At 36.4% G+C, this 110,255-nt stretch overlaps 5 protein-coding genes, 1 long non-coding RNA gene and 3 pseudogenes across 10 annotated transcripts; 3 read left to right on the top strand and 6 right to left on the bottom strand.

Annotated features, from left to right (window-relative positions):
• Positions 1-2,474: 2,474 nt before the first annotated feature.
• On the bottom strand, positions 2,475-4,819 carry LOC137959711 (thermospermine synthase ACAULIS5-like). Its single transcript, XM_068807045.1, has 10 exons — positions 4,638-4,819; positions 4,341-4,407; positions 4,131-4,225; positions 3,923-4,025; positions 3,738-3,826; positions 3,327-3,483; positions 3,139-3,214; positions 3,006-3,064; positions 2,779-2,915; positions 2,475-2,685 (listed from the first exon to the last, which is right to left on the bottom strand). Exons 1-10 carry the CDS (start codon positions 4,778-4,780, stop codon positions 2,595-2,597), a joined length of 1,017 nt encoding a protein of 338 aa, XP_068663146.1. The 5' UTR covers positions 4,781-4,819; the 3' UTR covers positions 2,475-2,594.
• Positions 4,820-15,046: 10,227 nt separating this feature from the next.
• Positions 15,047-17,383, bottom strand: LOC137959765 (thermospermine synthase ACAULIS5-like; annotated as a pseudogene).
• Positions 17,384-28,877: 11,494 nt separating this feature from the next.
• LOC137959817 (thermospermine synthase ACAULIS5-like) lies at positions 28,878-31,126 on the bottom strand (annotated as a pseudogene).
• A 3,760-nt stretch (positions 31,127-34,886) lies between these two features.
• On the bottom strand, positions 34,887-39,125 carry LOC137959107 (small ribosomal subunit protein uS3z-like; annotated as a pseudogene).
• Positions 39,126-42,173: 3,048 nt separating this feature from the next.
• LOC137960476 (uncharacterized) lies at positions 42,174-42,711 on the bottom strand. Its single transcript, XM_068808110.1, has one exon. It carries the CDS (start codon positions 42,594-42,596, stop codon positions 42,231-42,233), a length of 366 nt encoding a protein of 121 aa, XP_068664211.1. The 5' UTR covers positions 42,597-42,711; the 3' UTR covers positions 42,174-42,230.
• Positions 42,712-50,645: 7,934 nt separating this feature from the next.
• LOC137958595 (E3 ubiquitin ligase PARAQUAT TOLERANCE 3-like) lies at positions 50,646-65,864 on the bottom strand. Its single transcript, XM_068805657.1, has 15 exons — positions 65,609-65,864; positions 65,424-65,514; positions 64,853-64,916; positions 63,897-64,033; positions 63,740-63,810; positions 63,575-63,656; positions 63,328-63,458; positions 56,715-56,885; positions 56,318-56,611; positions 55,505-55,543; positions 55,346-55,386; positions 54,511-54,607; positions 53,292-53,481; positions 52,441-52,551; positions 50,646-51,612 (listed from the first exon to the last, which is right to left on the bottom strand). The coding sequence occupies exons 1-15, from the start codon at positions 65,775-65,777 to the stop codon at positions 50,799-50,801; spliced, it is 2,502 nt and encodes an 833-aa protein (XP_068661758.1). The 5' UTR covers positions 65,778-65,864; the 3' UTR covers positions 50,646-50,798.
• Positions 65,865-71,492: 5,628 nt separating this feature from the next.
• On the top strand, positions 71,493-73,987 carry LOC137958361 (uncharacterized). Its single transcript, XR_011113974.1, has 3 exons — positions 71,493-71,753; positions 72,794-73,073; positions 73,922-73,987. It is a non-coding gene; the product is annotated as an uncharacterized lncRNA (long non-coding RNA).
• Positions 73,988-75,353: 1,366 nt separating this feature from the next.
• On the top strand, positions 75,354-99,396 carry LOC137960322 (E3 ubiquitin protein ligase DRIP2-like). 3 transcript variants are annotated; one of them, XM_068807913.1, is made up of 6 exons: positions 75,354-75,381; positions 75,565-75,877; positions 76,015-76,397; positions 76,495-76,542; positions 98,438-98,507; positions 98,978-99,396. In XM_068807913.1, exons 1-6 carry the CDS (start codon positions 75,371-75,373, stop codon positions 99,170-99,172), a joined length of 1,020 nt encoding a protein of 339 aa, XP_068664014.1. In that variant the 5' UTR covers positions 75,354-75,370; the 3' UTR covers positions 99,173-99,396. The 3 variants fall into 3 exon arrangements, with proteins under 3 accessions (XP_068664014.1, XP_068664013.1, XP_068664012.1); XM_068807912.1 differs by having other exon boundaries at positions 76,012-76,397; XM_068807911.1 differs by having other exon boundaries at positions 75,967-76,397.
• Positions 99,397-103,308: 3,912 nt separating this feature from the next.
• Positions 103,309-105,562, top strand: LOC137959200 (protein ELF4-LIKE 4-like). Of its 3 annotated transcripts, none has more exons than XM_068806565.1 (2): positions 103,309-103,392; positions 105,002-105,562. In XM_068806565.1, the coding sequence occupies exon 2, from the start codon at positions 105,036-105,038 to the stop codon at positions 105,378-105,380; it is 345 nt and encodes a 114-aa protein (XP_068662666.1). In that variant the 5' UTR covers positions 103,309-103,392; positions 105,002-105,035; the 3' UTR covers positions 105,381-105,562. The 3 variants fall into 3 exon arrangements, with proteins under 3 accessions (XP_068662666.1, XP_068662667.1, XP_068662668.1); XM_068806566.1 differs by lacking the exon at positions 103,309-103,392 and adding an exon at positions 103,533-104,164; XM_068806567.1 differs by lacking the exon at positions 103,309-103,392 and adding an exon at positions 104,195-104,292.
• The last annotated feature ends 4,693 nt before the right edge of the window (positions 105,563-110,255 follow it).

Genomic DNA, 110,255 nt, shown 5'->3' with positions numbered 1-110,255 from the left:
TCCTTTACCACCTTTGTTTTATGGTGGAGTTTTCTTACGATGCTAGTGTCACCATGTATAAGTCACATGTTGTGCCACCTTGCTGCTTATGTAACATTTAGGTGGTGTTTAGGTAGCGTCTCCTTTTGATTGGATCTTGGTCATGGCCCAACAACTTGTGTCATTAATTGATGACTCTAAAATAAGACGAGGTCTCACAGAATAGTATTAGTCAAAGTTGTATTAGTTATGTTAGTTTTCAATTTACGAATTCTACTTGTTTCCATTATTATAAATAGAAGCTCATGGTACTCAAATTATAACAAGTTAGTGAAATATTACACTTTTCAATAAATTCAACATGAGGCCTCTTTAGGCATAAAATTTTCATAATCAAAACTAGAACCTCAATTAGATCGCCGACATTGATCAATAACCAAAATTGAATGAACTTTTTTGTCAATTGATTACTGATCAAAGTTAAAGATCTCAATAATCAAGGCATAGACGTTTTGTCAAGCAACCAATCAATTGTAAAAATCAGAGTCAAAATCTTGATCTATTTCTATGATCATAGCTTAATTTACAATGAAGATGAAGTGGATTAGAACAAAATCAGTTTAGAGAAGAATGCCACTTAAGTGCCACATAAGCAAACAAGGTGGCACATGGGTGACACATTGCATTGCAAGAGAGCTCCACCAAGGAAAAGAGGTGGCACATATGTGACATATGGCGTCAAAAGAAAGTTGCACCTAACCACTCAAACTTCAAGTTACTTGGGCCCTCTTAGACTGAATTTCCTCTTCAAGCATCAAGTGATGACTAGTCGTAAAACTGAAGTTAGTCAACTAAGGGGGGGTTAGTCCACAATGAAGTGGAAATGAATTGGAAAATTGAATTGAAGTGAGATGAATTGCTTCCACTTCAACTCATGTTTGGGTGTTAGTATAGACGAGTTCAAGTGGCTGGAAAACAGATTTCAGTGTTAGTGCCCCCAAATGAAAAATATAATATAAAAAAGAGAATAAGTAACATTTTATAATATACTTAAATAGAACATATACCTAAACATATAATTAACAAAAATAAGCGTGATTACTACACTTATAAGTGATTTAACGTGTAGTATTAGAATATATTAATATCCTAATTAATAAAAAATTATATTATATTACTTAATGATTATAATTTATTATAAATTAAAACAATAATTATGGTTTAATTAATTATAACAATTGAATAATTAAACCAATTAATGATTATAGTTTATTATAAATTAATATACTAATTACGTGTGACAAGAATAAATTATTTAAAATAAATAAAAAAGTTAAAAATAACATAAGTGAATATAATAAATAAATAAATTATTCTGTAATAACATAAGATATAGTTTAACATTAAAACTCACTATTTTATTAAAAAATAAATAAATACATAATAAATAAATAAATATATTAATTTATCAATAACATAATATACATTTTAAATATTATTAATTAATAATATATTAACAAAAAATGAAAAACTAATTGTTTAATTAATTGGATAATTAAACCAATTATGACGATGTTTAATTTTTTCTAACTTAGGAAAAATTAAACATCGTCTTCGTCTTCCTCTGCGGGGGCTTGGCAACGGCAACGGCGATGGCGGCGGGCAACGGCGACGGAGGCGACGCTCCGACGGTGCGCCTAGAGGGAGAAAATAGGGAGGCCGAGAGAGAAGAGAAGCCAGGAGGCCGAGGGGCTTTGGCCTCCCGTGCTCTGCGACGGAGGTCGAGAGAGGGAGGGAGGAAGGCCGGGGGGGCGAAAGAGAGGGAGGCCGAGGGGCTCTGCAACAGAGCCTCCCGTGCTCTGCGACGGAGGTGGGGGCAGAGGGAGGAAAAAATACTTTGTTTAACGATCGCGGAGGGGGGGAAGAGAGGGAGGCCGACAGAGGTGGGGGCAGAGGGAGGACGGCCACGGGGGTGGGGGCAGAGGGAGGAAAAAATAACGGTCGGGGAGGGAGCAGAGGTCGTCTGGAGAGGCTGACGGCAGGGAGGGGGAGGGAAGAAGCAACGCGCGTCGCGCGTGGAAAGCTGATGATTCGCAAAATAGGTAGGAAACAGCTTTCCCCCATTTTTGCCTGAGCGAATGAAATGGTGTTATCTCACTGGACTAACGCCATAAGTGGGATGAACTAAGTAATGCGGGGGGAATTCATTCCACTTCATTGTGGACTAAACCCCCCTAAAGGAAATTCACCCGTCTGGTAATTGAAGGCTCAAATAAAATTCATGTGTGGAGATCGAATCATATGACTATTTGATTTTCTAGCCTCTTGCAAAAACAATGAGGTTAGACTTGGGATTTGATTTTTTAGCCTCTCTGCTCGACAGCCAATCCGCCTCAGGATAAACTTATTCTAAACGAATACCTCCATTTCTGAGATCTGAACTCAAAGATAATTTATTAAAATTGTTTCAGATTTTGTCTGCAATAACAGATATATTCTGGAAGAAGAACAGAATCCCACATCCTCTTTAGACAACACTCATAAACCTTTGGAACTGCTTCTGTAGACTCTAGGACGTTGATTCCCCACTCTCGCCGGCGATTCTCAAGTACCCTTCAAAGACCGGAACTGCTCGAGTGTGCCTTCCCATGCCCGTGCAGAAATCTCGCGTTCTCCTCCGTGTATACATGAGTTTCATTCAACAGTCTGTCAACATAAAATTCCAAGAATCATTTGCATGCTACGTTCACTCCGCCTCCGGACTGATGATGGACTATGAATCGTCTATGAAACACTTACGAGTTGTGAACTGTCTTGTTCATGACAGTGGAGGCGACGAAGGAATCGCCATTCAAATACTGCAACTCACCCTTGATTCGATCCTTGATATTTTCGTCCATTTGCTTGGCATCGAAGCTAAATGGCTTATCAGAGGCCTTCAAATGCAATATTAAGCAAGAAATCGCAAACTGAAGTTAAGTCCATAGTAGTGACAAATGACAAACCGAAATGAAAAAACAACCTACCAGGACCCATCCCCAGGTATCGGCAAAAGAAGGGATATGAGCAGTGTACGCCACCACATCTGCAGAATTATCCCCTCCAGTCAACCATTTGAAATCCATTTGAAGTTTGAAGAAAAAAAGAAGGAACACTCACATTTGAAAACCTGCTTGAGGGTGTTGTAGATGGAGGAGAAGACCTCCTTGTGCGTAAGAACACCCGCAGGTCCGGCCTGGGGAGACAAAACAAAGTTAGAAGAAATTTATTCCCTCGTCACAGGCAGCACTGAGAGATCATTTTGAAGAATTCAAAACCAGAGGAAAAGAGAGTTGAAAGAGACACACTTGAGTTACAAAGATCCCATTGTCGTTCAGCTTGGGCTTCAGCACCTGTTCATAGAAGCTTTGGGTGTAGAGCTGATAGCAGGGCCCTCCTTCCACTGGATCTGCTAGGTCTCCCACGATGACATCGAAGTTTTCGTTGCTTGCCTGCATCTCCGCCCTTCATCAACACGCACATTAATTATTGCTCTAATTTACTTATTCACTCATAATTTTCCCAAAGAAATAAATTCAATTACTTCCTTATGTTGGGGTGGGGCATTAATCATGCACCTGTCTTACAGGAACCATTTTACAAGAAACAGCAAAGACGTTCAATGCATCTACAGCAAATGATTATGTTCCATTGAAAGCAAATTAATGAAACGAGATATTTAAATGCTAATCTTGGGAAATTTCAGTTTATGGACTCACTTAGCGTCGTTGATTACGAGGTGAAGCTTCTCGTCGGCGAACGCGTCGCTGTTGGCCGTCAGATACCTCCGGCAGAAATCGACGACCTCCTGCATGAATGCCATGAAACGTGGAAATTTGAAATCACAAGTGGGAAGAGATAACAAGTTGGGGTGGAAGAAAAGGATTTCTTTTCCTTTTATCACCTGATCAATATCACACATCACGACTTTCTCTATATTTTTATGCTTCAAAATTTCTCTTGCAGTAGACCCTTCGCCACCTCCCATTATAAAAACTTTTTTGGGACTGCAAACGAAACAAATACAAGAAAAAATCGATGAAGATGATATTTAAGCGTGATGGATGGTTTCCAAGGGGAAACGGGAACAAGTGTAAGCATATGCAACTTGCTTGGGATGAAACGAAAGAGCAGGATGAACTAAGCATTCATGGTAAATAAATTCATCCATTTCCGCGCTCTGCATCTTGCCATCAATCACCAAAGCCTGAGTCGCAGAAAAATGAAAAGAACAATTAGATCAAGAAAAGAACATAGGACATAGAAATAATAAGTGTCAAGGAGACAACGCTAGACAAGGAAAGAAAGAGCATGATAGCCACCTTGCCGAAATGTTTTGTGTCCAAAAGAGCAATCTCCTGATACTGGCTAGCGCCTCTATGCAAAACGCTGATCAAAGAAAAGAAATCGATTAAATAAAAGATCAGATAATTACATCTTTGGTATCAAGCAATGTATTTCTTAGACAATGCATTGCTTGTTTTACCAAAAAAAAAAAAGAAGAAGAAGAAGATGAAAGAATTTCTGCTTCGGATAATCCTCAACTACATCGAAGCCTGAAAGAAATTCCATAAGAAACTTTTGTCTTTGCAGATACATGCAAGCCGGAAGAAAATCACCTTTTAAGAGCAAAAGACCATTTGAGATCCTCATCGATCTCTTCCTCATACCAGTAGCAATTGCTTTTGCTATCTCCGGTTAATCCATCGCCTTGCGAGACTGTGAATCCGTTTTCGAGGCTCATCTCCACAGTTTCGCCCATTTCTACCACACTAAAAACCAATAAAAAACGCCAAGAAAGAAAATGGTTCCGAATGGAGGTGAAGAGGCTTCTGGGGGAGAGCTCCAGCGAAGCGAATTTATACAAAATGAGAGAGCAGTTACATCAAATTAAAGGGATAAAACCGGATACGAGGGAAGAAGCACGCGCTGAGGAGAAGAGTGTTCTGCTTCAGCGGGTTAGGCTAAAGAAGGTAATTTGATGGGATGCGTGATCTCCATGGGACCCACCACCGACATGGGTGCGTTTGTATACGTGGCAAATAGGTGGGTGAAGAGGCTGAGAAAGAGGGAGCTCTAGTGGGGCCGGACCCAGCTATTTTTAATGACAGAGACGGTCGCGAGAAGCAGGTGGGACCCACACGTGAGGAGAGGCTGTCGAGCGTGGAGGCTCTAATGACCCGATGACCACCTCCGCTTAGTAGTCCGATCTCTGCTGACAAACCGGACCCACTCGTCACTGTGGGCCCACCGCGTGTCTCATACGGTCTTGACATAAAAGATGACGTGAGCGGAAGACTTTAGGACGATGGTCAATTGGTATGGGATAAAATCTTGGAGCATCCAGAAAATAACTGAGACATCATTAGTATTTATAATTTTTTAATAGAAATAGTTTTAAAAATAAGTATAGTAAAAAGTTACTTTCACTTTGTAACTTTAAAACTTTTTAAAGAAAAAAATTTATAAGTATAATAAAGGTTTGTTGGAATTGATTCTATTAGTCTTAGGATTTTTGATTAAGTTAATTTTGATGGTAACAATTATTTAAAATACTAATGATGTGTAATAAGTACATATTTATACTTAAAAAAGCTTCAAAAAAATAAAAATCTTGTAGCATAACTATTTGACTAGCTAAGGATCTTGTAGCATCCAAAGTCATAAGGTCATTAGGAGCAAGGAAGTGATATTCAATGAAGGTGTCCAGTATAAAGACAGGTTGAGAATAGAGTCTGCGAGCACAAGTGATTAAACCAATAAGTCTTAATTGATTCAGATGAGAGCTCTTCCAACTCTTGAGATGAAGAATATTTCTCAGGAAGACTAGGAAAACTAATCCCCAGAATTAAATCAAAACATTTAGGTGACTGAACTCAAGAGATCTGTCAGAACTAACAGACCACCACAGAGGTATTCCCTTGCACTGAATTATATTTTGTTCATAGATAAAGGTGAACTAGAGAGATGAGGAAGCCGTGCAAGTTGATAAATCAACCAAGTGGGAGTTAGCCATGAAGGATGAGATGGATTCTTTGTTATCTAATCAGACATGGCAGTTGACCAAGTTACCAAAAGGGAAGAAGGCCTTGCAGAATAAATGGGTGTATCGAATAAAAGACGAACACGATAGCAGAAAATGGTACAAGCCAATACAGGTGGTAAAGGGCTTTAAACAAAAAGAAGACATTGATTACACTGAGATTTTCTCTCTAGTAGTGAAATTGACTACTATTTGAACACTGCTTGGACTAGTGGCAAATGAAGATTTGCACTTAGCGCAGTTGAATGTAAAGACGGTCTTTCTTCATGGTGATTTGGAGAAAGAAATTTACATGATGCAACCACAGGGTTTCAAAGCACAAGGAGAAAATGGTGTGCAAACTTCAAAAGAGCTTTTATGGTCTTAAAAAAGCTCCAAGACAATGGTATAAGAAGTTTGACACCTTTATGAGTAGTAATGGTTTCTTTAGGTGTCAGGCAAATCATTGATGTCATGTGAAGAAACTTGATGACTCCTATATCTTTCTACAGCTTAATGTGGATTACATGTTGATAGCAGGTGGTTGCAAACAGGAAATAGAAAAGTTGAAAATGGAGTTGTCTAAGAAGTTTGAAATGAAGGATTTGGGTGACGCAAAACAAATCATTGGGATGAGGATTACTAGGGACATTGATGTTTTGAAACTGTCACAAGAAGAATATGTGAAGAAAGTGCCGAGCAGATTCAACATGAATGATGCAAAACTAGAGAGTACTCCGTTTTCTAGTCACTTTAGGCTATCTAAGGAGCAAATCACCTTCTACAGAGTAGAAGAGAGAGCACGTGGCCAATGTGCCTTATGCTCCTGCTATTGGAAATCTCATGTATGTCATGGTGTGCACTAGACCAGGCATAACTCATGCAGTGGGAGTTGTGAGCAGATATATGAGTAATCCAGGTAAGCAACATTGGGAAGCAGTGAAGTAGATTCTCAGGTATTTGAAAGGTGCAATAGGTAACCAACATTGGAAAGCAGTGAAGTGGATTCTAAGGTATTTGAGAGGCACATAACTCAGCCTAATGTTTCAGAAGGTCAGACTTGGGATTATAGGGTTGTGTTGATGCTGACATGGTTAGAGACATTGATGGTAGGAAGAGTACCACTGGATACGTATACACATTGGGTGGTATAACAGTTAGTTGGGTCTCTAAGTTGCAAACGATAGTTGTTCTTTCCACTATTGAGGCCAAATATGTTGTTGTGACCAAAACCAATAAAAAACATGGTATGATTGCAGTCTTTTCTAGGAAAAATTAGGTCTAAAGCACTGGAAGAATGTGTGGTATTGTGATAGTCAGAGTGATATTTATTTAATAAAGAATTACATTTATCATACCAGAAAAAAGCACATACAGGTGCGTTATGACTTCATAAAATCCGCTCTGGAGGATTGAGTCTTAGCACTTGAGAAGATTCAAGGAAGTTATAATCCGGCTGATATGTTGACAAAGACTGTTATGATGACTTCTCTTTGAGGATTGAGAAGTTGTTGATGAGATATTGATGCTGGACCGGTCTCCAAGTGAGAGAATGTTAAGTTGTGGAGTCTAATTAACACCCTACGCTGAGTCGGTACACGGATCGTGGTTGTCCTAATTTTATCTTTATAATTGAGGGGTGCCACTATTAGGGTTTTATCATCACCAAGAAGGAGTTGGAGTTGCAGCTCGAGAGATGTTAGAGAAAACACTTGTAAGTGTGTACGATTTCTCTTGTAAACTATTTCATCTTTATATTCGATTACTGCAGCGGCGAAAGACAGGACGTAGTCTTACCTTGAAGCGAACCTATATAAATCTTTCTATTTATTTTCATGTTTGTTTTCCTTTCTTCCACGATTATTATTATAACTTTCGTTAGTTTGGAATTAGGCGTCTAATTCCTAACATTTCCACCTGATCAATCTTTTTCATCACGATTAGGGAGGACAATCAAACAACTGCTCTAATGCGACGGATGGTGTGGCCATGTGGGGGGCGAAAAACGCCTCTTGCTACTTTGGACATGAGCGCATAACATGCAAGCACTGTAGCTGTATAGAGCTCAAAAAAAAAAAAAAAAATATATATATATATATATATATATATATATATATATATATATATATATAATCATTCCCTCTCGTACATGTGTTTCATAGATTTTTTGTTACTTTTAAACTTTGGGCCCACTTTCTTCTAAATAAGCCAATCATATAGTAATACTTCTAATTTCTTCTTAAATTTTTCTTTATCCCTTCTCCTACCATTTTTCTTCATATTATCTAATATCTTGCTTTACTTTTACCAATTCTTTCTCACCCATTTTTTTTTCAAAATTTCTTAGATTTTTATTACTTTGAAAAAGTTTGGGGTTTTCATGTAAATAAGCCAATCAGGTAACATTATTCTTAGAATTTTTAAAACAATGATATTTCCATTGAAAGTCCATCTTTCCTACAATTTTTAAAATTCAAATTCATCTTCACTCAACCATTCTTATGAACTCCAACCTCTATAATCAAATAATAAGTATTAAGTCCTACTCGAGGATGCTTACTTCTTTCAATCTTTGGTTTGGTAGTATCTTCCTTTATACCACCTTCTATTCTCTCTCCATCCATCGCTTTTCATTTTCTTTCTTTCTTATTATTTGCTCTTCGATTAGTTTTGTGATGGAGCAGTTGGGTTCAAGTAATATAATGTATGTTTTTGTGTTTGGTTTTTTATTTCCCTCTCTTCTACCCTTATAGGTTTTGCATCTTTGTATTTTTCTCATTCTCTCGGTTAATAGGGTTTAATAGGGTTAATGTCGTATCTTCTTTCTATTCTTTACTATTTGTTCTTTTATTAGTTTCCTATTTGGAAGGAGCAATTAAGTTTTAAACTCTAAGCTAAGTATTTAATCATTTTTTTTACTTCATTCCTCTCATGGATGATTTGTATTTTAAAATTTTTCTCAATCTCTCTCAATTAATAGCAATGTTATTAAAACTGAACTAGCCATCAAACATGAAAGACAACCAATTTTTATCTAACTAGGTTACATTGGATTCAACTGTTAGTCAGACCAAAGTGGGAGGTTACCATTAAATTTATTATATATGTTTTATTTCATTAGTTTTAGCACACTCTAGTAGATTGGTAAGTTGGTGTTGTCTACAATGAGCCAATCCATGAAACGGTGTGACTGTGAGTACAACAATTTAAGAACATTACAAAATTTTAGGTGATGAATGGTCCAACTTTAGATTTAATCCTCTAATTCGATCTCCATGCACGAATTTTACTTGACCTCGTTTTACGTGTGGTAGCTTCAAGGATGACAACAAAGTGGCACCAAAAGAAATTGTTTGTTACTACAAATCTAATAAGCCGTCAATTTGATTGATTTGAAGTGTCGAGAAAACTATTTGAACTTTTCTTTTCCAACGAAGAAAGCTCTGTCGTGCTTGAAACTTGGGAAAAATTCTCCAAAGTCTCACCAAGTGTTCTCTCCAACTCTTATCTAGGTTCTCCTCTAAGGAGTACCTTTAACCACCTCTCCTTTTTCTCTACTAATCTTACCCTCTCCCCTTGACTAGGTACACATACAATGGAAGAAGACCACAAGACTTATTTTTCTTTTGATGAGAATCTAACACCTCTTCTTATCCCTTACCACCTTTGCTTTAAGGTGGGGTTGTCTTACGATACTAGTGTCACCATGTGTCACTCTTCTTGCTTGGGTGGAGCTTTCTTGCCACTTATATGTCACCTGTTGTGCCACCAAGTTGCTTAAGTAACAACCAGGTGGTGTTTTGGTAGCGTCTCCTTTTCATTTGATCTTGCTCGATGATGCTTCCTTTCTTTCAATCTTTGGTTTGGTAGTTTCTCCCATTCTACCACCTTCTATTCACTCTCCATCCATCGCTTTTCATCTTCTCCCTTCCTTATTATTTGCCCTTCAATTAATTTTGAGATGAAGGAGCTGTTATGTTCAAGTAATCTAATGTATGTGTTTGTGTTTTTATTTTTTCCTCTCTTCCTCCCTTAAAGGTTTTGCATCTTTGCATTTTTCTCATTCTCTCGATTAATAGGGTTTAATAGGGTTAATATGGTATCTTCTTTCTATTCTTTCCTATTTGTTCTTTTATTAATTTCCTATTTGGAAGGAGCAATTACGTTTGAAACTCTAAGCTAAGTATTTAATCATTTTTTTTACTTCATTCCTCTCATGGATGATTTGAATTTTAAAACTTTTCTCAATCTCTCTCAATTAATAGCAATGTTATTAAAACCAAACAAGCCATCAAACATGTAAGACAACCAATTTTGATCTAACTAGGTTACATTGGATACGACTGTCAGTTGGAACAAAGTAGGATGTTACCATTAGATTTATTATATATGTTTTATTTCATTATTTTTAGTACACTCTAGTAGATTGGTACGTTGGTGTTGACGTAGAATGAACCAGTCCATGAAACGGTGTGATCATGAGTACATCAACATAAGAAAATTACAAAATTTTAGGTGATGTATGGTCCAACTTCAGATTTAATCCTCTAATTTGATCTCCATGCACGAATTTTACTTGACCTCGTATTACGTGTGGTAGCTACAAGGATGACAACAAAGTGGCACAAAAAGAAATTGCTTGTTACTACAAATCTGATAAATCGTCAAATTGATTGATTTGAAGTGTCGAGAAAACTATTTGAACTTTTATATTCCAACGAAGAAAGCTATGTCGTGCTTGAAACTTAGGAAAAATTCTCCAAAGTCTCTCCAAGAGTTCTCTCCAACTCTTCTCTAGGTTCTCTCCTAAGGGGTACCTTTATTTATAGGATAGTGGGCTTGGTTCCACCACCCCTCCTTTTTCTCTCACTAATCTTATCCCTCTCCATTGACTAGGTACACATATAATAGAAAAGAAACACAAGAATTATTCTCATTTGAAGAGAATCTAACACCTCGACTTATCCTTTACCACCTTTGGTTTAAGGTGGAGTCATCTTACGATGCTAGTGTCACTCTTCTTGCTTGGGTGGAGCTTTCGTGCCACTATGTTACATGTTGTGCCACCTTGTTTCTTATGTAACATCTAGGTGGTGTTTAGGTAGCGACACCTTTTCATTTGACATTGGTTGTGGCCCAACACAATCCATTTTGTCTTGGTCGTCAATTGGACCATGATCTTGGTAATCAACTCGAATTTTAATAGAAACTTGATTTGACCTTTGATTAGCCCTTCACTTAATATTTATACTTTTCCCATTGAGAATTTTGACTTTGATTATCCATCAATTAGTGATCAAGTTCTTTCATTCCGAACCATCGAGATATGTGGATGATCTGGATCATTACTCAGGGTCCTACTTTTGACAATTAAATTTTTTATGTCTAGAGTTGAAGTGCAAATATGGAAGAGTCTTGCATGACTCTCACACTAAGAAGTCTTACATAGCCACAATTATTATAGAAGGACGCCTCATAGAAGAGTTTCAGTTTAAAGGTATTTTAGTTATGTTAGTCTTCTATTTATGTTGAGTTATTTAATTATGCTAGGACTATTATTTAAGTATTAGACTTCGGGTACAATTTGGACAACGTACTTTAATTTTAATTGGATTCTACTACTTTCCTCTATTATAAATAGGGGTTCATGTTCTTTTATTACAACTAGTTAATAAAGTTTTTCTCTTTTTCATAAATTTAATAGGGTATCAGAGTAGGTTCTGTGAGTTGACTCGGTCAACCCACAGAGATAATATGATCCTTTTCTAATCTATTATCTCTAGCAGTATAGGTTCGTATCTTTTTTTTTTCTTTTTCAGTCCTTATACCCGTTGTTTACTTTGTGTTTTCACCTCTATACTGAGCTTTTCATATTTCATATTATATATTGACGAAAATATATTCGAGTCTACTTTCAAACACAAAATGAATTTTTTGAAGTCGAAGTTTTTTACAAAAAAAATCGATATTTTAAGCAGCAGAGGCAGACTACAAGAAAGGTTCAAGCAGTAGCAGAAAACTTCAACTTCTGAGGTATTTTATGCTATCAAGAACGAGACTTTATATGGAAAATTATATATGAAAATAAATATATGTAAGTCTATTTTTGATGTATTCAACCAGTTCTCGATATGAGATTTTTAAATGAAGATATTGATCTTGGAAGAGTCAATGGTCATGCTGGCAAAAGAAGAAAGAGTACTTAGTATGGACAAATTATAGAGATTGAAATTTATCAGATTGTTTATCTCAAAAGAAGTATATTTTATTAAGTGAAGTTATGCTTAAATGAAAGGTATTTAAGTCTAGTTTATAAAGGATAAAATTTTATGTTAATCTGATCTATATTTAAAGATATATTCTCATTGGAAGAACCAAAGGTTATGTCGGTATCCTGTTGCATTAAAAAATCCGAATTTAAGCCGAATTTTTTGAGTCAATTTTTGAGTGGCTGTTATTTATCAACAATATCAGGAAAATATCTCACTTACCCCTTTTTGTCGGCATTGTTTCGTTTGATTCATAATTTGATTATCTTATAATCCTTTATTTGACTCTCACTTACTCCTTGGCCAAACCCTTTTGAAGCATTGTTTTAGTTGGTCCCTTTTATTGATATGGATGTTTTAAATCGATTAAGACTTTTTATTGGTACCCGTGGGTCTTTTATCGTCGTCTTGTGAATGACAGGCATTACCCACTTTATCCTTTTGAGTTTGGCTTTAACTTTTGTTTTATCACCCATTTCTACCTTTTGAGATTTTGTATCTGATTTCGTACTTATCTTTGGCAAACCATGATGGAGGAGCTTATTACTATATCTATGTTATTTGGTTCAAGTTGAGACCATTGCCATTACCTCCCAGCTTGAGGGGGAGAAATAGAAGAAGAAGTACAAGAAAGATGTATTTTATTCCATATGTTGTGGTAAGTTTTAAGTAACAAAAATATTCAAAAAAGGGGGAGCACAAAAGACAAAGTTTTTGCATCTATGAAGAATTGTATTTGTCAAGAATTTTTTTTCAGCAAAAGAAAATTGAAAACCAAGAATCATTTTCATTGCAAGCTAAAGTTGTAAACTTCACTTTTAGGGGGAGTGTTGAAGAGCAAATATGGAAGAGTCTTACACGACTCTCAATTAGAAGTCTTACAGAGCCACAATTATTATGGAAGGAGGTCTCACAAAAGAGTTTCAGTTTAAAGGTGTTTTAGTTATGTCAGTCTTCTATTTATGTTGAGTTATTTAATTATGTTAGGACTTATCTTTAAGTGTTAGAGTTTGGGTGTAATTGGGACAAAAGTAGTTTAATTGTAATTGGACTCTACTACTTTTCTCTATTATAAATAGGGGTTCATATACTCTGATAACAACTAGTCAATAAAATTTTTCTCTTTTCCAAAAATTCAACATCTAGAGATGGCCCCCTTTAAGATTTTGGTCGTCGAATAGATGGACAAGGCTATCAATAGTTTTTTAGGACCAACTTGCATGTTGCAACAAGGTTGAGCGATTCGACATTTGATGACAACACCCTTTGATACTCTATGGCTTGAAAACTACGAACCTTTAGACTAATGATCTAGTGTCTAGTAAAATATTTTCATGGGCCCAACAACTTGTGTCATTAATTGATGACTCTAAAATAAGACATTGTCTCATAGACTAGTCTTCGTTAAAGGTGTATTAGTTATGTTAGTCTTCTATTTATGTTTATTTGTTCAATTGTTCTAGGACTTATCCTTCAATGATTAACTTTGGGTGTAACTAGGATAATGGTAGTTTAATCGTAATTGGATTCTACTTGTTTCTTTTATTATAAATAAAAGCTCATTGTACTCAAATTATAACAAGTCAATGAAGTAGTTTTCTTTTCTACAAATTCAACATGAGGCATCTGTAGGCATAAAAATTTCATAATCAAAATTAGAACCTCTATCAATGATCTAGATAGTCGACATTGATCAATAACCAAGATTGAATGAACTTTATTGTCAACTGACTGATGGTCAAAGTCAAAGATCTTGATAAACAAAGCACAGACGTTTTGTCCAGCAACCAATCAATTGTTAAAATCAAAGTTTCAATCAAAATCTTGAACTATTTCTATCATCATAGATTAATTTACAATTAAGATGAAGTGGATTAGAACGGGTCTATCATCAAAATCAGTTTAGAGAAGAATGCCACTTAAGTACCACATAAGTGCCACATAACCAAATGAGGTGGCACATGGGTGACACATCGCATTGCAAGAGAGTTCCACCCAAGAAAAGAGATGGTGACATATGGTGTCATTAGAAAGTTTCACCTAAAGAAAGTATGTGGCACCATTCCCAAATGGTAGATAAATTGTCATACTCTCATGAGAAGAAGAAGAAGAAGTCTTGCTACAAACCTCTCTCTCCTTGAATCTCAACTCTCCCAACGCCTCAAACTTCAAGTTACTCTAGCCCTCTTAGTAAAGGTAGTAACATACATTATTCTTGCCACTTCGTTGTCACATCTTTGGAGCCGTTGTCACAATATGAGACCGAATTTCCTCTTCAAGCATCAAGTGATGACTAGTCGTAAAACTGAAGTTAGTCAAATAAGGGAAGCTTGTAGTTCGCCCATCAGGTAATTGAAGGCTCAAATCAAATTCATGTGTGGAGATCGAATCATATGACTAAATTAGAGGTAGGACCACTTATGACTTGAACTCTTTGTAACTTTTTTGTAGTTAAACTTACAGTCGTGACACTTCATAGATCGACAGACCTATTGGGCTTTCTATTTGCTTTTTTAGTCACTTGCAAAAACAATGAGGTGAGACTTGGGATTTGATTTTTTAGCCTCTTGCAAAAACAATGAGGTTAGACTTGGGATTTGATTTTTTAGCCTCTCTGCAAGACAGCCAATCCGCCTCAGGATAAACTTATTCTAAACGAATACCTCCATTTCTGAGATCTGAACTCAAAGATAATTTATTAAAATTGTTTCAGATTTTGTCTGCAATAACAGATATATTCTGGAAGAAGAACAGAATCCCACATCCTCTTTAGACAACACTCATAAACCTTTGGAACTGCTTCTGTAGACTCTAGGACGTTGATTCCCCACTCTCGCCGGCGATTCTCAAGTACCCTTCAAAGACCGGAATTGCTCGAGTGTGCCTTCCCATGCCCGTGCAGAAATCTCGCGTTCTCCTCCGTGTATACATGAGTTTCATTCAACAGTCTGTCAACATAAAATTCCAAGAATCATTTGCATGCTACGTTCACTCCGCCTCCGGACTGATGATGGACTATGAATCGTCTATGAAACACTTACGAGTTGTCAACTGTCTTGTTCATGACAGTGGAGGCGACGAAGGAATCGCCATTCAAATACTGCAACTCACCCTTGATTCGATCCTTGATATTTTCGTCCATTTGCTTGGCATCGAAGCTAAATGGCTTATCAGAGGCCTTCAAATGCAATATTAAGCAAGAAATCGCAAACTGAAGTTAAGTCCATAGTAGTGACAAATGACAAACCGAAATGAAAAAACAACCTACCAGGACCCATCCCCAGGTATCGGCAAAAGAAGGGATATGAGCAGTGTACGCCACCACATCTGCAGAATTATCCCCTCCAGTCAACCATTTGAAATCCATTTGAAGTTTGAAGAAAAAAAGAAGGAACACTCACATTTGAAAACCTGCTTGAGGGTGTTGTAGATGGAGGAGAAGACCTCCTTGTGCGTAAGAACACCCGCAGGTCCGGCCTGGGGAGACAAAACAAAGTTAGAAGAAATTTATTCCCTCGTCACAGGCAGCACTGAGAGATCATTTTGAAGAATTCAAAACCAGAGGAAAAGAGAGTTGAAAGAGACACACTTGAGTTACAAAGATCCCATTGTCGTTCAGCTTGGGCTTCAGCACCTGTTCATAGAAGCTTTGGGTGTAGAGCTGATAGCAGGGCCCTCCTTCCACTGGATCTGCTAGGTCTCCCACGACGACATCGAAGTTTTCGTTGCTTGCCTGCATCTCCGCCCTTCATCAACACGCACATTAATTATTGCTCTAATATACTTATTCACTCATAATTTTCCCAAAGAAATAAATTCAATTACTTCCTTATGTAGGGGTGGGGAATTAATCATGCACCTGTGTTACAGGAACCATTTTACAAGAAACAGCAAAGACGTTCAATGCATCTACAGCAAATGATTATGTTCTATTGAAAGGAAATTAATGAAACGAGATATTTAAATGCTAATCTTGGGAAATTTCAGTTTATGGACTCACTTAGCGTCGTTGATGACGAGGTGAAGCTTCTCGTCGGCGAAAGCGTCGCTGTTGGCCGTCAGATACCTCCGGCAGAAATCGACGACCTCCTGCATGAATGCCATGAAACGTGGAAATTTGAAATGACAAGTCGGAAGAGAACAAGTTGGGGTGGAAGAAGAGGATTTCTTTTCCTTTTATCACCTGATCAATATCACACATCACGACTTTCTCTATATTTTAATGCTTCAAAATTTCTCTTGCAGTAGACCCTTCGCCACCTCCCATTATAAAAACTTTTTTGGGACTGCAAACGAAACAAATACAAGAAAAAATCGATGAAGATGATATTTAAGCGTGATGGATGGTTTCCAAGGGGAAACGGGAAAAAGTGTAAGCATATGCAACTTGCTTGGGATGAAAGGAAAGAGCAGGATGAACTAAGCATTCATGGTAAATAAATTCATCCATTTCCGCGCTCTGCATCTTGCCATCAATCACCAAAGCCTGAGTCGCAGAAAAATGAAAAGAACAATTAGATCAAGAAAAGAACATAGGACATAGAAATAATAAGTGTCAAGGTGACAACGCTAGACAAGGAAAGAAAGAGCATGATAGCCACCTTGCCGAAATGTTTTGTGTCCAGAAGAGCAATCTCCTGATACTGGCTTGCGCCTCTATGCAAAACGCTGACCAAAGATAAGAGATCGATTAAATAAAAGATCAGATAATTACATTTTTGGTTTCCAGCAATGTATTTCTTAGACAATGCATTGCTTGTTTTACCAAAACAACAAAAAATAAAGAAGAAGAAGAAAGAATTTCTGCTTCAGATAAGCCTAAACTACATCAAAGCTTGAAAGAAATGCCATAAAAAACTTTTGTCTTTGCAGATACATGCAAGCCGGAAGAAAATCACCTTTTAAGAGCAAAAGACCATTTGAGATCCTCATCGATCTCTTCCTCATACCAGTAGCAATTGCTTTTGCTATCTCCTGTTAATCCAGCGCCTTGCGAGACTGTGAATCCGTTTTCGAGGCTCATCTCCACAGCTTCGCCCATTTCTACCACACTAAAAACCAATAAAAAACGCCAAGAAAGAAAATAGTTCCGAATGGAGGTGAAGAGGCTTCCGGGGGAGAGCTCCAGCGAAGCGAATTTATACAAAATGAGAGAGCGGTTACATCAAATTAAAGGGATAAAACCGGATACGAGGGAAGAAGCACGCGCGGAGGAGAAGAGTGTTCTGCATCAGCGGGTTTGGCTAAAGAAGGCAATTAGATGGGATGCGTGATCTCCATGGGACCCACCACAGACATGGAGGGATTGTATACGTGGCAAATAGGTGGGTGAAGAGGCAGCGAAAGAGAAAGCTCTAGTGGGACCCATCTTTTATTAATGACAGAGACGGTCGTGAGATGCAGGTGGGACCCACACACGAGGAGAAGTTGTCGAGCACGGAGGCTATATATTCATTCAGCCCTGCCGAGCGCCGAGCCAACCTGAATCGAACCGAGTTTGATTTAAATATTTTGTACTCAAGCTCGAGCCTAATAATTTTAACTGAGTTTGAGCCTAGGCATACATATAAAAACTTTTTCAAAAAATACAAGTTTAGAGTTCGTGCTCTAACATACATTTAAAAAAATACATGTCAAATAAATTGTATATAAAATTATGCATACATTTTACATAAAATTAGGAATAACCTCTAATTAAAATTGGGCATAAGGGTGGCACCGAATCCAGCTGAATCCTAACCTTGTTCAAGCCGAGCTTGATTTAAATATTTTGAACTCGAGCTCGACCGACCCTAGCCTCGAACATAAAATTGTAATCAAACTCGAGCCTAATAATTTTAACTGAGTTGGAGTTCGAGCTCTAGCTGAGTTCGATCTTAACCTACATTTAATACTCTATATAAAATATATGTCAAATAAATTATATATAAAATTATGCATACATTTTAAAAATATAATGATAGGAGAGATTCAGGATTAAATTTCAATAATAGATTAGAACGCACCAATATTAATCTTTTTAACTCCAAATGTAGTTTAACTTATTTTGTAATTTTTGAATTTGGCCATAAATTTACTAACCTCCTTAGTGCCCCTAGTTGAAAATTTATATCCTATGATACTTATTTCCAAAAAAACCTTTAAATAAAATCCTATTACTATTAGTGACTTATTAGAAAATTACAAGTAATATTTTAAAATTTTCTTAGGAAAGTTAGGCCCTCTTATTGCCTCTTTAAGGAAAATAAATAAAATTTAATAATCAATCTAATATATTACTATACTTATCGATAAATTTTTAATCAAATAAAATGTCCAACACAAAATTGTTATGAAAATTGTCTCATGCTAAAAGTATTATAGCATCAACTGTCAAATACTTATTCAAAAATTTTCTATACTATGTTCTTGCCCATCTTAGTTGGAAAATTTGACTTAGAAAATTATATGATTTTTAATAAGAATTTTCAATTAGAAAAATGTTTACAAAAAACATGAGACACTAATAATCCCTAGAAACTTATTTCTACTAAAATGTATTTTCAATTTCTTCAAGAGCCATGAAGGAGTTTAAGAATTTTTTTTTTTCACTTTATGATCTCGCACGTGTGAAATCACTCGAGCGAAAGTTGCACATGTGAAATCATTAGCGGCCTCGATGATCGTCGGGGATAACGGTTCCGACAGAGGCGGCAACGACAGAAGTGTCGGCTACAGAAACAAAGACGAAGGCAGGCGAAGGGGAAGAAATCGAGCGGCGGCCATAGAATCGGCGGTGATAACCTTCCCCCCTCCTCGCTCCGCTCGACTCTCTGGTCTGAATCCCACACCGCTTGTTAAATTAATGAGCCGACGCGCGAGGTTTCGAGCCGAACCTCTAATCGGTCGAGCTTGGCTCGTTAATTTAAACGAGCCGATCCCAGATCTCGATCTTGGCTCGAGATTCAGGTATACCAAATCAAACCGAGCCGGAATCGAGCTCGAGCTAAGCGGACCGCGTGTCCCTATGCGGTCTGACATAAACTATGACGTGAGTGGAAGACTTTAGGACAATAGTCAATTGGTACGGGATAAAATTTTGGAGCATCCAAAAATTAACTGAGACATAGCGGTGAAGGTGTTGTAGTTAATAAAATAATTAAAATTTTAATAGAAATAGATTTAAAAATAAGTATAGTAAAAACTTACTTTCACTTTGTAACTTTAAAACTTTTTTAAAAATTTGTTGGAATTGATTCTATTAGTCTTAAGATTTTCAATTAAGTTAATTTTGATGGTAACAATTATTTAAAATACTAATTATATGTAATAAGTATATATTTATACTTAAAAAGCTTTAAAAAAAATTCTTGTAGCATAACTATTTTACTAGCTAAGGATCGTCGGAGCGGCCCACTAATTTTGACCAAATAGCTTATCGGTGTTTATTCAATTAAACAAGAAAGAGAAACCACTCAAAAAAGAAAGTATTCACTCTAGCATTGGATAACTTGAACCTAACTACTCTTTATAGGTTTTGCATCTTTGTATTTTTCTCATTTTCTCGATTAATAGGGTTTAATAGGGTTAATGTCGTATCTTCTTTCTATTCTTTCCTATTTGTTCTTTTATTAGTTTCCCATTTGGAAGGAGCAAATAAGTTTGAAACTCTAAGCTAAGTATTTAATCATTTTTTTGTCTTCATTCCTCTCATGGATGATTTGAATTTTAAAACTTTTCTCAATCTCTCTTAGTTAATAGCAATGTTATTGAAACCGAACTTGTCATCAAACATGTAAGACAACCAATTTTGATCTAACTAGGTTACATTGGATTCGACTGTCAGTTGGACCAAAGTGGGATGTTAAGTTTAGATTTATTATATATATTTTATTTCATTATTTTTAGCACACTCTAGTAGATTGGAAAGTTGGTGTTGACGTACAATGAGTCAATCCATGAAACGGTGAGATCGTGAGTACAACAACATAAGAGCATTACAAAACTTTAGGAGATGTAAGGTCCAACTTTAGATTTAATCCTCTAATTTGATCTCCATGCACGAATTTTACTTGACCTCGTATTATGTATGGAAGCTTCAAGGATGACAACAAAGTAACATCAAAAGAAATTGCTTGTTACTACAAATCTGATAAATTGTTAAATTGATTGATTTGAACTGTCAAGAAAACTACCTAAACTTTTCTTTTCCAATGACAAAAGCTTTGTCATGCTTGAGACTTAGGAGAAATTCTCAAAAAGTCTCACCAAGAGTTCTCTCCAACTCTTCTCTAGGTTCTCCCCTAAGGGGGTACCTTTATTTATAGGATGGTGGGCTTGGTTCAACCACCCCTCCTTTTTCTCTCACTGATCTTGTCCCTCTCCCCTTAACTAGATACACATACAACGGAAGAGGACCACAAGACTTATTCTTCATTTGACGAGAATCTAACACCTCACCTTATCCTTTACCACATTTGCTTTAAGGTGGAGTTGTCTTACGATGCTAGTGTCACCAGGTGTCACTCTTCTTGCTTGGGTGGAGCTTTCTTCCCACGGATATCACTTGTTGTGCCACCTTGTTGCTTATGTAACATCCAGGTGGTGCTTAGGTAGTGTCTCCTTTTCATTTGATCTTGGTCGAGGATACTTCCTTTCTTTCAATCTTTGATTTGGTAGTTTCTCCCTTTCTACCACCTTCTATTCACTCTCCATCCATCATTTTTTATCTTCTTCCTTGCTTATTTTGAGACGGAGCAGTTGGTTCAAGTAATCTAATCTATGTGTTTGTGTTTGGTTTTTTATTTCCCTCTCTTCCTCCCTTATAGGTTTTGCATCTTTGTATTTTCTCATTCTCTTGGTTAATTGGGTTTAATAGGGGTTAATGTGGTATCTTCTTTCTATTCTTTCCGTTTTGTTCTTTTATTATATTCCTATTTGAAGGAGCAATTAAGTTTGAAACTCTAAGCTAAGTATCTAATCATTTTTTTCTCTTCATTCCTCTCATGGATGATTTGCATTTAATAGCAATGTTATTAAAATCGAACTAGCCATACCAATTTTGATCTAACTAGGTCACATTGGATTCGACTGTTAGTTGGACCAAAGTGGGATGTTACCAATAGATTTATTATATATATTTTTTATTTAATTATTTTTAGCACACTCTAGAAGATTGGTAAGTTGGTGTTGACGTACAATGAGCCAGTCCATGAAACAGTGTGATCATGAGTACAACAACATAAGAGAATTACAAAATTTTAGGTGATGTAAAGTCCAACTTTACATTTAATCCTCTAATTCGATCTCCATGCACAAATTTTACTTGACCTCATATTGCTTGTGGTAGCTTCAAGGATGACAGCAAAGTAGCATAAAAAGAAATTGTTTGTTACTACAAATATGATAAATCGTCAAATTGATTGATTCGAAGTGTCGGGAAAACTATTTGAACTTTTCTTTTCCAACGAAGAAAGCTATGTCGTGCTTGAAACTTAGTAAAAATTATCCAAAGTCTCACCAAGACTTCTCTCCAACTCTTCTCTAGGTTCTCCCCTAAGGGGTACCTTTATTTATAGGATAGTGGGCTAGGTTCAACCGCCCCTCCTTTTTCTCTCACTAATTTTATCCCTTTCCCTTGACTAGGTACACATAAAAAGGAAGAGGACCACAAGACTCTATCTTCATTTGATGAGAATCTAACTCCTCACCTTATCCTTTACCACCTTTGTTTTAAGTTGGAATCGTCTTACGATGCTAGTGTCACCATGTGTCACTCTTCTTGTTTGGGTGGAGCTTTCTTGCCACGTATATGTCACACATTGTGCCACCTTGTTGCTTATGTAACATCTAGGTGGTGTTTAGGTAGCTTCTCCTTTTCATTTTATCTTGGTCGAGGATGCTTCCTTTCTTTCAATCTTTGGTTTGGTAGTTTCTCCTTTTCTACCACCTTCGATTCACTCTCCATCCATCACTTTTCATCTTCTTCCTTATTATTTGCTCTTCGATTAATTTTGAGATGAAGGAGCAGCTAGGTTCAAGCAATCTAATGTATGTGTTTGTGTTTGGTTTTTTACTTCCCTCTCTTCCTCCCTTATAGGTTTTGCATCTTTGTATTTTTCTCATTCTCTCCGTTAATGGGTTTAATAGGGTTAATGTGGTATCTTCTTTCTATTCTTTCCTATTCGTCCTTTTATTAGTTTCCTATTTGGAAGGAGCAATTAAGTTTGAAACTCTAAGCCAAGTATTTAATCATTTTTTTCTCTTCATTCCTCTCATGGATGATTTGCATTTTAAACTTTTCTCAATCTCTCTTAGTTAATAGCAATGTTATTAAAATCGAACTAGCCATCAAACATGTAAGACAACCAATTTTGATCTAACTAGGTTACATTGGATTCGACTGTCGGTTGGACCAAAGTGGTATGTTACCATTATATTTATTATATATGTTTTATTTCATTATTTTTAGCACACTCTAGCAGATTGGTAAGTTGGTGTTGACGTACAATGAGCCAATCTATGAAACGGTGTGATCGTGAATACGACAGCATAAGAGAATTACAAAATTTTAGGTGATGTAAGGTCCAACTTCAGATTTAATCCTCTAATTCGATCTCCATGAATGCATTTTACTTGACCTCGTATTGTGTGTGGTAGCTTCAAGGATGACAACAAAGTAGCATCAAAAGAAATTGTTTGTTACTACAAATCTGATAAATCTTCAAATTGATTGATCTGAACTTTTATTTTCCAACGAAGAAAGCTTTGTCGTGCTTGAAACTTAGGAAAAATCCTCCAAAGTCTCACCAAGAGTTCTCTCCAACTCTTCTCTAGCTTCTCCCCTAAGGAGTACCTTTATTTATAGGATGATGCGCTTGGTTCAACCACCCCTCCTTTTTCTCTTATCCCTCTCCCCTTGACTAAGTACATATACAACGGAAGAAGACTACAACACTTATTCTTCATTTGATGAGAATCTAACACCTCACCTTATCCTTTACCACCTTTATTTTAAGGTGGAATCATCTTACGATGCTAGTGTCACTCTTCTTGCTTGGGTGGAGTTTTCTTGCCAAGTATATGTCACATGTTGTGCCACCTTGTTGCTTATGTAACATCTATATGGTGTATAGGTAGCATCTCCTTTTCATTTGATCTTGGTCATGGCCCAACACAATCCACTTCTTCTTGGTGGTCAATTGGAACTTGATCTTGGTCATCGACACTAATTTTAATAGAAACCTTGATTTGACCTTTGATTAGTCCTTCACTAAATCCTTATACTTTGCCCATTGAGAAGTTTGACTCTGATTATTCATCAAGTTCTTTCATTTCGAACCATTGATTGATGTCGATGATCTAGATGATTACTCAGGATCCTACTTTTGACAATTAATTTTTTTTATGTCTAGTGTTGAAGAGCAAATATGGAAGAGTTTTACATGACTCTCACAATTAGAAGTCTTACACAGCCATAATTATTATGGAAGGAGGTTTCACATAAGAGTTTCAGTTTAAAGGTGTTTTAGTTATGTTAGTTTTTTATTTATGTTGAGTTATTAAATTATACTAGGAGTTATCTTTAAATGTTAGAGTTCAGTGTAATTGGGATAAGGGTAGTTTAGTTGTAATTGGATTCTACTACTTTCCTCAATTATAAATAGAGATTCATGTAGTCTGATTACAACTAGTCAATAAAGTTTTTCTCTTTTCCATAAATTTAACATGGTATCAGAGTAGGTTTTGTGAGTTGACTCGGTCAACCCACAGAGATAATGTGGTCCTTTTTTATCTATTATCTCTACCAATTTAGGTTCGTATCTATTTTTTTCTCTTTTTTAGTCGTTATACCCGTTGTTTACTTTGTGTTTTCACCTCTATACTTTTTCATATTGCATATTATATATTGAAGGAAATATATTCGAGTATACTTTCAAACGCAAAATGAATTTTGGAAATTGGAGTTTTCTACAAAACGAAATCGATATTTAAAGCAGGAGAGGTTAGACTGCAAGAGAGGTTTGAGCAGCAGCAGAAAGCTTCAACTTCTGAGCTATTTTATGCTATCAAAAATGAGACTTTAAATGGAAAATTATATACTAAAAGAAATATACGTATGTCTATTTTTTACATATTCAACCAATTCTCGATATGATATTTTTATATAGAGATATTGATCTTGGAAGAGTCAATGGTCATGCTGGCAAAAGAAGAAAGAGTACTTAGTACAGACAAATTATAGATATCAAAATTTGTCAGATTATTTATCTCAAAAGAAGTTATACTTGTTCAATTTATGGAAAAGAGATATACTTCATTGACTTATTATAATCAGAGTACAGGGACCTCTATTTATAATAGAGGAATGTAGTAGAGTCCAAATACAATAAAATTACCTTTGTCCCAATTACAACCAAACTCTGACACATATAATAAACTTTGTAAAAGAACCCATGAAATAATCAGATATAAAAATGTCTCCTTGGATGCACAAGCTTCATTTGTGTTCCTCCTTTCTTGAATATTTTGGTCACATAAACTTTTTCCACAACATATGGAATAAAATATATCTTTCTTATACTTATTCTACTTCTCCTCCTAAAGTTGGGAGGTAATGACAGTGATCCCAGGTTGAACCAAATATCATACATACAGCAATAAGCCAAAATAACAGAGATACCATTATGACTTTTGATTCTTCCGATGTGAATATATCATTAAATATAGATTAGATTGACATGAAATTTTCTCCTCCTGAAACTATAATTAAGTACCTTTCATCTAAGTATAACATCTCTTCATAAAATATAACTATCAGAAGATAAATAATCTAATATATTTCGGTCTCTGTCATTTGGCCGAACTAAGTACTATTTCTTCTTTTTTTTCTACATGACCATTGACTCTTCCAAGATCAATATCTTCTTATAAAAAATTTTGATCGAGAATTGGTTGAATAGGTAAGAAAATAGACTTATAGATATTTATTTTGATATATAATTCTCCATACAAAGTATTTTTCTTGATATCATAAAATACCTCAGAAATTGAAGTTTTTTGTTGCTGTTCGAATCTCTTTTGCAATCTTACCTTTGCTGATTCAAATATTGATTTATCCTTGTAGATAACTCCGATTGGAAAAAAAAAAATTTTTCATGGAAAGTAAACTCGAATATATTTTCGTCAATATATGATTTTCTATATTAAAAGTTTAATATAGAGGTGAAAACTCAAAGAAAACTAATGGTATAAGGACTGAAAAGAAAAAAAATAAGAACCTAGACTTAGAGTTTAGGGTTTAGAGAAAATGATCTCATTATCTTTGTGGGTTGACCAAGTCAACTCACATACCTGCTCTGATACCATACTAAATTTATGGAAAAAAAATACTTCATTGACTAATTATAATTAGAGTACATGAACATTTATTTATAATAGAAGAAGATAGTAGAGTCCAATTACAATAAAACTACTTTTGTCCCAATTACACCCAAACTGTAACACTTAAAGATAAGTCGTAGCATAATTAAATAACTCAATATAGATAAAAGACAAATTTAACTCAAACTAGAACTCTTTTAGGACGTGACCATAAGATAAAGATGCATTTGTGAGTCCTTCTTGATCTTCCAACCAGCTTGTGGTTATCTTTGTGAGTCCTTCTTAATCTTCCAACCAGCTTGTGGTTATCTTTGAAAGTGTTTCTTGATCTTCCAACTTATGTGATAAGGATGTCAGCTTGTGGTAATCATGGTGGGTCCTACTTCTTATGGGTTTAGGCCCATCTTCCAACACTCTTCGATATATGGGTCTTCCTTGGTCGTGTGGGCTGGAGCCTATATTCCAACAATACTTGGATGAAAGGTATTTAAGTCTAGTTTCAAATGGAAAAAATTTCAAGTCAATTTGATTTATATTTAAATATATATTCTCATTGAAAGAACCAAAGGTTATGTTAGTATCCTGTTGCATTGAAAAATCAAAATTTAAGCCGAATTTTTTGAGTCTCTTTTTGAGTGGCTGTTATTGATCAACAATATTAGAAAAATATCTCACTTACCCCTTTTTGTCGACATTGGTTCGTCTGATGCAGAATTTGATTCTCTTATCATCCTTTATTTGACTCCCACTTACCCCTTTGCCAAATCCTTTTGAACCATTGTTTTAGTTGGTCCCTTTTATTTATATGGGTGTTTTAAGTCAATTGAGACTTTTTAGTGGTACCCGTGGGTATTTTATCGTCGTCTTGTGAATGACAGGCATTACCCACTTTAATGATTATTATCATTATATTTGAATTTGGTTTTGACTTATGTTTTATCACCCATTTCAACCTTTTGAGAGTTTGTACCTGGTGTCATACTTATCCTTGGGACACCGTGATGGAGGAGCTTATTACTACATCTATGTTATTTGGTTCAAGTTGAGATTGCTACAATTACCTCCCAGTTTGAGGGGGAGAAGTACAAGAAAGATGTATTTTATTCCATATGTTGTTGAAAGTTTTATGTGACAAAAATATTCAAGAAAGGGGGAGCACAAAAGATGAATGTTTTTGCATCTATGAAGAATTGTATTTGTCAAGAATTTTTTTCAGCAAAAGAAAATTGAAAACCAAGAATCTTTTTCACTGCAAACTGAAGTTATAAAGTCCACCTTGAGGGGGAGTATTGAAGATAAAATATGGAAGAGTCTTACAGAGCTACAATTATTATGGAAGGAGGTCTCACAGAAGAGTTTCAGTTTAAAGGTGTCTTTGTTATGTTAGTCTTCTATTTATGTTGAGTTATTTAATTATGCTTGGACTTTTCTTTAAGGGTTAGAGTTTGGGTGTAATTGGGACAAGGGTAGTTTAATTGTAATTGGACTCTGCTACTTTTCTATATTATAAATAGGGTTCATATACTCTGATTACAACTAGTCAATAACGTTTTTTCTCTTTTCCATAAATTCAACATCTAGAGATGGCTCCCTTTAAGATTCGTTCATCAAATAGATGGACAAGGCTTAAAATAGTTTTTTTAGGACCAAGAGGTTGAGCGATTCGACATTTGATGACAACAACCTTTGATACTCTATGGTTTGAAAAGTATGAACCATCAGACTAATGATCTAGTGTCTAGTAAAATATTTTCATGGGCCCAACAGCTTGTGTCATTAATTGATGACTCTAAAATAAGACAATGTCTCACAGAATATTCTTAGTTAAAGGTGTATTAATTATGTTAGTCTTCTATTTATGTTTATTTTTTCAATAGTTTTAGGATTTATCTTTCAGTGTTTAACTTTGGGTGTAACTAGGATAATGGTAGTTTAATTTTAATTAGATTATACTTGTTTCTTTTATTATAAAGAGAAGCTCATTGTACTCAAATTATAATAAGTTAGTAAAGTATTTCACTTTTCTATAAACTATACAGGAGGCATTTGTGTGCATAAAAATTTCATAATCAAAATTAGAACCTCAATCAATGATCTAGATCGTCGACATTGATCAATAACCAAGATTGAATGAACTTTATTGTCAACTGACTGATGGTCAAAGTCAAAGATCTTGATAATCAAGGCGTAGACGTTATGTCAAGCAACCAATCAATTTTAAAAGTTGGAGTTTCAATCAAAATCTTGATCTATTTCTATGATCATAGCTTAATTTACAATGAAGATGAAGTGGATTAGAACGGGTCTATCATCAAAACCAGTTTAGAGAAGAATGACATTTATGTGTCACACAAGCAAAGGAGGTAGCACGTGGGTGACACATCGCATTGCAAGAGAGCTCCACCCAAGAGGTGGCACATAGGTGACATATGGCGTCATAAGAAAGTTTCACCTAAAGAAAGTATGTGACACTATTTTCAAACGGTAGATAAAGTGTTATACTCTCATGAGAAGAAGTAGAAGAAAAGTCTTGCTACATGCCCCTAATAGAGGAGAGAAGGAGATAAAAAGGTGGGATAGTTAAACCGCGTTCATGTCTCCCAACACCTCAAACTTCAAGTTACTCTAGCCCTCTTAGATTTCTGCAGTAAAGGTAGCAACATACATTATTATTGCCGCTACTTTGTCACATCTTTGGAGTCATTGTCACAATACGAGACTGAATTTCCTCTTCAAGCATCAAGTGATGACTAGTCGTAAAACTGAAGTTAGTCAACTAAGGGAAGCTTGCAGTTCACCCATCAGGTAATCGAAGGCTCAAATCAAATTCATGTGTGGAGATCGAATCATATGACTAAATTAGAAGTAGGACCACTTATGACTTGAACTCTTGTAACGTTTTTTGTTATTAAAATTACTGCCGTGCCACTTCATAGATCGACAGACCTATTGGGGTTTCAATTTGATTTTTTTGCCTCTTGAAAAAACAATGAGGTTAGAGTTGAGATTTCATTTTTTAGCCTCTCAGCTCGACAGCCGATCCGCCTCAGGATAAGCATATTCTAAACGAATACCTGCATTTCTGAGATCTGAACTCAAAGAGAATTTATTATATTTGTTTCAGATTTTGTCTGCAATAACAGATATATTCTGGAAGAAGAAAAGAATCCCACATGCTCTTTAGACAACACTTACAAACCTTTGGAACTGCTTCTGTAGACTCTAGGACGTTGATTCCTCACTCACCCCGGCGATTCTCCAGTACCCTTCAAAGACCGGAATTGCTCGAGTGTGCCTTCCCATGCCCGTGCAGAAATCTCACGTTCTCCTCCGTGTATACATGAGTTTCATTCAACAGTCTGTCAACATAAAATTCCAAGAATCATTTGCATGCTGCGTTCACTCCGCCTCCGGAGTGATGATGGACTATGAATCGTCAATGAAACACTTACGAGTTGTGAATTGTCTTGTTCATGACAGTGGAGGCGACGAAGGAATCGCCATTCAAATACTGCAACTCACCCTTGATTCGATCCTTGATATTTTCGTCCATTTGTTTGGCATCGAAGCTAAATGGCTTATCAGAGGCCTTCAAATGCAATATTAAGCAAGAAATCGCAAACTGAAGTTAAGTCCATAGTAGTGACAAATGGCAAACCCAAATGAAAAAACAACCTACCAGGACCCATCCCCAGGTATCGGCAAAAGAAGGGATATGAGCAGTGTACGCCACCACATCTGCAGAATTATCCCCTCCAGTCAACCATTTGAAATCCATTTGAAGTTTGAAGAAAAAAAGAAGGAACACTCACATTTGAAGACCTGCTTGAGGGTGTTGTAGATGGAGGAGAAGACCTCCTTGTGGGTAAGAACACCAGCTGGTCCGGCCTGTGGAGACAAAACAAAGTTAGAAGAAATTTATTCCCTCGTCACAGGCAGCACTGAGAGATCATTTTGAAGAATTCAAAGCCAGAGGAAAAGAGAGTTGAAAGAGACCCACTTGAGTTACAAAGATCCCCTTGTCGTTCAGCTTGGGCTTCAGCACCTGTTCATAGAAGCTTTGGGTGTAGAGCTGATAGCAGGGCCCTCCTTCCACTGGATCTGCTAGGTCTCCCACGACGACATCGAAGTTTTCGTTCCTTGCCTGCATCTCCGCCCTTCATCAACACACACCTTAATTATTGCTGTAATATATTTATGCACTCATAATTTTCCCAAAGAAATAAATTCAATTACTTCCTTATGTTGGGGTGGGGCATTAATCATGCACCTGTGTTACAGGAACCTTTTTACAAGAAACAGCAAAGCCATTCAACGCAACTACAGCAAATGATTATGTTCCATTGAAAGCAAATTAATGAAACGAGATATTTAAATGCTAATCTTGGGAAATTTCAGTTTATGGACTCACTGAGCGTTGTTGATGACGAGGTGAAGCTTCTCGTTGGCGAACGCGTCGCTCAGATACCTCCGGCAGAAATCGACGACCTCCTGCATGAATGCCATGAAACGTGGAAATTTGAAATCACAAGTGGGAAGAGATAACAAGTTGGGGTGGAAGAAAAGGATTTCATTTCCTTTTATCACCTGATCAATATCACACATCACGACTTTCTCTATATTTTAATGCTCAAAATTTCTCTTGCAGTAGACCCTTCGCCACCTCCCATTATAAAAACTTTTTTGGGACTGCAAACGAAACAAATACAAGAAAAAATCGATGAAGATGATATTTAAGCGTGACGGATAGATTCCAAGGGGAAACGGGAACAAGTGTAAGGATATGCAACTTGCTTGGGATGAAACGAAAGAGCAGGGTGAACTAAGCATTCATGGTAAATAAATTCATCCATTTCCACGCTCTGCATCTTGCCATCAATCACCAAAGCCTGAGTCGCAGAAAAATGAAAAGAACAATTAGATCAAGAAAAGAACATAGGACATAGAAATAATAAGTGTCAAGGAGACAACGCTAGACAAGGAAAGAAAGAGCATGATAGCCACCTTGGCGAAATGTTTTGTGTCCAAAAGAGCAATCTCCTGATACTGGCTTGCGCCTCTATGCAAAACGCTGATCAAAGATAAGAGATCGATTAAATAAAAGATCAGATAATTACATCTTTGGTATCAAACAATGTATTTCTTAGACAATGCATTGCTTGTTTTACTAACCCAAAAAAAAGATAGAAAGATAGAAAGAAAGAAAGAAAGAAAATTCTGCTTCAGATAAGCCTAAACTACATCAAAGCCTGAAAGAAATGCCATAAGAAACTTTTGTCTTTGCAGATACATGCAAGCTTGAAGAAAATCACCTTTTAAGAGCAAAAGACCATTTGAGATCCTCATCGATCTCTTCCTCATACCAGTAGCAATTGCTTTTGCTATCTCCGGTTAATCCATCGCCTTGCGAGACTGTGAATCCGTTTCCGAGGCTCATCTCCACAGCTTCACCCATTTCTACCACACTAAAAACCAATAAAAAACGCCAAGAAAGAAAATGGTTTCGAATGGCGGTGAAGAATCTTCAGGGGGAGAGCTCGAGCGAAGCGAATTTATACAAAATGAGGGAGCAGATACATCAAATTAAAGGGAAGAAGCACGCGCGGAGGAGAGAGTGTTCTGCATGAGCGGGTTAGGCTAAAGAAGGTAATTTGGTGGGATGCGAGATCTCCATGGGACCCACCACTGCCGACAGGGTGGATTGTATACGTGGCAATTAGGTGGGAGAGGGAGCTCTAGTATTGGAACGCCTAGGAGGATAGCAAACATTGCAAAGCCATCAAACTGAATTGGTTGTATGAAGCCAATCCTCTGAAGAGAAAGTTGTGCTCGAGCCTATTTGTCTAGACGTCCGAACGGTCATCACCACAAAGGCAACAAGAGAAAATGGAGGAAATTAGGCCCTCTAAGAAGAATGTTAAAGACTCCATCCAAATGGATTAGAGAGAAAATTTTCTTTAAGGATTAATAAACCATCTATCCACACAAACCCAAGAAAAATTTCATCGACACTCTCGATTGTTAAGGCTTCGATGATCACTCTTGAGCATATTTGCACTTTGAATTGACTTTGTAGTATGAATTTGAAGATTTGAGAAGCAACCTTCAGAGAGCGCTAATTATTTTCAAGATATTACTTTGAAATCTTTATTTTCTTAGCATAATCCTTGCAAGAATATTTGCCTTATTAATTTTAAATTATATTATTTATTCAAGCAATAGAATTTTAAGTGACATTTGCATAATATTAACCATAAATGGGGATCAATTTTCAAAGATCCAAGTACCAATATGTTGATAATTTAAAAAAATCACATATACATGATCGAGTAAATTTGAACTAATTTCGACTTTGATATCCTCATCTTGATTGTTGAGAAAAGCTTGTGTAGCTATGGATTTGTTAATGCATCTTGAGGGTATAGGTTGAAAACCATAATTGTAATAATGGGTTTAGGTTAGAGAGTCTAGTTTGCTATTGTAAATCTATGCAAGGTTATGTAGCATAATATTATCAATTAAGTAACATTTGTCCATATGTTAGCATCATTGTACTCTGAACTTAACAAGTAGTGTTAGATAAAATATACAATGAAAGGTTGATCTCATGTGAGTACTTGGTGACTGCTATTTTATATTATGGATATAGAAAATTGGTTGTGCATATCTATTTATGATTATATTCTATAAATCTGTCTAATTAGGAGGCATTTTATAAAACCCCATCAAAAAATAATACACGGAAGCTTAGATGATAATTAATCAACATCGAGCAAGAGAGGCATTTCTGTTTTGTTTTAGATGTGTGAATGTATTACTGAAGAAAAAAGATTATAACTCTTATAGCTCAAGAGATATTTCCTCCACAACAAGGTGTTGGAGGGAAACGCCTTTTTTAGCTTGAGCATCGGCTAAATGATTAGCTGATCTTGGAACATGTTTCCAAATACAATATAAGACAGAAATTAACTTACAGATTTCCTCAAATAACTCCCAATGACGCCAAGGAGGTTTGGATGGCTTTGTGCACCAATTGTTAATGACTTGAGAATCTCCTTCAACCAAGAGAGCACCATCTTTTTTTTGCTTGCAAAGTTTCAGACCGTTGTACAGCCCATATAATTTTGCGCTAGTAGAGTCAGATACACCAATTAGGCCCGCATATGTGACGATAAGATTGGCTTGTTCATCGTGAATAACTCCGCCAAAACCAACTGGTCCCGGACATCCAAGAGCGCTTCCATCAAAATTTAGTTTAAAGTGCCTTGGAGGGGGGTTAGACCATTCAACCATTTCAGGGGCTCTTGCTGGATTAGACATACATGCTACATTTCGCCAATTTCCTCGCATGTTTGTCCCTTTCAAGTTGTAGAATTTTTTGCGTTGGAGAATCCAAGAGGTTACTCAGCCGGTCCCGAACACCCAAGAGGCATTTCTGTTGCTCCCTACAATGCCAAAACACAGCCAAATCACATTCTGAACTAGGAGCTCTTCCTAAAACAAAATACAATCCATGTTTTAAAGCAAATAAAATTTACCAAATCTACAGGAGAGTGACGTCTGAAGCATCTGGCTGATAGGTTCTCAAGAGTGAAAGATACAGGACGTATATATATCATCTCTGTGGTTGGCAATTTTGCTGGCCAATATGCTTTTTCATTTAGGAATCCATCCTCTCAAGCTGATTTGGCACGCTGTGCCCTCAGCTTCCCAAAAAATGTTCAGAAAAGGCAATCAACGTAGAACATCATATATGAACACAAAAGTAATTTTTTAGCAGAATTCACAGCCTTAGCACCAGTTTCCATGATGAACCTCAGGACACCATAGCAGCCCTATATTACCAATAAACGACTATACCAAATTAGTGTTATTAACCTACCCAACATACTACATAAAGCTCACATCTATGAAAAACACCCTGAGATGAATCCCCAAAAGTGCTTACACAAAAGGCTCCCAATAGTTGAAGCTTATAAAGTGTTGCTCAATGATAAATAAACATATAACCTAGTACTCAATCGCAAGTCAAAAAATTCAAAAAATAAAATAAAATTTGAAAAGATAAATCAGCAAAGTTATTTAGGAAAAGCTTCTGCTAAAAAATGGTTTCAAATTGAAATTAGAAATAACTGTAGGAGGATATTCCAAACTCCAAGCACATAATTTAGCATGCAAGAAGCTTGACAAGCTGACAGAGAACTTCTATTTCAGCACTGATGCAAAAACCTTGATACCTCATTAACTACAGCATCTAAGAGTAGAATAAATTAACACTGGAAACATGGAACATGCCAAAAAATCACCCAATGCCAAAAAAAGGCCCAGACATAATGCCTGCCAAGAATGGTGTACTAGAATGAAACTTAAATGAAGTTGAAAAAGGGCTCAGGCATGTACATTTATCTGGAAGAATTTTTTTTTCAGTTCAAGGATGTTTCAATAACCAGAACATTAAAAGTCTGCTTGCCAATATGCAATTAGCATCAAACTTGAAACGAAGACAGCCAAGGGAAACATTATAAATCTACCCCTTCCTTTCAAATTAAGGCTCGTCTAAATGTGTTTTGAACCTCTGCAAAATTCTGACTGTATCTAGGAGTACCTAGTTCAAGTATGACAGTTTAGGTAGTATGCTGATTAGATAAAAAGAATTTCAAATACAACAACAGGGTATAGCTCCAGTAACTTTCAATGACGCAAAGATTTCTGCACTAGCAAAACCACAGCTGGTAAGAGAATAAAGGGACCACAAAAAAACACACAAGTTAGATGTGACTCCAGCCTATCCACGTGAAGGGAATGCCATGACTATGGTTAGTGGGTTTCATTAATTTGGTCATCTTCCAACATAAAGTTGGTAAGAGAAAAACCTATTTACTTTATAAATGACAGGAGAACATGACTGAAAGCTCAGAAAAAACAAAACTAGTACATGAACTCAAACCTGAGTAAATGGAGGATATAGGATCAATAAATTGAGATACAGGCAATACGAAGATCAACCATATGAATAAATCAATCGATTGACATAATATTCTAAATAAAAAAAGCATAACAAATCAAAGACACTCAAAACAAGGTCTAGTCTCACTATAAACAGTAATAAAGATTAATTGAAAATCCAAATACTTAAAAGAAAGTAACAATTAGGTATGATAAATGTAGCAACTTCACACATACCAAAATGTTATCATGGTAAACAGTATGAATAAGCCAGATGAATGTAGTCATCTTCCGACACAAAATTGGTACTAGGAAAACCTTTTTGCTTTATAGATGACTTCCATGCCCTCAAAATAGCTCCATGAACCGTTGGTCTCAGCAAAAGACATCTTCAATGCTCTACCAACATTCCATGGCAACAAGTCAAGTATTGGATAGAAGCAAAAATAGGAACCTTGATGACCCATATGCATCATCTCACAGACCAACAAAAAGCACCCAAAATTTTTCCTTCTAAAAGCCACCATACGAATAAATCAATCAATTGACATAATATTCTAAATAACAAAAGCATAACAAATCAAAGACACTCGAAACAAGAAGGTCCAGTCTCACTAAAAACAGCAATAAAAATTAATTGAAAATCCAAATACTTAAAAGAAAGTAACAATTAGGTACTATAAATGTAGCAACTTCACACATACACCAAAATGTTATCATGGTAAACAGTATGAATAAGCCAGATGAATGTAGTCATCTTCCGACACAAAATTGGTACTAGGAAAACCTTTTTGCTTTATAGATGACTACCATGCCGTCAAAATAGTTCCATGAACTATTTGGCCCAGTAAAAGACATCTTCAATATTCTACCAACATTCCTTGGCAATAAGTCAAGCATTGGATAGAAGGAAAAATATGAACCTTGTTGACCCATATGCATCATCTCGTAGACCAACAAAAATCACCCAAAATTTTTCCTTCTAAAAGCACCATACAAATAAATCAATCGATTGACATAATATTCTAAATAACAAAAGCATAACAAATCAAAGACACTCGAAACAAGAAGGTCCAGTCTCACTAAAAACAGCAATAAAAATTAATTGAAAATCCAAATACTTAAAAGAAAGTAACAATTAGGTACTATAAATGTAGCAACTTCACACATACACCAAAATGTTATCATGGTAAACAGTATGAATAAGCCAGATGAATGTAGTCATCTTCCAACACAAAATTGGTACTAGGAAAACCTTTTTGCTTTATAGATGACTACCATGCCGTCAAAATAGTTCCATGAACTATTTGGCCCAGTAAAAGACATCTTCAATATTCTACCAACATTCCTTGGCAATAAGTCAAGCATTGGATAGAAGGAAAAATATGAACCTTGTTGACCCATATGCATCATCTCAAATTGGTACTAGGAAAACCTTTTTGCTTTATAGATGACTACCATGCCGTCAAAATAGTTCCATGAACTATTTGGCCCAGTAAAAGACATCTTCAATATTCTACCAACATTCCTTGGCAATAAGTCAAGCATTGGATAGAAGGAAAAATATGAACCTTGTTGACCCATATGCATCATCTCGTAGACCAACAAAAATCACCCAAAATTTTTCCTTCTAAAAGCACCATACAAATAAATCAATCGATTGACATAATATTCTAAATAACAAAAGCATAACAAATCAAAGACACTCGAAACAAGAAGGTCCAGTCTCACTAAAAACAGCAATAAAAATTAATTGAAAATCCAAATACTTAAAAGAAAGTAACAATTAGGTACTATAAATGTAGCAACTTCACACATACACCAAAATGTTATCATGGTAAACAGTATGAATAAGCCAGATGAATGTAGTCATCTTCCGACACAAAATTGGTACTAGGAAAACCTTTTTGCTTTATAGATGACTACCATGCCGTCAAAATAGTTCCATGAACTATTTGGCCCAGTAAAAGACATCTTCAATATTCTACCAACATTCCTTGGCAATAAGTCAAGCATTGGATAGAAGGAAAAATATGAACCTTGTTGACCCATATGCATCATCTCGTAGACCAACAAAAATCACCCAAAATTTTTCCTTCTAAAAGCACCATACAAATAAATCAATCGATTGACATAATATTCTAAATAACAAAAGCATAACAAATCAAAGACACTCAAAACAAGAAGTCCGGTCTCACTACAGACAGTAATAAAGATTAATTGAAAATCCAAATACTTACAAGAAAGTAACAATTAGGTACAATAAATGTAGCCACTTCACACATATACCAAAATGTTATCATGGTAAACAGTATGAATAAGCCAGATGAATGTAGTCATCTTCCGACACAAAATTGGTACTAGGAAAACCTTTTTGCTTTATAGATGACTACCATGCCTTCAAAATAGTTCCATGAACTATTTGGCCCAGTAAAAGACATCTTCAATATTCTACCAACATTCCTTGGCAATAAGTCAAGCATTGGATAGAAGGAAAAATATGAACCTTGATGACCCATATGCATCATCTCGTAGACCAACAAAAATCACCCAAATTTTTTCCTTCAAAAAACACCCAAAATCTTTCCTTCTCAAAGCACCATACAAATAAATCTATTGATTGACATCATATTCTAAATAGCAAAAGCATAACAAATCAAAGACACTCAAAACAAGAAGGTCCGGTCTCACTACAAACAGCAATAAAGATTAATTGAAAATCCAAATACTTATAAGAAAGTAACAATTAGGTACAATAAATGTAGCCACTTCACACATATACCAAAATGTTATCATGGTAAACAGTATGAATAAGCCAGATGAATGTAGTCATCTTCCGACACAAAATTGGTACTAGGAAAACCTTTTTGCTTTATAGATGACTACCATGCCTTCAAAATAGCTCCATGAACCGTTTGGCTCAGCAAAAGACATCTTCAATTAGGAACATTGATGACCCATATGCATCATCTCACAGACCAACAAAAAGCACCCAAAAATTTTCCCTGCCATTTTCACATCAAGAACCTGAATGGAAGGTTCCTCAAATTTTGTATTTCAGGAGGGAAGGGCAAGCCTACATATGGACATCCTCAGACACAAAGTTGGTATTGAGTTCCAACAATGCTGTAAAGATGACAGCAAAGAATAATCAAGTTGAAGATAGATGAACTGACCTAACTTGATTTCCTTTTTGAAAGTTTAGTAGAACAAGTTGTTTGGCCAAATGAAAAACATTATTAGCACAACCATTTACTGTAGATTAGGTCTTTTGGCTCAACGACCACATGAGAAGATTTCTAATGAGAAGTCTTGGGTCTGGGAGTGGTGGTGTGTGGGTGGGTGGGCACATGCGTAATCAACATTCAAAAAAAATACCTAGTTATCTAATAATTTAACTAATTTACAAATTATGGTTCAGAAAATCAGCACTTTTGTAACAAATAAAGGGTTTCCACTCTCATTTTGAATAGGTACAATGCTCTTAAACTGAAACAAGAAAACATTGAATCCCTCTCATAAAAGGCACAGTAATAGTAAGAAATCCAATGGCAGAAACGGACAAACATAACAAGTACTGAATATTGCAGAAACAAGAGCAACCTATCCAGAGTGAAAAGACAGTAACATGACAGCTTGTCCGATTGAATCGGGATGGCATGGACCAGATGAAGTCAAATAACATAAATTAGTAAACAATTGACACATACCGCCAGACAGCAAGTGCTTCAAGTAGCTTGTAGCGAAGGGACTCTGCCTGGGCAATGGCACAAAGACCTCTATTGTTAACTTTCTCGGCATACAGCTCCACGCTCTTTTCAGGGAAATTGAATCGTTTCTGAACAACTGACGTCAATTCCCGAATTCTTCTGCCCTTCTCACCTGAAGGAAATTAACAAGTTTCTTTACAAAACCTTTATAAGTAAATCGAAAATAGAAACCACAAATAATGGACTGATAAAATCAGAAAAGTTGATTCTGAATTTGATCATAAGCAAAACAGTTTACAAACACAAACTACGGAAAGAAATCCAATCAAACAGCAGTCATTCACTTCCTACGTCTTAGAAGTGAACACGATGAGATACCAAAAAACAAAAAAGCGCCGAAGGCTCACAAAAAGAAAAAGATCAAAGATACAATCAAAAATTAAACATGGCGATACAGAAAAACTCTACTCAAGGGAGTACCAAGTAGGTTCTGGGTTCGAGTAGCTCTGATGATGATTTCCGTTCGCATACGTGTAACTCGCACTTCAACAACAGAATAGACATCTTCTGCAAGTTCCCCGTCAGATCCTGATTCAACTCCGCAAAAAACACTCCATCAGCGACGAACTGCAGAAGATGAACCAATTTGTTTAAATTAAAAATAAGGTAAAAAAGTTATTGAACAGACTTGAATAAACCAAAATGAAGAACCTTCGTTTTCCTGCTCATTAGGGTTGCCATTTTCAATGATCGAAGACAACAGAGCGAAAGTGGAAGCAGCAAACGCAAGCGAGTGTCCTTCCCTCTAAACAGTCCTCGCTGTTGTAAATGAAGGCGACGCCGGTTCGGAATGTTTGAAGCATGAAGGTTTGATCAGACGGCTAGTAACTCCGAAGTTATATTGGAGGGACCAGATTTAACACTCCTTTTTGGTCTCCGGAAACCCTAATTTTTAAGGTCAAATTTAAGTTTATGCTTTCACTATGTACACTCTGTAGGTGGATTCATCGGTCTCATGGAGTTAATCCACTTTCACTCGTTATTTCACTCGACGGAGACTAAACTAATTTAGTTTTTAATGGATATACTCTTATTATTTAATTCATAAAATACCTTATTTATTTATTTATTATTTTTATGATTTTTAATATTAATAAATTACTAATTTAAGATTAAGATATTGTAAAAGTAAGAATTTGATCATGTATTTAGAGTAAATAATTTTTGTTTTAAGTATTCTATTTTTTATAATTAATTAAATTAATTTTTCATTTTACTTTGTAATTATTTTATTATTTATACTAAATAAAAATTTATCTTATTTTATTAATAAAATATCCTATTTATTTATTTGTTATATTCATGACTTTTAATAGTATATTAAATTACTAATTTAAGAGTTATAATTTAGATATTATAAAAGTAATAATTTGATTAAATATCTAGACGCTATAAAAGTCACCATGTTTATTTAGGAATATTAGTTTTTAAATTTAATTATTTAAGTATTTTTATTTTTATTTTTAAAATTATTTATCTTATTTTGTTAATAAAAAGTAAAATAAAACTATCGTATCTATTAGAGTATTTTTATTAATAACCTCATTTTCTACTTTCCACTAAATTTTTTATTATGTAAACTAATACAAGAAAGTTATTTACAAGAAAGTAGAAATAAAATAACAATACTAAATTAAGGGTTTCTGTTAAGGAAATACTAATGGTATATCTTGTAATTAAGTGGTTTAATGGCATTTGGCTTCATCTTTTTATCAAATGGCGCTACGAAAATACAATGGAGTGGTTTGCCCACTCTTATGTCTTAACATAGGGAAATTTTGTTCCTCAATTCAAAAAGTAATAATATCCGTTCACTTCATTTTCTTACTTAGATGTTGATCCAACATCATATTGTGAAAATTTTAAGCAGGTTTGTCAATGAAAATTGTTGCATTAGGCATTCTCTGCTTCTATCGAAGTTTTTTAGCTTATATCTAGTAAGTATTAAATTATTGAATCTTCTACACAATATGAAGCTTCGTAGTTTGATCTAAAACAAAACTCAAAATAAAAAATTTGATCTTGATGGAACGTTGAGCACTACAAAACCCACATGGTCGCCAAATGATATAGCCAGGTTGAAGGACTCGATTATCAAGAGACGTTTACCTCAGTTGCTAAACTGGTTACTATACGTGTTCTACTTAGTGTTTCTGCTATTCAATGATGGCATATTCACCAACTTGACATCAATAATGTGTTCTTACATGCTGATCTTGATGAAGACGTATATAAGTCCCTACCTCCAGGTTTTGGACGACAGGGGGAGACTCAAGTGTGCAAAATCAATAAGTCATTATACGGTTTCAAACAAGCTTCCAGATAAAGGTTTTTGAAGTTTTCTACAGCTTTAATGGTTGTAGGATTTCATCAATCAAAGGTATACTATTCATTATTCATCCAATCCCACAAGGGAAGTTTTACGACAATACTTGTATATGTTAATGACATAATTTTGGCAGGTAACAATCTGCAACAAATTGAAGATGTGAAACAGTTATTATCCAAACAATTCAAACTTAAGGATCTTGATCACCTCAAATATCTTCGAAGGGGATTTCTCTTTCCCTAAGGAAATATGCTTTGGAGATATTAAAAGATACTGGATTTCTAGGAGTTGAACATACAAGGTTCTCAATGGAGTAAAACTTGGCTCTTACGCAATCCGATGGAGACCTCCTACATGATCCTTCATCAACCAAGCATCTTGTCGAAAAATTGATCTTTTTGACAATTATTAGAATAGATTTGGTATATGTTATCCATGTTTTAAGCCAATTTATGAAAAAACCATGTATACCACACCTTGAGGCATTACATAGAGTTTTTAGATACTTAAAACAAACTCCAAGACAGGGTATTATGTTATCCTCCCCAAGTACACTCCAAACAACAGTAGCTCGACCAACTACCAAAGCAAAGTATCGTTCTATGGCTACTACATATTGTAAAATTACTTGGTAGAAAAATATTTTGAAAGGAATTGAAAATCAAACATACTCAACTAGTCATGTTGTACTATGACAACCAAGTTATTTTACATATTGCATCAAATCTGATTTTTAATGAGTGAATCAAACACCTCGAAATTGATCATCACTTACTTTGCGAAAAAATTCAAACATACATGATTAACACAACACACATATGAACCATCAACCAAACTATAGATTTATTCATAAAGCATTGAGTTTGTTCCAAATTGAGGCATTACTTAAAGATTGAAGATAAAGACAAAAATTTTGTATATAAGTAAGATTTGTATTTTTGAATTGATTCGGGATATATCACTTTGTAAAATATGTGAACTATACAAATATCGAGAAAACCACCACACCACACTCTTAAAAGATTGAGCCGATTCTAATGGCCAACGAGTCGTCGATCATCTTGGTCTAATCAGTTGATTTTGGTTTCTAGGAAACACGAATGTGACTGAAAGTAACAAATATTTATTTTCCGATAATGATTATGTTATTAGGTAACAAGTTGATCTGTAAAAATTGCTTGGCTAGAAGCTTTACTAGAACAGGGATAATTGGAAGAGATGATGGTCTTCGAATGTTCGCCTTGAGTTTCCAGGGAATTGAAATTGCTCCAGCTAGAAGAACCAGAAGCAAGGCCTGAGTAGGAACCCAACGCCTTCATGTACAACAAAGCGGGAGGAAGTAAGACGAAATCATTGAACACGTCTACACTCTTAAACGAGAGAGACTCAAGAGTTTTGGAAGAGAAGATAGAGAGAAACTGATAGAAAAGCATACAGAGTTACCAAATCTGGACATATAAATCAATAAAATACAGATTTTACTGGATATAGCCAAAAAGGAGATATTAGCTGATTCAGGTTCGCTTGACAGGGTCGAAGTTGGCAACGCCAACGACGGCCCCAACAATGACGCCAAGCACAACCCCACCTGCAACGATGCTAAGCAAAAAGTTCTTCAGAGAAGCCGAGACCCCAGGCTGAGCAGCCTCGGCGACGTCGGGAAGGACCATAGCCGCGGTAAGAGCGGCAGCCGTCAAACCACTGACTGCCTTTTCCTTGAAGGACGCAGAGATCACTACTCTGCCGTTGGCTTTTAGCGTAGGTTTGGCAGCCTTGACGGGCATCCTCATGGGGTTGAAGAAGGCATCGTGGCTGACAGCCTTCCTGTGGCCGGCGGAAGTCACCGGTAAGGCAATGGCAACGACCGACGTCGACGTCATTTTCTTCCTGGCTTGATCTGTGACTGAGGATCAATGAGCGACAGAATGAAAGGGCTACTGGTACTGCTTTCTTTCTCTCTGGGGTGCGAAGAGAAGATTAGATAGAGGGGACAGTGGAGGAGATGAGAGGTAGTAAACGAGGGGAAGCTGCCAGGTCAGGTTGCTCGTCTGATGTGGCTGCTTCTCCTTCTGAGAATAGAAGATAACGTTATCTACTGCATAATATCTGGAATTAACTTACAGATACAACCGAGAGGTTTTGTAGGGATGCAACAGTAAGTCTTTGTTAGTATTTTAGTCTTTCAATGGTAATTTATTTTATTTTGTTTTTTTTCTCGGTACCATTACGACGAATATCATCCGATCCAAAGGTTTAAAAGTCGATTGATGCTAATATTATTAATAATATTTTTTTAAAAAAAATATGCCTATCGAAAAGAAAAATAGGGAATGTATGTATAACCTAGAATATGGAAAAGATGATTAAGCAATTTAAATTGATGTATACATATTTAATATAATTAAAAAGAGATAAGTGTAATTTTTAGATAATGCTTCCTTCTGTAATGAAACTCTAAATATAGTCACTTAGTATTGACGGTAAGCTGACTTGATGATAACAAATTTTAATTGATCTAATACACTTACAATTTAAAGTATTTTATATATTTTACCTTCAAGAGCATCTCAAGGTCTTAAGCATCAAAGCCAAATGAAGATTTCAAACAATTGAAGAACATCTCTTGAAAAATCACCCATAAGGAAAAAGACAATGAGAAGACTTGAGTTCAAGCATCATAAACAAACTCGATTGATCGATCAACCTGATTAATCAACTTTACTTTTTTAGACCAATGATAATATATTGAACGGTCAGTCCGTCGATCAATAAAAATTAATCATTATAATCATTACCAATAACCAATCAATCAACGATCTATTTTTTTTTTCAAACGGGTAAATAACAAATAATTTGAGTTGGAAAAGTTATAAATACCCCACTAACTGTAAGTAAATAAGTAAATGAGTATTTATTGGCATATGTTCAAGCCACAAATATTTATCTTGCAAATTTTCACCAAAAATGTTTTAGAAAGAAAGAGAGAGAATCTTACCTTTGAAAAAAAAGCTCTACACAGGTGATGACATCTGTAACAGTAAACAACATAGGAATGGCAATAGAGAGCTTTCTCAACTGTCGGTTTTCGCTTCGTACGACTGGTTGAGCTCTAGGATCTCTTTTAACCGAGATTTCATAGATAATGGCAGGAAAACCTGTGCCACAGAGAAAGCTTTGGCGCTCGGGGAGAAGAAGCAGAAGCCTGGTGTGAATGCAGATCCAGAGCCTTCTGGCAAGGCTCGCGATCCTATCACGATGCCTCCGACTGACGAGCTATTTTTGGACAGTACGCGTGGTTCAATCGCCTAAGGTGGTTAATTCGTGCAAGAGACTTGATCTTAACGTCCGCATCCAGAAGCCAGTTGAGTTGAGACGTCAGGTTACCCTACTGGTCTGTGAGGTTTTACATAAGAATTTGCATATTGAACAAGCCGAAGGGAATCCGCTATTGACGAATCTTCTTCTCATCCTGATCACAAAAGGAAGTCTACATTAAATCAAGAAACCTCGTTACAGTAGAAGTATACTTATACTACAATGCAACTATGGGGATCGATTATTGTCAAAACCGGGGTCCAACTTCAGGTCTTGAGTTCGAGTCCAACTCCAGGTCTGAGGGGAGAGAGCACTAAAAAATCATTCTCACGTCCTCAACCCAACCTCCCAAGAAATTTTTTAAAGCAATCCTTCCTTAAAGTCTCTCGTTGTTTTTATTAGCATGGTACTTTTTTCTCTTCCTTTCGTCTCCTACAACCTTGTTAATCTTGTACCTTTCTTCTTTAGGCCAACCTCTTAGTACAGTTGATTTTTTTTTGTATGGTGTCCACTAAGACTTTTTTAGTCGATACTCTTAAATGAGTTCTATCGGTTCAAAATCCTATGATATTGGTTTTGTTCCTTTTCATCATCAATATTTTTTATTTTATTGAGTGTGTGTCCCATTGAGTACTTATCTTTGGGACACGTTGAAGGAAAACTAATCATTATAATTAGTTTTTGTTTTAAGTTGGGTCACTTTCATTACTCTATTAATTTGATGGAAATCTTATTTTCATTTTGTGTATATAAATTCCTGCTTGAAACTTGAGTGTTACAATAGTTATGTCTCCTTCTGGACTTGAAACATAGGTATTTCTATCACTTGAGTAGGGGTGGCATCGAATCGAGCCAATTTGCGAGTGGTTCAAGCTCAGCTTGGTTCGGTCTATCTCCATCTCGAATTGAATCTGAGATCGAGATCGGGATCGGGATCGGGCTCGTTTAAGTTAACGAGACAAACCATGGTTAGGTTCATAAGCTCGCAAACCGACTCGTTACTTAATAATGGCCCAAGCGAGGCTTCAGATTAGTTAAGATTCAGCAATGGCAGCAACAAGTTCAAGAATAAAAAAGGGGGATTTTGGGCTCAGAGGAAAATCGGTTGTTGTCACGATTTTATCCAGCATCCTCTTTTGCTCTTCGCAAGTTAAACGATGATGAAGCTGCCCCCGTCGGTCGCCACTCCGTAGCCCCTGCAAGAACTTTAACATTGGGCAAAAAGCTCCATTGTTAGTGCACTGAGAGTCGACCATCTATTTTATTGCCAACACTAGTAACACATCTCCACTTATATCTATTCCCTCGTTACTTTCTTCATTGAGGCGGTTCATCTCTCTGGCTTTCTCTTTTTTTGTCCGTGCGTCTGATGTTGTTTTTAATCGAATTTTTTTTTTCTATTCAAGTTTTTCTATAACTATTTAACCACACAGGTTTTGCACATGTTTCTCCTCTTTTTGGAGCTCTAATGTTGGGAGCCTTTGCAAGAAATTATGGGCAACAAAACGGTAGAGCTAATTGTGTGGATAGTAATGGGGGTGGCATCGAATCGAGCCGATTTGTGAACAACTCGAGCTCGGCTCGGTTCGGCTCAAAAAATTCCGAACTCAAACCGAGTTCGAGATAAGGTTCGGGTTCGTTTAAGTAAACGAGCCAAGCTCGAGCGAATCGTGGTTCGGTTCGACGGCTCGCGAGCTAGCTCATTACTTAACGAGCACTTTCAAGCTAAGCCCTACTATTTTCGACATCATTTCCTCTCTTTGACTTTTTGTTTTGTCTTCGATTTCAGGGAGAAACGAATCAGGGATTCAAGAAACGTCTTACCTCTTCATCGTTTTCATTCTTCGACGTTTTCCCTCTACGACGTCTTCGTTCTTTTGCATCATTGTATTCCTTGGTGGAGGGGATGTAGCAGAAGCTGGGTTATGTGATGGACGGTGAACTGGTGGGAGACAAAGAGATTTACGAAAAGCTGGATTGGCAATAGAAAGGGATTTGTCGAGATTTTGGAAGCACATCAGTCCGATTGAGACACCGGCACAATAGAGATATCGTCCTCGGTCCAAGTCTTCATAGTTGACGATGACCAGTGGACATAACGAGGGACCTTTGCTCATGCGTTCTTGGCTCTGTAGGTGTAAAATTTGTGGAAGAAATTTTTGCTTGTTGGGTGTGCCAGCATCGATTACAACACAGGCGTCAAGGTGGTGACAAAAACAAGCACAAGGCTGGAGGTTGAAGACAACCTCCAAGGTTTGAAGTGAATTGATTAAAGCTAGTTGGATCGACTCGAAAATCCTAAGAAAAAAAAAACAAAAATTTTATTGTTGAGTGTGAGAATTAAACCCACGGCCTCAACTTAAAATTTAAGAAAATGACCTCTAATCCATCTCACCTTGAGTGATATTTCTGGAAACATTTAATAGATATTTGAATAACTAGAAAATCAGTATATTTGTTTTTTATGCCACTTCTCATTTACTTCATATGAATTAAATAATTTTACATGTAAATATGAATTTATAAATGCAGATTTATGAAAAATATTATTTAGGCTTTTATGCATACTTAATTTTCTATAAATATTTTTTGTTGACCTAAATATAAAGAATTAATAATTGGCATCAATTTTAATCAATTATCTTAACGTCATATTTTTGTTTACATTTGAATAATTGAGTAATAGCCACAACATTATTAACTATGAAAATGTCTAGTGACATTAAACTAGTCACATAAAATTAATGACATAAAAAATTATGATTAATTATGGAGCTATAATAATTTAACCCCATAATGTCAATGTTAAGTAATTAATCAAGAGGAGATTAGAATACTAAAAAAAACTTCTGGTTAGCCATAGCCTAGAAAATTTCTTGACAGACAATTTTTAATGCCATCATAAAGTGATATAAAACGTTTATGTGTTATAATCTAAGCCCACATTAAAGATTATAATGACGTATTTGATTTATTTGTTTGAATTTATTTACATAGATAAATATTCAATATTTAGCTTCACTGCATGGTTTAGTAAGCTTTTTATTTATTTTGTTCTTGTTCAAACTTTATTCGTTCTAAATTTTGATTTATCCTATATTATTCCTTTGAATGGAGACAATTATACCGATTGGACAATTTTATGCAAGGTTAATGTATAGAGGTTATGCCCAATTTTAGGTAAATATCAGCCCAATTTTAGGCAAAGGGTCCAATTTCCATGCCCTATTTTAGGTAAAGGTCATACCTAATTTTATGTAAAATATATGCATAATTTTCATTTGACATGTACTTTATTCAAAACTTTAAGTGTAGGTTTGAACTCGAACTCGGTTAATATTATTGAGCTCCAGTTATAATTTTAAACTCGAGGGTAGGCTCGAGTTCGAGTTCAAAAGATTTAAATCAAACCCAACTCGAACATAAACAGGTTTAGGCTCTGCTTGTTTTGATGTCACCCTAGACAGTAGTTGTTATTTTGACAATTTGGGACTAGTCCGGCCATCGTTTTCCATCTCCATCCTCACCTTAATCACATGTGACTTGTTTGTACCAATGTTTCTTCCAAGATGCCCCTCCTTGTGGAAACCTCCAACACATATGATGCATTAAAATCAAATTCAGTTATTGATGGTATACTGATGGCATTATTTTGCTCAAGTTAAAAAACCATTTATGCTATGTTTTTCTAATACTAGTGTTTGGGGGTGGAATTTACTAGCAACTCGAGTTTGGCTCATTTCGAAACAACCTGATCTCAAGATCAGGTTTCCAACTCATTTCCATTGGATCTCACTTCCCTTCCTCAATTTGTCCTAACCGTGGTGAAGCTTTTTTTTCTTTTTTTTCTTTGAGTTAAACTTAGGCATTATTTGATTAACAAATAAATAATATTTATTGTTAAACTTATTACATTTATTAGTGTTAGTTGTTTGGTTATTCCTTTTAATGCATAATTAGTAATTATTAACTTGATATTTTAAAATTTTGCCTAAAAACATTATTAACAAGTAATTACTACTTAGTTGTTTTATACATATTTTGATTTTTTATGCTGTTTGATAATAGCAAACCAAGAGAAAATTATTAGTAATTAAGCTAGTACTTAATAATTTAATATCAACCAAATAATATAATAAATTACAAAATTATTAAATAAATTTTTAATTTATTATTTATAAGTTATAAATCCATTAAAAAATTAAAGAACCAAAGAAAGACTTTTGTTTTGGGAGAATCTCTTTAAAAGTGTATCCAATTTTATGTAAAAGTCATGCCCAATTTTAAGTAAAATTTATGCACAATTTTATGTACAATTTATTTGATATTTATGCTCAGCTCAAACTCGAACACGATTAAATTTATTGGACTCGAACTCGATTCCAATTACAAGTTTGAGGCTGGGTTCGGCTCAAGCTCAAGCTCGAGCTCAAAATATTTAAATCAAGCCTAACTCGAACATATATATAATCGAACTCAACTTGACTTGATGCCACCCCTACACTTGAGAACAAGTACAATCTACGAGGAAGAATTCCATGTGTTTTAACAAAACCAAAATATCTTATAGTACAATATGGGAAAAAAAAAATCTTGACGATCAATAATCTTTTTTTATGACGTTTTATTGAAGAAAAGGAGTAGGAGAGTCTTATATGACACACTGAGTCAGAATTAAGAGTAAACATTTTTAATATTTGTGCCACTTTTTTTGGGTGAAATTTTTTTTCCACATCCTTTGACATTTTAAAATTTTGAAGTAGATATATAAGTTTTCAACTGCTCTAATAAAAATATAAACAAAGAGACATCAAAGTACTCCTTTACAGCAGCATGTTTTTTTTTACTATTTATATAACATCTTTTATTGCTAGTGTCCAGAAATATAGCAACTAAACTTTCCATGGTCTTATAACAGCAACAAAGCAAGAAAACACAATTCAAAAAAGTATTTTTTTTTCCAATCAAAAGAGAATTTTTAGATTAAAAATTGATCAATAAAAGATTCCTTTTCTTGTAATTTTACTTTCCTCTGGCAGCATAAAAAAAGGAGCCTTAGTTCATTAGTTGAAGTTTAAACAACCCACGCACATGAAATCTTCAAAAGATAAGATTAAGAGTAAAAATTTCTCCTATTAGATGGGCATAAATTGATATTTGGTCTGAAAATCAAACCGATTACTCTGGCACAAAATACTACACAATTGTCATTAACCGTCACCACCTGGATGAAAAATCATGTTGTAGTCTCATGCAGATTATTAAATCTTCCACAATATAAGTGCAACCCAAACAAAAGTAGGTTTAACATTCCTAAAATTTAAATTGAGGAAAGAAATAGACTCGAACATGACTACTAGTCCTATAACCTTTTTCGAAAGTCCTATCTTCCTTCTACAAGAAGGCATAAAGACAATCCTACTTTGTATAAGCCATACTAGACAGCTAAAATCAATTATAATAGATCCAGGGTAGTTTAATGTTAGTGAATTTTAGATATTTAAAATGGAATTTTCTAATTAAGCAAATCGAATTGCACATGTACATATTAAGGAAAGATAATATTTTTAGTTTTTGAAAATGGTATTAAGAAAAAATAATTTTAAGAGAATTTATAGAAAGTATAAATAATTAAGTTATGATACAAATATTCGAAAAATATATATCTAGAAATGAGATACTTTGCGTGTCCTATGACTTACCAAAACTCAATTTTATACATGAACAATTCCTAAACAGAGGACAAAGAATAACCTCTTTTTTTCACATAGTGAATAATCTATAAATTAATAAAGCTTTGACTACCCAAAAGATAAGAACTGAAAAACATTCGGACTGTTCTGGCCTTTTTGATAATTAAATAGTTTAAAGAACTAACTGCCATTAAATTTAATTTCTCAAAATGCTATTTACATATAACGCTGAAAGAAAATGCTGCCACTAGAATGCATGTAAAAGCATACGCACATGAAGTGTTTTCAGGTAACATACCAGGCAAATTCTGTACTATGCAAAAGCCAAGGGTAGTCCTGGCAGTTGCTAGTGTTCGATTTACAGGTGAGATATCCAGACCTCTGATTAGATCAGGGAAAGCCAGTAGTTCAGTTATACGTAGCGTTATATGTAAAACAACCTTTTTTTTTTGCAGAGACTAACCAAAAAAACAAGAGATGTAGAAACCTTTGAAAACCAAAACATGCAAATAATGAAACTTGAAGGATAAAACCTCACAATTTCAGACTGGCAACCAAAACGCATCAAACTTAAACATGGGAACAAACTAATGAAGAGCTTACCTTACCAGCATCAACAGCCTCAGCAATGGATCCTGGATCACGCCTAAAAATCATCAAAAATCCAATCTTTCAAATGTTTTACCAGGACAGGCAAAACAGAGGTTTGCTATGCTCCAGTACCTCAAAATCGAATGCAAAGATAATATTAGAAAATTGTCATAACAAGAAGCTTTTAGGTATTTAATGTTCCAATCTTCCCTACTCCTCTGAAAAAACATGTATCAACAGAGTTAATTTGGGTAACATATCTATACCAACATAGAATATCTAAAGAAAGCGTATATGGGCTTTGAATTAAAAAAAATTTAAAAAGAGTCGTATCCAAAAAGTGCAGTGACAATGTAATGTAGTAAAGAAAAGGAATTAGTACAGCTATTGACATTTCAAAGATAAGGTTAGAGCAGAATTTACCAGATTAATAGCCCAATATGCACCTATATACATTCAAATATACATATTTACCTCTTTAGCTTAGTGATTTCTCTTGTGTTTACTGTGATAATGATACTCTTCCCTCTGGTTTACATTTAAGCCATCAGCCATCTCCCACCGGTCATAATCAGTGATCTCAATCTTATTCTTGGAGCTCTGACTTGCCTCTTTCTCCTTTACCTGTCGCTTTTTATCCCCAGAAGAACAGGGTTCCACACCAGTACCGGACTGGCTATAGTGTTTCCTCTTATGTTCTTTTATATCAGCTTTACACCTTTTCTGAGTTCCTGAAATCCCCTTCGGGCTTCGATGGTGAGTTTCCTCATACTGCTTTCTTGAACTTCTCTGATGAGGAGAGTTTGAACTTCTCCGATGATGATTTGAACTTCTCCGATGAGGAGAGTTAGAACTTCTCTGATGATGATTTGTTCTTCGATGAGGAGGATTTGAACTTCTCCAATTAGGAGAGTTTGAACTTCTCCGATGGCTCTTTACTCTCCCCATACTATGATAGTCAGAGCTATCAGATGCATGGCATATTTCATTTACTCCACTTGATCTTTTGTGGTAATGTGATCCATACTCTCTGCTAGATGCAGAAAACTGAGAACCCTTCTCATGTTTGTAGCCAAGTGAATAGGCTACATCTGATACATACCCTCCCTTCTGATGAAAGGTACTTTCTGAGTGTTTATCTCGACAATGTTTCTTTTGATATCTCTTATTATCATCATCTCCAGAATAGCTTTGAGTGTCCTCGTGCTCCGAGTGATATTTGTTGTCACATGATTGTCTTTGAGACTCACTGAAGCAAGGGTCGTTCATTAAATCATCATATTCGCCAGAATGTTTTCTACACAAAATCAAAGCTTCTAGTCAGTTTAATGGCTTCCAGATGACCGCAAAGTGGTTCAAACCATGCACGATATGCAATACTAACATAGACCAGTACTTTTTAAGTGTCAGTTTACATCATTACTTAACAACTTAAAACATAGAATAAACCTTGTAGTATTTTTATGGCTTCCTGATACTTTTAATGTGATTGAAATCATGCAAAATATACAAAATTAAAATACCAGATGGGCTTCCCAGATAACTAAAGTGATCCATGTAAGGAAAAAAATCAAAAACTAAGATATTAAATTAGCCTTTTTTTTAATATCGGTTACACACACAGGCACGTTCACTACCCAGGACCCAGGTGAAACTTGAACCAATGACCATATACCAGAAACCCCCTCCTCACCCCTCTCAAACAGGGCTAAAGGGCCAAAAGCCCCATTCACAATTTCTTTAAACTGTAGATACCATATTATATTTCACTGAAGATGGATTTAGAAATATTTTATCGTAATTCAAAAACTCCAAATAGTAGTAAAGAACCACACAAACTGAAATTGGAAAATTATAACCTCCAAGTGTATTTCCAGATTCGTCATGAAAGAAACTTCTTCAGGACAAGGCAAGGTAAAATGTCCGAGTAACTTAAAGAAGTGTCTTACATAGGCAAACAACCAGCCATCATATAATACTTTTTGTCAAGTTTTTAAAATTCATTAGAGCAGTACATCTAATTCCTTATTTAATAGCAAATAGAATAAGAAACCAAGAATGAAATTGCCATATAAAACTAAAACAACAGAAAAACACTGAATATCCAAAGTCATAAAAGGGCTACCTTTCAGGATGTGTGCGTATTGAACTGTGTCTTCGGTCACTAGCATGATTATGGGGGTACCCAGCTCCTGCTGCCATGGCGGGTACAATACCTCTCATGCTCACATATCCACTGGAAAGTTTTCAGCTAAGATTAATACCAACTTGTATATTTTGACTTATGCAGGATGGAAACATAACCCAACATAAGGAAAAAAAGATGATTGATAATCTGTTAAATAACTTTTCAACAGGCAGAACAACAGCTTTTCCTTTTTTATCTTTTTAATTTAGAAGGCTTAAGGACAAAATTTATTGCAAGGGGGATAATGAAAGAATTGGAAAAGGTATAGAACAGAAAACTAATATCATTACAATTAGCCACAAGAAGCTTAATGCAATAAAGATGGATTTTGCTAACTAGGCAAATAGTGGACACCAACTAAATATAACCCATAATGATTTTTACACCTCCAACAACAGGCCTAAAACGTATCAGGAATAGTAGAATATTGAAGATAAAAGTATAACATTCGTATAGATTAAGCATTGCTCCTTTTTTTGTTTTTGAAATAGGCTTCTTTGTCTTCCTTTAATTTCATTTGGTTGCATGTTAGGGGTGGCTAGTAAGAAATTAATTGCATTAGTTAATTTTTGTCATTGCCAGCACTGGGAGTGAATTTCTTCATGAATACTTTGAGCTCAGGTTTTTCTTTGTTTCCACCTATGTTGGGCACGGGGATCAATTTTCTTACTAGTGTGATGATTAAAACTAGGTGGTCAAGGTTCATGCCACATGAGATAGCTCTCAGATCACCATTTGACTCAATGCATGATACATACAATAAACATCAGGAAGGATACCAAACTCACCTGTGTAATGGCATACCAGCATACATAGACATAGATTGCATATAAGGAGGAACAGAAAAATGTGAGATTGGCACCATAGCAGAATCAAATGGCATCATCCCTTGGGCACCAAAGAGGCCACCAAAAGGCCTCACCCCTTGCCAACAAGGCATTCCATAAGCCGAAGTGCCTCTAGGGTACATGATTTCTCCTGAAAAATTCACAGCAACAAAGAATTCATAAAAGAGATACACCGTGTCTACTGCAAAACTCACAGCAACAAGAATTCATAGAAATGATACACAATACAGACATACATACATATATACATGCATGCATGCATATATATATATATACACAGCTGATCCAATAGGAAAAGCCATTTGGTACGAAACATCGGACGGCTGAGATAGCCGTTTCGCATGTTTCACACCAAATGGCTTTTCGTATTGTGTGTGTGTATGCTAAAGTGAACCATTTTAAAACAGAAAGTAAAGTTCAATTGCAGGGTTATCTACTTCCTGTAGCAAAGGTGATGTTTGTGTTAGACAGAGCCTATAAATAATGCACTGGATAGTCAGGACCACAATTCTTTTCTTTTAAACCTAAATATTAATGAAATAGTCCTAAAAAGGGTAAGATCTGGGAAATATTCTGTCGCACTATTTATTGGAAAAGGCTTTCGAACATGGGCTAGCCATTTTGAAATGAACGCAAACCCACTTTAACATAGTATCAAAGCAGTACATCTGTTCTATAGGGCATAATTTTCGGCCCATTTAAGTTTTGGCCCCTTGCATTATCCCTTCAACTGTTTGTTTAGTTCTGGACATGAAACGAAGTATTATTGGGAATAATCCCATACAACTAAAGCTTGGAAAAATCCCACAGTTATTAAATGAGAAACAGGATTCCTAACTTTTTATAGTCATTTAGGGAAGGACATGGACCCAACTGAACAAAAAGGTCTTCATTTGCAACGACATCACATGGCTTCATTTAAACGTTCACTACAAAAAATTTTGTGGGGTGATTCACTGCTCTCATTTTAGCTTCACAAGAAAGTGATTTCTGTATGTGCAGAGGATTCCCCTATAATATTTCCTACACACTAACTCATTTTGCCCAATTTTCTAGAGAAAATGAAACCCGTAGCAATATTCCCTGCACACTCATAGCCCCATCTATTACTGCATTCATGATGCATGAACATTAGCTCACCAGTGAATGACCTTCTTACCTGTACCTGTCTGGAACATAGTGTATGGACTAGAAGCTGCTGGACAATCTCTAACAAAATGATCTGGAGAACCACACATGTAACAGGTACGGTCCCCCTGTTTTTAACACAGACCAACAACAACAAAGTAAAAAACTAAATACACACCAATAAGAAAAACCTAAATAAGTAACTGGTGCTCATAGTTCTCTTTTTTTTCTGGGAACAATCATACTAATTAACTAAGTTGGAAAGAGAACCATAGGGGAAAAATACAAGTAGAAAACAAAAATGCCATTACTCTTTCCTAGTATTTAAATTCAGTAACGGAGTTACAAGATGAAAGTCTCTAACTTGATTTTGCATACTCAAATTAGTTATTCTAATTTTGCTGACTTGGACCTTTGGCTCAATGGTCATATTGGGATGTTTATAGTGCAAGGTCTTGGGATGTTTATAGTGCGAGGTCTTGGGATGTTTAAAGGGGTGTGAATGTGTAATCAACATGTAAAAAAATATAATTTTTAATTTTTCAAAAATTTTAAAAAAAAATACTCAAAGAAATTAATAAAAACATAGGATCCCATAAAAAAGTTATATTAGTTGGGGTCCTACACAGAAGCCTATGCACATTGCAAATACAGCATTTAACATCTGTTCCAATAACAAACAATTTTTTTCCCAGGGTAAGGTCACTCCACACCAGTTCCCAATTGTCCATTTTTTCTCCAGTAAGCATGAGGTCATTCAGATAAAATTCAAAAAGTTTAAAAAATTGTTATACTATTTCTGCTAGTACTGAAGCAAGAGTCTTCATGAAGGGAGGTGGCTGGTTTAATGAGAAAAAAAAGCTCACCCTTCTGCTTCTACTCGTCCCAATAAATGTCCCACTTCCATCTGCAAACCCATGATACCATCAATTTGCATGCATAGAATATAACAGCACTCAATAGTATGCCAATTGGTTGCAGTTCCATGCAAAAACATAATCGTAATTGCACATGAAAAACTGTACCTGTTGGGTTTGCCCAGAGACCTTTCTTTGACTTGTTCACTGGATTACAAAAGCAATAACAAAAAAAAACGTCAGCTACTGAGTCTATCACGTTTTAAATATAATAACAAAACATTACTTTTAATATGTTGGAAGAGCTGAATTGAGACATGAATTCATCATGGTTGTACAAACCTCAGAAATCTAGGAATGATAAACATGCTTAATCCCCAAACTAAGACATATTCTAAAAGTTGCTTAGCAAATCAAGGCCCTAACTATGAAGGTTAAGTAGGTCGGTAAGGAAAACTCATTTACGGGTAGGTCAACAATGGGATTGGTCAGTGCTGCTTTTTTTCTTGATATGGTTTTAATTCATTCAGAAAAGTGCACTTTATAAAAGAAAGAAAAATTGACCTCAATTTAATGAGATTAAATGCTTATATTCTATGAGAGAAAAACCCATTTTATCCTACTTAAGCAGTAAATAACCACAACATTCCCCCAAAGGAAGAATGTCATCCATCCAAGATTTAGAAAACTCTTAAGCTCATGGCACACCTACCATTTTCGAACTATCAGCAGTCAGTTCAGCACAAGTTTTCAATAGAAAATAGCAGGAAATCATCAAGATAATCATTTCAGAGAAACTTAAGTTGCTAGTACTTTTAAACAGAAAAGAGAAAAACAAAATGATTGTGTAGAAGCAGCAATAAATCTAAAATACAATAGAAGCATCAGTCCACTATGTAGGTGACTTTATGTTGCCAGTCCATGTCACTACAGCTGAAGTAACAATCACACAGCAGTCCATGTCACTTTACTGACCAATACCTTCATCCTGGACCAAACGCTGAGGCACCTTTTGGGGGCCAGTGCTTGATTTAGCAGCAGCATCACTTTCACCTCCCCTCTCATCTATCTTATGTAAAGAAGCAGCAGATTTAAGAGTTGTGCCAGCACCACCAATGACTTGTTTGTTTCTCAACCGTGATTGACATCCTGTCTCTGGCATGATTTGATTGGACCCTTTGCCAGTTCCAGTTGGAGACTGTGGAAATGATGGCTCTCGCTTAAGGGTAGACATTGCACATGATAAGCCTATAGCTTGAACTCCAGATTCTCCATCTGAAATCAGGGATTTGACGCAATAAAAATTCTTAAAGAACTCTTAAGCACAATAATACATTTTTTAATATTTACTTTCATAGATAATAATAACCAACCCCACCTGGTGCATATTTGGGAAGAATTTTGTCTGAGCCACTGATGTGTATTTGGGACTCAAAGAAATGCTCAATGGCCTGCCTCAATGACACATTAGGGAGTAAATCATCAACCCTACATTTTGCAGAAGAACACTTGGGACACTTTTTTTTCTCAGCCAATTCAAAACGAATACCTGCAGTTACAAACCACTTTGTCTCAAGTGCATCACAAGTGACAAATAGATGAAGGCAGCGAGTATTTGTAAAAAATGAACCCTTTTACCAAAAAATATTTTCCGAAATAAAAGACCATTTTCAGTATAGAAACAAAAAGTATAAAGAAAGTAACAATAAAAGATTGTAGCTCCTCAGAAACACCAGAAGCTATTGGTGTCTAGGAGTACTCCTTTTAAATTGAAAATTATTTATTTTTCTCAATTTGGTGTTGTTGTTTTCTTCATCTATCATATTTCTATTAAGCAATAAACTACACACCATTGGGTCTCTAAGGCACAAAACTGGCCGGTTCTTGAGCATAGAAACAAAAAAGTATAAAGAAAATAACAATACAAAGTTGTGGCTCCTTAGCACCAAAAGCTATTGGTTTCTAGGAGTACTCCTTTTAGATTAAAATTATATATTTTTCTCAACTTGTTGTTATTGTTTCCTTCATCATTCATGACGTTATTACACAATAAATTACACAAAATTGGATTCCTAACGTGATTAAGTTTATGCACACAAATCTCCAGAATTGAAATATTTTTTTCATAATTTAGTCCTTGAGGACTTTTTCAGCAAGAAATACACCCACGCGTTTAAAATATAAGCAAGGACATAATCAGTCACACAACCACAATCAAACACTAAGGATTTTAAAAGTGGTTCACACCCCACACTCTACTAATCCACTCCCATGGTGTTTCCAAAATCAATGCCAAACAACATTTGAGCTCACAGGTCAATCACAATCACAGACCACAACAGCAAAACTACGCTACCAAAGCCTAGGAACTAAAGGGAACATAACTATTTACAGCATCACCTGGCCACAAGGCCTAAAACTTAGGCTACACAAGCCTTAGAGTGAGTACAGAACCCACTCCAGCAGCAGCACAGCTTAGGCCACTAAGGCCTTTCAGCTTGAGTTCTAGACTACACATACCTAGCAACAATTGGGTACACAACCCAATTATAGCAGCCACTCGCAGCTTTGGCCACACAAACCTTACAAAAGATAGTGTAAAATGGTTGTGGGTTTGCTTGCACAGAGTTAACCAATAGAAGTAGCAAGATATACTACTTTTTGCAATTAATAACACTTAAAACCACTAGATAAGCAGAGTTCAAAATCAATTAGACACAAACCTCGTAGTATCTTATGATTGTAACAAGCAGCTGAGGGATAGAAATTTTATATTATATGAAACAATGAACCCGTTGGGAAACCTGGTCAATGACTTGAAAATGAAAGTTCTTGTAAAAACAGCTTAACCAATTGATGGATTGAAATTTGAACTCAGAAACGATTATTGAACAATAATGAATGGTTTGAAACTTAAAATGACACAACTTCAGCATGAAATCAGCTTGTACAATCAAAGATTTAAAAATGAAAGTCTATTGTACTTAGCTCTTGTAAAACAGCTCAACCCAACAATGAATTTGAAAGTTTTACCTCAGAAATGATTGTTAAACAATGATAAATGATTTGAATGTTAATTGGCACAAGGTTCAGCACAATTCCAAGCAAGTACTACCAAAGATTCAACAAAAATGAAAGTACTACTGTACTTAAAGTAAACAAGCACAAGAGTCAGCACAAATTCAAGCAAGTACAATCAAATATTTAAAAATAAATAAAAGTGTTATTGTAATTAGCTTATGTAAAATGATGACCTTGAAATAAAGCTCAGGAGCTTCTTGCTGGACTATGCAAGATGATTTAACAATCAACAGTATCAATTCCAATACAAATTAAAGCTAAGACAAGTAGAAAATTTACAATAAAGCACTGGTGTACTTAGCTTTTCTAAAGAACAGGATGAGTTGAGCTCAAGATAGTTAACCCGATCTGAATGAAAGATCTTAAAGTGTGGGAGTGTTTTTGGAGAGTCCTTTTACATTGTGGCTATCCTACAAGTTTGAAACATGGTAAATATTCTTAAGTAAAAGAGATCCAATGTTCCAAAATAAAGTCAATTGGGTTTAAGGAGGTACCTTAGTCCTTTTGTAAAATCCATTATATCTTCGACCAAAAATTGCACACAAATACTTAAACATTCTCGGCTTGAGCTGTTGAACATAATGGTAGGTCACTTACATAATTTGGAATCTAATTTGGACAAAAAGAAGCACGAAATTATGTTCTACAGCTTTCTGGACCATCACTACTCAAATACTTCTGGCACTATTCAAATAGTATGACTTCTCGGCAGCTTCTATTGATGAACTATTCAAATAGTGGGAAGACTATTCCAATAGAATGACTTCTGAGCAGCTTCAGTTGATTCACTGTTTAAATAGTGGGAAGACTAGTCAAATAGTATGACTTCCGGGCAGCTTCTATTAATGCACTATTTGAATAGTGGGGAGACTATTTGAAAAATCCGTCTGCTACACAACTTCTGCTGATACACCTCTTTGTTGATGCACTATCAAATAGTGTAAGAAATATCCAAATAAGATGACTCCTGCAGCTCTCTATTGATGCACTAGTCAAACACTCGGGCTTCTGTTCTGCATTCTGCTGGATTATTCGAATACTCAGCATATTATTTGAATAGTCAGTGTTGCAGAAGCAAGAATTGGATTTAAAATTTTGTCCAAAGCTTACTTTAAGGCACACACTTAGATCTAACTGTTTGTTAGCATCAAAATCAAGTGGAATGAGGATCTTGATACCGTCACACACTCTCATTATTTTTAGTAAATAGATGATGTATGTGACAAAATAAAGAAAGAAACAATGTAGCACATATATAAAGCCCAAAAGCAATGCTCACCGTCTAGGAGATCCAAGCAAGTAGTGAAACAGGGAAACCCCAAACAACAATACCAAGAGGATTAAATGAAAAGCTTGACAACATTATCACTAGCAGGGGCATGTAGTTCCCAAAATGATCCCAGTTACTTAAAGCAGATCATCTGCCTCCAATAGTCACCATCGCCAAACAACTCCAATTATCAATCTTTCTCACCCATGGATCAGCTAGCTCTTAAATCAGCAGTACCCCATGTAGAGCATCATTGGCATGACTGACAAACTCCCTCAACTACAATCTCTACTCAAAAGAAGAAAACAGTCCCTTGATAGCACTCAATAAGGCTTTGTTAGCCACCAATCAGTGTGGAACATGGTTCCTACATACCTAAAGGAGTCTTCTTTACACTAGACTTTTTTAGAAATGGTGCTGATATTATTTATATAAAGGCATGGCTGGCAAAAGAAACCAGTTAATTAAGAGGCAGAGGACCTAACAGATAAAGATTGAAGCCCCCTGCTCCCTCTTTAGCAAAACCATCAGCTGCATGATTTGCAGATCTGTTTACATAAGATCAGCTAGTTACAATGTTGTGACAAAAGTCCCTCTCATGGAGAACTCCAATACCTCCAAGGAGGCTCAGCACTACCCAAATAACAAGAAATCTTGGATTCAGAGTCCTCCCCCCACAAAAAGGGGTCTTGGAATCTTGCTCAATAAATCCTTAGCCCATGAATTCTGTTAAAATACAAGTTCAGGGGTATTTTGGTCATTTCTTAGATTTTCAATATTACATTTTTCTCTTATAGTATGGTTGTTAGATAGAGAATATCTTATTTTATCTCTTGTTAAATTTTCATTCAATTTAGACATGTATTTTAGGAGATATGTAATTTTGAATATTGAGGGGTATTTTTGTCCTATTGTAAAATTTCACTTAAACCCTAATTATAAAGAAGCAGGAAGGGCCTTTCTGGCTCACAATCCGAGGCAGCAAAAGCTGCCTCTCTTCCAGAAATTCATTTTCTCTTCTATTTTCTCGCCAAATCACCTATTTTTCATGGTATCAGAGTAGTAACGCAGGTCTTGAGCAAATTTGTTTGGATTTTGTGGATCTTCTATCCATTTTTAGCAATCTCCTTGAAGGTTTTCCCCACATTTCTGGACTGGTAGGGTAAAATTTTCTTTTTTTTCCCTTTTTCTGCCTATCTTAACCTAATGGCTAATGATTACTACTTCTTTTTAACTGAATGTTGGGATTTAAAAATGTTTAATGATTCCAATTTGAGAAAATTTCTCAAATCTGCTTGCGTCGTCAACCTAATGCTTGCGTCATCATCCATATAGCCTATGCCATCTTGATTTCTTGCAATTAGGTCATTCTTTCATTGATTTATGGTCTCAATTGCTGGAATTGATCACTATTGGATCTAAATTGAATGAATTGGTACTACATTGCCCTAATTGAATTCAGTGTGGGGCCCACTTGACTATGCAAATATTGAAATTTGGGAAAAATGTTTCCCTTTGGTTAATTGATGCTCTAGTGTACTGAATTGTGGTGTTTGGTGATATTTAATTGTTGATTTCAGTACACGGGTTGCTGTCCAAAGGACTGCTGAGAGCTCAAATGTGAAATTCTCTCAGTCTATTCAGATAACTACGATCCGGTTGAATGGATCGAATTATGTAAACTGGTCTAGATCAGTTTTGATGTATTTGAGGGCCAGAAGAATGGCAAAATATATAAATGATGATCCCCCGGTACCTGTTATTGAAGATTGGGTGGTAAAAGATAATTTAGTAATGACCTGGTTGGTCAAAAGTATGGAATCCAGATTTAGTGATCAGATTTTGAGTTGCAATACTGCTAAGGCAATGTGGACTACATTGGCTTCCATTTTGTCTCAAGAAAGTAATTTATCAAGGATCTATGAGTTATCTGTGAAGTTCTTTTATATAAAGCGTGGAGGTAGATCAATGACAGATTATTTCACTGAGATGAGGGGAGTACTACAGGAGATTAGTACATTCCATCCTTTTACTACGAATGTTGAAGACATCCATAAGAAAGAAAATCAGATTCAAGTAGCCCAGTTTTTTAATGGTTTGGGGAATGAGTATGATGCTATTAGAGCCCAATTGTTGGTTAATGAGGATGTGACCACTCTTGAGCAAGCTTTTAACAGAGTTCTTCGGGCTAAAAGTGCAATTGTAAATAAGAATGAGTCAGGTGGAGCCCTCTCAGAAGCAACTGCTCTTAACCTTCGATCTTCTACTGGTAAGCCCGACGGTCAATTTCATGGTGGTAATAATAGAGGTAGATGTCGCTCTTACACAACCCGTGGTCATGGCCGAAATGATTAGGGGGTTCGAAAATGTGTTTATTGTGGTAGGACTAATCATATTTCTAAGAAATGCTGGGACAAATTTGATAAACCTACCTGGGCCAATTCTATAGTCACAGATAAGGACGCCTCCTCACACACTGGATCGTATGAGGAAATTCAGCAGTTATTCCAGCGACTAGGTCAACTGACTGCTTCATCTACTGCTTCTCAAACTACCGAGACTCCTCATTCTTCCTCAGCAAGTGCCACGATGGCTACTACAGGTATGAATGCACTAAATGTGTCTCACTCCCCCTCTTGGATCATTGATTCAGGAGCCTCTACACACATGTCAGGTATACCCTCTCTATTTCAGTCCATTAGTCCATCTCATTCATATCTTCGAGTTACTTTAGCTGATGGATCCACCTCTCCCATTCAGGGGGAGGGTATAGTTTGCACTACTTCACAAATATCTTTAGATTCTGTTTTATTTGTACCAAATTTTCCAGTTAATCTCTTGTTTGTGAGTCATATAACTAAATCCTTAAACTGTTCAGTAACCTTTTATCCTACTTCTTGTGTTTTCTAGGACTTGCAGACGAAGACGACGATTGGTTCAAGACATAAGAAGGGAGGGCTCTACATGCTAGATGATGTATCCGTTTCTCGAGCTGTAGCTCTCACTACTATAGATTCTTCTTACTTGTGGCATCTGCGCTTGGGATATCCCTCACCAGCTAAGTTGCGTCAGAATTAATTCTTGAAGTTCATCACTAGTAGAATCGGAAGTAGTACCCAAAGGCCCCAGGTAAGAAAGGATAACAGACCCATTATTCCAATGGAAAACCATTCCAAAACCAGTACACCCTCGGTTCTGAAAAGAACAGCCATTAAACTTTAGTTTAATGGCCCTCAGATTAGGGCCCAGCCAGGCAGCAAAGAATGAATGTTCAGGAACCGAAAGGTTGGTGACACCAATCCCCCGAGCCAATCATTGAATTCACTGAAACCTTCAAGAGAAAAAACTCAACCAATCACCTGATTAATACTGCTTTGAATGACTTTCTCAATGGTTGAAGATTTTTGTCTGAAATGCCTTTGATTCCTCTTCAGCCAGATCTTCCTAGAGATGTAGGCAGGATCGCCACATAAATTTCCCAAGCCTAGGAAGCTTAAGATAAGACATAGCTTTATATTCAGATTAAGAACACAGACATCCTTTATTCAATATCATGTGTGTTTATCCACAAGAAACAACATCTATTACAAGAGGAAATCTTAGACCTGGTTATGAGGATAGTTTAGTATGCTGATCTTACACTTATTGCAAAAACTGTGTTGGCAACATGGTATCATCACAGCTTCTTTGAAGATTGTATTGCAAAGAGAACAACGGAGTTCTGCAGGCACTTCTGTGTTCACAAATGTTGGAGAGCTTGAACCCACCTCTCTATCAAATCCAAGGTAGAATCAATTAAATAAAGATCAAATTTGGGCTAGGCCTTATTTTATGTAAACTTATGAGCATGGCAGAAAATAAGTAGCTATAAATCTTGCAGATTGAACCTGTTCTGTTCTTCTGTCATAGCATCACAATCTTCCTGTAACTTAACACCATTATCATCAGCCACATTGCACTTTGTGTTCCCTGATAATATAGTACGACATACATTTTTAGCATGATAGCCCTAAACTGTTCTCCAAAGTTCACAGGCAAAGAGCCGATGTCACCTCTTGGAACAGCCTCACTTGTATCCATTTGTTCACAATTTTGACACCACACAATGGAGGTTTCAGAGGATCTGATTGCAAATATATGAAACTACTTTAGCAACTAGAAAAGTAAATGTATAAATACAAAGATATAGGCCTTCCATAGTTTTTTTACCTCTGGACAATATCATCTGCATTTTTCTTGAAAATGCAATCCACCTTGTGATTATCAGGACAAGAGTCAAATACAGATGCCTCAGGAGCAGGGTACAGATCAACACCAAAGTCATCAAAATTTTCCATGTCAATATTCTGAAAATGTGTGAAAAAGTATTAAAGATTACATCTCTTCAACAGTGATGGTGAAATATACATATGAGAAAATTCAGCTTCATTGAATTATATTTTTTCTGTATGAGAAGAATTCATCTTCGAAAATACAAATTTACGAAAAGTTCAGAATTCACAAGACACACAATAGGCTCAATCTGGTAACATTATGTGCTAAAATGATGAAAATTGGTCCCTAAACCAGCTCAAATGTGTAGCAGAGAAAAGTCAAAAGAAATAAAGATATACTTAAATATTGCATCTTTAAGAGTTAAGGACATGCCAAAAACTTTTCAAATTCAAAAGCATGCCCTATATCACCCTGAACACAGCCAAAATAAGGCAGCAAAAACACCATGCATGTGTTGAAATAATGCCAAAGAATATCCAAGAACTCAGAACCCTTAACATCCAAAACTATAAAAACATGAAGACTTTCTGGTAAAGTAACTACGTTTGTCTCTATTCACATTCCAATTGATAAGTAGTTTCACTTAAGAATGATACAATAAGACAACCTGAATTAGAGAGTAACAAAAAAAGCTTCGCAATAAGGTAAATGTTCAAATTCCTCCACATATTTAGTTTTTTTGTTTTTTTTTTCGTTGTGACTGATGTGATTTTATAACTCTGCAGGCCATGAATCCCGATGAACACCAACAATTTAAAGTTTTTATATCCAGGTAAAAAATCCAAAGCAAAAATTGACATCGGGGATTGCAATATTCCACCCACATCACTTTATGCATATTGTTGGATATGAAAAACAAGAGCAAAGTCAGCATAATATCTGGAACTTACAGCAGCAAAGGACATAGTATTGATGACAAAATCAGCTGTTTTCTCAGTGGAGTTGATACACGGCCTGCACCATATTTAGATTTAGAGTGTCAAACTTTTAGCACAAAGATACAATTATGGTTTTAATGAGCACCACACGTAGAGAAAATAGAGTACTACAATGTACGACAAGCTGCAGATATCACTATTTTAAAAAAAAAAGCCTCAGACGCATTTGACTAATTGACAAACAATATGACAGCCAATTTAGTATCTCATGCATAATACCTCTCAATAGGTAACAGGAAATGCATTTAACGCAACGATGACACACAGGATGCTTTCACTCTTCCTCCAACTTAAGCCAATGCTTTAGCAATACAAGTATGTAGTTTCTAATTTCAAGCAAGAGTTATACATAAAGTAGATTAGGTATGTCTGACAATCTCCGTAAAAACTCAAATACACTGCCACCAGTTTACATGACGAGCATTAATCACCATTTTCTATCAAGTCTTCCTTTCTTTTTAAGGGATTTATAAACAGAGAACAAAAAGAACTCAATCAATCAGGTAAAGGCCAGAGATCTCACACAGCGGAAGGCAAAGCTGATGTTCCTGCCGGTACTCTTTTAATAATTACGCTCGAACCATCACAAATAGAATAGTTTTCGTCCTCAAACGCTGATTTACAGGCCAAAATCCTTCAGAAAGGTCAGTATTTCTATAAAAAATTTACGTAAACCGGTTAAAAGTTGAATAACTCTAGAAACGAAACCTTCGCCGGTATTGGCATCAGAGATGACGAGATCGAAATCGTGGCAGATTTTTAAGCCTTTCTGCAGTCTGATCTTTGCCCTAAGGTCGCGGACGGAAATGAAAGGCTGGCCATCGATGCCAACAGAATCGAAATTGACCGAGCTTCGGAATTTGAATAGGACGACCATGATCTGCGTGGGACTTGGGAGACGAACAGAGGAAATCGACGAAGGAAGAAAAGAGATAAAAGATAACACTTCAAAACCCTGCGTTTTAAACAGAAGAAGCCAAAATAGGAGCAAAACGAGACGAAAGTAGAGGATTTAAGAAATAAAGAATAAGCATAAATATTGTTTTTATTTTCCCATAGCGCTAATTATTTTTTTATTTTTTATATTAAATGCCAAATCCAAATGGTCTGCAACCTACAACCACAAAGGCTTATTAGTAAGCAACTACAAAAGGTTTTCTCAATGAATTGAATTGAGGGTGGGACTTACCTTCCTAAGCTTTGACCATCTAATCATATTTAAATCAAACATAATATGACATTTCATACCCCAATTTCCCCCTAATCCAACTCAGGATTTTCAATTTCAGATTTTGTTTAAACCGAACCTATTCTAATCATATTAAATCAAATGAAACATGACATTTTAGAACTAATTTCAACCCTATACCAATTTAAGAACATCAATTTCGAAATTATAAACTTAATCTACCTCTAATCAAGCTTAAATCGAGACAAACATAAAATTACATAACTCATTTACCCTAAATTAGAATTGAAACGTCAATTTCATATGCTTAATCCAATTTGTGCTTCTTTTCGTACTAAATCAAATCCGAAATACGAAATTTAAGAACGGGTAAGTTTTAATCCAAAATAGAATTATCAACTCATAAATCCAAAGCTCGAAACACCACAAATCGAATGAAACACAATTTCAAAACTCTAATGGTTTCAAATCTGAACTAGCACACTTTAGTTCAAGTTAAAACTCAAATCCAAAAATAGGAAAATCAACAAGAGAGATGGAAAAATGAGACAGAGCAACTCAATTTCAAACTTACCAGATACAAAAATTTCAAAATTTTAAATCCAACCAAAGAACAAGTACAAAAAACTAAGGTATCTCCTTTCGAAAATCAAAAGGGGAGGAATATGATAAAGGGGTAAAAGAGGAGTGGAAGGGGGGTGACAGAGATTTGGACTTACCTTCAACCTCGAAGTACCCAAAATAGTGGTCTAAGGCACTTTAGTAACTATTCTAGTACTCGATTAAAATGGAAAAATATTAAATAGGAGAAGTTTCGACATTAAAAACTCAAAAAAGAAAACATGAATTTTATTGAAAAGAGACGTTTTCTCCGTATGCAAAACTCAAAGAAAAATTTAATAGAATTCATGAAAAAAGACTTAAGATTTGTCACTTAAGTTGTTGAACATAATGAAAGATACAAAATTTAGAGATGTATCCTAGCCTATTGAAGCTTGAAAGTTCACCATTCGAATGGAGGGTGACATTTGAATGATGTTTCTTCTTCTCTTTGCTTGGGCATTTAAATGATGTTGGGTTTTCGAATGTAACTAGTTCTTCTACATACTTGTGTTTGTGCTTTGGTATTCGAATGTTAGTGAGTATTTTAATGATGGGATTTTGTCTCAAATCTTTGCTTTTGGCATTGAGTGTTGCCTACTTGTCTCCCCTCACATTTGGACATGGAGTGCTTCTTTGCTATATTGGGCATTTGGATGCTTTTGGGCATTCAAATATTTGTAGACATTCATATGCCACTAGTCAATCTACCAATCTTATGTTTTTAGGTGCCATTTTTTTTTCATTTTGGTTATTAGCATTCGTATGCTCTCAACTTCTTTGATGACAAGAGAATGGGGCAAGGGAGAGGCCTTTCCTCTCTTGTCATTGCATTTGGATACCATGCAAAGTAAGAAGATGAGGGTGAGAGGGGAAGGGCCTGCCCCTCTCTCCCTTCTCGTCTCCCTTTAACCAGAGGGAGACTGCAGGGAGGATATTGTCATATCCCTTTTTTAAAATCTTATTTATTTTTATTTTAAATATAATAATTTTCTATTTTACTAAATTTATTTAAAGTATTTATTGATACATAAGATACTTACATAAATAATATTTTTTTATTTGGTTAAATATTTTTATTTTTTTTAGAAATTGATTATTTTAAGTAAAAATGTAACTACAAAATTATATTTTTTATTAATTATTTAAAGTCAAATTTATTTATGTAATATTTGGAACAATTTTATTTGTCTAAATAAGTAGCCAACAAAAAAGACCAAATTTTTTGTTATCGATGTTCTCCGATTGGTATTCACTGCCCAATGACTCTTGTTTGGGAAATTTCACTAATACGAGCTCTATTAACTTGGAATTATACAAAAGTGATTTTGATTTACTTTTAAGCCACGTGTATGTACAAATACGCAATTACAAATAATTTTATTTGAGATTGAGATAGATTCTAGCTCTAGCAAGTTGTTCAATCTTGATCGAAGGTTCTAAATTAACCTTTCAAATAAAATAAAAATATTACAAAAAAAAAGAAGTTTGCACCCTTAATATTTCGAGAGACAAATTCTCCTTTCAATTTGGCCAAGCCTCCAACTTTGAAACACTATGAGTGAGTGTGGGGCTTGATTAATTGAATGCAAGAGGTATGATTTGAGAAGAAATTAATGGATTTGCAATGAAAGCCCTTTCTTTCTAAAAAATCTACTTAGGAAAGGAGTTTCAATATTAAGAATATTTAATGTTGTGGGTATGTCAATAATTGCTCATTAACTTTTTAAAACAACGTTTGGTAGGGTATTTATAAGTTCCCAGAGCCAAACTAAACCCTTTTTTTCACATTTGCAAAAAGTTGACATGTCATTGATCGATGGTATGATCGATTAATGTCCTTCATTTGGGTATGATAAGTTAAGTTGATCGATCAATGTGCAAGAAGTGATCTATCAATCAAAACTATGATTTGGCAATGCATTGCAAGTATGATCGATCAATGATGTTCCTACGATTGATCATGTTTTATGTCCATGGTTGACAAACTTTTATATGATTGATAAATATTAAGTGGTTGATCGATTAATTTTCTTAATTTTTGATTGGTTGGACATAATTGATTGATCAATCCACATAGAATGATCAATCATGCTTTATAACACTGTTTATCCATTATTTGTTGATTGATCGATCATGCTTTATATTTTTGGCCTATGCACGTTCTGGTTGATCGATCAATCCAGTGCCAGATTTTAAAGTATGTTTTTAAAGCACGATTAAAATTATCCTAAGCGATTCTAACACATTTAAAATATATGTATGCATTGGTAAAACATGTAGGTTTTGCAATTTGTACTAAAACTCCAAAAAATTTTATTGGGCCTCAGATTTTAAAGTTTGAAGCTACCCTATTATATAGACCTAGTTTTACAATTTTCTAAGAGTTCCTAAATTCTAGTCTTTAATTCTTTGTTTTTTTTTTACGATGCTTCTTAAAGATCACTTTGACACGGTTGTGTAGCTCGAGGTATTTGAGAAGCTTTTGTTGGTTCTTTGCATAAACCTCGACTTTTGTGTCTCTTCAAGTAATTGCATTTAAAATGCTAGAATTTAATGTTACATCAATTAAGTTTTGTTATCATTAAAATCAAAATGGGATTCAATGCTTGGTCAACAATTTAACCCTTATTTTAAAATATTATATATTCAACATTTTAAGTATTTATATTATTTATATTAAATTAATTATTTTAAGTAAATAATGTAGCTATGGAGTCAACTATTAATTATTAATTTATATTATTTATAATAGAATATAATTTATATCAATTTAACCCTTATTTTAATATATTATATATATTTTTTCATATTTCATTATTTTTAATTTATTTTATTAAATTAAATATTTGAAGAAAAATGTAACTAAAAAAGTTTAACTATTTAAAATCAATTTTTTCATGTAATTTTGGGAAAAGAATTATTTGTCTAACTTAAACTTACTATGAAACTCGAAGTAGCTAACAATTGTACGAGTATCCATCTCTTTTCTCCTACTTATCTCATCACAACTCTATTTTACTTATGATTGCTTAGGGTTTTCCAAAAGGTTACACAAATATAAAAAAACACATTCCACTATACTTTTTAGAGTATACTAACGCAAATAAATATATTTTTGCACACATCACTTTTAGTTTCACTTTCCCTTTTTCCTAGATGATCGGTTTTCCTAGCCAAAACCATTTCTAATAAATTTATTTTTATTTTTATTATAATTTATTCACACTAAGAACTATGACAATATCTGGCAAAAAGGTCATATTTGAAAAACAAAATCCAAGTTTAAGAAGGTTATATTTAATTTTTTTTTCTAGCATAATAGAAAAGATTCCCTCAAAGGTTACCTTCCCTTAGGGGGGTAGTCCAAAATGAAGTGAAATGAATTACTCCTGCATTACTTTGTTCATTAGAGGCCGAACCTCTGTCACAGAGCCTCTCGACCTCTCGGTTTCGTTTCTCTCTCGGCCTCCCTCTCTTCTCCCTCTTGACGTACCGTTAGAGTGCTGCCTCTATCGCCGTTGCCTACTAGCCCACCGTAGTTTCCCGCCGCTGAGGCAGATGACACGCCTCGTGAGGAAGATGATGGTTTAATTTTTCCTAAGTTAGGAAAAATTAAACCATCGTCATAAAAATAATAATTTATATAGTTTATTTATAAATAATAATATATTTTTTTATAATTACTATATGAAATTAGTGATTTAATAGTCATAATTAAAATATTATTAAAATAAATATTTGATAAATTATTTTGGTTTAATTATCCCATTGCTATAATTAATTAAACCAATAGTTTTAAATTTGGTGACAATATATTATTAATTAATAATAGATAAAAAAATATATTATGTTATTGATAAAAATATATATATATATTTATTATATATATTTTTTATTTTATTAAATTTATATATTTTTTATTGTATTAAATTAGTGGTTTTTAATGTCAAAACATATATTATGTTATTAAAAAATAATTAATTAATTTATTATATTCGCTTATGTTATTTTTTATTTTATTTTATTTTTTAATAATTTATTCTAGTCACACTTAATTATTGTATTAATTTATAATAAACTATAATTATTAAGTAATATAATATAGCTTTTTATTAATTAAGATATTAATATAAATTAATATAAATTAATATATTAAGATTCCTTCAAAAGGTTGCCGACCGGCCAGAATCCTCTATTCCCTCCACGAATCACTAAAAAATCCCAAGCGTTAAATTGCTACTTTTATTTATTAAAAATTCAAATATCTAGGAAACTGCGCCGCGAAATGACATCATGTCTATGAGCTGTCTCGTGCGCAACTGGCCTCACGTCAAAGTCGGACGCTGCAAGTTGCAACGCTTGCATTAGCGGTTCCCGGTTCTAGGAACTCGGATCTGTATCAAGGATGCTTATCAACCCGGGTTCGAGTTGGTTTGGGTTAGTTTAGGTTGGTTCGAGTTGCGCAAAACGCGTCTGACTATTTATCGTCTTCGCCGAACAAAACTAGCCAAAGCTCACGTGAATGAACTAAACATGCATCACCGCATCTCGTCTTGCTTTGACGTGGCAGCCAACTGCGACACTCGAGCCACTCACTAAGGATGCGCAACTCGTGGGGATGAGGTTAGCCGCGGGCCAGAATGTGATGGGCCTTGTTGCGTCCAGCTGAGCCGATGTCTATTTTTTATCTAAATATTTCTTATTTAATTATTCTATAAAAATCTTGAATTAGCACAAAAAATAAAAGAAAAAGACAACTACTTTTCTTCTCGTCGCCGCCTCTTCCGTTGGCCGCATGGATCCTCGTATTATGTGAGAGAAAGAACGCCTCTTCCCTTTGCTCCATCCGTTACCCTCTTATTCTTCACTTGCTCACTATCTCTGCTAGAAATTCACGGCCGCTCACGAAGAAAAGAGCAGGTAAAACCCTCGCTCTGCCTCTCCATGCAGAGCTTCCTCTGTTTCTGTTTGCCTGTCTCGCAATCTGCATCTTACCTTGGCGTCCCTTGCATGGACATGAAGCTTACACCGATCGACGTTCTGCTCCTCCCGCAGCCTACGGTAATCCTACTTCAAATGTATCTGTTTTCATTCTCTCGGGTCCACGTTTATGTTCTCCAATTATAATACTCCAAATACAACGTTCGACTTGCGAGGTTGAAAGTCGTCACCTTCTTTCGCCTGGAATTAGATCTATTTTCAGACGATTTCCGAATTTTCTTTGGCTCGGCGACTGCTTGATCTCGATTCCGTGGCTTTTCAGTTAATTCTTGGTTCCACGCCTTTGATGCGATTCTGTTCGGATTTTCAGGTTTCCTCAGGGTGCATGGGTTTCAGCAGCTTTGAAATCAGTAATTTTTCGCTTTTTTGGGTTGAAATCTTGTCGCTATTTTGCACCCAATGGGGCCTCATCTTCAGTATCACCGAATTCAACTTAACTCTTCTTTATCGTTGAGGAAAACAGTTGTAAATAGTTTGCCCTTTCTAGTTTTCTTGAAGCTCTTCAACTCGCTTACCTGGGATTCAGGAGAGGTTCTTGAGCCTCTAACAGTGATATAATGTTCTGAAGATGTGAATGACCTACATTTTCCCTGCCGCGTGAAAGTTTCATTTTTGGTGATAATTTCGATGCTGTTGAAGCTGCTCAGACAAAAGCTTAACGAATCATTACACTGATAAGAATTAAGACTCGACTTCCTGCTTTGCGCATTACCGTACTAATTGTTTTTTTAGATTTGCGGATGCAATTGTAACTGCCTGCGATGTTAGAGAAATTTCTGACGTCTCTTAAAAAGAACTGGCGCGAGGGGGAATTTCCCATTTCGGCGTACTGCATTTGGCAGAGAAGACAAATTGTATATACTAATTCAAAAAGCTGATGAATTTTCTTTGCTTGCTTCAAGGGCCGTGGAAGGGGCCAAAAAAAATAAGAAAATATAAAAGGAAAGTTTCCACTTATGAAGTCATTGAAGTGAAAAAGTCCTATTTTTCTATATAATTATATTTTATACATGGCTATCCATTAGGTGTCTCCGGAGTATCTTTTAACATGGATTGATGCATGTGCGTGTTGTCACAAGATCTATTGTATTATCTTTCAGGATTTGTTTGCTGCTGATGAGCCAGGATATCTTAAGGTCTGTGCATTTTGAGGTTCAATAGAGTACTCAAAGCTCCTCTCACACTGCATAAAGAAGTCAGACGCTGAAGATAACAGTGAGAGTAAGTGCAGTATATTTTTGCATGGTACAATGACAATCTCTAAAATGGCAAACCAGTTTGCAAGAGTGAAGAAGGCGCCACTTTTAAATTGCTTAACTTGCACACTCTGTTTGAATCTCCTTAGAGACGCAACCACCATCACTGTTTGCCTCCACACATGTAAGAATCTGTAACTCCAGTTCATATGATGATTTTTTCCCCCTTTCTCATTATATTTAATGACATCTTAGGAGATAGCACTATCCTTGATTTCTATGCATATACTTAGCGTTAACTGTTTCCTGGTTTAAGATTGGAGAGTGGCTCTGATCCTGCAAACTTGTTTATTTCAATATTCACTGAAGGATCATCCTACATGTATCTATTTTGTTCCTTGGTTAATTTAACATGTCCTTTGCAGAGATTATGGTAACATTTCATTGAAACCTTTTTACACATGAAGTATGTGTCTATTTTCACTTTTGTATCACATGAAAGAGCCTGGTTATCCAAACTGATTCATGAGAAACTGCTTCCATTTAAAAACTAAATGATAAGAGTTCCCAGGAACTTGCACTCTCCCTCTATCATACGATTATCCTGCCCCTATGTTGTATCTAGGAGTTTGCTTGAAAGTGGTCAGTAAGACAACTGTGACAATAACAGGGTAATATTGAGTCCTTGACCTTTCCTTTCTGTTTGACTGGAAAATGAAGTCAGCATTTCTCTGTTCCTTTGAGTTATTTTATAATTTATTAAAAACTAGTGTTATGATGAGGTGTATGTTAGCACCTAACTTAGTATATTGGACCACCTTGGGAACCTACCCTACTTACTGTTATATTTCCCTGATTAGTGCTATTACTGAATGAAGGGCTTGATAAATGTTAAACTGGTAATCTAAAAGTTTCCATTTTGCACATTTCTATTGCTTACAGACTTATATGTGTTGAATCATCATTGTCATTGAGATGGATCTGATGGATACTTTATGTCGTTCTGACAATGTCTAAATTTTATTGTTTCAGTTTGCAAAGACTGTATATACCAAAAGCTTGAAAAGGATGAAACATGTACCTGTCCAATTTGTAATGAAACATTCTGACAATGTCTTAGTTTTTATGTTTCAGTTTGCAAAGACTGTATATACCAAAAGCTTGAAAAGGATGAAACATGTACCTGTCCAATTTGTAATGTCTACTTGGGATGCTCACCTTGTGATAAATTAAGGTGGTTTCCTATACCTTAAATTATGGCGTCACTTATTGTTCCTAGGATTGTATACTGCAGATATGTCTACTGCATCAATTTGTTCAAGTACACCCGTCCATTTTTTTTTCATAGACCAGACAACTACATGTTGCTATTTAATGCTTTGTGTGAATCATAATTCTTTTCCTCATATTTTTCTTGGGTGCACGGGCCTCACAATTTTTTTAGTTGGAGTAATTTTATTCTTTTTTGTTATGTTCGTTTTCATTTTTTGATTTTCTCATGTGGATTTGGAGTAAATCTGTTGCTTAAAGCTTTGAGCCCTGCACATTCTTGTTTGTAGGATTGAGACACCTTGTACCAACCGAACAGTTTTTTTGTCACATATTGGATCACTGTAAGATGGTTTCTCATCGACTTTGTTATCCTCTATTATTAATTCCTTAAAATGTTTTGCCTCTTTGAAGGAAAGGGGAGTGACTATAATTCAAATCACCCATTTGTCCTTTGAAAATGAAACACTTATCTAAGTAGTTTGGAATCACTTGCTGATATTGGAATTTTTGTGCAACTCCTATGATTATTGGAGCTTCAAATTACAAAAGAGTGTTCAGTCCTCAACACGGATGTACATGAGACTTCAAAATTGGATTTGCAACATATAAACATCTGAGTTTTTAATTGTTATCTCTGATCTTGTCTAGGTGGATAAACCTTACCTTAGATCATGTATTTTTTTCTGAATATCATTCCTATTTTGTTCAGCATGGTGATGGTACACTATGTGCCTGCAATTCCTGTTGGTCAAGAACCATTACTGTTGACAATTCCTGAGTTAATCTGCAGATTTTTGTTGACATGCTTTATTAAGTTTCTTTTTTCTTTTTGGGGGAGAGATGAGGAGCAGTACTGCTACTTGTTCATGGATTCTTTTTGCCGTCTTTACATTATATGAGGGTTTTGGCTTTCCAGTTCTAATTTCTGGTTTGAGGCCTCTTGAATATTGCATCTTGTTATCCACTGCTGCCATCCCCGTGACAACTTTAAGTAAATGCAACCATCTATTTCTGAGTATTCTGATCTTGGTTTTTTTTTTTTTTTTGAGTAAATCTGATCTTGGTTTATTGCTATTCATTTGCATTTGGAAATCCTTTTTGTGGATTATACTGGCCTAATTGTGGCACATATTAGGTCTAATATGTGTGAAATGGGCCTTTGGCTCAGTGGCAACATGGGGAGGCTTCTAGTGTGTGGTCTTGGTCCAAATGTCTCCATGGTAAGGGGTTTTAATGTCCCAAAAAAATTATTTCTAATATCTCGGTCAAAGAACTTGAAACGTTGTCTATGTCTTAAAGATCTTGTTGGCCTTGTAATTTTTTATGTCAACTTGTACTCTATAATGCTTTGTGTGTTTTGCACTGCACCTAATTGAGGTGATGGTTCATTATTTTCCGCACAGGCCAGATAATAATTTGCAAGAACTAAGAATGAAAATATTTCCACTAAATAAGAAGAAGGGACAAGAAACTTCGCCAGCTGTTATGACTACCACCAGAAGAAAGGAAAGATCTCTGTCATCTCTTGTTACAAGTACAAATCCCATACCAAAAAACCGTTGTCTGGGCAGAACTAGAACCTCATCCAGAAAGACGGCCATGTCTCGACCTTACAAGCTTCATTCTGACAGAGATACGGGCGATGGTGTTAATCACACAGACCAGAGACAGTCACCAAAACACTTAAATGCCTTTTCTATTGGTACCAAGAAACAGGTTTTTCTCCACATATCCAAAATTGTGTTTACACTACTAAAATAAATTTTAATTTGATTCACTAATCTCCTTTTACTTTCATTTTTTAGAGAGTCGTGGCTGAGAAAGAACCTTGTCAACTTTCTTCTTCTCAGCAGGATGCTTCCAGTAAAGATGGCGAGAGGGGTTCCAGTTGGGACAGGTTAGCTTTTCTTGCAGAGGCAGCAGATAAGACGGATGATGCCAAGCCATTATTACTGGGCCTCCCTGCTTTGAAGAAGGAAGACTATGAAAAATTAACTGTCAAGAATAAAAGGAAGTTTAGGCGAAGAGCTCGTGAATCTTTCTCTCCTGAACCAAAGGTGAAAATTGAACACAGTAATTCTAGTGGAGAAGGTCTTAGACCTGACGTAAATGGTGATGTTGAGGGTGAAAGCTCAAGGCAACTGAGTCTTCCAAGGAAGCCTGGAGACAGGTCTTCCGAAATAACTTTCAGAAAGTTGTGTCCTGTTTGGTTCACCCTGCTTGCTACAAAAAATCAGTAAGGAGGCCAGCTGTTAAATTAATTGTTTTTGAGGGTTTTCCTACTTGATGGCATTTGTTGTAAATTACGTTCTCTCTTCTTGTCCTCCATGCAGGAATGGAGATTCGTTACCACAAATACCAAATTCACATATAAGAGTCAAGTAAGTTGAATTGTTGCATTTGTGAAAAACTATTTTGATCTTTGTTGTTTTGGGTAGTTTTCAGATGTGGCCCTAAATTTTGGCATATTTCCAAACATGGGTACAAGTATGTTGTGTTCCTAATATTGGCCATGTCATTTTTGTCTTAAATAATAATTAAATCATTGGGTACAATCTTGCACTCTCTAGAGCGTCACTTTGAGATGTTATATATAGAGAACAATTATGATGTCAGCCTCCTAGTCTCTTTGTAGAATACCAACGTTATCCTTGTTTCTTCAAGTGAAAAATTTAGTGAGGAAAGATGGGCTGCTTCCTTCTCCTTTTCTACTGTAACAGCTCTAGGAGAGAACAAGAAAAGAGGGAGAGAGTTGGGCTTCCCCTCTCTATGTAGATGCAGAGGGAGGAGTTCGGCTGGCCCCTGTTTCCTTCCTCATACTCCACTCAGTAGGATAGGAAAGTCGGAAGGGGGAGGTCCGACCTCCACCTCTCTCTGCATGGATGAGAGAGGAAGGGGGCATTGCGAGGCCTTACATACCTCTGCCCTTTTTTTGTCAGATAGGAAGGGAGCATTGCGAGGCCTTCCATACCTCTGCCCTTTTTGTCAGATAGGAAGGGGAAAGGGAGGAACATTTTCTTTTTTTCTCTTCTCTATACAGTAGGTAGCAGCTGGGGCCTCTTATCCCCTACCCATTTCTCCCTGATGCCACAAGGTCAGGGAAAGGAGGGCCCACCTCTTCCCTTCCCTTTTCTTCCTCCTGCTGGTGGGTAAGGACAGACATTTAGTCTCACCTCCTGTCTTGAATGAAGGTAAACAAGTCTCTTTGAAAAGATTAATATGATGTGACTGTCTTATCCTTCATATATAATTTTTTCTAGAAAAAACTCTAATATGACTGTTTTTTTAATATGATGTAATGTGACTGTGTTTGATGTTCTGTCAAAAATTAAGAGTCACATTTGTAAGTGTAGTTTTTTCTTCAGTTGTCCTTTGAGAATGGAATACTTCAAAAGATGATTGTCAAAAGGAGCAAGCTTCTAGCACTAGTGTCTTTAGCCACATGAGATATTGGTTTGAGATCCTGAATAAGATTCTTCATATCAAAATGAAGAGGAAGAGGAGAGTCAATTTATTTTTATTCCACCCCATAAATGAGAAGAGGCATGCTGACAAGCAGATGAGGGATCACCCTGTTGTTTTTTTTTATTTTTTATGAAAGGATGTAAATTTTTTATAAAAGAGGGAGAAAATATACAAACCTAACTAAGTGGGCCTTCCTCCACAACAAGGTGTTGGAGGGAAACACCCCGTTTAGCTTGAGAATCTGCCAAGTGATTGGCAGACCTAGGGATGTGGGTCTAAGTACAATTCAAAGATGTTATATTATATATTTCAAAATAAATGTCCCAATGCTGCCAAGGAGGATGGTTTGCCTTTGTACACCACTCAATGACAATCTTGGAGCCACATTCGATAAAGAGGGGTCCCTTTAGATGGCCCTGGAAGACCTGAAGCCCGTTGAAGGATCGCCCTGTTTTATTCTTATCTTTTGACAAAATGACCATTATTCCTAAAGAAAAGAACAAATAAAGAAAGGGTATAGCTGAAATCAACAATTTCCCAGTGAGTAAGATCAGTAAGTTGAATTGTTTTCTCTCAATTGTATGTGAAGATTCCTGACAATATTTTTAAGGTTTTGCATAAAATTTTGACATATGACCTGCATTGGAATGTTAAGATATGTGAAGATCAATGTAGTGAAGGGACTAGAAAACAGTGGAACAGATTGCAGGGGGCCCTGTAGGCGACTCCAACATAATAGAGACAAGGTTCTAGAGCGATGATCATATTGATCTGTAATAGAAAATGAAGCCTTGCAAATGCCTTCTGTATTGAAATTAGGGTATTAGGTTGCTATCCAGTGAGAGAGATGACTAAATTGAAGAATATAGCTGATTTTGGAAGAACATGGAAAAGACACATTTTAGAGCTGAAGTAGATTAGACTTGCCATTTAAAAAAAATCTCAGTTATCTTCAATGATATACATAAATGAGTAAATTTCTTCACATAGGATATATTCTACGACATGAAATCTGACTTTTTTGTTCATTTGCTTTGCACAAATTTCAACACTTATATTGATTTTACTGTTCATGTGCTCCATATCTCAGGCTTTTTCCTTAACATGAGAGTTTTAGTGGTACTATAGTTCCCATGTTGTTTGAACTTGAACAAATTCTATATTTATTAGTTGGGAAGGGGCATCCTAACTTCAGCTACTCCGAGGAACCAACCAACTTTAGGAAACTCTTTTTTCCTTTTTATGTTAGATATTTTCATTTGTGTTGAGTTTTTGGAAAAGAGAAAATAATTTACGAACTTGTTTAATTTGAGTACAATGAGCCTCTATTTATAATAGAGAAAACAAGTAGGATTAGATTAGAAATAAACTACTCTTGTCCAAGTGACACCCAAAGTCTAACACTTAAAGATAAGTCATAATATAATTAAACAACTGAATATAAATAAAAGACTGACATAACTAAAAAACCTTTAACTAAGAATGTTCTGTAAGACCTCCTTCCATAGGACTCCTCTTAGACTCCACCATATAAATTTTGGTTCTTTGAGACTTCTTGTTGTGAAAGTCATGTAAGAATTTTCTATACTTGCTCTTCAACACTCCCCTCAAGTTGGAGTTTATAACTTCATCTTGCAAGGGAAATTTTTTTGTCTTCAATCTTCTTTGGTTGAAAAAATTCTTCATAGATGCAAAACATATTTTATTCTCCTTTTTTAAAATATTTTGGTCACATAAAATTACCACAACATGTGGAATAAAATATCTCAAGTTGGGGATAAAAAGGATTTAGAGACCAAGTTTGGACAAAACACAATATGGAAGAAGAAAATCACTCCTAGCCATACGACAAAGCTCCAAACACCAGTAAAAAACGGTCATAGTTTGAAATTCATTCCATTCAATTTCAAAGGTGGAAAAACGACCTAATTTTAGGGTACAACAGAGAGACTATTCACTTTTTCAGGAGAGCTAAAAAACAAATCACCTTTTGGCTGAAGAATAAAAGACTTGACTCAAACTGAATATTGGATGCACTCTTATACTTTTTAGGTAGTGGGTTTAGGCATTGCTCTGAAGTGATGAAAATAAAAGATGATAAATTGAAGAAGTACCAGAGAAAAACAACTTTAATCGGAAGGATGCGACTATGTAACACTCATACTTCCAAATGGATCTAGAATGAGACATTTTTTGTGAAAAAAAATAGGGGAGACTAACTATAGAATTGGAAACATAATAAATAAGCTGGACCAAGTATGATCTCAAAGAAATTTCTGGGGGGTGAGCATAAGTTTTGGAGATGACGATGTAGAAGATACACAACCAAGCAAAAAAAATGCAAAAAATTGAAAATTGCATCTAAGCAGGACATCCCATACCTTGAACAAGCACATCACGGAGTTATTAAGTCTGACCAAAAATTTTTGATTAGAAGAGAAATTTGCCTAAAAAACTACCACTCTAAGAGAAAAGAAAACTCAATTCACACCAATGCATGGAGAGCTAATAAGAGAGAAAATAGGAAAAGGAGAGATTTGCTATAGAACTGACCTTTGGTACTTTTGATATCGATGTCTCCCAAACTATAGTTCAAAATCACAAACAATTTGTTGCTCAAGAAACTAGACTCAAAGAACTTTAATTTGATACCCAATTTGACATAAAAAGATTTGTTCTTTAATCTGATATGACCACTTGATTTGCATCATTTTGTATCATGTCCTTAACTGATTCCAATGAGAATATTTCTTTGCATATAGATCATATTGACATGAAAGTTGCTCTTTAAACTAAACTTTTATATATTTCATTCATGTATAATATTTCTTCATGAAATATACTTCTTTCTAGATAAAACTTTTCCTAGACTTCGGACTCTGCAATTTGGCCAAACTGAGTAGTTTTCCTTTTTTCACTAGCATGATCATTGACTCTTCTGATAGTGATATCTCGTTCTAGAAAACTCAGATTGAGAATTGGTTGTTGATCCAGGTGGCTTCTCAAGAGGGGGGGGGGGGTGAATTGAGATATTCAAATTAAAAACGAGTTGTGTGTGTGATTAAAAATTCATGTAAAAGCAATTCAAAGTAAAAAATAACATGTACACACTACAGGGACAAATAGATTTTTTGTTATCGATGTTCCCCTAGTTGTAGTCATCGCCCAAGAACCCTTGCTTGGAAAATTCCACTATTTTCTCTAATAGCTGGAAAATTACAAAAAAAAACCTTTCTATCTAGACCTTTCTATCTAGATTAATAGGTTCTAGATGAACCTTTCGCAAATACATAAAAAGAAAGGGAAAAAGTTGCACCCTTACTTGGAGAGATATTTTTTCTTGAGAGATTCAAGCTGCCTCCTCCTTTGTAGTACGTTGTGAAATGATCAATGAGCTTATATTATGTTGAATGCAAGGATGATTGAAAGATAATAGTAATTTCAAAGTGTGTGACTCTCTCTTTCTTTCTCTCCAAAGCACTTTTGATGGAAATTTGCAAGATGAAGGATAGTGGCTTGTAGATATGCCAATAAATGCTCTTTCACTTTTTTACTCACGGTTTGGTGGGGGCATTTATAGCTTTCACAACTTAAACTAGCCGTTATTTACCTGTTTGCAAAAATCAATACTTTGATCGATCGATCTCTATAAAGTGATTAATCAATCAATCGAGCATAATGACTACTATTTTGTCAGACAAGGAATTATTGATCGATGGACTAAGCGATCAATATATTACTGTTGGTCCAGAAAAGTTAAGTTGATCGATTCATTGCCAATGCCTAATGATCAATCGAGATTCCCTCTAGCTATGCATTACAGCATTATCAATCAATGTATTTTCCTATGATCAATCATGCTTTATGTCTTTTACTGGCAATGTTTTGACTGATCAATCAATTAGTTAGGATGATCGATCATTCTATGTGAAATTAGCTTGCCTGGACAACTCAAGTGGGATGATCGATAATGTATTATAGCATGAAATGACCATGTCCTGGATGATCGATCAATTGACTATTGTTGATCGATCAATCGACTATTGTTGATTGATCATGCTTTATATTTTTGTCTTGCACAATTTTGGATGATCGATCATTCCAATGCCGATTTAAAATGTATTCTTTTTAAAGCATGGGAATTTTTCTCTAAGTGCTCGAGCTTGTTCTAAATGATGTTGATGATGATCCTAAACAGCAATTTATAACCTAAAGCTCTGATTTCATTAATGTACTTAAGGAAAGGGTGTTAGAATAAATACTCTCTTAAAAAAATTCTTGAGTTTAGACATTTGTCTATTACACTTGAACTTTGGTTTTCTCGTTGTCTTCTTCCTTATGGGTGCTTCTTCAAGAGATGTTCTTCAATTGTGGTTGAAGTCTTGAATTTTTGGTTTTGATGCTTTAGACCTTAACTCTTGAAGTGAAGTATTTGAAATACTTGGATTTTCAAGTTGTTGGTTCAATTAAGTTTTATTATCATCAGAAGCAATGTGGGAGTTAACCTACAGTCAACAACCTCCCCCTTTTTGATATGACAAAACCTAACTTGGAAAAATAAAAAATTACACCTTCTTACGGGTTGGAGTTGATTAAAAGATGCAATTGTATCATAAGCTCCCCCTTAATCTTTGCATAATTTTTTTTAATCCTTTTAAGTTTAAGATTTTTAATTTTGTGAGTGATTCAGCAATTGAAGGACTAGAGAGAATGAGGAGACGCCTGAAGGAACGTGAGAAGGCATCGTCGGTGTGCTCGAGGATAGATCTCCGACGATTCTCTCCTCGACAATAGAAGGGAGGAAAGAAGATCAACGATCCCCCCTCCCTGATATAGCTGAAGAAGTGGAAACGTCAAATGCCGAGACTCGCCAGAGGCAAGAGGACTGAGGCAAATCGCCGGTGATAGAGGAGGATGGGCCCTGGAGCACGACGAAGGGAAGATCCGCAAACTGGAAAAGAAACATCAGAAGGGGAGACACATCGTGGGTACACGTCGACACCGAGATCTCGCTGAACTTAACGCAGGGGCAAAATGCAAAGGTAATACGTATACCGATAAGGAATGGGCAAAGAATATCATTTATCTCTATCCCCCTAGCCTCAATCTCGGACTTTGCTCGCTGCTTTGAGGAGGGAGATTCCGGAAGTGCTCCGAGGCTTCGCGAAATCCAAATCGGGGAAATTTCCTTCTCTATCTCTGTATTCCGAAAAAAGGGCATCAGAGAGCTAAAAATAATCAAGAGGAGAGGATTAACAGTCATGGCGCGCGTCTACTTACTGGAAACTCTCGGAGATTATCACTGTTGGAAAGAGTTGCGAAGATCGATCCTAGATATCGGCGAGAAATTTACTGAGGTTTCCGCACCGAGAAAAGGAAAAAACCATTCGCCTCCCAGGAAAGATCTTCGTCATTTCCCCCCCTTTTCAATTTCCATCTTGAACAACCCAAACCCTAAACCCCCTTTCCCTATATCACCCTCAAGCCCCCACCAGAAAATCCCCCAAACTCCTGTCCAACTCCCGATCATAAATTTGCCCCCTGATATTTTCGAAAATGGGAAACAGAAACTCAGCACCAGCCTCACCGTGGAATCCCCCTCAGAGAGATGGCATAGCACCAGACTTACTCTCTGGTTCGGCGAGTTCTTCTCTTTTCAACCCAAACCCAAAATTGCATGGATGGAACCCAGGAAGTGGCTGGTCATTACGAAATCGAGAAAGGAGACGGAAGAAATTTTGGAAACTAAGAAATGGTTACAAGAAGAGGAACTATTTGCGTCGGAATGGGAAGCAACTTCGGTAGGACAGCCTCTTGGCCAATGGGTTTCGATTCATGGTCTACCAATCGAACTGTGGATGGATGAGGTACTCAGTAAAATCTTTACCACCTTCGGTAAGATTATACAATGGTCGGACACCACGTCGGAAGGTTCAAAACTTGACGTTGCGATGGCTTTCGTCGACCCCAACTACCGATGGAGAGAGGTGAGCTACCTAAAATTGAGCTTCGGTGAAGAATTTGTATGGATAGAGGTGTCTTTCGGGGAGCTTTGTGTGCTGCGACCACCGGAATGTTGCCGGACGCGAAAGAGAAGCAATACTCCAGAGACCCCAGCTTGTGCGACTCCGGGACGAGTTAACTCAGCATGCACCCAACAGAGGTCCTCTACTTCGGGTGAGTCAACGTCACTCCCGAGTTTTGACTCAAACGAAAACTCGATTATGCACTCAGAGGGGAGTTTCTCGAAAAGCACCTCGCCCCCGAATAACGAGGTATGCCTGTCAGATAATTTTAATTTTATCTCGGACTCCAAAGTGGAAAAAGTGGGCTCTATGGCAGAGGTTTTTAAACCAATCTGGAAATCCCAAAAAGCAAAAGAGGGTAACGTGTCAGACCTCCCTTCCAGATTATCGCTCACAGTCCCCAACGTGGCACTCACGGACCCCAACGTGCTGTGCATTCGTTCTCCTTTCAATTTATTTCAAAATTCAAGTCGAAACAGGGAAGTGTGTGTCCCGAGTTCAGATACAGTCTCAGAAATCGAGTCCACCCCAGTTTTAAATCTCCAAAATTCAAAAATGAAGTGTCGGCGTATACCGGTGAAAGAGCCTATCTCGGAAATTGAATCAGGCACGATTTCAAATTTAAACTCCAACGCTGAGTTAGACCCCACCATACATCGCAGATCTCCAAATCTGACTCTTCTCGTTTCTCGAATAACTCTGGTTTTACAACCTTTTCAAACCCCGAAAATACCCTCTCCCCTATTTCCGCTTCCTTCTTTTCATCCCGGCCCAAGACGCTCCTACAGAAATATCCCCCCACTATATTCACCTCTTATCTAGAGACTCCTTCGCAGGACTTGAGTTTATCCGATGGATACGAACACACTGATCATCCCGGGAATACAGAAGGGCAAAAAGAGAAGTTTAATTTGAACCTCAAGCCAAGCACCTCGCGTGCTCATCAGCTCGAGGACCCAACAAACACATCGGGGTTTGACACATCAAGCACAGAGTCAACAGAGAGCCATCATGGAAATGAACCCATCTTTCCCCCAAACTCATGTCTCTTTCGGGGAATGGACTGAGCATCTGCCAGGAGCTACTCTAAGTCTTCTTCCAATTCCTGCCGAGCAAGACTGTCCCTCCGAGAATAGGAAAGTCGCCAAACTCCACAGAACTACCGAGCTCTCAAATGGAGACTGGCCAGGCCGACTCCCCAGATCAAGGAAAACTCCCTAGTATGTACCTAATCTCTCCCCCCATTCAGGATACATACCAAAGAAGAAGAAGACATCTGGAAACTAATTTACTACAAAGAGAATCTACTAGCCTTGCTGAAAGAAAGAATATGGATAAGTCTCCTCCTCCCAATGACAAATCTGATTGTATTGCGAAGGAACCCCAGATGGAGAGTCAAAAATATGACAAAGAGACATGGCAAAACATGATGGAATTGGGCGTTATGTATCAAGGGCAGTTGACTGGGGACATTTCGATGTTGGGAGTCAATGGCCGAGGTAGCAAATGATCTTGCTGTCTTGAAATGTCAGAGGAATTGGTGCTGCCCAAAAGTGCGACACAATATTAAGTATCCTTTCTCAATTCAAGTCTTCAATAGTCATATTCCAAGAAACAAAGTGTCAAGAGATGACAAATGCTATTGCCAAAGAACTTTGGTCGTGCCCTTCAATTAAGTGGGCAGCAGTGAGTGCTATTGGCCACTCAGGAGGTATTTTTGTTGCGTGGGACTCTGCAAATTTTGACTCTATTAATATCATTGAGGGCCGCTTCTCGTTGGGTATACAATTTAGAGATCTCTCCACCGACAGAATTTGGTGTGTGGGTGGAGTATACGGTCCAACCAGATAGCCTATTTTGGGAAGAGCTCAGTTCGCTTCTTGAAAATTGGAATCTCCCGTGGCTCCTCGCAGGGGATTTCAATGCTATCAGATATTGTCATGAGAAGAGGCCCCCGTCTGTCCGCATTTTGGCTTCTATGTGAAGCTTCTCAGACTTCATTGGGGGGAATGGATTGGATGAGATTCCCCTATCCGGGAAGAAGGACACATGGACAAATGGTCAGCAACAACCCATATTATCGAAATTGGACCGTTTCTTGGCCTGCAACAACTGGCTGTAGATGTTTGGAAATGTTACTAGGAGAGTTCTGAATAAGGTAGGCTCAGATCATTGGCCTATCTTGTTGACATCTTTGAAAAATGGGGGCCCTCGCCTTTTCGTTTTGAAAACTCTTGGTTAATGGAGAAAAAATTTGAGTCTCTTATTGATGGTTGGTGGGATGCGGGTCCGAGTCTTGGTAGAAGGGAGTGGGCATTCCCATTAAAGCTGCGATTCATAAAAGGAAAAATTAAGGAGTGGGCCACTAGTCGTCATACCTCTTTGGTTGTTGAGAAGGCTTCCCTCGTCTCTCAGATCGCGGCTTTGGACTTGGTGGAGGAACAAAGCTATTTAACTTCCGATGAATTTTTGTTTCAAGTCTCTCTAAACAATAAGCTCAATACTATCCTGCACCAAGAGAAGGTTCGATGGAAGCAAAGAGCCAGATTTAAATGGCTAAAAGAAGGAGATGCAAATACACAATTTTTCCATGCCATCGCCTCAGCAAAAAGGAGATCCAATCGAATTACCTCATTATGCATTAATAATGAGGTAACGTCGTGTCGGATCTCAATTACTAACAAGTTGGTTAATTTTTTTACAGAGTTATATTCGAAGGAGTGTAACAACAGGCCGAAGCTTACACACATTAGCTTTTCTCATATATCCACAGCAGCTGCCGCACTAATAGAATCTCCTTTTTCTTTGGCCGAAATTGAGCGGGCTGTCTTGGGCATGGAAAGTGATAAGGCCCCGGGCTCAAATGGTTTTAATGGGGACTTTATGAAAAAGTTCTGGGCTTGTCTTAAGGAAGATATAAGTGCTATGATCCATGACTTCTTCAGGAATGGCATCACATACCGCAGCATTGGTGCATCATTTATTACATTGGTTCCAAAGAAAGCAAGTGTTGGGAAACCTGAGGATTTTCGTCCCATCAGTCTTGTTACGAGTGCATATAAAATCATTGCGAGAATCTTAGCTCATCATTTAAAGGCAGTGCTTCCCATCGTCATCCACAGAGGTCAAGACGCTTTCCTTAAGGGGAGAGAAATTTTAGACTCCACAATAGCTACGCATGAGCTTATGGACCACTTCAGGCGTAACCAGGACCCGAGAATCGCCCTTAAGCTTGATCTTGAAAAAGCTTTTGACAAAGTTATTTGGATCTTGCTTGATGAGACAATGGAAAAAATGGGATTTGGAGAAAAATGGCGATTTTGGATCAAAAGCTGTGTGGGTTCAGCATCCTATTCCCTCATCCTCAACGGTTCAATATGTGGATACTTTAAAGGAACCAGGGGTATTAGATAAGGGGACCTCTTTCCCAGCCCCTATTTAACATAGTAGCAGAATTCCTATTTGCTATGTTCTATTCAGCGGTCGATCTTGGATGACTATCCCCAACAAGCCCCCACCTGGCTTTTAATATTCCGATTCTACAGTATGCGGATGATACTATTATCTTTGGAATTGGTGATATACACAGTGCAAGGAGAATAAAAGCAGTATTGGGGCTTTTTGAAATATCATCTGGGCAGAAAGTTAATTGGGGGAAAACCTCTCTCATTGGATTCAATGTGGACCAGGAGAATCTTGCAGAGATGGCAAATTTATTTGGTTGGTCTACTACTACTCTTCCTGCAAAATATCTTGGCCTTCCTCTCTTCCATGGCCGTATTTCACAGAGTTTATGGAACCCGGTGGTTGAAAAAATTGAATCTCGGTTAGCAACTTGGAAGGGGCGACTCCTCAGCAAAGCAGGTAGATTGATCCTTCTGAAGTCATGTATTGCTGGCATCCCAAACTATGCGTTGTCCTTTATGCCTTGCCCATCTTCGGTATGCAAAACCATGGATAAAATGAAAAGAAGATTCCTTTGGAGAGGTTCAAGTGGCTCCTTTAAATATCACCTGGTTAGATGGGACGAAGTATGTTTGCCTAAGAGATTAGGTGGACTAGTGATTCGAAAATCAAAAGATATGAACAAAGCTTTGCTCCTTAAGTGGATATGGAAGTTCAACACAAATTCCTCAAACCTTTGGAAGGATATGGTTTGTACCAAGCTGGGTTGGAATTCTTCATGGTGGATGTCTGGGGGAAATCGGAGAGGCTTATCCTCAATACGGAGATCTCTTTATTTGCTTCTTCAGGATTTCTCCTCAGCTTGTAGATTCTTTGTGGGCAGAAGATCTCTTAAATTTTTGGACGATTGGTGGACAGGGCAGGAACCTTTGAAAAACTCTTTTAGAAATCTCTTCCTTCTTTCCACTCAAAGGGAGATAATAGTGGCAGATGCTTTTGAGGGGAGTGGTTTGAGCCTTCACCCCTGAAGGGGACTTTTTGATACGGAGGTTATGGAAGTAAGTTGTTTATTGGATTCTATGAATCATGTTAGGATGAGGCCTTCAAATGCAGACAAGTTAATTTGGTGGCCTCACAAAAGCGGTAAATTCTCAGTTTCATCTGCATACAGACACATTAATGGTTGGGACTCAACGTAGAATGAGCATGATATCTACTTTGTTTGGTGTCTTTGTGCCCCTCCAAAGGTAAAATTCTTCATGTGGAGCGCTTGCCAAAGTAAGATCTTTACGGCGGATGTGCTTCGAAGAAGGGGTCACCCTTCTATAGACCTACTATGTCCTTTTTGCAACATTGAAGCAGAATCCACTAGCCATACCCTGCTATTGTGCCAGTTCTCTTGGAATGTGTGGACCTCTGTCTTATGCAAGTTGGGTTTGCACTTATGTATATTTGCTGATCTGATCTGATTTAGTAAGTCAATCTTTGGCTATCCCCTTCCTGGGTTCGGTAAAATGATGCTCTCAGCATGTGCCAGTTTTGTGCCATGGGGGCTTTGGAACAAACGTAATAGGAGGCGGTTCGAGGCTAAATTTGAAACTAAGGCAAGAGAAGTTGAAAAAGTGAAAGCTGTCCTTTACAAGGTAATTAATCCTTGTCAAAGTGCTTTTATCCGAGACAGAAACATCCTGGACTCTTCTCTAACAGCTCATGAACTTCTTGATTCTTTCAAAAAATCTTCCCTTCCAAGGTTTGTTCTGAAAATTGATTTTGAGAAAGCTTTTGATAGGGTTGATTAGAAACTGGTGGACTATCTTTTTGACCGTATGGGTTTTGGCACAAGATGGAAATTTTGATGAGGAGCTGTATTTCCTCTCCTTCTTATTTTGTCTTGGTAAATGGGAAACCCCGAGGCTATTTCAAAGCTTCTAGGGGGATAAGACAAGGCGACCCCCTTTCTCCATTTATTTTTACTCTCGTTGGAAAATACCTTACCTCTATGATCCGGTTTGCTAAACGTTCGGGTTGGCTCAGTCCTGTTTTTTCTGATCCAAACCAAGACGTTCCCATTCTTCAGTTTGCTGATGATTCTATCTTTTTTGGAGAAGGGTCCATGAGACAAATCAAAAACATGAAAGCAATTTTGAACATCTTTGAATTGACGTCTAGTCAAAAGATAAGTTGGGAAAAAACAACAATTTTTGGATTTAATATTGAAGCCTCTATTCTCAGCTCAATGGCGAATTATCTGGGTTGTAAGGTAGCGTCCGTTCCGAGTACATATCTGGGCTTACCTTTGACTCCGCTCCTGCCTTCGAAAAACTCTTGGTTTCCAGTTGTTGAGAGGCTTGAGAAGCGTCTGGCTTCTTGGAAAGGAAAATTTTTATCCAAACCTGGTAAACTGGTTCTTATCAAATCTTGCCTTCATGGAATCCCATCCTATTTTTTATCTTTGTACCATTGTCCAACATCTATTCGGGATAGAATTGAATTTTTGAAAAGAAGATTCCTATGGGATGGGCCAAATGGGGAAAAAAAGTTTAATCTTATAAAATGGGCCTCGGGATTCGGGACATTGCTACCACAAACAAGGCTCTGCTCTTAAAGTGGATTTGGAAGTTCAACATGCAACCCAATCTACTGTGGTGCCGAATGGTTGCAATTAAATCCGGAACAGATAATGGCTGGTGGACGGACGGGGGAAGATTCCCCCATTTGGAAGAAAATTGCCAAACTCTTACCTACCTTCAAATCTGCTGTCAAATGCTACATTGGGAGCGGTACAAATACTCTATTCTGGTCGGATTGGTGGATAGGGGCTAGTTGTTTAAAGGAAAGTCATCCTCGATTATACCAACTGTTAAGATCTCGTAGCTCAATGATTTTTTACCATTGGCAGTCTTCGGGCGGCTGAAATCTTCATCTAAGGCAAGCGTTGAATGACTCTGAAGCTGTTGAAGCCACTTGTCTGGTCAATTTACTTTTTTGGTGTGACCTTAAAAAGCTCTACCGATACACTCATCTGGACGCCCAACAAACAAGGTATGTTCTCTACAGCTTCAACGTACCATCATATGATTTCATACCCGCCTCCCCATCATATGCTTCAACGTACCATCATATGCTTTTGCATGGTCTCTCCCGATTCCTCCTCGCATCAAGTTTTTCATCTGAACGGTATGTCGTAAGAAAATCTTAACTTCTGACGCTTTGCAAAGACGAGGCATTAATACTCCTAATCCAGAATGCCCATTTTGCAACACATCTCCTGAAACAGTAGATCACACGCTTCTACACTGCGAATATGCTCATAAGATTTGGACCGAATTAATGGACAAAATCGGTTTATTATATTTCCCTTTGCCAGATTTACAAAACACTATCTTAACTTTGGTTAGCTCTCGTCTTCCGAAGTTAGGAAAAATTTTGATATCTTGTTGTGTTGGGCACATTGCGTGGAATTTATGGAAAGAAAGAAACAATCGTAAATTCAATCAGAAAGCTATCCCTCGGAAGATTCTTTGTGAACAGATCGTCGGTCAAGTTAGCTATTGGGTTCTCCTTCGCAAAGAATTCTGTAATTTAAGAGCGACAAACATGTGGGAAAATTGGCGAAATGTTGCGGGAATGTCTTTTCCATCGAAGGTTCCTATTATGGTAGAATGGACCAAACCTCCTCCTGGACACTTTAAACTCAATTTTGATGGAAGTGCTCTCGGGTGTCTGGGGCCAGCTGGTTTTGGCGGAGTAATTCACGATGATCAAGCGAATCTTCTCTTCACTTATGCGGGTCCAATTGGAGTATCAGACTCTACTTGTGCGGAATTGCATGGTTTGTTCAATGGACTGAAGCTCTTCAAACAAAAAAAGGAGGGTGCTCTCTTGGTTGAAGGGGATTCTCAAGTCATTATAAACTGGTGCTCCAAGCCGTCAAAACCTCCTTGGTGTCATTGGGAGATTTTTGATGAAATTTGTAATTTAACTTCTGGTTTACAATGCACTTGAAAGCATGTTCCAAGATCTGCTAATCACTTAGTCGATGCTCAAGCCAAAAAAGGCGTTACCCTCCAACATCTTGTTGTGGAGGAAATGTCTTTTTAGTTTCTAGGTTTGTAATTTTTCTTTTTAAATACATTCACACATCCTCTAAAAAAAAAAGTTGAAAAAGTGACGGGTCAAATTTCCACCTGGCTTCTGACGAAGAAACCTTTCTGCTCTTTCAAGGCCACCTCCATTCGTGATAACTGAAGCAACCTGGCAAGGAATTTGGGGACCAAGGTTCAAGTTATGAAGGAGTGGGCGCCCCCGGAGGTTGGGTACTTAAAATTGAATTTTGATGGCTCTTATTTTGTCAATCCGGGGATCACGGGTTTTGGAGGTGTGATTTCGGATCCATCTGGCAATCAGTGTATTTCTTATGTGGGCCCATTAGGTATCTCCGATTCAACGTCTGCAGAGCTACATGGTCTTCTCAATGGGCTCCGGGTGTTCAAAGATAAATGCAGTGGCCCAATCCACATTGAAGGGGACTCTAAGGTAGTCATTGGTTGGTGCTGGGGCACTTCTTTTCCGCCATGGAGGCATTGGGAAATCTTCCAGGAGATTTTAGAGATTACCTCATTATTTTTTTGTATTTGGTCTCACATTTCGAGATCTGCAAATTCGGCAGCAGATGTGCTTGCCAAGCAGGGAGCTTCCCTTCAACATCTTGTTGTTAGGGATTTTCTCCCTCTTCCTTTGTAAATTTTCGTTTGTTAATACCATACATCTTTATAAAAAAAAAGATTTGTAATTTTGTGAGTGCCTAAGTTTTTTTATCCAAGTTCCCTATTTTTCTCCACCTTTTTGTCATACTAAAAAAGATAGGGAATTGAAATACATAGGATATAAAAAAATGTGGCTCAAAGGCCATCATAAGGATTTTCAATTGTTTACAAAACAGTGTGTACAAATATAAAAGCCAATAATACAAGTATATCATTAAAAAACTGTACATAGGGAGTCAAAAAGAGATGGGTGGATCCTAGGCCAATTAAGCTGGAGGCAGGAGTCGGCTAAGGATGATGTCGAGGAGATGTTCGATCCTCTGCTGTCTACCCTTCAACTCATCCAAATGTGGATAGGATTGCTACTTGGGTAGCCTTGACATAATCCACGACATCTTCTAGTTCTGAGAGCCTATTGGTGGATGATGAACCATCTTATTGGGTTCAACTATGCTTTTGGAGGCAAAGTATTGAAATTACTTATCTCTTTGAAGTCGAGTTCGGAAATGTTCCCTCCAATTGGGCATTTCCTCACAAGCATTGCTTTCCTTCTTCGGAGTCTTCTTCTTTGCAATGACCTTGTCCTAACCATTGTAGCTCTATTCAGTTTTGAAAGAAAGTGTGAAAAATGAGCGTTTTAGCCTCGGATTTGATGAGAAATCTCTCAAAATCGAAGGTGGAATGGAGTTTTGGGGTCACCAGAGCTCTGGAAATTCATTGGAAAGGGTTTTGGAATGATTTGTTATGAAGAGATGGGTTAAAAATTCAGTTTTGACTCTTCATCTTCTCTGTTCGCGTCGTGAATGATCGATCATTCTGTTTCGATTAATCGATCAATCGCTTAAGTTGATCGATCAACCAATAGGCATTGATTGATCAATGACCTTTGTAGAGTGACTAAAATGTAATATTTTGATTTCCACTTCACTCTATTGGCACTACAATATTGGGATGTGTTCATTAAGCTCAAAATGTTCATTAAGGTGGGTTGTTCATGCCTAGTTCTTCTCGAAGCTTAGAGAAACGGTCAAATCTTAATGGCTTTGTAAAGATATCTGCTAATTGATTTTTAGTGGGGACAAACTCAATCGTAATAACCTTGGTTTAAACCAACTATCTGATAAAATGATGTCTAATTTCTCTGTGTTTTGATCGCGAGTGGTGAACCGGGTTCTTACTTAGACTTATGGCGCACATGTTGTCACAATGGACTGAAACTTCTTTTTGCTCTAAGTCGTAGTCATGTAGTTACTGTTTCATCCAAAAAACTTGAGCACAACAACTTCCACCTGCTATGTATTCAGCTTCGGCAGTGGATAATGTGATTGAATGTTGTTTCTTGGAAAACCAAGAGACAAACATATTTCCAAGTAATTGGCAACTACCACTAGTACTCTTTCTCTCAATTTTGCATATGGCCAAATCAACATCTGAGTAACCGACTAGATCAATGGCGAAAGAGTTTTTGAGCCCCAAGTAGATAACGGAAATTTTTTTTCACTGCCACTAAGTGAAATTCTCTAGGATTAGATTGAAATTTAGCACATAGGTATACTGAGAACATTATATCCATTCTAATGGCCGAAAGGTATAGTAGGGATCCTATCATGCTTCTATGAAGTTTTCGATCTATGGTCTTACTGGAGTTGTCCGAGTAAAGTTTCAAGGACGAACTCAAGGGTGTGCTAATTGACTTGATTTTTTATGTTGAATCTCTTGAGCAATCCCTTAGTGTATTTGGACTGATTTATGAATGTGCCATTTTTGGTTTGAGTTACTTGAAATCCAAGGAAGAATGTGACTTCACCCATTAAACTCATTTCAAACTCATTATTCATTAAACTAGCAAATTCTTGATATTGAGAGGGGTTTGTAGAACCAAATATGATATCATTTACGTAAATTTGAATGATAATCAAATCTTGATCATGGTTCTTAGTAAATAGTATCTTATCTATGTTTCCTCTCTTATAGCCATTCTTTTCTAAGAATTCGATTAATCTTTCATACTATGCTCTTGAAACTTGCTTTAACGCATATAATGCAGTATGTAATTTGTATACATAGTCAAACTATGTCTTCAAATCTTTTGGGTTGTTCAACATATACCTCTTCTTGGATGTACCCATTTAAAAATGTACTCTTTACATCCATTTAGTACAATTTGAATTTCGTGTGATAAGCATAGGTTAGGAGGATTCGAATTGCCTCTAGTCTTGCCATAAGTGCATAGGTTTCTTCGAAATCTATACGTTCTTTTTGGTTATATCATTTGGCAACTAACCTAGCTTTGTTTCTCACTACTTGATTTTCTTCATTTGTTTTGTTCCTAAAGACCTATTTCGTTCCTTTGACTTGTTGATTTTCGGGTCCAGGTACTAGAGTCCAAACTTTTTTTCTTTCAAATTGGTTCAATTCTTCTTGCATTGTCATAATCCAAAAGTCATCCTTTTTGGCCTCGACAAAGCTTTTGGGCTCTATTTGAGAAACGAATGTACTATTTGCCAGTCTTATGAGTTGCTCTCCTAGTTGCAATCTTGCCTTGAGGGTCACCAATAATTTGTTTTAGAGGATAATCAGTCATGAACTTATAGTTTTTTGGCTCCATAGGTGGCTCTTCTTGGTTATTTAGGTGAGTTGGGTTCTGTACAAGATTTTGGTCTTGAGGTTGAGATCCCAAGGATGAGTCGAAGGGATTTCCCTTTTCGTCATAAAAAAATGGAGTTGGAGTTGGATTTGGATTTGGCGAATCGGATTCGTCAAACTCAACATGAACCGACTCCACTACTTTCATAGATGTCTTGTCATAAACTCTATCAGTTTTGTTACGAGTGGAATAACCCAAAAAAATTCCTATATCAGCTCTCAAGTCAAATATCCCTAATTCATATTGATCTCCCCCCAAACACATCAAGCAGCACATCCAGCTGCCTTTGCATGGTCTTTACACATTCCTCCTCGCGCAAGGTTCTTTATCCGGACCGTTTGTCGTAAGAAAATCTTAACTTCAGACGCTTTGTTACAACGTGGGAATGGTGTTCCTAACCCATTGTGCCCATTCTGTAATATATATCCTGAAATTGCAGATCACACCCTGTTGCATTGTGAGTATGCACATTTGGTCTGGACCGAACTGATAAACAAAATAAGATTACAATATTGCCCATCACAATACTTACACGACACAATCTTCACTATGATAAGCGCTCGTCTTCCAAAATTGGGGAAAATATTAATATCTTGTTGTGTTGGTACATGGTCTAGAATTTATGGAAAGAGAGAAACAACAAAAAATTTAATTAGAAATCTCTTCCATGGAAAATTCTGTGTGACAGAATCATAGGGCAATTATCCTCTTGGGTTCTCTTACGCAAGGAATGTTGCAATTTACAAGGATCAAACTTGCGCGGAAACTGGCAAATTATTGCAGAAATCTCCTCTCCGGCTAAAACTCCTGAAATGGTAATATGGTCTAGACCTCCAGCAGGTCACTTCAAATTAAATTTTGATGGAAGTGCGCTAGGATGTCTGGGTCCTGTTGGATATGTTGGAGTAATTCATGATGAAAATGCGAACCTTCTTTTCTTGTATGCGGGTCCAATTGGGATATCAGATTCAACAAGTGCTGAGTTATATGGATTGTACAACGGGCTGAAACATTTCAAGCAAAAGCTGAAGGGAGTCCTCCTAGTTGAAGATGATTCAAAAGTTATTATCATTTGGTGCACGGAGCCTTCCAAACCTCCATGGCCTCATTGGGAGTTATTTGAAGATGTTTGTACTTTAATTTCTGAAATTCAGTGTAAGTGGAATCATATTCCAAGATCGGCTAATCATTTAGCCTACGCTCAAGCTAAAAAAGGGCATTTCCTTCCAACATCTTGTTGTGGAGGAAAGCTTTTCTAGATTGGTATTGTATTCTCTCTCTTCTTAGTAATATATTCACAAATACATAAAAAGAAAGCAAAAAAATACACCCTTACTTGGAAAGATGCTTATCCTTGAGAGATTTAAGATGTCTCTTCTTTTGTAACACGTGAAATGATCAAGGAGCTTGTACTATGATGAATGAAAGGATGATTGAAAGAGAATAGTGATTTCAAAGTGTGTGACTCTCTCTCTTTCTTTAGTACTTTTTTATGGAAATTTGCTAGATAAAGGATAGTGGCTTGAAGATATGCCAATAAATTCTCATTCACTTATTTACTCATGGTTCAATGGGGGTATTTATAGTTTTCTTAACTCAAACTAGCCGTTATTTGCCCGTTTGAAAAAAAATCAGTACTTTGATTGATTGATCAATCAATTGATCATAAGAATTACTTTTCTTTCAGACATGAACTTATTGATTGATAGACTGATCGATCAATATATTATAGTTGGTCCAGAAAAGTTAAGTTGATTGATCATTGCAATTGATCAATTGAGATTCCCTCTAGCCGTGCATTACAAGTATGATCGATCAGTGTATTTTTCTATGATCAACCATGCTTTATGTCTCTTACTGGCAAGGTTCTGACTGATTGATCAATCAGGTAAGATGATCGATCATTCCATATGAAATTAGCTTGCCTAAACCATAATGATTGATCAATTCAAGTGGGATGATCGATTATGTGTTATAGCATGATAACATGAAATGGCCTTATCCTGGATGATGAATCATGCTTTATATTTTTGGCCTGCACAATTCTGGATGATCGATCATTCCAATGCCAATTTAAAAGTGTAGACTTTTTAAAGCATGAGAATTTTTCTCTAAGTGTTTTAGCATATTCTAAATGATGTTTATGATAATCCTAAACATGTCCATATGCAATTTATAACCTAAAACTCCGATTTCACAAATATACTTAAGGAAAGGGAGTTTAAAATGTTCTCTTACAATAATGACTAAGTTTAGACATTTGTCTATACACTTGAACTCTAGTCTTCTCGTTGTCTTTTTTTTTTTTGTGAGTGTTTCTTCAAGAGATGTTCTTCAATTGTGCTTGAGGTCTTAAATATTGGTTTTGACGCTTTAGACCTTGAAATGCTTTAACTTTTGAAGGTGAAGTATCTGAAATATTTGGATTTTCAAGTTGTTAGTTCAATTAAGTTTTTTTTTATCACCAAAAGCAATGCGGGAGTCAACCTACGGTGAACATTGGTTTGATTGGTTAGAAACTAGACTTATATATCTTTCTTTTGACATATAAGTCTCCATATAAAGTTTCGTTTTTTTGACATAAAACACCTTGAAAATTGGAGCTTTCTATTGCTGTACGAATCTCTCTTACTGTCTGACCTTTACTGCTTCAAATGTCGATTTCTATTTGTAGAAAACTTTGGTTGTCAAATTTTTTATTTTTTTTTTTGTGTTGGAAAGTAAACTCAAAGATCTTTCTATCAATATATAATTTGCAATATGGAAATTTCAGTATGGAGGTGCGAACGTAAGGAAATAATAGGTGTTTGGACGGGAAAGAAATGAAAAGGTAGGATACGAACCTAAAACTACTAGAGATAATAAAACAGAAAAAAGGATCACATGATCTCTGTGGGTTGATTGAGTCTAACTCACAGAACCTGTTTTGATACCATGTTGAATTTCTGGAAAAGAAAAATTATTTATTAACTTGTTTAATTTAAGTACCATAAACCTCTATTTATTATAGAAGAAACAAGTAAAATTGGATTATAAATAAACTACCCTTGTTCTAGTTACACCCAAAGTCTAGTACTTGAAGATAAGTCTTAGCATAATTAAACTACTAAACATAAATAGAAAACTGATATAACTAAAACACTTTTAACTGGGACTCTTATGTGAAACCTCCTTCTATGAGACTCTTCTTAGACTCCGTTATATTAATTCTAGCTTTGTGGGACTTCTTGCTATGAGAGTCATGTAAGACTCTTGATACCTGGTCCTCTACAATTTGAAAAATTGGTTTTTTTGTCTTACTTTAATCTAGAATTAGTTTATCTTCGTATAGTCTATAGTGGTTTTCAAGAAACATTTGATATACATCAGCAGTTTTAGTCTCATCAATTTATAGAAAATAGGTTTTAAGAGTCAACTAAGAGATGTTTTCTCGGATTTTCTTCTTGGGTTTGCTTTCAGCATCTGCAGTATTTACTGATTTGTCTCTTCTTCAGCAGTGATTAAATTTGGAAGTAGAACGACATGGGACGACTATGCTCTTACAGCAGCAGCATTTTTATGAACCTTTCTCCACCCAAATTTTTAGGGGCTTTATACTTAGCACTTGTCACCTAGTCTGCAATCGGACCTCACGCATAGTAACTGGCTGTTACCGGTGGTCTTGCTGTTTGACCTTTTCTGCTTGGCTGGTCGTGATTGTCTTTTCTTTTAGCTTGAGATCTAGCATGCACTTCAGTTTGACTAACTTTTATAGAAGGTAGTGTTTCCCATATAAATCTGTTATACATTTAGAATATTCTTCTTTTTATAAGATTTTCTATGGTTTAGCCAAGCACACATTTGCATTATAATTTTGCCTTCACAGTCAGTTCAAGATTGATATAATCACCCAATATGCCCAGACCACAATTTTGAAGTTTTGACTTTATCCTTTTCTTACAACTCTTACTTACCCATTGACATGCAGGGACGGAACTATGCCTTTGTCATACATCAACAAATACCTTGCACTCAAGCTCAATCTTGATGAATCTGAGGTAATCATTCACACCTTTTAATTCTGGTCAGCCAATGTGGATTATTTGTTTCCGACCTTCCCATCCTGTCACTCTTGAATCGCTTCGAGACATCCACTTCAAGAAACTCTGGATGAAACTCTTCGTGGTGATTAGCTTTTCAAACCTGATCCATCTGACTGTGCATTTCTGCTCTCTTTTTATAAAAAAAATGGCTTGGATCCAGGATTTATGATATTTCAAAGATTCCTGATTGGTCCAACCATAATTACAATGTCTAGTTAGCATCATATGACATCGCCTTCTTCTGGAATAATCTGGAGACATGCTGAAAAATAGTTTTGGACTTGATGGTCCATAGTGGTTCATCTGAAGCTGGCCTCAGATTGTACTAAATAAATATGTTCCACATATTCTACAATGCCTATGCTTACTGTTCAATGATTATATTTGTAGAGATCGTCGATTGACGAGGAGAACGCCTTTTGCAGGTCATGATCACTTGTTGTGGACAGTCATTGGTCCCAACCGCACCCTTGAGCAGTGTAGGTGATATTTGGGTCCAGCATATGGTGAAGAAGGGCAAGGGAAAGGGGTCACGATCCCCGTATCCTAAGCTAGACCCACCAAACCCCGATAACATACAGAACTTCGTGATTGTCTTGACATATGACAGGAGGAGATGAGCCCTCCTGGTAGATTACAACCATCAGAAAGCACCTGGCCCAGAGATAATAAAGAAAATAACTAGAACAAACTGGGACTTGGGTTTTTTTCTTTCACTTCTTTTACTTTCTATTATTATTTCATTTTAAAGTTATCTATGTCTTTTATTGGTAAAATTTTCAGCATTGCACCCAATTGCTAATACCAACCTCCAATCTCTGAGGACAGAGAGAAGAAAAGTTATTTGATAGGTATTTTATTAGTAACGGTTGATCGTAGGTTCGATGTGTCTGTCCGTAAATGAGTTACTCACGCGTGCAGTTGTCAGAGTCCAGTAAGAAGAAAATTAACCGACTGCCAGGGTCAGCCTTCCGGTATTTAAGGATACAATTTATATAAACTCTTAGGCCATATCTAGGAAAAGATTTTTCAGGCAGAAATGAGTTTCTTGGATTCATTAGTGCCTATTTTTTCAGGACACAAATCTACTAGGAAATCTTTACCTGGAAAATCGAATGGAAAACTTTCTGTATGGAAAAACATCGGGTTCGACCTAATTCGATTCTGTGCTCTCTTGCGTTCTCTTCTCCAATGCTCTCAATGTGTTACTCATGCATGGTTGGTACTGTAAGCATTGTGTAGTTGGAAGAAGTACAATTCAAAGGACTTTTGGTATGTGGAAGAAACGGTTTGCAATTTTGGTCCAGCATATCCATACGACATGCAAGACTCAAGTGAAAATTATTATACGACATGCAAGACTCAAGTGAAAATTATTATTGTATGTTATATTATTTACAATTTTATACAGATATCAGATCACAATGATGAAGGGATTGATGGAGAAGAACCAATAAAAATTATTGGGGATGATGTAACATTTGAAGAAGGAGAAATGAACAAATTGAATTAACTAACTATTTTTTTAATAATATAAGAGGTCAAATGTGTGACAATTATGTGGAGTATGATAGTTGATTCAACATGACGTATTTGTTTTTAGATAATTTTTTTAATATTTATTTTATATTTTATTTTACAAAATTTTTTATCGGATAAGTATGATAATGCGTGAGATTGATTTTATTTATTGCCCTGGAAAAAGGCATATCTATTTAATTTTTCTTAGAAAAATTTAAAAATTTTCATGTAATTTCCTAGTAAGGTACTAATAGGTTTTTTTTTTCTGAAAGTTTTTTGGAAATATGTGTCCTAGGAAAATTATTTCTAACTTTTCCTAGGTTATAATTTCTAACGAAGGGCACTAACGGGGCCTTAATAATCCACTAGTTGGAAACTTTCTTTGTAGAAATCGTGTAATAAGAGAAGGCCTACGAAATTATTCCTAAAATGTGGATTTTCTTTAATTTTGGATCTTAGACCCCTATTTACAATTCCCCGCCATTATTAGTTCGTTTTGTTTTCGGATTGTGATTAATAAGATGACGCACGTCTGTCTTCAGCTCTTGCCTCTTTCGCTGATTCCGAAATCTTCAACAATCTCTTATATAAATTGTCTGTAATGCATGTTCACCATGGACGATCCTCGCTGGTGCTAGTTTCTTCTCAGCTTTTGCGTCTTTCGCTCATTCGACAAACTCCCGCAATCTCGTGTTCATTTGCCTGTCGTCGTCTTCCCTGTCATCTAATGTCGGTGTAGTTTGTTTGTCGATTGTTGTCTTCCAGTCACACTCCAACACTACCTCTCCTGTTCGTTCTCTACAGCAACTCCTCATATTTGAAGTAGATGCGTTCTCGCAAATGATTTTCATTTCTTTGTTGGTTTTTGCTTCGTTTATATGCGCAGATAACTCAAGTCCTTAACTTGTAGCTCTTTCTTGCCTTTCTGGGACGATAAATAATTGGAATCAGTCTTGAATCTACGTTGAATGATTGGAATCCGTACAAAAAATTTATTGGTATTTATTGCTCAAAAACCCTAACTTGAGAAATTCCACTATTTAAAAATTCTAATTGTTGAAATTACACAAAAAGATTCCGTTATTGGTTATCGATGTCCCGTTATTGGTATTCACCGCCCAATAACCCTTTGAGAAATTCCACTATTTAAAAGTTCTAATTGCAGAAATTACACAAAGAGATTACGCCTCTCTTTAAGCCACACGTAGTTCCTCTTTAAGAGATCCACATATCTACTTATTTTCTAATACAATATTGAATAAAGAAGCTTGTCTAATATGAAATGTAGGGAAAAGAAAGAGGAAAACATAGGAAGATTTGCAAAGGTGTAGTAGCTATCTTTCACTCATAAACACTTTGGAGAAGAATTTCAAGATTTTATGAATAAAGGTTTATAAATTTGCCAATAAATACTCGTAACTTCTCTATGTGAGGTTAGGTAGGGAATTTCTAGATTCCCCAAGCCAAATTAGCCATTTTTAGCTTGTTTATAAAGATCAATACGTTGATTGATCGATCAGTTGATCATAATGACTCTTTTTTCTGTTAAGAAGTGACTTGTTGATTGATGGATTGATCGATCAACAAGTTATTATTGGTCTAGAAAATTTAAGTTGATCGATCATTACTAAGGGATGATTGATCAATCAGAATTTCCTTTGGCATTGCTATACAAGTATGACTGATCAATGAACTTCCTATGATCGATTATGCTTTATGTCCCCGACTAACAAGATTATGTCAGATTGATCAATCATGTGAGATTATTGCTCATTCTATGCAATTAAACCTTAAAAATTGCATGGACAATATTGATAGATCAATCCAAATGGGATGATAGATCATACTTTATAGAATGATATGACCTTGTTTTGGATGGTCAATCAATTGACTATGGTTGATCGATCGTGTTTTCTAATCTTGACCAATTCACTTTTGGATGATCGATCATTGGTAGAGTTTGATTGATCACTCTAGTACCAATTCAACTTAGTTGAATTTTAAATCATGGGAATGACTAAATCTAAGTACTCTAATATGTTGGAAAAGATCTTTATGATGTTTCAAAACATGTGTACATGCAATATGTACTCTAATATGTTTAAAAATATTTTTATGATGTTTCATAACATGTGTACATGAAATGTATGCCTTTTACCTTAAGAGGAGTTTGGAATGCTCTCTTACATAGTGATTGAGTTTTGATATACATCAATGACTCTTACACTCTAGTATTTACATTCTCTTCTTATGATGCTTGAGTAGGTTTGTTCATTTTGAAGCTTTTTCTTTTGAAGGTGAAGTATATGAAATACTTGATTTGCAAATTGTCACCTCTATTAAGTTTTATTATCAATTTATTACTTTTAAACATCAATTTCATGGTGTGTATATTTTTCTCCTTTCTCTCCCATCCTAATGAAATGTACCTCCAACCTTTTACATAATCAAAGTACTTTTAATTAATTAAAAATTAATAAATTCTATAATTAATGAAAGTGGGAGTGGAATGTGGAGTACAATCATATATACTTCCTTAATTTATATCAGAAAGTACACACAAAAATGTAATTAACGGGAGAGGTTGGTTTCCAAAGGATAAAACGGATTTCGAAACGCCAACCGTGCCGTAGGTTTCGTCATGGGCAAACTTGTTCGTCCGATACGCTGTCCGCCAGCGGCCATGCCAAACCCTGGGACCCACACCAGGGGAACAAAAGCTGCAGCTCTTTTAGGGGGCTCCGGAATCTGCAGCCTCGTTTCCAAGCCTAGAGATTTGCCGAGCCTCTTTGCCATGTGTCGCGTCGCTATTGGATCTTAACACGTTTAAGGAAGATATTATGGAATTCTTTTCCCCGAACGAGGAGATCGGGGGAGGACTGCCGACTACGCAAATTAATTTTAAATTAAATTATTCTGGACTCATAAATTTTCGAATGTGTATTTACTAAAACACCCCTACTCTTTGCTGCTATTTCCATCCCTTATTTAAGAGAATTAAGCGAAGTAATTGACATAATTCCTCTCCCATGATTATATTAATTAGGACAAGACAGGGGGGGTGTTCAAGTCAATTCACCAATCTTTTAAATTAAAAAAGCCATTTTGATTTTTTAACTAAAATATATATTAGAGAAGAATCAGAAGGGGAGGAAGCGGAGCATGACTGTCCAATCCACTTATTCTCTCATGGCATCTCTCTCGTCTCTCTGAATTCAGGGCTTCTTCTGTACCTCTTTCGCGCGGATTCCTTTAAATCGATCGATCGTTTCTCGTTCGGGCCTCCGGACTTTTTAGTGCAATGTTTCATTGTTTCATGGTATGATGTATTAAATTATAGTTATAGAGATTTGATTAGAATATCTATGTCGATATCCTCTTACAGTTTTCGTTTACTGTTCAGCAAATCGCTTTTGCTTTCCTTTTCATTCGTATTTTCTTTTGCAATGCTTCAATTTTGTCTCGTTGAAAAGCCCTTTTTTTAACTGACCTTCTGGGTCTTCGAGTTGGTGCCATGTTTTCTCCGAAATCGGCGATGATACACAGAAAAAGTAAAAACTGAGTTTTGCCTGTGGCTTCTCTGCGTGGTTCATTCCTCTACTTCTTCTATCTGGGCAGTTTGCGCTTTCGAATTTGGGTTTTTCTTGGTTGAGCAAAGTGCTACGGAAATTTTCTAAATCGGAAGATCTTGTGTTATTTCACTTGTTTCTCGAATTTGTCACTCGTCTCTTTCTCTTCTTTTCCTCGCTTTTATTTTATTTATTTTTCTTTTATTTCCAGTTTTGTCTAATTGAGGAATTTCTCTGCAGCATTTTCATGTACGGCCGAACATTGGGCTACCAATTTTGTCCTTTTTTTCAGCTCCTACAGAATCAAAAAGTCCTCTTGCGATTATTTTATTTTTCTTTTTAGACCTTTTCTTCCTCTGGATTTTTCCAGTTCTTTGCCTTTCTTTGGCAGTAGTACTACTACTCTTTGTTCCCCCTTGCTGCATTGTCTGCTTTTCAGTTCCATTTGAGCTCTGATTCTACCTCGAATAGAAGAGCTGTGGAGTTGATTTCTTCGAACCCAAAAGAAAATTTCTTTTTATGGTAATGGATCTACTTTTATGTCATATATTGAAAAATTATCCTTGTTTTTGACCTACGCCTTGGTGCAAAAACGCGGAAACCATGGTTTCCGTTCAGACCTAGTTCTTCACGCCTGAATACATCCACAGGTTCTTTTTCTTGATTTTTTTTATGTTCTTCTTTTGCAGATTCTGAGACAATAATGCCACCTTCATAATCTGATTTTGGAAAGACTACTGTTTCTCCGATTGGAGCTTGTTTTTTTTTTTTTTTTTTTTTTTATAAAGTTTATGCAGAGATCGGATTGCTCCTCCTTGGGTTGTCGAAAGTCAGAACCTTCAGTTTTTACCATTGTGAATTGTCAATCGGGGTCTCCGGTGTCCTCTTTTATCATTCATGGAGTAGTTAAAGCTTCAATTCATGATTTCTTTTATCCGGTTAGGTTTCATGGCAGAAATTTTGCGAGTATCTCGAGCAAGTATCTCTAAATTTTTCTCAAAAACATGATGGTTCCTCCTGGGTTGTTGATTCTATCGAATTTTACCTGGACACTAGAATCTTACTGAACTTCTGTCATTTTTTTTTTTTTTTTTTTGAGCTCTTCTTTCCTTTGTTTTGCTACGATTCCTGTTCTGCTGGGGTTTAAATTTAGGTTCATCGACTGATGTTTCTCTGGTTGATGTTGGTCTTTTTCGTTTTTCGTTCTTGTCTTAATTTAATGTCTTTGAGTTCATTCACATATAAACCTGACTATGACACGATTAGCAAGAGCCTAAAGGGAGCTCTGATATAAGATTTTTTTGTTCCCTCATTATCTCTAGCTTACAATCTCTTTTTCTTTGCTCTCTGCAATCTCAGGGCTGGTTTTGATTGGATTGAGCTTCTTGTTGTAATGGAGGGGGATGCCTTTTCAGGCCTCGGCAATGGATCCCAAGTGGATAACAAGGTCTTGCAAACCTTCCATAAGAGCTTCGTCCAAGTCCAAAACATCTTAGACCAGAACAGATTACTGATAAACGAGATTAACCAGAACCATGAATCAAAAATACCCGACAATCTCAGCCGGAATGTGGGTCTGATCCGAGAACTAAACAACAACATCCGAAGAGTTGTTGACCTGTATGCAGATCTCTCAAGTTCTTTTACAAAATCGATGGAAGCCTCTTCCGAGGGGGATTCTGCTGGGACCCTGAAGTCTGATGGGAAGGCCGGTCAAAAGAGACTTAGGCCTGGGTAGAGGAGAAACTGTTTTCTACACTTCGACAGGGTGGGAACGAAGACCGCCTAGGGATTGTTAAGGCTGTTAGGAATTGGAGCAGACTAGATTATGTAACTCTGTATTTGTAAAACTTCCATCTTCAGTTCTCATGTTTCATTTGCCTGTGAAAATAATAGTTGAGTTCTGCATATTTATTACTCTCTCCATCTCATTCAAATGAAGCTTGTTCCTCCCGTTGATTTACTCATATGTCTACGTTTCAAGTCAAGTTTTGCGGAATCTCAGAGACCCGAAGAAAAGCTACAGAACGTGGAAGGGCCTTTTTCTTTCTTTTCTTTATTTCTTTTAATGAGAAAGGGGATTTTACTCCAATCCAATAGGTTTAATTCGATATAAAGTCTAAAGAGGCTTTCTGCGCCGTGGAATCCATTGTTGATCAGACAATGGAGCTCTCCCGAACCTTTCTACTGAACAAAGTCAAATTCTTGTGGGGTTTCCAGATACTTAATCTAGAGTGTTATTATTACCATCATTCCCCATGAGGAAGGAAACTGCCCCTTCTCTTGTTATTCCAAGCCTGTTCTGATTCATCTTCTAGAGGAGGTACTCTTTACTGTTTTTAGTTTTAAGAAATGAAGATACCGGCAAGTACTCTATCCACTGTTGAGAGTTTCATGATCTCCTCCTTTTCTTCTTTCTCACAAAAAAAAAAAAAAAAAAAAACTCTTCTCTTGCATTTGTAGCGATTTCTCTAGTTTTCTGAAAGCAACCCAGATGGTTTAGTTAGTGGTTCCCTTCCCTATCACACAGCACGAGAGCAGAATCTCAGATAAGAGATGATGTGCTTTTTGACTGCGCGTTTGTTCTGGCAAATCAGTTCCCTCTGTTCCCCAGATGGTAAGGGAGAAAAAAGAATTTAAAAAACGAAAGAAAAAAGCAGCAGCTTAGGTAATCGAAATGACTGGAGCAGAGCACTATAGTTTTCGAGAGAGACAGATATCCACAAAACAGTGACACCCAAGAAAGAGGACAAACGAGTCCAGCAGCACTTTTGGAGAGGGTGGGACGTAGACGGGGACGACAGCAGAGCTTATCCTACTACTTATGTTATCTGTTCCGCTCTCCTTTCCCTTTCTTTCATTCAATTCTGAGTATTAAATAACCTTTTCGAACTAGTTCTACTGTCCATGATTCCCCGCCCTTTTTAGCACAATTGATGCAGCAGATGCCTTTCTGGGTGGACCCCTGTTTCGCCTAACTTTTCAAGGAATCACAGCTTGATTTCCTCGACTGGGAAAATCACCCACATGCCCCCATTGCTGCAAATAGCTTCCTTTCTGTTCTTTCATTTTAATCGCCTTCTTGTCTCTATTACTCCAATTGGTTCTTGGATGATCCATGGTGGAGACAGCTAAGAGTTTTAGCTCTGCAACTAGGATCATCTGTTCTTGCTTATGCCACATTGTGGAGCTGGACGGAAGCTTTCTTATTTCTCGGCGTTATCGTCTCCCCTTGGAAAACTTTGATTTGTTTTTAAATTGTCTAGTTCATCTTCACCAGATATGTTGTAAATGAGGAGGGGACCATAGCCTTTCCATTATTTAATCGGATACAGATTATCTTCCAATATTAAAACTTTGTTAAGGATCAGATCATGGCGGTTTAGTGTTTGGTGAATATGAATTCTGTCCGAGCATTAAAAATCTCTCCATTGTTGATCGTCCAATGAAGCGCTTCAGGAAACAATTATTAAAAATTTGCCACCCACTAATGCAAATATCAGGAGCTGTAAACAGCAGTGTTTTTGCAATTTAAAATACAGATCCAACTTCATATCGTTGGCTTAATTTAAGTGTTTATTTGAAGGATAGAGCAGGGAAAAGACAAGATTATCTGTATCATATAGACAAAACAAGAGTTCTCTCTCGATCTCCCTTGTGTTTTTTCTCCATTCTCGGTCTCCCTCAATCCTCAAAGTGTTTCCTTTCCATCTCCATCAAGTCTTTTCTCTTCCCATTTCCATTTGATTCAAAATTTTAAAAGAGTTTTGTGCACTGCCTATCATATTTTTTACAAGGAACATTTTATCTTATGTATTGTTTCGAAGATGACCCAAATTACCTTGAGTGGGCAACTGTTATGGGACAACTGGATCCTGGGTTAAGTACCTATGCCTTCCGGTCCTAACAGACCGATCTTTTGGGTAGTATTGGCTAGGTGCTTAATATTTGGTATCAGAGCGGGCTCCACGTTGCGACTACAATTCCTGGGGCGCGCAGAGGCTGGATTAAAATTACTGGTAGGCTGCGGTTTGGCCAGTGTTGCTACAACGCCGTGGTCATCGGCTCATAACGGTGGGAGTACTGTTATGGGACAACAATCATAGTGCGTCAGACAACTGGATCCTAGGTTAAGTACTTATGTTTTTTACTTTTAACAGGTCGGTCTTTTGGGTAGTATTGGCTAGGGATTCAATTGTCTGACGCACTGTGATTGCTGTCCCATAACAACAACTTACTGCTGGAATTTTTATTTTTGGCAAAGAGAAAAGAATTCATTCTTGGTGTAGAAATAAACATGACCCACCATTGAGTCCAATTTTCGATAAGTGGGATCAAGAAAATAGCCAAGCTAAGGCTTGGAAACTCAACTTTGTTAGTGCTAACACTAGAAAGAATATTATTTTTTGTTCTAATGCCCAAGATATGTGGACATTCCTAGCTAAGACAAATTTTAAGAGGAGGAATCATGCTAGGCCTTATAAAATCGACAATGACTTTGAGAACCTTAAACAAGGTAGCAAGATAGTTAATGTTGATTTTCAAGACTCTACTGAGAAAAGGAGAGACGACATATTGGGGAGAAAATAGAAGGGATAATGAGGTTATAGAGTTGTGTTTAAACCCTCCCCCTGAAGCTTTATTTATAAATGAATAAAAAAATAATATTATAATTATGTTCTTCACCCTAGAAGAGTGAAGAAAAGACAAGAAACTTAAACTAATTACGTCAATGCCATCTTTATGAGATAACTTCTTATTTACCATCATGCCACCTCTCTTGGACATGTGAGCCTTCCTTAGCCATTTGGGCTTGAACCCATCTTTCACCTCTCTTGGGCATGTGAGCTTTCCTTGGTCGTGTGGGTTTGAACCCATCTTCTAACACACCTCTCTTGGACGTGTGGGATTGAACCCATCTTCCAACAGTTAGTGACCATTATGTTAGACCTCAAGGTTTATGGGTCGAATATGACCAATGTGCATTAGTAGAGTGAAAGTTTTTAGACGATAGGATGACAACGGCTAGCAAATACACCCAAAAGACCGATCTGTTACGTGCGAAAAGCTACCGCCTACAAGAGTGGATAGAAGCACTCTGACACCCACCCCGCCCATTCTTGATCGTCTCTCACGGGATTCGAATGCGGGACGTGGTGTGCCCAGCTCTGATACTATGATAAACGAACGATCCGACGGTTGAACGAATGATCTGACGAAACTCAACGGCTGACGGCACAGAATGCTCACGGTGGTAGACTAAAGTGGGCAAACTATTTCTACTTAAAGTCTTTTTATCCATTGTTATTCCACGTTCTCTTGTACTTTCTTTTGCTTATAATGTTGTTGGCTTTGATACCATGACATCGGCTAGCCAATACACCCAAAAGACCGATCTGTTAGGTGCAAAAAACTACTGCCTACAAGAGTGGACGGAACCACTCTGACATAGGAAGCTCAATCTTGGGATGCTTAAAAATCAAAGGTTTTATAGATTTTTGTTTGGTTTGAGTTCAAAATTTGAAACTATGTGGGGTCAAATTCTTACTCAAGATCCTCTTCTAGAAATTGATTTTTTTTACTCAATTATACAGAATGAGTAAGCTAGGCAAAAAGTGAACTTAAAACCTAAGCCTGTTAATTCCATTTCAACAATATTTTTTCCTTTTTCTTGTGTTGTTCAAAATCTCCAGACAAATTCGCAAATTGGGTTTGGTTGTTAAGAAGGAGACATTTATATGTTGGATGAAACATTTTTTGCTAAATATCACTCCTCTTCTTCCAACACTACAGTGGAAGCCATATCTTTATGTCACAAAAAGTTAGGTCATATTCCTTTAGGTCATTTTAAAGTCCTTTTGCCCAAATATGTTTAAATTAGTGAATTTGAATTCCACTGAATGTGATGTCTATGAGTTAGCTAAATAAACTAGGCCATTCTGATGTGTAGGGACCATATCCAGTTGCCTCTATAAATGGTTTTTCAATCGGTCTAAACTTGATCCTCGAGTTGTGAAAGGTATATTTCTTGGTTTTTGTTATGTTAAAAAAGTGTATACATGTTTTGATCCAGTTAGTCAAAAGTTGTCATTCGAGATATTACCTCTTTTGAATCTCAATTGTATTATGTCAAGGAGGTTCCACCTCAGGGAGACATGCTTAGTACTCTTGTTCCTATTCATAATAATGTGCTCACTTTGGTTGTAAGCAGCCTAGAAAAGAATTGTTGAACAACCACAACTTGAAGGTAACACAAGTGTGACTCCAAACCATGACCAAGTTACTGAATTGGATGCCGATGATGAATTTGGTGAGTATCAACATATTTCTCTTCCATTTCCATTATCTTCTATTTGATGATCTCGACTTCCTATTGCTACGAGGAAGGGAATTTGTTCTTGCACCCAATACCCACTCTCCAATTATCTTAATAATGACTCTATTGGTCTAAATCATAGAGTTTTTATGATAAACATGTCTTATTCAGTTATTCCCAAGTCCTTCAAAGAGACAATGTTTGTTCCTTAGTGGCAAAATGCAATGGATGAAGAAATGGTGGCCCTTGAAAAGACTAGGACATGGAATTGATTGAGTTACCTTCTAGTAAGAAGTC

The sequence above is a fragment of the Aristolochia californica genome, unplaced genomic scaffold (genome assembly GCF_029961685.1).
Source record: "Aristolochia californica isolate CCGP_79_NKW_82.1479 unplaced genomic scaffold, dmAriCali1.0.hap1 SCAF_3, whole genome shotgun sequence".
Classification (NCBI taxonomy): Eukaryota; Viridiplantae; Streptophyta; class Magnoliopsida; order Piperales; family Aristolochiaceae; genus Aristolochia; species Aristolochia californica.
Note: the sequence above shows the minus strand (reverse complement) of the source record. Positions and strands in the feature narration are given on the sequence as shown.

Coding starts and splice junctions, on each gene's coding strand:
- LOC137959711 (XM_068807045.1), bottom strand. CDS start 4,780: ATGGGCGAAACTGTGGAGATGAGCCTCGAAAACGGATTCACAGTCTCG. Junction 3,065..3,138: donor CCTCAAGCAGGTTTTCAAAT/GTGAGTGTTCCT, acceptor ATAATTCTGCAG/ATGTGGTGGCGTACACTGCT. Junction 2,916..3,005: donor ATACCTGGGGATGGGTCCTG/GTAGGTTGTTTT, acceptor TTGCATTTGAAG/GCCTCTGATAAGCCATTTAG.
- LOC137960476 (XM_068808110.1), bottom strand. CDS start 42,596: ATGACGTCGACGTCGGTCGTTGCCATTGCCTTACCGGTGACTTCCGCC.
- LOC137958595 (XM_068805657.1), bottom strand. CDS start 65,777: ATGGTCGTCCTATTCAAATTCCGAAGCTCGGTCAATTTCGATTCTGTT. Junction 63,657..63,739: donor AAGTGAGGCTGTTCCAAGAG/GTGACATCGGCT, acceptor CTATATTATCAG/GGAACACAAAGTGCAATGTG. Junction 54,608..55,345: donor GGACGAGTAGAAGCAGAAGG/GTGAGCTTTTTT, acceptor TGTTAAAAACAG/GGGGACCGTACCTGTTACAT.
- LOC137960322 (XM_068807911.1), top strand. Junction 76,398..76,494: donor CTGCTTGCTACAAAAAATCA/GTAAGGAGGCCA, acceptor TCCTCCATGCAG/GAATGGAGATTCGTTACCAC. Junction 98,508..98,977: donor TCAATCTTGATGAATCTGAG/GTAATCATTCAC, acceptor CGCCTTTTGCAG/GTCATGATCACTTGTTGTGG.
- LOC137959200 (XM_068806565.1), top strand. CDS start 105,036: ATGGAGGGGGATGCCTTTTCAGGCCTCGGCAATGGATCCCAAGTGGAT.